The sequence below is a fragment of the Paramormyrops kingsleyae genome, chromosome 25 (assembly GCF_048594095.1).
Source record: "Paramormyrops kingsleyae isolate MSU_618 chromosome 25, PKINGS_0.4, whole genome shotgun sequence".
NCBI classification, from domain to species: domain Eukaryota; kingdom Metazoa; phylum Chordata; class Actinopteri; order Osteoglossiformes; family Mormyridae; genus Paramormyrops; species Paramormyrops kingsleyae.
In genome coordinates this window covers 7,943,804-8,064,465 of record NC_132821.1, presented here as the reverse complement: position 1 = coordinate 8,064,465, position 120,662 = coordinate 7,943,804, and the positions used below count along the sequence as shown (strand labels likewise).

The 120,662-nt window shown below is 44.1% G+C and overlaps 5 protein-coding genes and 2 long non-coding RNA genes across 7 annotated transcripts; 5 read left to right on the top strand and 2 right to left on the bottom strand.

Annotated features, from left to right (window-relative positions):
- The first annotated feature begins 13,299 nt into the window (after positions 1-13,299).
- Positions 13,300-24,027, top strand: LOC140583158 (uncharacterized). Its single transcript, XM_072707795.1, has 15 exons — positions 13,300-13,401; positions 13,485-13,604; positions 13,686-13,846; positions 13,938-14,141; positions 14,273-14,520; positions 14,619-14,954; positions 15,820-16,156; positions 21,137-21,412; positions 21,921-22,142; positions 22,228-22,395; positions 22,490-22,637; positions 22,749-22,907; positions 23,064-23,207; positions 23,400-23,819; positions 23,927-24,027. Exons 1-13 carry the CDS (start codon positions 13,300-13,302, stop codon positions 23,085-23,087), a joined length of 2,505 nt encoding a protein of 834 aa, XP_072563896.1. The 3' UTR covers positions 23,088-23,207; positions 23,400-23,819; positions 23,927-24,027.
- Positions 24,028-37,296: 13,269 nt separating this feature from the next.
- LOC140583157 (uncharacterized) lies at positions 37,297-44,433 on the top strand. Its single transcript, XM_072707793.1, has 12 exons — positions 37,297-37,403; positions 37,562-37,855; positions 37,934-38,150; positions 38,234-38,353; positions 38,435-38,595; positions 38,687-38,880; positions 39,171-39,269; positions 39,368-39,899; positions 43,697-43,918; positions 44,019-44,198; positions 44,306-44,362; positions 44,424-44,433. The coding sequence occupies exons 2-12, from the start codon at positions 37,785-37,787 to the stop codon at positions 44,431-44,433; spliced, it is 1,863 nt and encodes a 620-aa protein (XP_072563894.1). The 5' UTR covers positions 37,297-37,403; positions 37,562-37,784.
- Positions 44,434-45,124: 691 nt separating this feature from the next.
- LOC140583156 (uncharacterized) lies at positions 45,125-46,195 on the top strand. Its single transcript, XM_072707792.1, has 5 exons — positions 45,125-45,156; positions 45,235-45,451; positions 45,535-45,654; positions 45,736-45,896; positions 45,988-46,195. Exons 1-5 carry the CDS (start codon positions 45,131-45,133, stop codon positions 46,193-46,195), a joined length of 732 nt encoding a protein of 243 aa, XP_072563893.1. The 5' UTR covers positions 45,125-45,130.
- A 6,605-nt stretch (positions 46,196-52,800) lies between these two features.
- LOC140583155 (uncharacterized) lies at positions 52,801-53,871 on the top strand. The gene is made up of 5 exons (XM_072707791.1): positions 52,801-52,832; positions 52,911-53,127; positions 53,211-53,330; positions 53,412-53,572; positions 53,664-53,871. The coding sequence occupies exons 1-5, from the start codon at positions 52,807-52,809 to the stop codon at positions 53,869-53,871; spliced, it is 732 nt and encodes a 243-aa protein (XP_072563892.1). The 5' UTR covers positions 52,801-52,806.
- A 6,075-nt stretch (positions 53,872-59,946) lies between these two features.
- Positions 59,947-61,799, top strand: LOC140583154 (uncharacterized). The gene is made up of 8 exons (XM_072707790.1): positions 59,947-60,053; positions 60,212-60,505; positions 60,584-60,800; positions 60,884-61,003; positions 61,085-61,245; positions 61,337-61,540; positions 61,672-61,735; positions 61,767-61,799. The coding sequence occupies exons 2-8, from the start codon at positions 60,435-60,437 to the stop codon at positions 61,797-61,799; spliced, it is 870 nt and encodes a 289-aa protein (XP_072563891.1). The 5' UTR covers positions 59,947-60,053; positions 60,212-60,434.
- Positions 61,800-92,588: 30,789 nt separating this feature from the next.
- Positions 92,589-93,634, bottom strand: LOC140582683 (uncharacterized). Its single transcript, XR_011985494.1, has 3 exons — positions 93,553-93,634; positions 93,382-93,437; positions 92,589-92,788 (listed from the first exon to the last, which is right to left on the bottom strand). It is a non-coding gene; the product is annotated as an uncharacterized lncRNA (long non-coding RNA).
- A 1,096-nt stretch (positions 93,635-94,730) lies between these two features.
- Positions 94,731-98,755, bottom strand: LOC140582872 (uncharacterized). The gene is made up of 8 exons (XR_011985666.1): positions 98,259-98,755; positions 97,850-97,918; positions 97,522-97,755; positions 97,031-97,137; positions 95,966-96,134; positions 95,112-95,833; positions 94,869-94,996; positions 94,731-94,782 (listed from the first exon to the last, which is right to left on the bottom strand). It is a non-coding gene; the product is annotated as an uncharacterized lncRNA (long non-coding RNA).
- Between the last annotated feature and the right edge of the window lie 21,907 nt (positions 98,756-120,662).

Here is a 120,662-nt window from a genome sequence, read left to right as displayed (position 1 = left end):
GGGTTGGTAAGTTTATGGCTATCTGTTTGGCCTCCTGCTGTTTTCATATTCACTGTAGCCGTTGAAAAGGTAGTTTTAGGAGGTGCTGTTGTCAGCACCGTCCTGCAGGCTCCAGTGTCGCACAAACACTCATAAGTTTCCCCATTTATAGACAATTGTCTGCTTGGTAATTCACACCATTGTTTTGACACTAACAGTTGTTGCACTGCTAGCAGGTCTACTTCCTCTTCTCCCTCTATTCGCACTGTTTCAACTTTACAGCGTCTTAGGGTCACGGGGGCACATTCCTCTGTTTCAGTATTTGAAATAGAGTCCCCCGTGGCTGGGAGTCACTGGGGTGGCTCACCGGAGGTGGACCTTCTATCGGGATTGGTTGTGGGGTCCCTTTTTTGTCTTAGTCTGCAATCCCTTGCCATGTGTCCTATCTTCCCACAATTCCAGCAGTCTATTACTCCTGGTTGGCCTCTTCCCAATCCCCCTCTACCTCTTCCTCTGTTCCTACCCTTGAAACCTCCTCTACCCCTTCCTTGGATCTGCGTATAGGCCACTAACTGATCGCTTTGATCTAAGAAAACAGTTTCTGGTTTTGTCTTCTGGGCTTTTTGAGCGTGTTGTGCATATTCTATTGCTTGTTGCACAGTTCCTGTATTCTGGTGCACCCAGTGTTTATCAATGTATCGCTTTAATTCTGGTCGCAACCCAGTTAGGAAGGCTCTTTTTAATTGTTGCTGATATACCCCGTTCTCATCTTCCGCATGAGGAATTCCTGAGTTCGTCCTGAACATAGGCCGTAATCTGTCCAGGAAATCCTCTGGCTCCTCTCCTTCTTTCTGCTTACACTGCGCTATTTTCCCATAATCAGCTCGTCTTGTGAATGTGGCCTCTAACCTTCCTCTCAACTGGTCTAGAGCCTGCTGTAATTCCATGGAGTCATGTGCTAGGGGCTGGTTTCTTGCTCCCTGACCCGTAAAGTCACCAGCTACCCGTCCCCATTTGTGACTTAGGACCTGTCTAAAACAGCGGAATAATTCTCTCCCATTAAGGTGAAAGCTGGTCTGTAGTTCCGTCATAGCTGTCCAGAACTCAGGCACACCGTCCTCTACGGCAGGGATGCCTTTCAGGGCGGCTGCTCTATCTTCTGCTGTCCATGGGCGGTAAACTAATATGGTGGCTGGTGGGGCTATGCCATCATCATCCAGGGCTATTCTTGGATTAGCCACTTCCACCATCGGGGCGAGGAACTCATCTTCCTCATCTAATTCTATTGCATGCCACTGAACTCTCCGATTTTCAGGGTTTATACGTTTTTGCAATTGTGGATCTGTCGCCCTGGTCTGATGTAACCTTGATCTCTCTCCCTCCGCTCCCTGAGCCGCTTGCAAAGGTGCAGGCTTATTTTGATTATGATAAGGTGGTGGCTGTGGCCCTAGTGGCGCAGCCACAGGCACATGCGGGGGAGCAGTGGGCGATGTCTCCTCATCTATTTTAACCAATGCTGCTTGTAACTTCTCTTTTTTATTTTTCTGTTTCTCCTTCCTCGCTTTATCTCGGAGTTTGCTTTGCTCTAACCAAGCTTCAGACAGCATGTATTCTCTCTTTTTCTGTATTTTATCTTTCTCTGAACGGCAACTAGCCAGTATATCTAATTTTAACTCGGTCTGCAGTTTTAGAATGTCCCCTGTATTCAGATTTAGAGGAAATTTATATCTTTTCTGCCATTTCCGATTACTCACAACTCCTGCTCCTACTTTGTATGCTTCCATAAATTTCTCGTCTCCCGCCAATTCTACTTTGCTCTGACTCTGTCCCATTTTTTTTTCTACAAAAAACAACAACCCCTAGGTGCAAGTCCCTGGCATGAGACCTCAGGAGGACACTGACACGGCCTTCTACTGTCTCCTATGGAGACAGCGGTATCAGTTTTCAGGGGTGAAACCCGTCCTTTCTCCCTTGGTCACCAGTATGTTGTTGCACCCAGGCCAGACGTGCAGACCTTCTACTAGTCTCTTAATACACGTCTGTTCTCATTCACGCTGCAGCGTCGTGCTTCTCACCTGATCCTTTCGCGAAGTGCTTCTAGTTCTTGTCCGGAGGCCCATCAGACGTCGCCCCAGCCGTCGGGAACGGTCCTAACCACCGGCCTGTAGACGAATTCACGTCACAGGTCTTTCACACACTCTCTGTGAGTGAGACTGTCGACAGTTTTCAGTGTTGTTCGTCGGCGGACTGGTCGGCGTCTTCTGGTTTCCTCTCGGATCCGGCTCGAAGGACCAAGTTTTATGTTGGGGAGCTGGAGGAAAGCGCCGTAGCTTTGACCCCCTCTCACCTTTACCTATGTGGAGGAAGCGCTGTCGCTTGCCACTCCACACATGCACTTCTTGGACTCAGGACTTAAAGAGACAGCACACTTCTTATCTTTTACTTGCGCAAGGGTGCCCACTCACTTAGATGCAACAGACAGTATCTGCGCCTCAGTTCAGTGTCACACCGGGCAGTCCCTTGGCTTCTTTATTTATACTTGGCGGGAGGGGCTTACATGGGGCGTAGTTTAAACTGTTAATACTGCTAGTACCTTTACAGACAAAGGTTTATCAGGAAACGCTACACAACCCAGGGTAGGCCTCCTTGGCCATGTTGACAAGCCTATCCCCACCCAGAGTTATAGTTCCTGTTCTCTCATCCTTTGGCGTCTAGGGACCACTTTGTTCTGCCCTGTCTCTAGACGCAGGGGCTGATACATATATATTACATATTGCTAACACACATACTTAATATGATAAAAGTAATACATTTTCCACTCTAACAACACCTCTCCGGGCTCTCCATCCTTCTCTTCGTCCGTCTCCATATTTTGGGTAAGGGACAACAACATATTTTCTTGAGCTCGAAACGCGGAATGTAGAGCAGAATTAATCAGCATTTTCAGACATGGAATCACAGTGATACAGCAGCAGAAAAATAGTATAAAAAAACAACAGAAATGGTGCACATATTTTCATCAGAATGGTCCACCATGCTCCGGTGGTGATCCAGGACAACCAAGAGAACCCTTGCTGGCTCTTTTCTTCGGTCATCACCGTCCGTAGATCTTTCAGCTTTTGCAAGGCATTCGTCATGTTGGAAGAATGTACATTATCAGGAATATAAGTACAGCAGGTTTGATTCAGTAGTACACACACCCCTCCCTGCGCCGCAGTGAGGAGATCTAGTGCCATTCTATTCTGAATCACCATCTGCCGGGTTATATCCAATTCTTTATTTTGTTGCTGCTCTATTATTATGGAAGCATTCATGAACAAACCTAATCTGTAGGTCAGAGTTTCTACGCGGAGCAGTAGTTTTCCTACTCCTACTTGTGGAAACAAGGCAAGTATTACTTTCTTCCCTTCGGACCACAACTTTTGATCGTCGGGGACATCTGTTCCCCACACGCTATCATGTTGTTTCACGGTTTCTTCCGTGCTGCGTTTACGTCGTTTAGTTGTGTCCTCGGTACTTATTACATAGGTGTGATCTGAAACATAAATGGGTGCACAAACTCCGTACCAGCCGGGTGGTAACACAAAATAAGCACGGCTACCACACAACCAGGCTACGCCTTGCACCCAATAGGACCCATTGCTGGGGCCTGACATGTTGACTGGTGCTCCTTCACCTGAAACAGCAATTTGATCACAGTTTGTAGTGTTACCTAGGGGGTTTGTGCCATTCATTTGGTCATAGCACATAGTATGGTTGAATGTTCTCGGGTCTTTATTCATAAGGACCGGGAACGGGAATGAACTATTGGACTTGGTGACCTTAAAGTCAATCCAAAATAGTCGATCACAAGTGTTATTGTCGATCCCTGGGCCATATGGGTTTGTGTCATTTATTTTAATACCTGTGTGCTGTTATCCGACGCCTCCGAATGAGGAAGCACATTTAGCCTGGGATCTGTTCATAGGTTTCCCGGTTAAGGTTGGGCCTTCACTGTGGTGTGGCATGACAGAGCAAACATAACAGTTAGACAGATTTTTTTGTTTCACAGCGTCATGTACATATCTGTACCAGTAATTCTGTAGGAACGGATGTTATGCATCTCCGTTTATACGGGTGTGGTGAATCCCATCCGGGGTCCACTTTTCCCTACATCCACATTCTCATCTCCAAATTGTAATATCAGTATAATTAGTATAACGAAAAGACCTGCAATCAGACCTTTAGCCCACCAAGAACACCCTGTCAGAGCCATCCTAAAGGAGTGCAGTTCAGTTGGTTTCTTCACCGGGTTGAGACAGCGAAAACCTATTGTATTTCGTGCCTTTGTAGCGGACTTCCACTGCTACTCCGCGAGTGAGGCGTCTGGCAAGGGCTTTATGAGCTTACAGTGACTTTTGTGAATCCACGACGGTCTTTCCGCAATCTTCAGTGCAGTGGGTGTTGTCAGGAGTACTTGATATGGTCCGTCCCACCGGGGCGTAGTCCAATCCTTTCGTTGCAGGACTTTTATCAGTATCCAGTCTCCAGGCTTCACAGAATCCTGCAACACAGACACAGATGCTTCTGGCACATTACTAGGATGTTGAGCGCTTTGTTTAGCGAGCAGTCTGCTCATCCAATCCGCAAGCGTTTGCTCATGTCCCGCCTTCCCTACGTCAGTGGTTTCCCCTATCAACGGAAACGGTCTCCCGTATACTATTTCAAAGGGGGTCAGTCCACTGACCGCAGGCGTGATACGCATCCATAGTTTCACTAGTGACAAACATTCTGGCCATGGTCTGCCTGTTTCTTCCATGGTTTTCTTTAGCCTATTTTTTATTGTTCCATTAGTTCACTCCACTAGACCTGCACTCTGGGGGTGGTATGCGCAATGATTTTTTAGTGTGAATCCTAGTGCTTGTGAGCATAAGTCTAGTACTTTATTTACAAAATGTGAGCCGTTGTCTGATCGTATTATTTCGGGGATTCCATATGTCGGAAAGAATTGTCCCACTAAGCATTTAGCTACTGTGATTGCATCACAGTGTTTTGCTGGGTATATTTCTACCCACTTTGAAAAGGTGTCTATTATTACCAAACAGTATTTTGCACCTTGTGACCACGTCAATTCTATGAAATCCATGTGTATTGCTTGAAACGGCTGCTCCGGCATGGGGAACTGGCCTCGCTTGGGTCTCATGTTCCCTTGTGCGTTATGTTTACAGCAAATCATGCACGCTCTGCAATAGTTTTTTGCAAAATCAGAAAAATTTATTGTGTAAAAGTGTTGTTGTATTATATGTACCATCCCTCCTGTTGAGACATGGGTTTTCCCATGGCTCACTAAAGCTGCTGTTTTATACAGACTCCGCGGAAGGACTGGCTTCCCGTCCACTTCATACACATTATCTTTTTCCTGTGCCCCCCTGTTAGTCCATCTCTGTTTTTCTGCCTTTGGGGCATTCTGCTGCGCGTCTCGTAGTACATTAGTTTCTATGAGGAAGAGCCCATCGCTCTCTTCGAGCGGTGCGCTTTGGGCTGCTTCCTTAGCCGTTTGATCAGCGAAAGCATTCCCTTTCGCTTCCTCAGTTTCATTGGCCTGATGCGCTTTGCATTTGCAGAGTGCTAGTAGTTTTGGTTTCTGCACGACTTCTAACAGTCTTAGTAGCAATGCCGAATGAGTTAATGTGGTCCCTTGGGACGTCTTGAATCCTCTCGTTTTCCACACAGCGGCATGATGATGCACTGCTGAGAAAACGTACTGACTGTCTGTGTATATTGTAATTTCTTTCCCCTCATGTATTTCACAGGCTCGGATGACGGCATACAGTTCTGCAGCTTGTGCTGAACAGGTCGGCGGCAACGCCTTTGCTTCTATCACTTTGTCTTGGGTTACTACCGCATACCCTACTCTGTTTTTCCCATACTGATCTTTAGATGCAGACCCGTCCACGAATAGGACTGTAGTCTGGGGTATGGGCGTTTGAGAGATGTCAGCTCGGGGTTTTGTTTGTTCTTCTATTATGGTTTTACATGAATGCGCGTCTCCCTCTGCCTGAGGCGGCAGGAGGGTGCTGGGGTTTAATGGTCCACACCTCTGCAAGGTTATATTGGGCTGTGAAAGCAGAAGTGAGACCAGGGTCAGGTGTCTAGCATGCGTTAAGAAGGGTAGTGGTGTCTGGAGCAATATCAGCGATACGGCATGTGGTACTTTCAGGGTCAGGGGGTGGCATAACACTAGCTCTGCTGATATTTTCACTGCTTCCGCTGCTGCTGCACATGCTTGCAGACAGCCTGGAAACCCTGCTGCCACAGCGTCTAGTCTTTTAGAGTAGAACGCTAATGGTCTGTGTTTGGTTCCAAACGGTTGTGTTAAAACAGCTTTCATATACCCTTCTTGTGCATCTACGCATAGCATGAAAGGCAATTCATAGTTTGGCAGGGCCAATACTATACAGTATCTGTTTGTAGTATATGTTTCAACTCTACGAATGCTGCCTCTCCCTTGGCGGTCCATTGTATTTGATCTTTTAGTGTCATCTCCTTCCCATATATTAACTCCTGCAAAGGCTGTGCTAAGGTTGCATAGTCTGGTAACCATTCCCTACAGTAATTGCACAGTCCCAGGAAGGACATCATCTGTTGCTTTGTCCTTGGTTTAGGCGCCTCTCTAATCGCTTGCTTATGAGTTTCTAGGAGCGCCTTCCCATCCCCCGTAAGATAATGACCTAAATATATGACCTTCTTCTGGCAATATTGTAGCTTTTCTTTCGAGGCCTTATGTCCTGTCTTGTACAAATGTTGGAGCACAGCCAAGGTCGTCTGCCGGCAATGTTCCTTAGTATCGGCTGCGACTAGGATATCATCCACGTACAACAATACTTGGCTGTGTTCCAGCACTGGGCACGTTTGCATAGAGAAGCGGAGGGCCATTGTGTACACGTGTGGGCTTTCAGAAAAACCTTGCGGTAATCTAGTGTAAGTATATTTCTTCCCTTTGTAGGTGAACCCGAATAAATGTTGCGAGTCCTCATGTAGTGGCACTGAGAAAAAAGCATTGCTCAAATCTATCACTGAGAACCACTTCTTATCTCCCGTGAGGGAGTTAAGCAGTAATAAATGCGGATTGGGAACATCTGGTGCCGCGTGCTGCACTATATTGTTTATGGGCCTTAAGTCCTGCACCATCCTCCACCTCCCCGTCTGGCCTTTTTGTACTGGAAAGATGGGGGTGTTGCAGGTGGCCTCGGGTGCTTCTCTTAGAATTCCTGACTTTAGCATATCTTGTATGACTGGCGCTATCCCTGCCTCGGCTTCAGGCTTCAGCGGGTATTGCCTAACTATAGGTTCTTGTTGAGCTTTCAGTTTTACCTTATGTGGAGGGAATCCTTTCACTATCCCTACGTCCGTGGGGGAGGAGGACCACAACTCTTTCGGTATTTCCGCTAATTCTTCGTTTTCTACCGTTGGAGTTGCTGCTATTAATCAAGCTGGGTCCTCCATGTGGGCAGTGGGTGTTATGGGTACTCTCCACCCTAGGGGAAATCGCCAAATATTTTTCCCCTTATTATAACTCCATTCTGTCCCTGGCTGCGTCGTATATTTAAGTTTTGGGTGTGATGCGCAGCTCACAAACTGTCCCAAGTCTTCCCATTTGTGATTTAGGACCTGTCTAAAACAGCGGAATAATTCTCTCCCATTAAGGTGAGAGCTGGCCTGTAGTTCCGTCATAGCTGTCCAGAACTCAGGCACACCGTCCTCTACGGCAGGGATGCTTTTCAGGGCGGCTGCCCTATCTTCTGCTGTCCATGGGCGGTAAACTAATATGGTGGCTGGTGGGGCTATGCCATCTTCACCCGGGGCTATTCTTGGATTAGCCACTTCCACCATCGGGGCGAGAAGCTCATCTTCCTCATCTGATTCTATTGCATGCCACTGAACTCTCCGACTTTCAGGGTTTATGCGTTTTTGCAGTTGTGGATCTGTCGCCCTGGTTTCATGTAACCTTGGTCTCTCTCCCTCCGCTCCCTGAGCCGCTTGCAAAGGTGCAGGCTCATTTTGATTATGATAGGGTGGTGGCTGTGGCCCTAGTGGCGCAGCCGCGGGCACATGCGGGGGAGCAGTGGGCGATGTCTCCTCATCTATTTTAACCAATGCTGCCTGTAATTTCCCTTTTTTGTTTTTCTGTTTCTCCTTCCTCGCTTTATCTCGGAGTTTGCTTTGCTCTAACCAAGCTTCAGACAGCATGTATTCTCCCTTCTTTTGTGCTTTATCTTTCTCTGAACGGCAACTGGCCAGTATATCTAATTTTAACTCGGTCTGCAGTTTTAGAATGTCCCCTGTATTCAGATTTCCAGGAAATTTATATCTTTTCTGCCATTTCCGATTACTCACAACTCCTGCTCCTACTTTGTATGCTTCCATAAATTTCTCATCTCCCGCCAATTCTACTTTGCTCTGACTCTGTCCCATTTTTTCTACAAAAAAACAACAACCCCTAGGTGCAAGTCCCTGGCATGAGACCTCAGGAGGACACTGACACGGCCTTCTACTGTCTCCTATGGAGACAGCGGTATCAGTTTTCAGGGGTGAAACCCGTCCTTTCTCCCTTGGTCACCAGTATGTTGTTGCACCCAGGCCAGACGTGCAGACCTTCTACTGGTCTCTTAATACACGTCTGTTCTCATTCACGCTGCAGCGTCGTGCTTCTCACCTGATCCTTTCGCGAAGTGCTTCTAGTTCTTGTCGCCCCAGCCGCCGGGAACGGTCCTAACCACCGGCCTGTAGACGAATTCACGTCACAGGTCTTTCACACACTCTCTGTGAGTGAGACTGTCGACAGCTTTCGGTGTTGTTCGTCGGCGGACTGGTCGGCGTCCTCTGGTCTCCTCTCGGATCCGGCTCGAAGGACCAAGTTTTATGTTGGGGAGCTGGAGGAAAGCGCCGTAGCTTTGACCCCCTCTCACCGTTACCTATGTGGAGGAAGCGCTGTCGCTTGCCACTCCACACATGCACTTCTGGGACTCAGGACTTAAAGAGACAGCACACTTCTTATCTTTTACTTGCGCAAGGGTGCCCACTCACTTAGATGCAACAGACAGTATCTGCGCCTCAGTTCAGTGTCACACCGGGCAGTCCCTTGGCTTCTTTATTTATACTTGGCGGGAGGGGCTTACATGGGGCGTAGTTTAAACTGTTAATACTGCTAGTACCTTTACAGACAAAGGTTTATCAGGAACCGCTACACAACCCAGGGTAGGCCTCCTTGGCCATGTTGACAAGCCTATTCCCCACCCAGAGTTATAGTTCCTGTTCTCTCATCCTTCGGCGTCTAGGGACCACTTTGTTCTGCCCTGTCACTAGACGCAGGGGCTGATACATATATATTACATAATGCTAACACACATACTTAATATGATAAAAGTAATACATTTTCCACTCTAACACCTCATACCTCTGGGACCCAGGTTTGAGTCTCCCCCTGGGTTACATGCGTGTGGAGTTTGCATGTTCGCCCCATGTTGTCGTGGGGTTTCCTCTAGGTACTCTGGTTTCCCCCCACAGTACAAAGACATGCTGAGGCTAATTGGAATTACTGAATTGCCCGTAGGTATGCATGTGTGAGTGAGTGTCAGTGTGCCCTGCGATGGGCTGGCCCCCCATCCTGGGTTGTTCCTCACCTTGTTTCTGTAGCTTCTGGGATAAGCTCCAGACACTGAAGTTTACCTTTCATATGAGAAAATGCTTTTTACATATTGATTCTCTGCAACATAAAAGTCTCATCCATAGGATTCGGACTCGGCTGTAGGACTGATAGCGGTTTTATTCTCTCCATCACGGTTGGTTTCAGTTGGCATTGGTGTCAGCGGTATGTAAACTGTGTTACATGAATAACTGCAGCATCTTTAACGTCGGTCCGTTGATTTGATCCGGACAGCGCCACGGGTAGCACAGATGGTTCCCTCTTCTGCAGAGGAGGCACTGAAATACAAACAGTTTAAGATTAGAAAAGCGACCTTTCCGTTTACAATAAATCACTCGTTTGTGTTTATGCGTTCAAACATTGTGTAACTACCCGGGGGTAGGGGCGTCGCACCCGACGTGCTAGGTTTTGGGAGTGCAGGGTTGTCGGCAGATTATATCGGTATCCGGCCGAAAACGTATATACTTCAGGGTGCCACCGTGTCCATTTTTGTCCCCTGAACCTGCCTTCCAACACCCTCCCGCAGCAGGACGGGTAAAAAATATTTGCACACGCAAATACTGGGACTAAAAGAACTCGGGGTGAGGGACTCAGATCCTCTCATTACTTAGTCTCCCTGGGTAGAATAACCGCCAGTTTTCCCCTACCAAGGCGGGGCGAAATTTCTCCGCTACAATTGCTCAGAATCGCTGTAGCTTTCCGATGGTATGCCGGGCGTTGCGGTTGCTTAGCGTGACCGACGCATAAGAAAGCAAACATTCTTTATTATCATCCTATGTATGTTAAATTACGATCTTCCACATTAATCAAGGTATTGTAAAACGGAAATTATTGCAGCTCCAATAGCTTATATTAAAGTCAGCCAAGAGTCACAACATGGTTTTGAAATGGCAAACGCAGACACAAATCAAATGTATATGAGCAAGCGACATAAGGGATCTGTTGTTTGGGTAAATTATATTATAGTATACACTATATATTTGTGGTGTGGTGGCGAATTGGTGCAGAAGTTTTAGAACTGCACTATCGATTTATCACTTTATTTAGAAATATAAATTCAGTTCTTATCCTTTTTAAAAGTTACATTTTTTTCAAATTGTCTTTCAAAGTGTCCCTCAGAATGACACTGGGGCTGGGGTGGGCGGGGCTACGAGGGGGAGGGGACGCGGTCAGAATGGTATATTAAGAGGAGACCTCCGCATGTACAGTTACTCTACCTCTGCTTCCAGCGAGACAAGAGCTCCAGATTCTGCTCAAGGTTTCATCTTTTGTCGAACAACTCGTCAAGAATGGCTTCCAAGGCGTAAGTTGTGATCAATTTATTATTGCATTTGAATGTGTAGAAACTGTGGATAACTTGTTCATCCTTGTATGTAGTTTACTGACACTGTGCTTAAGTCTCTTAAACTGACTACTATTGTTAAAACTTAAATTGCATCCACTACAAAAGTAAAACAATATTTCGAAGCAACTTTTTTTAATTACTAAAAACTCATCTTTTTCGAAAGACATTTTGTTAAGGTACTTTATCGATTCTCCTGTTTTATCTCTCTATTTTTTGCTCTGTAGCACTTTTGAGATTGCTGAAATATAAAGTGCAATACAAATAAAATGTATTTTATACTAATTATCTTTAAATTAGTAGTAAGGAGTATTAAAGTGTAGAATACCATTTTTTTTATTTGCAGTGTTCACAAAGGGCTTATATTTCTTGATATAAATGTAACTAATTAGTAAACATGTTTCAGTAGTTGTGATCATGTAGTTTACTAATTACTTTTCTCAGTCTGGGACCCATCAGGATGACAATAGATATGCAAATGTTATTTATCCAAACCACTGAGGAATGAACAATGTTGATGATGATGACTGGAATGGGTCCTGAAAATCATGAATTAAATCTAATCTTAAGTAACACTTCCTTGACTGTTACATAAAACTGTTAATTGTTTTTTTTTGTTGTTGTTTTTTTATATCCGCAGTACTTCCAACAGGCATTTCCTGCTCTGCCCCGTGTGCAAGAAGACACAGGCAAGCCTCTCGGTGCATCTGACTAGGGTGTGCATGAAGAGATCTTCGAAAGAAGCCATCCAAGAAGTAGTGGAGAAGGCAAAGCAGGATGCGCTTGAAGTTCTGCAGTGGGGCAGGGTGTTCAGCTACAGGCACCTGCGAGACATTATGGATGATGCTAATCCTATGAGCAGGTTGGTGGGAAAACTCTTCAGTCTTTTTTACACATCTCGCTTCGTTTCTTCAGTATGACATTTACTAACAGTTTTTTTTATTTACTTATTTATCTGAAAGGATGATCCAGGAGCTGGAGCGTCGCCACATGGTGGTGCCTGACACCCCCTCCCCAGCAGTAGCGGCGCAGACCAGCAGTGTTCCTGTGATGGCTGGTACAACCGTGCAGCGACCGGAGAGCTCGGCGACTGAGCAGTCGGAGGACGCAGTGAGTGTCAGCAACGGCGAGATCTTTCAAGTGTGAGTATGAGTGTCTCGGATTTGCAGCTTCATTGATACCTTTTGCTTTTGCTTGTGAGCCAATTGAAGGTGCAATTTTAAGACGAAATATGTTTTCCACATGGCAGTACCCGGGAGGTGCAGTGGCCACAGACCTCCAGGCACATGATGCAGGAGAAGGGACTGCACCGGAAACATTCTCTGGACCATCCCCTCCTGAAGGGCTTCGCCGCATACTTGGAGAAGGATCTCCTGATTGAGAATTTCAAGCAGACGGTGAGGTCTCCCATAAAAGTTCACTCTATTATTTTTTGGAGCTTTATATCTACGCAATATATTCATTAAGTAATGCCGATTTTATTTTCCAGGTGGAAAACGTCAGCAGGTTCATGTTTTTTGTGAACCCTGAAGAGCCATCCCTTGAATTTCTGAGGGAGAGGGAGAGGACGAAGCTCTTCTTTCGGGAGCTGACTGAGGCTGGTCTCTCCAGGCAGACTCAGGTCAACTACATGAAGAGCCTGAAGAGGTTGGTAGCATGTAGATTTTTAACAGTATATTGTAGGTTTGTGTTGTATTGTCGTATCTGTTTTCTTCAAGGAAGTTCAGTCCTCCCACTATTGTCATGGTGGCATGTACAAGTTTATGTACATATGGATACTTACATACATGTCCTTCCTCTGACAGATTCCTCAAGTACCACACCGTGGCCACCGACCTCCGGCGTGACAACATTGCCTTGTGGAATGAGGCAATGTTCTTCGTGGAGTACCTGGGCTCACTCCAGCAGAGCTCTGCAAAGTTGGTGAGTAAGGAGATGACGCAAAGGAGGTAAGTTCAACTGTCAACACCCGTTAAATTCCATATTATGATTTGATTATACATCTCCTCTACTGTGTTTAACACACTCATAATGTTTTTTTTTTATCTCCCTCACTGCTCCTGGAGTGCACTGCATGGAGAAGCAGAGCCATTTTACATTGTGAGCACATTTTATTAAAATGTGTACTGTATTGATTAGGATTGACAGTAATTGAATTTTCTTCTCCCACCCACATAGTCATGTCATTCTCACGGGGATGAGCCCAGAGAAGAGTCCAGAGGACTGCTGGGCCGTGCTGAGGGCTGCCAAGAACGACTTCTTGGCAGTCCTTGGCAAGGTGTATCCAGAGGAGATGCCCCTGGAGTGTGCAGAGTGCTGCCTTGTCCTCTACTACCTGGAGGCCACGGTGATTCTGAAGCATCTCCAGCCACCAGGCGTGGTGGAGCACATGACCGTAAGTGTTGTATTCTTTTTGTCTTCACTTTTCCTTTTTGCCGATACTCTTATTTATCAGTGGGACATCATTGTATTGTGTAGGTCCAGGAGTGGATGACCAGGAGCACGTCCGAGGCCGACCATACGGTGATTGTGGTGAAGGAACACAAGACGTCGGCGCAGCAAGCGGCCACGTTTGCATTGTCCTCTGAGGAGGAGACGGTAAGTATATCAAGTTTGATAAGATTTATTTCATAGTTTATTTCAAGAGCAGCGATTTAATCTGTTTTCCTCTGCCAACAGTGGTTCGACATCTACTTCACCCAGGTACGGCCACAGCTCCTGAGCTCCAAGAGGAGCCGGACGACACTGGATGACCTGGGAGGAGACAAACGGTTCTTCGTCTCCACCGCAGGCAGGCCGGCGTTCAACGCTTCGAATGACCTCAACCGGCTGCACCAAAAGTGAGCTGATCGTCATGATTAATTCCCCCTATAATATGTTCTACATACGTGTTGTGTGAGACGTATTAATAAATGTATTTTTGTATTTTAGATACAAGCTGGATCCAGTCACCTACCAGACGGCCCGGCGCATCTTTGAGACGGCCACCAAGGACTTGACGGACCAAGAGAAGTCCTTGGTGGCCGATTACCTCACTCATTCCACTGCGACGGCTGACGAGCACTACCGGATGAAGCAGTCGCGGAATGTGGTGCTGGCCAGTAAGCTGCTGAAGAAGCTGGCAGGTGACTCAAGGTAGGCATGTTTTCTGTTTGTCAACACACTTACCAACATCAAGACACACAACCAAAGCCCTCACCACTGAACACTAACCTTAAACGTTTGTGGGTTTTTTTTTATTTTTTTTATTTTTATATTTATCTCAGCGCTGACTCCGCAGAGGAAGGACCCAGCTGTTCTGCCCGTGGTGCCGCACGGGATGCTGCCCCGGCATCCAACCAACAGATGGATGTCCAGGCAGCGTTCGATCAGCTCCTTCGGACCCACCCCGTGACCCTGGATGGCGACATCCCAGACAAGACAGCACGCTCGCAGACGTCGGGCCGGTTTCAGCGGCAGCTCTATGATCGCTGGCTGAAGGCCCAGATGAGGATGCGCGTACGGCATGTCTTGTGTGAGTATTGTTTGTAGCACTAATGACATTTTTTACTGTGAAACGGTCCTATCTACATAGGCTTCTTAACTAACAACAATTTACTTTGTTCTTGACAGCACACTTTGGCAGACGGCAGCCCACCGAGTCCCGGGTCGACGCTTGGATCAGGAACCAAGGCTGGAAAAGTAACGTTCCCAGCGCGGCCAGCGTTCTGAAGGACTGGAGACCAGTGGGTTCGGTGGACACTGTCGTGGACTCTAGCCACATCCAGGAGCTCATCCACAACCAGAAGTGGAAGGGACTTGTGGTGATGGACATTGCGGGGAAGGGGAAGGGAGTCTGCGCCACCCGGCAGTTCCAGGCTGGTGAGGTGGTGTGTGACTACCACGGGCCGGTAGTCACAGCCACTGAGGGCCAGCGGATTCACTCATCGACGAAGGGAGAAGAATCTGGTGTTACGACCCCCAGGGACAAGTTACTCCCTATAGGGGCGGATGTTTCTGCCGGGGGGGGGGGGGGTGTGTCATTCTGTTCCTGGCCCTGCCCACTGTTGCATCACCTTCCCCTCTGCTTTGATTGGCCGGGTTTCCTCCTATCACTTCCTTTATAAGGCCTGTCCAGGCCAAGAAGAAGGAGGCCTCTTGCTTTGTACTTGGCTTGTTATTTGCTATATGATTGATGATTTATTGTGCTTGACCCCTTTTTGCTGTTTGACCATTGATTTCTGCCTAGCCCTTTTCTTTGGATTTGGTTGCTGTGGATTCTGTTTTGTAAACATTTGTAAATTTCTGTACCTATCTGCACCCATTGAGGTTCTCCGTGGGTAGCTAGGGAAGTAGGGAGCACGACGCCATTTTGCTTTGATTAAGTTTTCTTACTGTTTTGGAATTAGTCAGGGAGATAGATTAGTTTTGTGTACCTTTGTTTTCTGTTGTTTTGGTTAGGTAAGTGGTATCTTGTTTAGGTTCCAGTTAGAGGTGTTTTGTTTGTTATTTTGGCCTTGTCGGCTCCTGAAGTGGTTCCCACCATTAATAAACCTACCACAAATACCAAAACAGTGGTCTCACTCCACCTTTTGTTGCGCCTGACCCTAGACCGGGACGTAACAAAATTGGGGGCTCGTCCGGGATCTCCTCCATTGTCTTACTTTCTTGCTTTGTGTGTTAACGGTTATCTGGTGGTTTGGTTAGATGGCCGTTAGATTTGAGTTGGACAATTTTGTTGTTTACCCTACCCTGGAACAGTATGAGCGCTGCCGCAAGGATGATCTATTACTTATAGCAGACTTTTTCAGGATTCCTGTGCCACGGAGTGCAGCTAAGAAGGTTGTGAAGAGCACACTGTATCTCGAGCTGGTAAAGCAGCAGATCTTACCAGAAAGAGATAAGATCTTGGGTGTTGCATCTCCGCCAGGGCCTTCTGAGGGATTGGCTATGGCGACGGCTGAAACCAAACCTGAGGAGCCAGTACACATAGAACCCGTCGATCCAGAGCCATCACTGAAAGACCCCTTGGTTGCCTTGAAGCTAAAGGAGTTGGAGCTTGAATTGAGCAGACAGCAGTGTCAACAGCAGCAGTTACGTGTCCGAGCACTGGAGCTTGAGACACAAAGGGATATCCGGCTGAAAGAGTTGGAGTTGGAGCTCAGAGGAAAGTCTGATCCAGATCGTCCTCTTCCTTCCAGTTTACCTGCACCTACTCCTCTTATGCCTACTTCACATGGGCCTGTCGGGGCATCGTCTCCTGTGCCTCAGAGATCATCATTCGTAAGTTTCCCTGACTTTGATATTAGCAGACATATTGCCTTGGTTCCTATGTTCAGGGAAAGCGAAGTGGACACCTACTTTCCTGTGTTTGAGCGCATTGCTCTCACGTTACAGTGGCCAAAGAATATCTGGACCTTACTATTGCAATGCAAGTTTGTTGGGAAAGCACAAGAGGTGTGTTCTGCCCTATCATTAGAGCAGAGTTTGGACTATGAGGCTGTTAAGGCTGCTGTGTTGCGGACCTATGAACTTGTCCCTGAGGCCTACCGGCAAAAGTTCCGGAAACATAGTAAAACCTCCGGTCAAACCTTTGTTGAATTTGCTCGAGAGAAGACTGCTCTCTTTGATAAATGGTGTGCTTCAACTAAAGTCTCCACGTTGGAGCACCTAAAGGAATTGATCTTGTTAGAAGAATTTAAGAACTGCCTCCCTGACAAGATTGTTGTTTATTTGAATGAGCAAAAAGTCTCTGCACTCTCTGATGCTGCTGTTTTAGCAGATGAATTTGTGCTCACCCACAAAAGCTTTTCTACTCCGCGTCGGGATACCTATGAACGTGAATTCAGGGCTCCTGAGAACCCACTCCGGACCAGCCAGTCCTCTGTGTTCCCATCCGAGTCTCGTGAATGTTTTTACTGCCATGAAAAGGGGCATCTAATTGCCTCCTGTCCTGCACTAAGGCGTAAAAACCAGCCGAGAGCATCAACCCCTCCAAAGGGTGCTGCACTGGTCCATACAGTGCCGAGGTGTAGTAGCCCCACTCACTCGCTCTCTTCTGTGGACCCTGTTTTTGAACCCTTTGTTTTGGATGGCATGGTCTCCTTGTCTGACACTGACTCGGAGCAGAAGTACGTGCGTGTTCTGAGGGACACTGGAGCCGCACAGTCCTTCATTTTGGAGAGTGTCCTACCATTTTCTAATCACTCTAGTTGTGGTTCTGATGTCCTGATTCAGGGCATTGAACTTGCTATTGTCAAGGTTCCTCTGCATACTGTGTATCTGCGTTCTGACCTTGTCTCTGGGTTTGTTAAAGTCGCACTCCGGCCTCAGTTACCAGTGGCAGGGGTTTCTTTTATTCTTGGGAATGATTTAGCTGGGGGAATAGTTACCCCTTTGCCTGAAGTAATTGATGTGCCTGAATTGAGTGATGATGTGGTATTACAAGAGTTTCCTGCTGTATTTAGGGCATGTGTTGTGACACGAGCGCAAGCTCGAAAAATGGAAAATATGGTAGATCTTTCTGGCTCCTTTATGTGTGATGATAACCCTGTAGTCGGGTACACTGCTCTTTCCCCTCCTAGTGATATTAAGGGTGACTCTTGTGAAGGGGTGGATCTCAGTATGTTCCCCTTAGAACGGGCACAACTAGCTTTTGCCCAGAAAGACGACGTTTCGTTATCACGCTGCATCTCTTCTGCTGTAGATCTGTCAGAACTGCCTCAGCATCCGGTAGCTTATTTCTTTGATGGTGATGTACTTATGCGCAAATGGACACCAGCTAACTCTGAGCATGAGTGGAGTTCAGTGTTTCAAGTTGTTGTTCCTAAACCCCTGCGGCAGCATGTGTTGAATATAGCTCATGACCATAGCATGTCTGGTCATCTTGGTGTAAGAAAAACGTACAATCGTCTGTTAAGACACTTCTTTTGGCCCTCCATGAAACGTGATGTATCTCAATACTGTCATTCTTGCCATGTTTGTCAAATTGCTGGAAAGCCTAATCAGGTTATTCCCCCTGCACCTCTGAGGCCTATACCGGTTATGGGTGAGCCTTTCGAGAGAATTCTAATTGATTGTGTTGGTCCATTGCCTAAAACAACGTCTGGATTTCAATACCTCTTGACTTTGATGTGTGCATCAACCAGATACCCTGAAGCTATTCCGTTACGCTCTCTTAAGGCTCCAGCTATAGTGAAAGCCCTTATCAAATTCTGTACTACATTTGGTTTACCAAAATACATCCAGTCAGATCAAGGTTCAAACTTCATGTCCAGGATTTTTAGCAAGGTGATAAAGCAGTTGAGTATCCAGCATCAAGTTTCTAGTGCCTACCATCCGGAGTCACAGGGGGCTTTAGAGAGATTTCATCAAACCTTAAAAACCATGCTTAGAACATATTGTTCAGCCCAGGGCAAAGATTGGGATGAGGGGATCCCCCTCCTACTATTCGCCATCCGTGATACTGTTCAAGAGTCCCTTGGCTTTAGTCCCGCTGAATTAGTATTTGGACATTCTGTCCGTGGTCCTTTAAAGGTACTACAAGAACAGTTTCTGTTCTCAGATCATTCCCAGGCTCCTTCAACAAATATTTTGGATTATGTCAGTAACTTTCGTGCACGCTTACATACTGTCTGTGAATTAGCCAAGTGCTCTTTAGCTTCCTCCCAGTCCCGTATGAAGTCTCGTTTTGACCAGAAGTCAGTACAACGTGCATTTAAACCGGGAGATCAGGTTCTCGTTTTATTGCCGCTACCTGGCTCAGCTCTACAGGCTAAGTTCTCAGGTCCTTATGCCATTGGTTCAAAGTTGAGTGAAACGGATTATGTTGTGAAGACGCCTGATAGAAGAAGAAAGTCTCGTGTGTGCCATATAAATATGCTTAAGCTATATGTGTCCCGTTCCAAAGCTGAGACCTGCCCCACCACCACACCAGCCTCTCCAGTAACTACTGCTTCTGTAAGTCTGTCCCCATCAGATTATTCCCCTGAAATTGATGGACTTTGGTTAGGAAATGCCTCTCTTCCATGTGCTCGCCTGCCCAACTCGGACACCCTCTTGGTTCTCCCTTCTAAACTCTCTCACTTGCCAGACTTTGCTCAAAATAGTATTATACAACTTATCGAAAATTATCCATTACTTTTCTCTGATACTCCCTCCAGGACTACAGTCCTTAAGCATGATATAGATGTTGGTGTTAATGTTCCTGTGAAGCAGAATGCCTATCGAGTTAATCCGACTAAACGAACCATCATGAGGATGGAAACAGAATATCTTGTTCTCCATGGTCTTGCTGCCCCTAGTTGTAGTCCTTGGAGTTCTCCCTGTTTGCTGGTACCCAAGCCAGATGGTACCTTTCGCTTCTGTACGGACTACAGGAAAGTTAATGCTTTAACTAAGGCTGACTCCTTTCCCCTACCCAGGATGGAAGACTGTGTAGACCGAATAGGGCAAGCAAAGTTCGTTACTAAGTTAGACTTGCTGAAAGGTTACTGGCAAGTCCCCCTCACAGAACGTGCATCTCAAATCTCAGCTTTCGTCACCCCAGATTCCTTCCTACAGTATTCTGTTATGGCCTTTGGTTTAAAAAATGCACCTGCTACATTCCAGCGCTTAATGAGTCGGGTTTTAGCTAATGTTGATAATTGTGAAGCTTACCTGGATGATGTTGTTGTGTATTCAGATAACTGGGAGAGTCATCTCCGTACCCTAGATATTGTGTTTTCGCGTCTCAAAGAAGCTTCTCTTACCCTGAACCTTGCTAAATGTGAGTTTGGCCAGGCTACTGTAGCATACTTGGGTAAACAGGTGGGCCAAGGAATTGTTCGTCCTTTGGACGGCAAAATTGAGGCTATTAGTGCTTTTCCCGTGCCTAAAACAAAAAGAGGGCTACGTCGCTTTCTTGGGATGGCGGGATATTACAGAGGCTTCTGTAGGAACTTTTCAAGCATTGTATCACCTCTCACAAATCTTCTTCGTGACTCTGTGCCTTTTGTGTGGGCTCCTGATTGTCAAGCTGCTTTTGATGCAGTTAAGAGTTTGTTATATAGTGCTCCAGTTCTATCTGCACCGGATTTCACTAAGTCATTCAAGCTTGAAGTAGATGCTAGTGGAACAGGTGCAGGTGCGGTGTTAATTCAAGAAGACACCCTGGGTGTTGACCACCCTGTCTGTTTCTTTTCCAAGAAGTTCAACCGCCATCAGATCAACTACAGCACCATTGAGAAAGAAGCTCTTGCCTTGTTACTAGCCCTTCAATACTTTGAAGTGTACCTTGGATCCAGTTCAGAACCCATCCTAGTGTACACTGACCACAACCCACTTGTTTTTTTGCACCGTATGTCAAATACTAATCAGAGGCTCATGCGTTGGTGTTTGATCTGTCAAGGCTTCAATTTGAAGATAACACATAAGACAGGGTCTGAAAACATTGTTGCAGATGCACTGTCTCGTTGTGACCTTTAATTGAGTGAAAAGCTATATATAGCTTTTCTCTTAAGGGTGGGGGTGTTACGACCCCCAGGGACAAGTTACTCCCTATAGGGGCGGATGTTTCTGCCGGGGGGGGGGGGGGTGTGTCATTCTGTTCCTGGCCCTGCCCACTGTTGCATCACCTTCCCCTCTGCTTTGATTGGCCGGGTTTCCTCCTATCACTTCCTTTATAAGGCCTGTCCAGGCCAAGAAGAAGGAGGCCTCTTGCTTTGTACTTGGCTTGTTATTTGCTATATGATTGATGATTTATTGTGCTTGACCCCTTTTTTTGCTGTTTGACCATTGATTTCTGCCTAGCCCTTTTCTTTGGATTTGGTTGCTGTGGATTCTGTTTTGTAAACATTTGTAAATTTCTGTACCTATCTGCACCCATTGAGGTTCTCCGTGGGTAGCTAGGGAAGTAGGGAGCACGACGCCATTTTGCTTTGATTAAGTTTTCTTACTGTTTTGGAATTAGTCAGGGAGATAGATTAGTTTTGTGTACCTTTGTTTTCTGTTGTTTTGGTTAGGTAAGTGGTATCTTGTTTAGGTTCCAGTTAGAGGTGTTTTGTTTGTTATTTTGGCCTTGTCGGCTCCTGAAGTGGTTCCCACCATTAATAAACCTACCACAAATACCAAAACAGTGGTCTCACTCCACCTTTTGTTGCGCCTGACCCTAGACCGGGACGTAACACTGGCTACATGTTCTTCTTCCGGAACAGCCATAAGTCTGAGTGTGCCTGTCACCCGGGCATACAGCCTTTTGGCCGGCTGATTAATCATTCCCATAAGAAGGCCAACCTCCGGCCAAGACTGTACAGCCCAGCCGTCGGGGGACAGGATGTTATTTTGCTTTTGGCCCTGAACAGGATTAATGTTGGGGAGGAACTGTTGTTCGATTATGGGGTGCAGAGGAAATCGTTCAGGGGAGAGGGACTGAGAACCATTGAGAACATGTAGTTAATTTTTGGCAAGATCATCATTTTGATTGTTTGCTACTCTTCCCAAAAGTGATGTGGGTAGATTATTCCACCATGCAAGGTCGGGCAGATTATTCATTCATCAAATTTAAAGCTCTTAATTTCTAATCAATTGGCCCAAGTACATCCTGATTGCACTGTACTATTTTCTTGTATGCAGTTTTTATGTGAAATAACTCTTTAAATGTGAAATAATTATACTAGAAAAGTGTCACTTTATTTTGGTTTTTTTTTTTGACAATGTATAAAGTTTAAGACCTTGTCGTTGCCCCAAGTATTACAGTAGTTTACAGTACTTGGATAGTAGAAATAATACACAGCAGAATGGTACAGGTGTAAGGTAAATGTCAATTAAATCAGTGGATATAGCCTTAATAAACAGGATGTGTCCAACCAGGCTACTTACGAATTATAAGAAAATCATCTGCATAGATGCAGGGACCTCAACTTTTCCATGACTTACCTGTTTGTTTCTTTTTTCCAGTGCTTTCAACAGGCATTTTCTACTTTGCCCCGTCTGCCAGAAGACACAGCCGAACCTGTCGGTGCACCTGACTCGTGTGTGCATGAAGACGTCATCAAAAGAGGCTATCTGCGACGTTTTGGAGAAGGCGAAGAAGGATGCGCTGGACGTTCTGCACTGGGGCAGGGTCTTCAGTTACAGTCACATCCGACAGATTTTCGATGGTCCTGATCCAGCGAACAGGTTGGTGGAAGATCTTTTCCGTCTTTCTACACATCACATGTTTCTCCTGACTGAAATTCACTAACAGTGCTTCTTTTTTTGAAAGGATGATCGAGGAGTTGCAGCGTCGCCATATGGTGGTGACTGGCATGCCCCAATCACCAGCGATGGATCGGACCAGCACTGTCTACGCAGCCAATCAGCCCCCAGAAAGCTCAGAGGGTGAGCAAACAGAAGATGCTCACAGTGCCAGCAGTGGAGAGACCTTTCAAGTGTGAGTATCTCAGTTTTTACATTGATGCTGTTTGTTTTTGATTGAGCCAGATCAATAAGCATTTTTACAACAAAATGTGTTCCCAACATTGCAGTACCCAGAAGGTGCAGTGGCCACAGAAGACAAGGCAGCTGATGGCAGAAAAGGGGCTCTACAGGAAGCATTCTCTGGACCATCCGCTGCTGAAAGGCTTTGCCACGTACTTGGAGAGGGATCTCCAGAACGAGAATTTTAAACAGGAGGTGATGATCCCTATAGAATTATTATCTATCACTCACTCACTCACTCACTCACTCACCCACCTCCCATCCATCCATCCATCCATTCATCCTTATTCTGTTTCTTCTTCTCAGGTGGAAAATGTAGCCAGGTTCCTGTGTTTCATGAACCCGCAGGAGCCCTCCCTGGAATTCGTCAAGGAAAGGGAGAAGACCAGGCATTTCTTCTCTGAGCTGACAGAGGCTAAATTGACAAAGATCAATTTAGATCAATTATATAAAGAGCCTGAAGAGGTTGGTTGTTTTGTGAATTTTTAATGTAGTTATATATGTGTTTATATACATATATGTTTCTTCAAGCCAGTTTAATCCTCCCCACTATTGTCTTTATCAAGATTACATATGTCTACATTCATGTGAATACTTACATACTTGTGCTTCCTCGGACAGATTCCTCAAGTATCACACAATTGATACTGACCTCCGGAGCAACAACGAAAGGCTGTGGAGAGATGCAAAACACTTCATCGACTACCTGGGCTTACTGCAGCGGAGCTGTGCTAAGCTAGTCGGCAAGGAAATCATCCAAAGGAGGTACACTTAATTCTTCTCGCCTATTTTACTCCTGTGGAGCTGCCTGGAGACCATGACATCCTGCTGCTCTGACTTGCCCACCATCAGAAACGGCACCTATGCCGCCTTGCCCTGCCCTCCCCTCCCCTCTGCATTAATTGCACTTGAAATTGAAATTAATTGAATTTTTCTTATTTCTTTACCCCCCCATAGGCACGCCATTCTGAAAGAGAAGCATCCACTCTCTCCGGAAGACTGCTGGGCTGTGCTGAGGGCTGCCAAGAAAGATTTCTTTGCAGTCCTCGGTAAAGTCTATCCAGAAAAGGGCTCCCTGGAATCCACGGAGTGCTGCCTCGTGCTGTACTACCTGGAGGCTGTTGTTATTTTGAAACACCTCCAGCGACCAGGAGTGGTAGAGCACATGACTAAGTATTATAAATCTTTTTGTTGCCCTCACTGTCACTTCACTGCCATTACTCTTATTTACTGGTGTAACGCCCTTGTCCTGTGCAGGTGGAGGAGTGGATGACTAGGACCACAGACGAGTCGGGCTATGCAGTCATTGGTGTGAAGGAGCATAAGACGTCTGCACACCAAGTGGCCTGCTTTGCCTTGCCCAATGAGGAGGAGATGGTAAGTTTATCACATTGGATGAGATTAATTTCACATTTCCTGCTAGAACCAAGCAAGGCACACTCAAAAGCAGATATTTAATCTTCCTGTTACTACTCTGCCAACAGTGGTTCGACATCTATTTTACTCGGGTGCGACCTCAGCTCCTGGCCTGCAAAAGGAGCCAGATGAATAAGGATTATGATGAATAAGGAAATGTGAAATAAAGTGACACTTTTCTAGTATAATTGTTTTGGGGTTTTTTTTGACAATGTATAAAGTTTAAGACCTTGTCGTTGCCCCAAGTATTACAGTAGTTTAAGTGCGACACACAGGTCACTTACTCAAGCGGTTAACATCAACATCTGAGATGAGGGGTAACAGACTTCAGAAGGGCCTGACAATCTGTACGGATGCCTAGAATGAGGTCTGTTTGAGCTCCTACCTCAGGCTATAAAGCCAAATTAAGCATCAAATTAAAGCACAACATTTGTGGTCCACACAGAGACCAGACACATGTCAATAGCCCCAGCAGTTTTAGAGTAACCCTTCAAAATATTTGGAGCATTATAGACTGGGCCACTATCTATCTGATGCATGGCACACTGACCTGTAATACACCGCAAATACACCAAAGCACGTGATGAACTGAAACACACAGCCCATCTACTCAAATAATCACGCTTTTATTTTACAGTTTGCAAGGGAATTAGCAGGATAACCTTAGCAAAATCACAGAGGTCAAAGCAATGACAGACAATATAAAATGTACACAGGCAAATAAAGCTGACAACCTACAGTATTTGTGGAGCATAAAAACATGATGACCGTTTTAAGGAAAAATAACCTCAACTATTTTACCAGTGCGACCCACAGGTTACTTACTGAAGCGGTTAACATCAACATCTGAGATGACGGGTAACAGACTTCAGAAGGGCTAATTATGATATATATAGTTGATATACAATTAGAGTATTAAGCTTGTCCTAACTTATATTAAATTATAAAGTTATTAAACTTATATTAGACATATTATATATATGATGTTATTTATCAAAGACATTGAGCACTAAACAATGGAGATGACAATTGGAAATTCAACTAAAAGTAAGTGATAAGCAGAAGAAAACAAGGGACAGGGAACAGGCCACACAGGCAAGTTAGCTGTAGTTGTGAGCAAATTACAATGATGCAAATATTTTTAATCCAACTATTTAGTTACAAATTCCTCAGCCTGGGAGTCATCAGCATTTGAATCAAGCAGGTCAGTTACTCAATCCGTTAACATCAGCTTCTGACATGAGGGGACAAATACCTGGATTGGGCTTGCCAGCCTAGGGCTATTGTTTCCTTGATTGCTGTTTTGCACTTCTCTGCGATGCACATGCAGGGCTACCCATCCCCCAACAATCTGCCAACGCAACAATTAGGCTGAGATCACGTAAACATCAGGTCACGTAAACAGAGTGACTCAAATAAATGTATTAAAGAACCAGTAATGCCGAGCAATATACCAAAATATTCGGAACATTATACATTGAGCCTATCCTGCTAATATTAGTAGTCACTGTATGTCATGTCTGTGTCACAACAGTACGGATTAGAACAATATGTGGTACCATCAGTAATGCGATCTGGGCCCTTTAAGGCTGGCTCGCTCCAATTAGTGAGCGAGTGCTTTCAGGCAGAAATTTCAGGGTTAAAACGGCGAAATCGAAATTGGATCATACTGGCAATATTGCTCAGAATCGCTGTAGCTGTCCGATGGTATGCGGGGCGTTGCAGTTGCTTACCGCGACCGACAAATAAGAAAGCAAACATTCTTTATTATCATCCTATGTATTTTAAATTACGATCTTCCACATTAATCAAGAGAGTGTAAAACGTAAATTATTACAGCTCCAATAGCTTATATTAAAGTCACCCAAGAGTCACAACATGGTTTTGAAATGGCAAAGACAGACAGAAATTAAATGTATATGAGCAAGCAACATAAGGGATCTGTTGTTTGGGTAAATTATATTATAGTATACTATATATATGTGGTGTGGTGGCGAATTCGTGCAGAAATTTCAGGGTAAATACGGCGAAATCGAAATTGGATCATACTGCCAATATTGTGTAGCGGATATAAAGATCCGTGGCTTTTATTTTAAAGTTTTCCTGCTAGTCTCTGGGCTCGGTGGATCATGCGGTCATGCCTTAGCCTATCCAATGAGTAGCGTTGCTGGGCGAGTCTCTGGTAGTGAGGGGAGCGGTAAAAAAAAAAAAAAGGTCGGTTGGGCGAAGTGGAAGCAGAGTCGCGTGAAGTTTTTTTTTTTTTACAAGGAATCGCGGCTAGTATAGTTGGAGCGCGGCTTCGTTTTGGCAGGACGAAAGTCTGTTGTTTTTTTTCTTTGTGTTGGAGTTGGGGATTATTGGGGCTGCGCCATCCCAAGCGGAGAGCGTGGCTGGCAGCCTGGTGTGCATACGCCGGACGCCATCTCGGTCTGCAGCGGAAGACAGAGACGCGGAGGGGCTGTTTGAGTGGTGTCGACGACAGCGGGTATGACGAGTGGCATCTTCGGGAGTCTAAGTCGTGTCCTGGCATCCGGTGGAACTGAAGGAGCTGGGGAATATCGTGGAGGAGGGCACCCGGATTAGCGGTGCTGAAGTGGAGGCAGCGCGCGCCGGTTTTGAGATCCAGGGCCCCGGAGCTGTGTTACACGGGCGCATACTCGGGCGATTTCGACCTCGGATGCAGCGCGAGTGAGTGACCCTGCCATACAGAGGCCTCCCCCTACAACTCATCTCGACCCATTCCGTCGTTGACTGGTAAACCTGCTCCTTTTCTTCACTCTCCTCAATCGGGTGAAGGTCTCGGCAAAGTTGCAGATCTGGACAATTGTATGCATAAGTGTGTGTTGGATGTAATTAAGCGCAGTCGAAGTGTTTGTTTAATGTCATTTACGCGCTGTATTTTGAATAGGTGAATGACGATTGGTATTGTGCTATGCTTTGCTGTGTAACCCTGAGATGTTTTCTTTCTTTTTTTCCCCCCGTTTTGAGTTAAATCTGTCTTTTTCTGTTATTGATGACAACGGGACAAATTGGTGAATTGCTAAAAAAGGGGATGTTTGAATTATTCAATTTCCTCTGCGTCATCGGGGCCTAATTCAGCTCTGTGGCCTGAAGTATTTTCTTTCATGCCGTCCGTTTTATAGCTTGCTGTTTAAGGTTGGAGGACAGCGGAAAGAGAAGCGACCTTTCCGTTTACAATAAATCACTCGTTTGTGTTTAGGGTGGTTTATGCGTTCAAACATTGTGTAACTACCCGGGGGTAGGGGCGTCGCACCCGACGTGCTAGGTTTTGGGAGTGCAGGGTTGTCGGCAGATTATATCGGTACCCGGCCGAAAACGTATATATTTCAGGGTGCCACCGTGTCCATTTTTGTCCCCTGAACCTGCCTTCCAACACCCTCCCGCAGCAGGACGGGTAAAACATATTTGCACACGCAAATACTGGGACTAAAAGAACTCGGGGTGAGGGACTCAAATCCTCTCATTACTTAGTCTCGCTGGGTAGAATAACCGCCAGTTTTCCCCTACCAAGGCGGGGCGAAATTTCTCCGCTACAATTGCTCAGAATCGCTGTAGCTTTCCGATGGTATGCCGGGCGTTGCGGTTGCTTAGCGTGACCGACGCATAAGAAAGCAAACATTCTTTATTATCATCCTATGTATGTTAAATTACGATCTTCCACATTAATCAAGGTATTGTAAAACGGAAATTATTGCAGCTCCAATAGCTTATATTAAAGTCAGCCAAGAGTCACAACATGGTTTTGAAATGGCAAACGCAGACACAAATCAAATGTATATGAGCAAGCAACATCAGGGATCTGTTGTTTGGGTAAATTATATTATAGTATACACTATATATTTGTGGTGTGGTGGCGAATTGGTGCAGAAGTTTTAGAACTGCACTATCGATTTATCACTTTATTTAGAAATATAAATTCAGTTCTTATCCTTTTTAAAAGTTACATTTTTTTCAAATTGTCTTTCAAAGTGTCCCTCAGAATGACACTGGGGCTGGGGTGGGCGGGGCTACGAGGGGGAGGGGACGCGGTCAGAATGGTATATTAAGAGGAGACCTCCGCATGTACAGTTACTCTACCTCTGCTTCCAGCGAGACAAGAGCTCCAGATTCTGCTCAAGGTTTCATCTTTTGTCGAACAACTCGTCAAGAATGGCTTCCAAGGCGTAAGTTGTGATCAATTTATTATTGCATTTGAATGTGTAGAAACTGTGGATAACTTGTTCATCCTTGTATGTAGTTTACTGACACTGTGCTTAAGTCTCTTAAACTGACTACTATTGTTAAAACTTAAATTGCATCCACTACAAAAGTAAAACAATATTTCGAAGCAACTTTTTTTAATTACTAAAAACTCATCTTTTTCGAAAGACATTTTGTTAAGGTACTTTATCGATTCTCCTGTTTTATCTCTTTATTTTTTGCTCTGTAGCACTTTTGAGATTGCTGAAATATAAAGTGCAATACAAATAAAATGTATTTTATACTAATTATCTTTAAATTAGTAGTAAGGAGTATTAAAGTGTAGAATACCATTTTTTTTATTTGCAGTGTTCACAAAGGGCTTATATTTCTTGATATAAATGTAACTAATTAGTAAACATGTTTCAGTAGTTGTGATCATGTAGTTTACTAATTACTTTTCTCAGTCTGGGACCCATCAGGATGACAATAGATATGCAAATGTTATTTATCCAAACCACTGAGGAATGAACAATGTTGATGATGATGACTGGAATGGGTCCTGAAAATCATGAATTAAATCTAATCTTAAGTAACACTTCCTTGACTGTTACATAAAACTGTTAATTGTTTTTTTTTGTTGTTGTTTTTTTATATCCGCAGTACTTCCAACAGGCATTTCCTGCTCTGCCCCGTGTGCAAGAAGACACAGGCAAGCCTCTCGGTGCATCTGACTAGGGTGTGCATGAAGAGATCTTCGAAAGAAGCCATCCAAGAAGTAGTGGAGAAGGCAAAGCAGGATGCGCTTGAAGTTCTGCAGTGGGGCAGGGTGTTCAGCTACAGGCACCTGCGAGACATTATGGATGATGCTAATCCTATGAGCAGGTTGGTGGGAAAACTCTTCAGTCTTTTTTACACATCTCGCTTCGTTTCTTCAGTATGACATTTACTAACAGTTTTTTTTATTTACTTATTTATCTGAAAGGATGATCCAGGAGCTGGAGCGTCGCCACATGGTGGTGCCTGACACCCCCTCCCCAGCAGTAGCGGCGCAGACCAGCAGTGTTCCTGTGATGGCTGGTACAACCGTGCAGCGACCGGAGAGCTCGGCGACTGAGCAGTCGGAGGACGCAGTCAGTGTCAGCAACGGCGAGATCTTTCAAGTGTGAGTATGAGTGTCTCGGATTTGCAGCTTCATTGATACCTTTTGCTTTTGCTTGTGAGCCAATTGAAGGTGCAATTTTAAGACGAAATATGTTTTCCACATGGCAGTACCCGGGAGGTGCAGTGGCCACAGACCTCCAGGCACATGATGCAGGAGAAGGGACTGCACCGGAAACATTCTCTGGACCATCCCCTCCTGAAGGGCTTCGCCGCATACTTGGAGAAGGATCTCCTGATTGAGAATTTCAAGCAGACGGTGAGGTCTCCCATAAAAGTTCACTATATTATTTTTTGGAGCTTTATATCTACGCAATATATTCATTAAGTAATGCCGATTTTATTTTCCAGGTGGAAAACGTCAGCAGGTTCATGTTTTTTGTGAACCCTGAAGAGCCATCCCTTGAATTTCTGAGGGAGAGGGAGAGGACGAAGCTCTTCTTTCGGGAGCTGACTGAGGCTGGTCTCTCCAGGCAGACTCAGGTCAACTACATGAAGAGCCTGAAGAGGTTGGTAGCATGTAGATTTTTAACAGTATATTGTAGGTTTGTGTTGTATTGTCGTATCTGTTTTCTTCAAGGAAGTTCAGTCCTCCCACTATTGTCATGGTGGCATGTACAAGTTTATGTACATATGGATACTTACATACATGTCCTTCCTCTGACAGATTCCTCAAGTACCACACCGTGGCCACCGACCTCCGGCGTGACAACATTGCCTTGTGGAATGAGGCAATGTTCTTCGTGGAGTACCTGGGCTCACTCCAGCAGAGCTCTGCAAAGTTGGTGAGTAAGGAGATGACGCAAAGGAGGTAAGTTCAACTGTCAACACCCGTTAAATTCCATATTATGATTTGATTATACATCTCCTCTACTGTGTTTAACACACTCATGATGTTTTTTTTTATCTCCCTCACTGCTCCTGGAGTGCACTGCATGGAGAAGCAGAGCCATTTTACATTGTGAGCACATTTTATTAAAATGTGTACTGTATTGATTAGGATTGACAGTAATTGAATTTTCTTCTCCCACCCACATAGTCATGTCATTCTCACGGGGATGAGCCCAGAGAAGAGTCCAGAGGACTGCTGGGCCGTGCTGAGGGCTGCCAAGAACGACTTCTTGGCAGTCCTTGGCAAGGTGTATCCGGAGGAGATGCCCCTGGAGTGTGCAGAGTGCTGCCTTGTCCTCTACTACCTGGAGGCCACGGTGATTCTGAAGCATCTCCAGCCACCAGGCGTGGTGGAGCACATGACCGTAAGTGTTGTATTCTTTTTGTCTTCACTTTTCCTTTTTGCCGATACTCTTATTTATCAGTGGGACATCATTGTATTGTGTAGGTCCAGGAGTGGATGACCAGGAGCACGTCCGAGGCCGACCATACGGTGATTGTGGTGAAGGAACACAAGACGTCGGCGCAGCAAGCGGCCACGTTTGCATTGTCCTCTGAGGAGGAGACGGTAAGTATATCAAGTTTGATAAGATTTATTTCATAGTTTATTTCAAGAGCAGCGATTTAATCTGTTTTCCTCTGCCAACAGTGGTTCGACATCTACTTCACCCAGGTACGGCCACAGCTCCTGAGCTCCAAGAGGAGCCGGACGACACTGGATGACCTGGGAGGAGACAAACGGTTCTTCGTCTCCACCGCAGGCAGGCCGGCGTTCAACGCTTCGAATGACCTCAACCGGCTGCACCAAAAGTGAGCTGATCGTCATGATTAATTCCCCCTATAATATGTTCTACATACGTGTTGTGTGAGACGTATTAATAAATGTATTTTTGTATTTTAGATACAAGCTGGATCCAGTCACCTACCAGACGGCCCGGCGCATCTTTGAGACGGCCACCAAGGACTTGACGGACCAAGAGAAGTCCTTGGTGGCCGATTACCTCACTCATTCCACTGCGACAGCTGACGAGCACTACCGGATGAAGCAGTCGCGGAATGTGGTGCTGGCCAGTAAGCTGCTGAAGAAGCTGGCAGGTGACTCAAGGTAGGCATGTTTTCTGTTTGTCAACACACTTACCAACATCAAGACACACAACCAAAGCCCTCACCACTGAACACTAACCTTAAACGTTTGTGGGTTTTTTTTAATTTTTTTTATTTTTATATTTATCTCAGCGCTGACTCCGCAGAGGAAGGACCCAGCTGTTCTGCCCGTGGTGCCGCACGGGATGCTGCCCCGGCATCCAACCAACAGATGGATGTCCAGGCAGCGTTCGATCAGCTCCTTCGGACCCACCCCGTGACCCTGGATGGCGACATCCCAGACAAGACAGCACGCTCGCAGACGTCGGGCCGGTTTCAGCGGCAGCTCTATGATCGCTGGCTGAAGGCCCAGATGAGGATGCGCGTACGGCATGTCTTGTGTGAGTATTGTTTGTAGCACTAATGACATTTTTTACTGTGAAACGGTCCTATCTACATAGGCTTCTTAACTAACAACAATTTACTTTGTTCTTGACAGCACACTTTGGCAGACGGCAGCCCACCGAGTCCCGGGTCGACGCTTGGATCAGGAACCAAGGCTGGAAAAGTAACGTTCCCAGCGCGGCCAGCGTTCTGAAGGACTGGAGACCAGTGGGTTCGGTGGACACTGCCATGGACTCTAGCCACATCCAGGAGCTCATCCACAACCAGAAGTGGAAGGGACTTGTGGTGATGGACATTGCGGGGAAGGGGAAGGGAGTCTGCGCCACCCGGCAGTTCCAGGCTGGTGAGGTGGTGTGTGACTACCACGGGCCGGTAGTCACAGCCACTGAGGGCCAGCGGATTCACTCATCGACGAAGGAAGAAGAATCTGGCTACATGTTCTTCTTCCGGAACAGCCATAAGTCTGAGTGTGCCTGTCACCCGGGCATACAGCCTTTTGGCCGGCTGATTAATCATTCCCATAAGAAGGCCAACCTCCGGCCAAGACTGTACAGCCCAGCCGTCGGGGGACAGGATGTTATTTTGCTTTTGGCCCTGAACAGGATTAATGTTGGGGAGGAACTGTTGTTCGATTATGGGGTGCAGAGGAAATCGTTCAGGGGAGAGGGACTGAGAACCATTGAGAACATGTAGTTAATTTTTGGCAAGATCATCATTTTGATTGTTTGCTACTCTTCCCAAAAGTGATGTGGGTAGATTATTCCACCATGCAAGGTCGGGCAGATTATTCATTCATCAAATTTAAAGCTCTTAATTTCTAATCAATTGGCCCAAGTACATCCTGATTGCACTGTACTATTTTCTTGTATGCAGTTTTTATGTGAAATAACTCTTTAAATGTGAAATAAAGTGACACTTTTCTAGTATAATTGTTTTGGGGTTTTTTTTGACAATGTATAAAGTTTAAGACCTTGTCGTTGCCCCAAGTATTACAGTAGTTTAAGTGCGACCCACAGGTCACTTACTCAAGCGGTTAACATCAACATCTGAGATGAGGGGTAACAGACTTCGGAAGGGCCTGACAATCTGTACGGATGCCTAGAATGAGGTCTGTTTGAGCTCCTACCTCAGGCTATAAAGCCAAATTAAGCATCAAATTAAAGCACAACATTTGTGGTCCACACAGAGACCAGACACATGTCAATAGCCCCAGCAGTTTTAGAGTAACCCTTCAAAATATTTGGAGCATTATAGACTGGGCCACTACCTATCTGATGCATGGCACACTGACCTGTAATACACCGCAAATACACCAAAGCACGTGACGAACTGAAACACACAGCCCGTCTACTCAAATAATCACGCTTTTATTTTACAGTTTGCAAGGGAATTAGCAGGATAACCTTAGCAAAATCACAGAGGTCAAAGCAATGACAGACAATATAAAATGTACACAGGCAAATAAAGCTGACAACCTACAGTATTTGTGGAGCATAAAAACATGATGACCGTTTTAAGGAAAAATAACCTCAATTATTTTACCAGTGCGACCCACAGGTTACTTACTGAAGCGGTTAACATCAACATCTGAGATGACGGGTAACAGACTTCAGAAGGGCTAATTATGATATATATAGTTGATATACAATTAGAGTATTAAGCTTGTCCTAACTTATATTAAATTATAAAGTTATTAAACTTATATTAGACATATTATATATATGATGTTATTTATCAAAGACATTGAGCACTAAACAATGGAGATGACAATTGGAAATTCAACTAAAAGTAAGTAATAAGCAGAAGAAAACAGGGAACAGGGCCACACAGGCAAGTTAGCTGTAGTTGTGAGCAAATTACAATGATGCAAATATTTTTAATCCAACTATTTAGTTACAAATTCCTCAGCCTGGGAGTCATCAGCATTTGAATCAAGCAGGTCAGTTACTCAAGTCGTTAACATCGGCTTCTGAGATGAGGGCTATTGTTTCCTTGATTGCTGTTTTTCACCTCTCTGCGATGCACATGCACGGCTACCCATCCCCCAACTATCTGCCAGCGCAACAATTAGGCTGAGATCAGGTAAACAGAGTGACTAAAATAAATGTATTAAACAACCAGTAATGCCGAGCAATACACCAAAATATTCGGAACATTATACACTGAGTCTATCCTGCTAATATTAGTAGTCACTGTATGTCAATTTGTCTGTGTCACAACAGTACGGATTAGAACAATATATGGTACCATCAGTAATGCTATCTGGGCCCTTTAAGGCTGGCTCGCTCCAAATAGTGAGCGAGTGCGAGAGTGGGTTAGAGCAAGGCGGCGGGGAGGGGGGGCAAATTCAGGCAGAAATTTCAGGGTAAAAACGGCGAAATCGAAATTGGATCATACTGCCAATATTGCTCAGAATCGCTGCAGCTTTCCGATGGTATGCGGGCCGTTGCGGTTGCTTACCGTGACCGACACATAAGAAAGCAAACATTATTTATTATCATCCTATGTATGTTAAATTATGATCTTCCACATTAATCAAGAGATTGTAAAACGGACAATATTACAGCTCCAATAGCTTATATTAAAGTCACCCAAGAGTCACAACATGGTTTTGAAATGGCAAAGACAGACAGAAATTAAATGTATATAAGCAAGCAACATAAGGGATCCGTTGTTTGGGTAAATTATATTATAGTATATACTATATATATGTGGTGTGGTGGCGAATTCGTGCAGAAATTTCGGGGTAAAAACGGCGAAATCGAAATTGGATCATACTGCCAATATTGCTCAGAATCGCTGTAGCTTGGTATGCGGGCCGTTGCGGTTGCTTACCGTGACCGACACATAAGAAAGCAAACATTATTTATTATCATCCTATGTATGTTAAATTATGATCTTCCACATTAATCAAGAGATTGTAAAACGGACAATATTACAGCTCCAATAGCTTATATTAAAGTCACCCAAGAGTCACAACATGGTTTTGAAATGGCAAAGACAGACAGAAATTAAATGTATATAAGCAAGCAACATAAGGGATCCGTTGTTTGGGTAAATTATATTATAGTATACTATATATATGTGGTGTGGTGGCGAATTCGTGCAGAAATTTCGGGGTAAAAACGGCGAAATCGAAATTGGATCATACTGCCAATATTGCTCAGAATCGCTGTAGCTTGGTATGCGGGCCGTTGCGGTTGCTTACCGTGACCGACACATAAGAAAGCAAACATTCTTTATTACCATCCTATGTATGTTAAATTACGATCTTCCACATTAATCAAGAGATTGTAAAACTGACAATATTACAGCTCCAATAGCTTATATTAAAGTCACACAAGAGTCACAACATGGTTTTGAAATGGCAAAGACAGACACAAATGAAATGTATGTCAGCAAGCAACATAAGGGATCTTTTGTTTGGGTAGATTTATATTATATTAAATAGGCTACTATATTTTTGTGGTGTGGTGGCGAAATCGTGCAGAAGTTTTATAACTGCACTATCGATTTATCACCTTATTTAGAAATAAAAATTCAGTTCTTATCCTTTTTAAAAGTTATATTGTTTGAAACTGTCTTCCAGTGGAAGTGTCCCTCAGAGTGACACCGGGGGTGGAGTGGGGTGGGATGGGGTGGGCGGGGCTACGAGGGGGCGGGGGGGCGGTCAGAATCGTATATTAAGAGGAGACCTCCGCATGTACAGTCACTCTACCTCTGCTTCCAGCGAGACAAGAGCTCCAGATTCTGCTCAAGATTTCATCTTTTGTTGAACAACTCGTGAAGAATGGCTTCCAAGGCGTAAGTAATTACGATCAATTTATTATTGCTTTTGAATGTGTAGAAACTGTGTTGTTCATCTTTGTATGTAGTTTACTGACACTGCTTAAGTCTCTTAAACTGACTACAGTACTATTGTTTAAACTTAAATTGCATCCACTACAAAACTAAAACAATATTTCGAAGCAACTTTTTTTAATTACAAAAACTCATCTTTTTAGAAAGACATTTTATAGATTCTCCTATTTAATCTCTTTATTTTTACTCTGTAGCACTTTCAGATTGCTAAAATATAAGGGCTTATATTGCTTGATATAAATGTAACTACAGTCGAACCTCGTTACAACATACCCCGTTTATAACGTTTACACCAATACAACGTTCAAATTTCGATGTCCCGAATTCGCGTATTGCATTATTCCATTTGCCGGTATCGCTTAGAACATACACCTTTACAGCGTAAACTTCGATATAACGTATGATTTTCAGAGGAAAATAGGCAAACTGACCATCGTTACAACGTACAGCCTCATCTTCCCAGCGCGTGCACAATTCAGAATCGGCTGTTGCCGGCCATCTACATCGCTTAGCAACGCGCCTAACTGTATGAACCTATCCTCACGAAGCATTCCACGCCGGCCGCACTTCTTGCATGCAGCCCCCGTTCCATTCATTTTGAGGGACCTGGTTACAACATACTATGGTTATAACGTACAAATTCTTAATGTCCCCCGAGGTACGTTGTAACGAAGTTCGACTGTAATTAGTAAAAATCTTTTAGTAGTTGTGATCATGTAGTTTACTAATTACTTTTCTCAGTCTGGGACCCATCAGGATGACAATAGATATGCAAATGTTATTTATCCAAACCACTGAGGAATGAACAATGTTGATGATGATGACTGGAATGGGTCCTGAAAATCATGAATTAAATCTAATCTTAAGTAACACTTCCTTGACTGTTACATAAAACTGTTAATTGTTTTTTTTTGTTGTTGTTTTTTTATATCCGCAGTACTTCCAACAGGCATTTCCTGCTCTGCCCCGTGTGCAAGAAGACACAGGCAAGCCTCTCGGTGCATCTGACTAGGGTGTGCATGAAGAGATCTTCGAAAGAAGCCATCCAAGAAGTAGTGGAGAAGGCAAAGCAGGATGCGCTTGAAGTTCTGCAGTGGGGCAGGGTGTTCAGCTACAGGCACCTGCGAGACATTATGGATGATGCTAATCCTATGAGCAGGTTGGTGGGAAAACTCTTCAGTCTTTTTTACACATCTCGCTTCGTTTCTTCAGTATGACATTTACTAACAGTTTTTTTTATTTACTTATTTATCTGAAAGGATGATCCAGGAGCTGGAGCGTCGCCACATGGTGGTGCCTGACACCCCCTCCCCAGCAGTAGCGGCGCAGACCAGCAGTGTTCCTGTGATGGCTGGTACAACCGTGCAGCGACCGGAGAGCTCGGCGACTGAGCAGTCGGAGGACGCAGTCAGTGTCAGCAACGGCGAGATCTTTCAAGTGTGAGTATGAGTGTCTCGGATTTGCAGCTTCATTGATACCTTTTGCTTTTGCTTGTGAGCCAATTGAAGGTGCAATTTTAAGACGAAATATGTTTTCCACATGGCAGTACCCGGGAGGTGCAGTGGCCACAGACCTCCAGGCACATGATGCAGGAGAAGGGACTGCACCGGAAACATTCTCTGGACCATCCCCTCCTGAAGGGCTTCGCCGCATACTTGGAGAAGGATCTCCTGATTGAGAATTTCAAGCAGACGGTGAAGTCTCCCATAAAAGTTCACTATATTATTTTTTGGAGCTTTATATCTACGCAATATATTCATTAAGTAATGCCGATTTTATTTTCCAGGTGGAAAACGTCAGCAGGTTCATGTTTTTTGTGAACCCTGAAGAGCCATCCCTTGAATTTCTGAGGGAGAGGGAGAGGACGAAGCTCTTCTTTCGGGAGCTGACTGAGGCTGGTCTCTCCAGGCAGACTCAGGTCAACTACATGAAGAGCCTGAAGAGGTTGGTAGCATGTAGATTTTTAACAGTATATTGTAGGTTTGTGTTGTATTGTCGTATCTGTTTTCTTCAAGGAAGTTCAGTCCTCCCACTATTGTCATGGTGGCATGTACAAGTTTATGTACATATGGATACTTACATACATGTCCTTCCTCTGACAGATTCCTCAAGTACCACACCGTGGCCACCGACCTCCGGCGTGACAACATTGCCTTGTGGAATGAGGCAATGTTCTTCGTGGAGTACCTGGGCTCACTCCAGCAGAGCTCTGCAAAGTTGGTGAGTAAGGAGATGACGCAAAGGAGGTAAGTTCAACTGTCAACACCCGTTAAATTCCATATTATGATTTGATTATACATCTCCTCTACTGTGTTTAACACACTCATGATGTTTTTTTTTATCTCCCTCACTGCTCCTGGAGTGCACTGCATGGAGAAGCAGAGCCATTTTACATTGTGAGCACATTTTATTAAAATGTGTACTGTATTGATTAGGATTGACAGTAATTGAATTTTCTTCTCCCACCCACATAGTCATGTCATTCTCACGGGGATGAGCCCAGAGAAGAGTCCAGAGGACTGCTGGGCCGTGCTGAGGGCTGCCAAGAACGACTTCTTGGCAGTCCTTGGCAAGGTGTATCCGGAGGAGATGCCCCTGGAGTGTGCAGAGTGCTGCCTTGTCCTCTACTACCTGGAGGCCACGGTGATTCTGAAGCATCTCCAGCCACCAGGCGTGGTGGAGCACATGACCGTAAGTGTTGTATTCTTTTTGTCTTCACTTTTCCTTTTTGCCGATACTCTTATTTATCAGTGGGACATCATTGTATTGTGTAGGTCCAGGAGTGGATGACCAGGAGCACGTCCGAGGCCGACCATACGGTGATTGTGGTGAAGGAACACAAGACGTCGGCGCAGCAAGCGGCCACGTTTGCATTGTCCTCTGAGGAGGAGACGGTAAGTATATCAAGTTTGATAAGATTTATTTCATAGTTTATTTCAAGAGCAGCGATTTAATCTGTTTTCCTCTGCCAACAGTGGTTCGACATCTACTTCACCCAGGTACGGCCACAGCTCCTGAGCTCCAAGAGGAGCCGGACGACACTGGATGACCTGGGAGGAGACAAACGGTTCTTCGTCTCCACCGCAGGCAGGCCGGCGTTCAACGCTTCGAATGACCTCAACCGGCTGCACCAAAAGTGAGCTGATCGTCATGATTAATTCCCCCTATAATATGTTCTACATACGTGTTGTGTGAGACGTATTAATAAATGTATTTTTGTATTTTAGATACAAGCTGGATCCAGTCACCTACCAGACGGCCCGGCGCATCTTTGAGACGGCCACCAAGGACTTGACGGACCAAGAGAAGTCCTTGGTGGCCGATTACCTCACTCATTCCACTGCGACGGCTGACGAGCACTACCGGATGAAGCAGTCGCGGAATGTGGTGCTGGCCAGTAAGCTGCTGAAGAAGCTGGCAGGTGACTCAAGGTAGGCATGTTTTCTGTTTGTCAACACACTTACCAACATCAAGACACACAACCAAAGCCCTCACCACTGAACACTAACCTTAAACGTTTGTGGGTTTTTTTTTATTTTTTTTATTTTTATATTTATCTCAGCGCTGACTCCGCAGAGGAAGGACCCAGCTGTTCTGCCCGTGGTGCCGCACGGGATGCTGCCCCGGCATCCAACCAACAGATGGATGTCCAGGCAGCGTTCGATCAGCTCCTTCGGACCCACCCCGTGACCCTGGATGGCGACATCCCAGACAAGACAGCACGCTCGCAGACGTCGGGCCGGTTTCAGCGGCAGCTCTATGATCGCTGGCTGAAGGCCCAGATGAGGATGCGCGTACGGCATGTCTTGTGTGAGTATTGTTTGTAGCACTAATGACATTTTTTACTGTGAAACGGTCCTATCTACATAGGCTTCTTAACTAACAACAATTTACTTTGTTCTTGACAGCACACTTTGGCAGACGGCAGCCCACCGAGTCCCGGGTCGACGCTTGGATCAGGAACCAAGGCTGGAAAAGTAACGTTCCCAGCGCGGCCAGCGTTCTGAAGGACTGGAGACCAGTGGGTTCGGTGGACACTGCCGTGGACTCTAGCCACATCCAGGAGCTCATCCACAACCAGAAGTGGAAGGGACTTGTGGTGATGGACATTGCGGGGAAGGGGAAGGGAGTCTGCGCCACCCGGCAGTTCCAGGCTGGTGAGGTGGTGTGTGACTACCACGGGCCGGTAGTCACAGCCACTGAGGGCCAGCGGATTCACTCATCGACGAAGGAAGAAGAATCTGGCTACATGTTCTTCTTCCGGAACAGCCATAAGTCTGAGTGTGCCTGTCACCCGGGCATACAGCCTTTTGGCCGGCTGATTAATCATTCCCATAAGAAGGCCAACCTCCGGCCAAGACTGTACAGCCCAGCCGTCGGGGGACAGGATGTTATTTTGCTTTTGGCCCTGAACAGGATTAATGTTGGGGAGGAACTGTTGTTCGATTATGGGGTGCAGAGGAAATCGTTCAGGGGAGAGGGACTGAGAACCATTGAGAACATGTAGTTAATTTTTGGCAAGATCATCATTTTGATTGTTTGCTACTCTTCCCAAAAGTGATGTGGGTAGATTATTCCACCATGCAAGGTCGGGCAGATTATTCATTCATCAAATTTAAAGCTCTTAATTTCTAATCAATTGGCCCAAGTACATCCTGATTGCACTGTACTATTTTCTTGTATGCAGTTTTTATGTGAAATAACTCTTTAAATGTGAAATAAAGTGACACTTTTCTAGTATAATTGTTTTGGGGTTTTTTTTGACAATGTATAAAGTTTAAGACCTTGTCGTTGCCCCAAGTATTACAGTAGTTTAAGTGCGACCCACAGGTCACTTACTCAAGCGGTTAACATCAACATCTGAGATGAGGGGTAACAGACTTCGGAAGGGCCTGACAATCTGTACGGATGCCTAGAATGAGGTCTGTTTGAGCTCCTACCTCAGGCTATAAAGCCAAATTAAGCATCAAATTAAAGCACAACATTTGTGGTCCACACAGAGACCAGACACATGTCAATAGCCCCAGCAGTTTTAGAGTAACCCTTCAAAATATTTGGAGCATTATAGACTGGGCCACTACCTATCTGATGCATGGCACACTGACCTGTAATACACCGCAAATACACCAAAGCACGTGACGAACTGAAACACACAGCCCGTCTACTCAAATAATCACGCTTTTATTTTACAGTTTGCAAGGGAATTAGCAGGATAACCTTAGCAAAATCACAGAGGTCAAAGCAATGACAGACAATATAAAATGTACACAGGCAAATAAAGCTGACAACCTACAGTATTTGTGGAGCATAAAAACATGATGACCGTTTTAAGGAAAAATAACCTCAATTATTTTACCAGTGCGACCCACAGGTTACTTACTGAAGCGGTTAACATCAACATCTGAGATGACGGGTAACAGACTTCAGAAGGGCTAATTATGATATATATAGTTGATATACAATTAGAGTATTAAGCTTGTCCTAACTTATATTAAATTATAAAGTTATTAAACTTATATTAGACATATTATATATATGATGTTATTTATCAAAGACATTGAGCACTAAACAATGGAGATGACAATTGGAAATTCAACTAAAAGTAAGTAATAAGCAGAAGAAAACAGGGAACAGGGCCACACAGGCAAGTTAGCTGTAGTTGTGAGCAAATTACAATGATGCAAATATTTTTAATCCAACTATTTAGTTACAAATTCCTCAGCCTGGGAGTCATCAGCATTTGAATCAAGCAGGTCAGTTACTCAAGTCGTTAACATCGGCTTCTGAGATGAGGGCTATTGTTTCCTTGATTGCTGTTTTTCACCTCTCTGCGATGCACATGCACGGCTACCCATCCCCCAACTATCTGCCAGCGCAACAATTAGGCTGAGATCAGGTAAACAGAGTGACTAAAATAAATGTATTAAACAACCAGTAATGCCGAGCAATACACCAAAATATTCGGAACATTATACACTGAGTCTATCCTGCTAATATTAGTAGTCACTGTATGTCAATTTGTCTGTGTCACAACAGTACGGATTAGAACAATATATGGTACCATCAGTAATGCTATCTGGGCCCTTTAAGGCTGGCTCGCTCCAAATAGTGAGCGAGTGCGAGAGTGGGTTAGAGCAAGGCGGCGGGGAGGGGGGGCAAATTCAGGCAGAAATTTCAGGGTAAAAACGGCGAAATCGAAATTGGATCATACTGCCAATATTGCTCAGAATCGCTGCAGCTTTCCGATGGTATGCGGGCCGTTGCGGTTGCTTACCGTGACCGACACATAAGAAAGCAAACATTATTTATTATCATCCTATGTATGTTAAATTATGATCTTCCACATTAATCAAGAGATTGTAAAACGGACAATATTACAGCTCCAATAGCTTATATTAAAGTCACCCAAGAGTCACAACATGGTTTTGAAATGGCAAAGACAGACAGAAATTAAATGTATATAAGCAAGCAACATAAGGGATCCGTTGTTTGGGTAAATTATATTATAGTATACTATATATATGTGGTGTGGTGGCGAATTCGTGCAGAAATTTCGGGGTAAAAACGGCGAAATCGAAATTGGATCATACTGCCAATATTGCTCAGAATCGCTGTAGCTTGGTATGCGGGCCGTTGCGGTTGCTTACCGTGACCGACACATAAGAAAGCAAACATTCTTTATTACCATCCTATGTATGTTAAATTACGATCTTCCACATTAATCAAGAGATTGTAAAACTGACAATATTACAGCTCCAATAGCTTATATTAAAGTCACACAAGAGTCACAACATGGTTTTGAAATGGCAAAGACAGACACAAATGAAATGTATGTCAGCAAGCAACATAAGGGATCTTTTGTTTGGGTAGATTTATATTATATTAAATAGGCTACTATATTTTTGTGGTGTGGTGGCGAAATCGTGCAGAAGTTTTATAACTGCACTATCGATTTATCACCTTATTTAGAAATAAAAATTCAGTTCTTATCCTTTTTAAAAGTTATATTGTTTGAAACTGTCTTCCAGTGGAAGTGTCCCTCAGAGTGACACCGGGGGTGGAGTGGGGTGGGATGGGGTGGGCGGGGCTACGAGGGGGCGGGGGGGCGGTCAGAATCGTATATTAAGAGGAGACCTCCGCATGTACAGTCACTCTACCTCTGCTTCCAGCGAGACAAGAGCTCCAGATTCTGCTCAAGATTTCATCTTTTGTTGAACAACTCGTGAAGAATGGCTTCCAAGGCGTAAGTAATTACGATCAATTTATTATTGCTTTTGAATGTGTAGAAACTGTGTTGTTCATCTTTGTATGTAGTTTACTGACACTGCTTAAGTCTCTTAAACTGACTACAGTACTATTGTTTAAACTTAAATTGCATCCACTACAAAACTAAAACAATATTTCGAAGCAACTTTTTTTAATTACAAAAACTCATCTTTTTAGAAAGACATTTTATAGATTCTCCTATTTAATCTCTTTATTTTTACTCTGTAGCACTTTCAGATTGCTAAAATATAAGGGCTTATATTGCTTGATATAAATGTAACTACAGTCGAACCTCGTTACAACATACCCCGTTTATAACGTTTACACCAATACAACGTTCAAATTTCGATGTCCCGAATTCGCGTATTGCATTATTCCATTTGCCGGTATCGCTTAGAACATACACCTTTACAGCGTAAACTTCGATATAACGTATGATTTTCAGAGGAAAATAGGCAAACTGACCATCGTTACAACGTACAGCCTCATCTTCCCAGCGCGTGCACAATTCAGAATCGGCTGTTGCCGGCCATCTACATCGCTTAGCAACGCGCCTAACTGTATGAACCTATCCTCACGAAGCATTCCACGCCGGCCGCACTTCTTGCATGCAGCCCCCGTTCCATTCATTTTGAGGGACCTGGTTACAACATACTATGGTTATAACGTACAAATTCTTAATGTCCCCCGAGGTACGTTGTAACGAAGTTCGACTGTAATTAGTAAAAATCTTTTAGTAGTTGTGATCATGTAGTTTACTAATTACTTTTCTCAGTCTGGGACCCATCAGGATGACAATAGATATGCAAATGTTATTTATCCAAACCACTGAGGAATGAACAATGTTGATGATGATGACTGGAATGGGTCCTGAAAATCATGAATTAAATCTAATCTTAAGTAACACTTCCTTTACTGTTACATAAAACTGTTAATTGTTTTTTTTTGTTGTTGTCTTTTTATATCCGCAGTACTTCCAACAGGCATTTCCTGCTCTGCCCCGTGTGCAAGAAGACACAGGCAAGCCTCTCGGTGCATCTGACTAGGGTGTGCATGAAGAGATCTTCGAAAGAAGCCATCCAAGAAGTAGTGGAGAAGGCAAAGCAGGATGCGCTTGAAGTTCTGCAGTGGGGCAGGGTGTTCAGCTACAGGCACCTGCGAGACATTATGGATGATGCTAATCCTATGAGCAGGTTGGTGGGAAAACTCTTCAGTCTTTTTTACACATCTCGCTTCGTTTCTTCAGTATGACATTTACTAACAGTTTTTTTTATTTACTTATTTATCTGAAAGGATGATCCAGGAGCTGGAGCGTCGCCACATGGTGGTGCCTGACACCCCCTCCCCAGCAGTAGCGGCGCAGACCAGCAGTGTTCCTGTGATGGCTGGTACAACCGTGCAGCGACCGGAGAGCTCGGCGACTGAGCAGTCGGAGGACGCAGTCAGTGTCAGCAACGGCGAGATCTTTCAAGTGTGAGTATGAGTGTCTCGGATTTGCAGCTTCATTGATACCTTTTGCTTTTGCTTGTGAGCCAATTGAAGGTGCAATTTTAAGACGAAATATGTTTTCCACATGGCAGTACCCGGGAGGTGCAGTGGCCACAGACCTCCAGGCACATGATGCAGGAGAAGGGACTGCACCGGAAACATTCTCTGGACCATCCCCTCCTGAAGGGCTTCGCCGCATACTTGGAGAAGGATCTCCTGATTGAGAATTTCAAGCAGACGGTGAAGTCTCCCATAAAAGTTCACTATATTATTTTTTGGAGCTTTATATCTACGCAATATATTCATTAAGTAATGCCGATTTTATTTTCCAGGTGGAAAACGTCAGCAGGTTCATGTTTTTTGTGAACCCTGAAGAGCCATCCCTTGAATTTCTGAGGGAGAGGGAGAGGACGAAGCTCTTCTTTCGGGAGCTGACTGAGGCTGGTCTCTCCAGGCAGACTCAGGTCAACTACATGAAGAGCCTGAAGAGGTTGGTAGCATGTAGATTTTTAACAGTATATTGTAGGTTTGTGTTGTATTGTCGTATCTGTTTTCTTCAAGGAAGTTCAGTCCTCCCACTATTGTCATGGTGGCATGTACAAGTTTATGTACATATGGATACTTACATACATGTCCTTCCTCTGACAGATTCCTCAAGTACCACACCGTGGCCACCGACCTCCGGCGTGACAACATTGCCTTGTGGAATGAGGCAATGTTCTTCGTGGAGTACCTGGGCTCACTCCAGCAGAGCTCTGCAAAGTTGGTGAGTAAGGAGATGACGCAAAGGAGGTAAGTTCAACTGTCAACACCCGTTAAATTCCATATTATGATTTGATTATACATCTCCTCTACTGTGTTTAACACACTCATGATGTTTTTTTTTTATCTCCCTCACTGCTCCTGGAGTGCACTGCATGGAGAAGCAGAGCCATTTTACATTGTGAGCACATTTTATTAAAATGTGTACTGTATTGATTAGGATTGACAGTAATTGAATTTTCTTCTCCCACCCACATAGTCATGTCATTCTCACGGGGATGAGCCCAGAGAAGAGTCCAGAGGACTGCTGGGCCGTGCTGAGGGCTGCCAAGAACGACTTCTTGGCAGTCCTTGGCAAGGTGTATCCGGAGGAGATGCCCCTGGAGTGTGCAGAGTGCTGCCTTGTCCTCTACTACCTGGAGGCCACGGTGATTCTGAAGCATCTCCAGCCACCAGGCGTGGTGGAGCACATGACCGTAAGTGTTGTATTCTTTTTGTCTTCACTTTTCCTTTTTGCCGATACTCTTATTTATCAGTGGGACATCATTGTATTGTGTAGGTCCAGGAGTGGATGACCAGGAGCACGTCCGAGGCCGACCATACGGTGATTGTGGTGAAGGAACACAAGACGTCGGCGCAGCAAGCGGCCACGTTTGCATTGTCCTCTGAGGAGGAGACGGTAAGTATATCAAGTTTGATAAGATTTATTTCATAGTTTATTTCAAGAGCAGCGATTTAATCTGTTTTCCTCTGCCAACAGTGGTTCGACATCTACTTCACCCAGGTACGGCCACAGCTCCTGAGCTCCAAGAGGAGCCGGACGACACTGGATGACCTGGGAGGAGACAAACGGTTCTTCGTCTCCACCGCAGGCAGGCCGGCGTTCAACGCTTCGAATGACCTCAACCGGCTGCACCAAAAGTGAGCTGATCGTCATGATTAATTCCCCCTATAATATGTTCTACATACGTGTTGTGTGAGACGTATTAATAAATGTATTTTTGTATTTTAGATACAAGCTGGATCCAGTCACCTACCAGACGGCCCGGCGCATCTTTGAGACGGCCACCAAGGACTTGACGGACCAAGAGAAGTCCTTGGTGGCCGATTACCTCACTCATTCCACTGCGACGGCTGACGAGCACTACCGGATGAAGCAGTCGCGGAATGTGGTGCTGGCCAGTAAGCTGCTGAAGAAGCTGGCAGGTGACTCAAGGTAGGCATGTTTTCTGTTTGTCAACACACTTACCAACATCAAGACACACAACCAAAGCCCTCACCACTGAACACTAACCTTAAACGTTTGTGGGTTTTTTTTAATTTTTTTTATTTTTATATTTATCTCAGCGCTGACTCCGCAGAGGAAGGACCCAGCTGTTCTGCCCGTGGTGCCGCACGGGATGCTGCCCCGGCATCCAACCAACAGATGGATGTCCAGGCAGCGTTCGATCAGCTCCTTCGGACCCACCCCGTGACCCTGGATGGCGACATCCCAGACAAGACAGCACGCTCGCAGACGTCGGGCCGGTTTCAGCGGCAGCTCTATGATCGCTGGCTGAAGGCCCAGATGAGGATGCGCGTACGGCATGTCTTGTGTGAGTATTGTTTGTAGCACTAATGACATTTTTTACTGTGAAACGGTCCTATCTACATAGGCTTCTTAACTAACAACAATTTACTTTGTTCTTGACAGCACACTTTGGCAGACGGCAGCCCACCGAGTCCCGGGTCGACGCTTGGATCAGGAACCAAGGCTGGAAAAGTAACGTTCCCAGCGCGGCCAGCGTTCTGAAGGACTGGAGACCAGTGGGTTCGGTGGACACTGCCATGGACTCTAGCCACATCCAGGAGCTCATCCACAACCAGAAGTGGAAGGGACTTGTGGTGATGGACATTGCGGGGAAGGGGAAGGGAGTCTGCGCCACCCGGCAGTTCCAGGCTGGTGAGGTGGTGTGTGACTACCACGGGCCGGTAGTCACAGCCACTGAGGGCCAGCGGATTCACTCATCGACGAAGGAAGAAGAATCTGGCTACATGTTCTTCTTCCGGAACAGCCATAAGTCTGAGTGTGCCTGTCACCCGGGCATACAGCCTTTTGGCCGGCTGATTAATCATTCCCATAAGAAGGCCAACCTCCGGCCAAGACTGTACAGCCCAGCCGTCGGGGGACAGGATGTTATTTTGCTTTTGGCCCTGAACAGGATTAATGTTGGGGAGGAACTGTTGTTCGATTATGGGGTGCAGAGGAAATCGTTCAGGGGAGAGGGACTGAGAACCATTGAGAACATGTAGTTAATTTTTGGCAAGATCATCATTTTGATTGTTTGCTACTCTTCCCAAAAGTGATGTGGGTAGATTATTCCACCATGCAAGGTCGGGCAGATTATTCATTCATCAAATTTAAAGCTCTTAATTTCTAATCAATTGGCCCAAGTACATCCTGATTGCACTGTACTATTTTCTTGTATGCAGTTTTTATGTGAAATAACTCTTTAAATGTGAAATAAAGTGACACTTTTCTAGTATAATTGTTTTGGGGTTTTTTTTGACAATGTATAAAGTTTAAGACCTTGTCGTTGCCCCAAGTATTACAGTAGTTTAAGTGCGACCCACAGGTCACTTACTCAAGCGGTTAACATCAACATCTGAGATGAGGGGTAACAGACTTCGGAAGGGCCTGACAATCTGTACGGATGCCTAGAATGAGGTCTGTTTGAGCTCCTACCTCAGGCTATAAAGCCAAATTAAGCATCAAATTAAAGCACAACATTTGTGGTCCACACAGAGACCAGACACATGTCAATAGCCCCAGCAGTTTTAGAGTAACCCTTCAAAATATTTGGAGCATTATAGACTGGGCCACTACCTATCTGATGCATGGCACACTGACCTGTAATACACCGCAAATACACCAAAGCACGTGACGAACTGAAACACACAGCCCGTCTACTCAAATAATCACGCTTTTATTTTACAGTTTGCAAGGGAATTAGCAGGATAACCTTAGCAAAATCACAGAGGTCAAAGCAATGACAGACAATATAAAATGTACACAGGCAAATAAAGCTGACAACCTACAGTATTTGTGGAGCATAAAAACATGATGACCGTTTTAAGGAAAAATAACCTCAATTATTTTACCAGTGCGACCCACAGGTTACTTACTGAAGCGGTTAACATCAACATCTGAGATGACGGGTAACAGACTTCAGAAGGGCTAATTATGATATATATAGTTGATATACAATTAGAGTATTAAGCTTGTCCTAACTTATATTAAATTATAAAGTTATTAAACTTATATTAGACATATTATATATATGATGTTATTTATCAAAGACATTGAGCACTAAACAATGGAGATGACAATTGGAAATTCAACTAAAAGTAAGTAATAAGCAGAAGAAAACAGGGAACAGGGCCACACAGGCAAGTTAGCTGTAGTTGTGAGCAAATTACAATGATGCAAATATTTTTAATCCAACTATTTAGTTACAAATTCCTCAGCCTGGGAGTCATCAGCATTTGAATCAAGCAGGTCAGTTACTCAAGTCGTTAACATCGGCTTCTGAGATGAGGGCTATTGTTTCCTTGATTGCTGTTTTTCACCTCTCTGCGATGCACATGCACGGCTACCCATCCCCCAACTATCTGCCAGCGCAACAATTAGGCTGAGATCAGGTAAACAGAGTGACTAAAATAAATGTATTAAACAACCAGTAATGCCGAGCAATACACCAAAATATTCGGAACATTATACACTGAGTCTATCCTGCTAATATTAGTAGTCACTGTATGTCAATTTGTCTGTGTCACAACAGTACGGATTAGAACAATATATGGTACCATCAGTAATGCTATCTGGGCCCTTTAAGGCTGGCTCGCTCCAAATAGTGAGCGAGTGCGAGAGTGGGTTAGAGCAAGGCGGCGGGGAGGGGGGGCAAATTCAGGCAGAAATTTCAGGGTAAAAACGGCGAAATCGAAATTGGATCATACTGCCAATATTGCTCAGAATCGCTGCAGCTTTCCGATGGTATGCGGGCCGTTGCGGTTGCTTACCGTGACCGACACATAAGAAAGCAAACATTATTTATTATCATCCTATGTATGTTAAATTATGATCTTCCACATTAATCAAGAGATTGTAAAACGGACAATATTACAGCTCCAATAGCTTATATTAAAGTCACCCAAGAGTCACAACATGGTTTTGAAATGGCAAAGACAGACAGAAATTAAATGTATATAAGCAAGCAACATAAGGGATCCGTTGTTTGGGTAAATTATATTATAGTATATACTATATATATGTGGTGTGGTGGCGAATTCGTGCAGAAATTTCGGGGTAAAAACGGCGAAATCGAAATTGGATCATACTGCCAATATTGCTCAGAATCGCTGTAGCTTGGTATGCGGGCCGTTGCGGTTGCTTACCGTGACCGACACATAAGAAAGCAAACATTATTTATTATCATCCTATGTATGTTAAATTATGATCTTCCACATTAATCAAGAGATTGTAAAACGGACAATATTACAGCTCCAATAGCTTATATTAAAGTCACCCAAGAGTCACAACATGGTTTTGAAATGGCAAAGACAGACAGAAATTAAATGTATATAAGCAAGCAACATAAGGGATCCGTTGTTTGGGTAAATTATATTATAGTATACTATATATATGTGGTGTGGTGGCGAATTCGTGCAGAAATTTCGGGGTAAAAACGGCGAAATCGAAATTGGATCATACTGCCAATATTGCTCAGAATCGCTGTAGCTTGGTATGCGGGCCGTTGCGGTTGCTTACCGTGACCGACACATAAGAAAGCAAACATTCTTTATTACCATCCTATGTATGTTAAATTACGATCTTCCACATTAATCAAGAGATTGTAAAACTGACAATATTACAGCTCCAATAGCTTATATTAAAGTCACACAAGAGTCACAACATGGTTTTGAAATGGCAAAGACAGACACAAATGAAATGTATGTCAGCAAGCAACATAAGGGATCTTTTGTTTGGGTAGATTTATATTATATTAAATAGGCTACTATATTTTTGTGGTGTGGTGGCGAAATCGTGCAGAAGTTTTATAACTGCACTATCGATTTATCACCTTATTTAGAAATAAAAATTCAGTTCTTATCCTTTTTAAAAGTTATATTGTTTGAAACTGTCTTCCAGTGGAAGTGTCCCTCAGAGTGACACCGGGGGTGGAGTGGGGTGGGATGGGGTGGGCGGGGCTACGAGGGGGCGGGGGGGCGGTCAGAATCGTATATTAAGAGGAGACCTCCGCATGTACAGTCACTCTACCTCTGCTTCCAGCGAGACAAGAGCTCCAGATTCTGCTCAAGATTTCATCTTTTGTTGAACAACTCGTGAAGAATGGCTTCCAAGGCGTAAGTAATTACGATCAATTTATTATTGCTTTTGAATGTGTAGAAACTGTGTTGTTCATCTTTGTATGTAGTTTACTGACACTGCTTAAGTCTCTTAAACTGACTACAGTACTATTGTTTAAACTTAAATTGCATCCACTACAAAACTAAAACAATATTTCGAAGCAACTTTTTTTAATTACAAAAACTCATCTTTTTAGAAAGACATTTTATAGATTCTCCTATTTAATCTCTTTATTTTTACTCTGTAGCACTTTCAGATTGCTAAAATATAAGGGCTTATATTGCTTGATATAAATGTAACTACAGTCGAACCTCGTTACAACATACCCCGTTTATAACGTTTACACCAATACAACGTTCAAATTTCGATGTCCCGAATTCGCGTATTGCATTATTCCATTTGCCGGTATCGCTTAGAACATACACCTTTACAGCGTAAACTTCGATATAACGTATGATTTTCAGAGGAAAATAGGCAAACTGACCATCGTTACAACGTACAGCCTCATCTTCCCAGCGCGTGCACAATTCAGAATCGGCTGTTGCCGGCCATCTACATCGCTTAGCAACGCGCCTAACTGTATGAACCTATCCTCACGAAGCATTCCACGCCGGCCGCACTTCTTGCATGCAGCCCCCGTTCCATTCATTTTGAGGGACCTGGTTACAACATACTATGGTTATAACGTACAAATTCTTAATGTCCCCCGAGGTACGTTGTAACGAAGTTCGACTGTAATTAGTAAAAATCTTTTAGTAGTTGTGATCATGTAGTTTACTAATTACTTTTCTCAGTCTGGGACCCATCAGGATGACAATAGATATGCAAATGTTATTTATCCAAACCACTGAGGAATGAACAATGTTGATGATGATGACTGGAATGGGTCCTGAAAATCATGAATTAAATCTAATCTTAAGTAACACTTCCTTGACTGTTACATAAAACTGTTAATTGTTTTTTTTTGTTGTTGTTTTTTTATATCCGCAGTACTTCCAACAGGCATTTCCTGCTCTGCCCCGTGTGCAAGAAGACACAGGCAAGCCTCTCGGTGCATCTGACTAGGGTGTGCATGAAGAGATCTTCGAAAGAAGCCATCCAAGAAGTAGTGGAGAAGGCAAAGCAGGATGCGCTTGAAGTTCTGCAGTGGGGCAGGGTGTTCAGCTACAGGCACCTGCGAGACATTATGGATGATGCTAATCCTATGAGCAGGTTGGTGGGAAAACTCTTCAGTCTTTTTTACACATCTCGCTTCGTTTCTTCAGTATGACATTTACTAACAGTTTTTTTTATTTACTTATTTATCTGAAAGGATGATCCAGGAGCTGGAGCGTCGCCACATGGTGGTGCCTGACACCCCCTCCCCAGCAGTAGCGGCGCAGACCAGCAGTGTTCCTGTGATGGCTGGTACAACCGTGCAGCGACCGGAGAGCTCGGCGACTGAGCAGTCGGAGGACGCAGTCAGTGTCAGCAACGGCGAGATCTTTCAAGTGTGAGTATGAGTGTCTCGGATTTGCAGCTTCATTGATACCTTTTGCTTTTGCTTGTGAGCCAATTGAAGGTGCAATTTTAAGACGAAATATGTTTTCCACATGGCAGTACCCGGGAGGTGCAGTGGCCACAGACCTCCAGGCACATGATGCAGGAGAAGGGACTGCACCGGAAACATTCTCTGGACCATCCCCTCCTGAAGGGCTTCGCCGCATACTTGGAGAAGGATCTCCTGATTGAGAATTTCAAGCAGACGGTGAAGTCTCCCATAAAAGTTCACTATATTATTTTTTGGAGCTTTATATCTACGCAATATATTCATTAAGTAATGCCGATTTTATTTTCCAGGTGGAAAACGTCAGCAGGTTCATGTTTTTTGTGAACCCTGAAGAGCCATCCCTTGAATTTCTGAGGGAGAGGGAGAGGACGAAGCTCTTCTTTCGGGAGCTGACTGAGGCTGGTCTCTCCAGGCAGACTCAGGTCAACTACATGAAGAGCCTGAAGAGGTTGGTAGCATGTAGATTTTTAACAGTATATTGTAGGTTTGTGTTGTATTGTCGTATCTGTTTTCTTCAAGGAAGTTCAGTCCTCCCACTATTGTCATGGTGGCATGTACAAGTTTATGTACATATGGATACTTACATACATGTCCTTCCTCTGACAGATTCCTCAAGTACCACACCGTGGCCACCGACCTCCGGCGTGACAACATTGCCTTGTGGAATGAGGCAATGTTCTTCGTGGAGTACCTGGGCTCACTCCAGCAGAGCTCTGCAAAGTTGGTGAGTAAGGAGATGACGCAAAGGAGGTAAGTTCAACTGTCAACACCCGTTAAATTCCATATTATGATTTGATTATACATCTCCTCTACTGTGTTTAACACACTCATGATGTTTTTTTTTTATCTCCCTCACTGCTCCTGGAGTGCACTGCATGGAGAAGCAGAGCCATTTTACATTGTGAGCACATTTTATTAAAATGTGTACTGTATTGATTAGGATTGACAGTAATTGAATTTTCTTCTCCCACCCACATAGTCATGTCATTCTCACGGGGATGAGCCCAGAGAAGAGTCCAGAGGACTGCTGGGCCGTGCTGAGGGCTGCCAAGAACGACTTCTTGGCAGTCCTTGGCAAGGTGTATCCGGAGGAGATGCCCCTGGAGTGTGCAGAGTGCTGCCTTGTCCTCTACTACCTGGAGGCCACGGTGATTCTGAAGCATCTCCAGCCACCAGGCGTGGTGGAGCACATGACCGTAAGTGTTGTATTCTTTTTGTCTTCACTTTTCCTTTTTGCCGATACTCTTATTTATCAGTGGGACATCATTGTATTGTGTAGGTCCAGGAGTGGATGACCAGGAGCACGTCCGAGGCCGACCATACGGTGATTGTGGTGAAGGAACACAAGACGTCGGCGCAGCAAGCGGCCACGTTTGCATTGTCCTCTGAGGAGGAGACGGTAAGTATATCAAGTTTGATAAGATTTATTTCATAGTTTATTTCAAGAGCAGCGATTTAATCTGTTTTCCTCTGCCAACAGTGGTTCGACATCTACTTCACCCAGGTACGGCCACAGCTCCTGAGCTCCAAGAGGAGCCGGACGACACTGGATGACCTGGGAGGAGACAAACGGTTCTTCGTCTCCACCGCAGGCAGGCCGGCGTTCAACGCTTCGAATGACCTCAACCGGCTGCACCAAAAGTGAGCTGATCGTCATGATTAATTCCCCCTATAATATGTTCTACATACGTGTTGTGTGAGACGTATTAATAAATGTATTTTTGTATTTTAGATACAAGCTGGATCCAGTCACCTACCAGACGGCCCGGCGCATCTTTGAGACGGCCACCAAGGACTTGACGGACCAAGAGAAGTCCTTGGTGGCCGATTACCTCACTCATTCCACTGCGACGGCTGACGAGCACTACCGGATGAAGCAGTCGCGGAATGTGGTGCTGGCCAGTAAGCTGCTGAAGAAGCTGGCAGGTGACTCAAGGTAGGCATGTTTTCTGTTTGTCAACACACTTACCAACATCAAGACACACAACCAAAGCCCTCACCACTGAACACTAACCTTAAACGTTTGTGGGTTTTTTTTTATTTTTTTTATTTTTATATTTATCTCAGCGCTGACTCCGCAGAGGAAGGACCCAGCTGTTCTGCCCGTGGTGCCGCACGGGATGCTGCCCCGGCATCCAACCAACAGATGGATGTCCAGGCAGCGTTCGATCAGCTCCTTCGGACCCACCCCGTGACCCTGGATGGCGACATCCCAGACAAGACAGCACGCTCGCAGACGTCGGGCCGGTTTCAGCGGCAGCTCTATGATCGCTGGCTGAAGGCCCAGATGAGGATGCGCGTACGGCATGTCTTGTGTGAGTATTGTTTGTAGCACTAATGACATTTTTTACTGTGAAACGGTCCTATCTACATAGGCTTCTTAACTAACAACAATTTACTTTGTTCTTGACAGCACACTTTGGCAGACGGCAGCCCACCGAGTCCCGGGTCGACGCTTGGATCAGGAACCAAGGCTGGAAAAGTAACGTTCCCAGCGCGGCCAGCGTTCTGAAGGACTGGAGACCAGTGGGTTCGGTGGACACTGCCATGGACTCTAGCCACATCCAGGAGCTCATCCACAACCAGAAGTGGAAGGGACTTGTGGTGATGGACATTGCGGGGAAGGGGAAGGGAGTCTGCGCCACCCGGCAGTTCCAGGCTGGTGAGGTGGTGTGTGACTACCACGGGCCGGTAGTCACAGCCACTGAGGGCCAGCGGATTCACTCATCGACGAAGGAAGAAGAATCTGGCTACATGTTCTTCTTCCGGAACAGCCATAAGTCTGAGTGTGCCTGTCACCCGGGCATACAGCCTTTTGGCCGGCTGATTAATCATTCCCATAAGAAGGCCAACCTCCGGCCAAGACTGTACAGCCCAGCCGTCGGGGGACAGGATGTTATTTTGCTTTTGGCCCTGAACAGGATTAATGTTGGGGAGGAACTGTTGTTCGATTATGGGGTGCAGAGGAAATCGTTCAGGGGAGAGGGACTGAGAACCATTGAGAACATGTAGTTAATTTTTGGCAAGATCATCATTTTGATTGTTTGCTACTCTTCCCAAAAGTGATGTGGGTAGATTATTCCACCATGCAAGGTCGGGCAGATTATTCATTCATCAAATTTAAAGCTCTTAATTTCTAATCAATTGGCCCAAGTACATCCTGATTGCACTGTACTATTTTCTTGTATGCAGTTTTTATGTGAAATAACTCTTTAAATGTGAAATAAAGTGACACTTTTCTAGTATAATTGTTTTGGGGTTTTTTTTGACAATGTATAAAGTTTAAGACCTTGTCGTTGCCCCAAGTATTACAGTAGTTTAAGTGCGACCCACAGGTCACTTACTCAAGCGGTTAACATCAACATCTGAGATGAGGGGTAACAGACTTCGGAAGGGCCTGACAATCTGTACGGATGCCTAGAATGAGGTCTGTTTGAGCTCCTACCTCAGGCTATAAAGCCAAATTAAGCATCAAATTAAAGCACAACATTTGTGGTCCACACAGAGACCAGACACATGTCAATAGCCCCAGCAGTTTTAGAGTAACCCTTCAAAATATTTGGAGCATTATAGACTGGGCCACTACCTATCTGATGCATGGCACACTGACCTGTAATACACCGCAAATACACCAAAGCACGTGACGAACTGAAACACACAGCCCGTCTACTCAAATAATCACGCTTTTATTTTACAGTTTGCAAGGGAATTAGCAGGATAACCTTAGCAAAATCACAGAGGTCAAAGCAATGACAGACAATATAAAATGTACACAGGCAAATAAAGCTGACAACCTACAGTATTTGTGGAGCATAAAAACATGATGACCGTTTTAAGGAAAAATAACCTCAATTATTTTACCAGTGCGACCCACAGGTTACTTACTGAAGCGGTTAACATCAACATCTGAGATGACGGGTAACAGACTTCAGAAGGGCTAATTATGATATATATAGTTGATATACAATTAGAGTATTAAGCTTGTCCTAACTTATATTAAATTATAAAGTTATTAAACTTATATTAGACATATTATATATATGATGTTATTTATCAAAGACATTGAGCACTAAACAATGGAGATGACAATTGGAAATTCAACTAAAAGTAAGTAATAAGCAGAAGAAAACAGGGAACAGGGCCACACAGGCAAGTTAGCTGTAGTTGTGAGCAAATTACAATGATGCAAATATTTTTAATCCAACTATTTAGTTACAAATTCCTCAGCCTGGGAGTCATCAGCATTTGAATCAAGCAGGTCAGTTACTCAAGTCGTTAACATCGGCTTCTGAGATGAGGGCTATTGTTTCCTTGATTGCTGTTTTTCACCTCTCTGCGATGCACATGCACGGCTACCCATCCCCCAACTATCTGCCAGCGCAACAATTAGGCTGAGATCAGGTAAACAGAGTGACTAAAATAAATGTATTAAACAACCAGTAATGCCGAGCAATACACCAAAATATTCGGAACATTATACACTGAGTCTATCCTGCTAATATTAGTAGTCACTGTATGTCAATTTGTCTGTGTCACAACAGTACGGATTAGAACAATATATGGTACCATCAGTAATGCTATCTGGGCCCTTTAAGGCTGGCTCGCTCCAAATAGTGAGCGAGTGCGAGAGTGGGTTAGAGCAAGGCGGCGGGGAGGGGGGGCAAATTCAGGCAGAAATTTCAGGGTAAAAACGGCGAAATCGAAATTGGATCATACTGCCAATATTGCTCAGAATCGCTGCAGCTTTCCGATGGTATGCGGGCCGTTGCGGTTGCTTACCGTGACCGACACATAAGAAAGCAAACATTATTTATTATCATCCTATGTATGTTAAATTATGATCTTCCACATTAATCAAGAGATTGTAAAACGGACAATATTACAGCTCCAATAGCTTATATTAAAGTCACCCAAGAGTCACAACATGGTTTTGAAATGGCAAAGACAGACAGAAATTAAATGTATATAAGCAAGCAACATAAGGGATCCGTTGTTTGGGTAAATTATATTATAGTATACTATATATATGTGGTGTGGTGGCGAATTCGTGCAGAAATTTCGGGGTAAAAACGGCGAAACCGAAATTGGATCATACTGCCAATATTGCTCAGAATCGCTGTAGCTTGGTATGCGGGCCGTTGCAGTTGCTTACCGTGACCGACACATAAGAAAGCAAACATTATTTATTATCATCCTATGTATGTTAAATTATGATCTTCCACATTAATCAAGAGATTGTAAAACGGACAATATTACAGCTCCAATAGCTTATATTAAAGTCACCCAAGAGTCACAACATGGTTTTGAAATGGCAAAGACAGACAGAAATTAAATGTATATAAGCAAGCAACATAAGGGATCCGTTGTTTGGGTAAATTATATTATAGTATACTATATATATGTGGTGTGGTGGCGAATTCGTGCAGAAATTTCGGGGTAAAAACGGCGAAATCGAAATTGGATCATACTGCCAATATTGCTCAGAATCGCTGTAGCTTGGTATGCGGGCCGTTGCGGTTGCTTACCGTGACCGACACATAAGAAAGCAAACATTCTTTATTACCATCCTATGTATGTTAAATTACGATCTTCCACATTAATCAAGAGATTGTAAAACTGACAATATTACAGCTCCAATAGCTTATATTAAAGTCACACAAGAGTCACAACATGGTTTTGAAATGGCAAAGACAGACACAAATGAAATGTATGTCAGCAAGCAACGTAAGGGATCTTTTGTTTGGGTAGATTTATATTATATTAAATAGGCTACTATATTTTTGTGGTGTGGTGGCGAAATCGTGCAGAAGTTTTATAACTGCACTATCGATTTATCACCTTATTTAGAAATAAAAATTCAGTTCTTATCCTTTTTAAAAGTTATATTGTTTGAAACTGTCTTCCAGTGGAAGTGTCCCTCAGAGTGACACCGGGGGTGGAGTGGGGTGGGATGGGGTGGGCGGGGCTACGAGGGGGCGGGGGGGCGGTCAGAATCGTATATTAAGAGGAGACCTCCGCATGTACAGTCACTCTACCTCTGCTTCCAGCGAGACAAGAGCTCCAGATTCTGCTCAAGATTTCATCTTTTGTTGAACAACTCGTGAAGAATGGCTTCCAAGGCGTAAGTAATTACGATCAATTTATTATTGCTTTTGAATGTGTAGAAACTGTGTTGTTCATCTTTGTATGTAGTTTACTGACACTGCTTAAGTCTCTTAAACTGACTACAGTACTATTGTTTAAACTTAAATTGCATCCACTACAAAACTAAAACAATATTTCGAAGCAACTTTTTTTAATTACAAAAACTCATCTTTTTAGAAAGACATTTTATAGATTCTCCTATTTAATCTCTTTATTTTTACTCTGTAGCACTTTCAGATTGCTAAAATATAAGGGCTTATATTGCTTGATATAAATGTAACTACAGTCGAACCTCGTTACAACATACCCCGTTTATAACGTTTACACCAATACAACGTTCAAATTTCGATGTCCCGAATTCGCGTATTGCATTATTCCATTTGCCGGTATCGCTTAGAACATACACCTTTACAGCGTAAACTTCGATATAACGTATGATTTTCAGAGGAAAATAGGCAAACTGACCATCGTTACAACGTACAGCCTCATCTTCCCAGCGCGTGCACAATTCAGAATCGGCTGTTGCCGGCCATCTACATCGCTTAGCAACGCGCCTAACTGTATGAACCTATCCTCACGAAGCATTCCACGCCGGCCGCACTTCTTGCATGCAGCCCCCGTTCCATTCATTTTGAGGGACCTGGTTACAACATACTATGGTTATAACGTACAAATTCTTAATGTCCCCCGAGGTACGTTGTAACGAAGTTCGACTGTAATTAGTAAAAATCTTTTAGTAGTTGTGATCATGTAGTTTACTAATTACTTTTCTCAGTCTGGGACCCATCAGGATGACAATAGATATGCAAATGTTATTTATCCAAACCACTGAGGAATGAACAATGTTGATGATGATGACTGGAATGGGTCCTGAAAATCATGAATTAAATCTAATCTTAAGTAACACTTCCTTGACTGTTACATAAAACTGTTAATTGTTTTTTTTTGTTGTTGTTTTTTTATATCCGCAGTACTTCCAACAGGCATTTCCTGCTCTGCCCCGTGTGCAAGAAGACACAGGCAAGCCTCTCGGTGCATCTGACTAGGGTGTGCATGAAGAGATCTTCGAAAGAAGCCATCCAAGAAGTAGTGGAGAAGGCAAAGCAGGATGCGCTTGAAGTTCTGCAGTGGGGCAGGGTGTTCAGCTACAGGCACCTGCGAGACATTATGGATGATGCTAATCCTATGAGCAGGTTGGTGGGAAAACTCTTCAGTCTTTTTTACACATCTCGCTTCGTTTCTTCAGTATGACATTTACTAACAGTTTTTTTTATTTACTTATTTATCTGAAAGGATGATCCAGGAGCTGGAGCGTCGCCACATGGTGGTGCCTGACACCCCCTCCCCAGCAGTAGCGGCGCAGACCAGCAGTGTTCCTGTGATGGCTGGTACAACCGTGCAGCGACCGGAGAGCTCGGCGACTGAGCAGTCGGAGGACGCAGTCAGTGTCAGCAACGGCGAGATCTTTCAAGTGTGAGTATGAGTGTCTCGGATTTGCAGCTTCATTGATACCTTTTGCTTTTGCTTGTGAGCCAATTGAAGGTGCAATTTTAAGACGAAATATGTTTTCCACATGGCAGTACCCGGGAGGTGCAGTGGCCACAGACCTCCAGGCACATGATGCAGGAGAAGGGACTGCACCGGAAACATTCTCTGGACCATCCCCTCCTGAAGGGCTTCGCCGCATACTTGGAGAAGGATCTCCTGATTGAGAATTTCAAGCAGACGGTGAGGTCTCCCATAAAAGTTCACTATATTATTTTTTGGAGCTTTATATCTACGCAATATATTCATTAAGTAATGCCGATTTTATTTTCCAGGTGGAAAACGTCAGCAGGTTCATGTTTTTTGTGAACCCTGAAGAGCCATCCCTTGAATTTCTGAGGGAGAGGGAGAGGACGAAGCTCTTCTTTCGGGAGCTGACTGAGGCTGGTCTCTCCAGGCAGACTCAGGTCAACTACATGAAGAGCCTGAAGAGGTTGGTAGCATGTAGATTTTTAACAGTATATTGTAGGTTTGTGTTGTATTGTCGTATCTGTTTTCTTCAAGGAAGTTCAGTCCTCCCACTATTGTCATGGTGGCATGTACAAGTTTATGTACATATGGATACTTACATACATGTCCTTCCTCTGACAGATTCCTCAAGTACCACACCGTGGCCACCGACCTCCGGCGTGACAACATTGCCTTGTGGAATGAGGCAATGTTCTTCGTGGAGTACCTGGGCTCACTCCAGCAGAGCTCTGCAAAGTTGGTGAGTAAGGAGATGACGCAAAGGAGGTAAGTTCAACTGTCAACACCCGTTAAATTCCATATTATGATTTGATTATACATCTCCTCTACTGTGTTTAACACACTCATGATGTTTTTTTTTATCTCCCTCACTGCTCCTGGAGTGCACTGCATGGAGAAGCAGAGCCATTTTACATTGTGAGCACATTTTATTAAAATGTGTACTGTATTGATTAGGATTGACAGTAATTGAATTTTCTTCTCCCACCCACATAGTCATGTCATTCTCACGGGGATGAGCCCAGAGAAGAGTCCAGAGGACTGCTGGGCCGTGCTGAGGGCTGCCAAGAACGACTTCTTGGCAGTCCTTGGCAAGGTGTATCCGGAGGAGATGCCCCTGGAGTGTGCAGAGTGCTGCCTTGTCCTCTACTACCTGGAGGCCACGGTGATTCTGAAGCATCTCCAGCCACCAGGCGTGGTGGAGCACATGACCGTAAGTGTTGTATTCTTTTTGTCTTCACTTTTCCTTTTTGCCGATACTCTTATTTATCAGTGGGACATCATTGTATTGTGTAGGTCCAGGAGTGGATGACCAGGAGCACGTCCGAGGCCGACCATACGGTGATTGTGGTGAAGGAACACAAGACGTCGGCGCAGCAAGCGGCCACGTTTGCATTGTCCTCTGAGGAGGAGACGGTAAGTATATCAAGTTTGATAAGATTTATTTCATAGTTTATTTCAAGAGCAGCGATTTAATCTGTTTTCCTCTGCCAACAGTGGTTCGACATCTACTTCACCCAGGTACGGCCACAGCTCCTGAGCTCCAAGAGGAGCCGGACGACACTGGATGACCTGGGAGGAGACAAACGGTTCTTCGTCTCCACCGCAGGCAGGCCGGCGTTCAACGCTTCGAATGACCTCAACCGGCTGCACCAAAAGTGAGCTGATCGTCATGATTAATTCCCCCTATAATATGTTCTACATACGTGTTGTGTGAGACGTATTAATAAATGTATTTTTGTATTTTAGATACAAGCTGGATCCAGTCACCTACCAGACGGCCCGGCGCATCTTTGAGACGGCCACCAAGGACTTGACGGACCAAGAGAAGTCCTTGGTGGCCGATTACCTCACTCATTCCACTGCGACGGCTGACGAGCACTACCGGATGAAGCAGTCGCGGAATGTGGTGCTGGCCAGTAAGCTGCTGAAGAAGCTGGCAGGTGACTCAAGGTAGGCATGTTTTCTGTTTGTCAACACACTTACCAACATCAAGACACACAACCAAAGCCCTCACCACTGAACACTAACCTTAAACGTTTGTGGGTTTTTTTAAATTTTTTTTATTTTTATATTTAACTCAGCGCTGACTCCGCAGAGGAAGGACCCAGCTGTTCTGCCCGTGGTGCCGCACGGGATGCTGCCCCGGCATCCAACCAACAGATGGATGTCCAGGCAGCGTTCGATCAGCTCCTTCGGACCCACCCCGTGACCCTGGATGGCGACATCCCAGACAAGACAGCACGCTCGCAGACGTCGGGCCGGTTTCAGCGGCAGCTCTATGATCGCTGGCTGAAGGCCCAGATGAGGATGCGCGTACGGCATGTCTTGTGTGAGTATTGTTTGTAGCACTAATGACATTTTTTACTGTGAAACGGTCCTATCTACATAGGCTTCTTAACTAACAACAATTTACTTTGTTCTTGACAGCACACTTTGGCAGACGGCAGCCCACCGAGTCCCGGGTCGACGCTTGGATCAGGAACCAAGGCTGGAAAAGTAACGTTCCCAGCGCGGCCAGCGTTCTGAAGGACTGGAGACCAGTGGGTTCGGTGGACACTGCCATGGACTCTAGCCACATCCAGGAGCTCATCCACAACCAGAAGTGGAAGGGACTTGTGGTGATGGACATTGCGGGGAAGGGGAAGGGAGTCTGCGCCACCCGGCAGTTCCAGGCTGGTGAGGTGGTGTGTGACTACCACGGGCCGGTAGTCACAGCCACTGAGGGCCAGCGGATTCACTCATCGACGAAGGAAGAAGAATCTGGCTACATGTTCTTCTTCCGGAACAGCCATAAGTCTGAGTGTGCCTGTCACCCGGGCATACAGCCTTTTGGCCGGCTGATTAATCATTCCCATAAGAAGGCCAACCTCCGGCCAAGACTGTACAGCCCAGCCGTCGGGGGACAGGATGTTATTTTGCTTTTGGCCCTGAACAGGATTAATGTTGGGGAGGAACTGTTGTTCGATTATGGGGTGCAGAGGAAATCGTTCAGGGGAGAGGGACTGAGAACCATTGAGAACATGTAGTTAATTTTTGGCAAGATCATCATTTTGATTGTTGCTACTCTTCCCAAAAGTGATGTGGGTAGATTATTCCACCGTGCAAGGTTGGGCAGATTATTCATTCATCAAATTTAAAGCTCTTAATTTCTAATCAATTGGCCCAAGTACATCCTGATTGCACTGTACTATTTTCTTGTATGCAGTTTTTATGTGAAATAACTCTTTAAATGTGAAATAAAGTGACACTTTTCTAGTACAATTGTTTTGGGGTTTTTTTTGACAATGTATAAAGTTTAAGACCTTGTCGTTGCCCCAAGTATTACAGTATTTTAAGTGCGGCCCACAGGTCACTTACTCAAGCTTTTAACATCAACATCTGAGATGAGGGGTAACAGACTTCGGAAGGGCCTGACAGTCTGTACGGATGCCTGGAATGAGGTCTGTTTGAGCTCCTACCTCAGGCTATAAAGCCAAATTAAGCATCAAATTAGAGCACAACATTTGTGGTCCACACAGAGACCAGACACATGTCAATAGCCCCAGCAGTTTTAGAGTAACCCTTCAAAATATTTGGAGCATTATAGACTGGGCCACTACCTATCTGATGCGTGGCACACTGACCTGTAATACACCGCAAATACACCAAAGCACGTGACGAACTGAAACACACAGCCCGTCTACTCAAATAATCACGCTTTTATTTTACAGTTTGCAAGGGAATTAGCAGGATAACCTTAGCAAAATCACAGAGGTCAAAGCAATGACAGACAATATAAAATGTACACAGGCAAATAAAGCTGACAACCTACAGTATTTGTGGAGCATAAAAACATGATGAATAATGGGACCATTTAAGGAAAAAAAACAACTATTTTACCAGTGCGACCCACAGGTTACTTGCTAAAAAAAGGGGATGTTTGAATTATTCAATTTCCTCTGCGTCATCGGGGCCTAATTCAGCTCTGTGGCCTGAAGTATTTTCTTTCATGCCGTCCGTTTTATAGCTTGCTGTTTAAGGTTGGAGGACAGCGGAAAGAGAAGTGACCTTTCCGTTTACAATAAATCACTCGTTTGTGTTCATTTTGTGTTTAGGGTAGTTTATGCGTTCAAACATTGTGTAACTACCCGGGGGTAGGGGCGTCGTACCCGGGAGGTGCAGTGGCCACAGACCTCCAGACACATGATGCAGGAGAAGGGACTGTACAGGAAACATTGTCTGGACCATCCCCTTCTGAAGGGCTTCGCCACATACTTAGAGAAGGATCTCCTGAATGAAAATTTTAAGCAGGAGGTGAGGATTCCCTTAAAATGCACTTTAGCTTTATAGTAAGTAAAATATATATATATTTATTCATTTTCATTCTGTTTTTTTCTTTTTAGGTGGAAAATGCCAGCAGGTTCATGTTTTACATGACCCCTCTGAAGCCTTCCCTGGAATTTGTCAGGGAGAGGGAGAAGGCCAGGCTCTTCTTCCGGGAGCTGAGTGAGGCCGGGCTGTCCGGGCAGACCCAGGTGAACTACCTGAAGAGCTTGAGGAGGTTGGTAGCTTGTTTCGTATATTTTTTTTATAGTATTTTAATGTGTATTTTATATATGTGCTTAGGTGTATATGTATATATGTGCATATGAACATGTGTGTATATCATACATATGAATACTTAGATACCCGCACTTCCTCTGACAGATTCCTGAAGCACCACACTGTCATCACCGACCTCCGGCATGACAGCAGAGGACTGTGGAACGACGCCAAGTTCTTCATGGAGGAACTGAGCTCACTACAGCTGAGCTGTGCTAAGCTGGCGAGTAAGGAGATCGTCCAAAGGAGGTAAGTTCAATTGTTATAACCTATTTCATTTTTTACATCGTGATTTGCTTATAAATTCTGCCCATAGTCTCCTCCGTGTTACTCGCATTTTAAAATGTGGACTGTATAAATCAGGATTGAGAATAATTGATTTTTCTATAGGCATGCCATTCTGACAGAGAAGAACCCTCTGAATCCAGAAGATTGCTGGGCCGTGCTGAGGGCTGCCAAGCACGACTTCTTGGCGATCGTCGGAAAGGTTTATCCAGAAGAAACACCCCTGGAGTTGAAAGAGTGCTGCCTCCTGCTCTACTACCTGGAGGCCATTGTCATCCTGAAGCATCTCCAGCAAGCAGGCGTGGTGGAGCACATGACTGTAAGTATTGTACTCTTTTTTTGTCTGTCACTGACACTTTTGCCGTTACCTTTATTAATCAGTGTGACGTCCTTGTTTTGTGCAGGTCCAGGAGTGGATGGAGAGGACCAGAGACGAGTCGGGCTACACGGTCATTGGGGTAAAGGAGCACAGATCGTCCACACGACGAGTGGCTGCGTTTGCCCTATCCTCTGAGGAGGAGAAGGTAACTTATTCAAATTGGTCCAGATTTATTTCATATTTCCTGCATGAACCAAACAGCATCTTTTCAAAATTAAATCCTTGTTCATGTTTTTCCTCTGCCGACAGTGGTTTGATACCTACTTCAGTCACGTGCGTCCGCAGCTCCTGGCCTCCAATTGGAGCAAAAGAACCACCGATCACCAGGGGGGAGATGAGAGGTTCTTTGTCTCCTCCTCAGGGAGGCCGATATACAATGCATCAGCCGACCTCCACCGGCTGCACCAAAGGTAAGCTAACCATCGTGATGCATTTCCCCCACAATATGTTCTGATTACACGTTATCAGGCGTCATGTGAGAAGTATTAATAAAGGCCATGTTAATTTTGCACTTTAGATACCAGCTGGACCCAGTGACCAGCCAGACTGCCCGGCGAGTGTTTGGGACAGCCACCAAGAACATGACAGACTCTGAAAAGACTTTGGTGGCTGATTATCTCAGTCATTCTGCTGCGACGGCTAAAAATGTGGTGGCAGCCAGTAAGCTGCTGAGCAAGCTGGCAGGTGACTTAAGGTAAGCATGTTTTATGTTTGCTGTCGGACTTTCAACACACACAATCAAAGCCCTCATAACTGAACACTAATCTTAAACTGTTTGTATTTCAGTGCCTCCTCTGCAGAAGAGGGAACCATCCGTGCTACCCGTGGTGCTGTGCGTAGTGCTGCCCCCGGATCAAATCAACGGACCGACGTCCAGGCAGCATATGACCGGCTTCTGCAGACTCATCCGGTGACCCTGGATGGAGACGTGCCAGACAGGACCGTTCGTTCACAGACGTCAGGCCAGTTCCAGAGGCAGCTTTACGAGCGCTGGCTGAAGGCCCAGATGAAACTGCGCGTGAAGCATGTCCTCTGTTGAGTATTGTTATTGACACTAATTAATGACCTTTTTACTGAGAAACTATCCTATGTACACGATTCACATAGTCATCTTGACTAACCAACCAATTTCATTTGCTTTTGACAGCACACTTTGGCAGACGGGAACCCACAGAGTCGAGGATCAACGCTTGGATAAAGAAGCAGGGTTGGAAGGGCAACGTCCCCAGCGCTGCCAGCATCCAAAAAGACTGGAAGCCCACCGGATCTGTGAAGACGGCGTCTGCACCGGATCTGTGAAGACGGCGTCTGCACGACCCGGCATTTCCAGGCTGGTGAGGTGGTCTGTGACTACCATGGGCGGGTAGTCACAGCCACAGAGGGCTGGCAGATCCACCAGGCTACAACTGAGGAGCAGACTGGGTATATGACAGTAAAAATAATCACATGTGCATTGATTCACACGCACCTCAATGTGAGTGCCACCCCAAGAAGCAAACTTTTGGACGGCTAATTAATCATTCCAGGAAGAAAGCCAACATTCGGCCCAGGCTCTACACCGTGGAGATGGACGGGAAAGAGCAGGACGTCATCATTTTCTTAGCTCAGAGGAAAATTGATCTTGGTGAAGAACTTCGTTTTGATTTTGGTGTAGAGTGAAAGTCATAATGTAAAAATATGCCAACTGAAACCAATGCCAACTGAAACCAACCATGATGGAGAGAATAAAACCGCTATCAGTCCTACAGCAGAATTACCTGAATGTTTTTTTTTTGTAGACCTGTGTAATATATGCTCACCTACAGCAAAGACTCTTAATGTTAATGCTTCTTAATATGTAGTTGTCCTTCATCCAACTAGTTTTAGAGCAACACATCAAAATGTTAGGCACATTGTAGAAATATCTGTCCTCCTGCTGCTGCTAGGGCTTCTGTTTCCTTGATGGCTGTTTCACACCTCTCTCTGATGCACACACAGAGGTACCCGTCCCCCAACACACTGGGAACACAGCCATGGCTGACCTGCAGGTCGCATAAACAAATAGAGTGAGTCAGATAAATGTAATAATGGTTTATTGCATTTTTGCTAGAAAATGTACCTATACTTTTTTTATCAGTGAGATTCCTGTCTTCTCAAAGTTATACCCTTCTAAGTCATACTGTTAAATTCATATGGATCATTATAGGCTGTGCCTGTCCTCCTGTTACTGCCAGGACTTTTGTTTGATTGATGGCAGTTTCACACCTACATATGACCTGGTTGAGAGATCCCGAATTTTTGGAGTTAATTGATGAACAGATAGATTATTATTTTGAAATGAACACAAATCAAACATCTGCTTCAGTCCGGTGGGAAGCATTTTAAGCCTTTATAAGAGGATGAATGAGTAGCTATACAAATTATAAATACAAACATTGTGTCAGGGTCGGCCTCCCGCTGTGGTCCTTCCGTGCCCCTTCCCCGTTTGACCAGCAGGTGGTGCTGGTCATCCCGTCCATACGTCAGTCCTTGTTTCTCCCCTGTCACTTGTCTGGTCTCGTGGCTCAATGTATTTAGCATGTGCTGTCTGTTTGCCCCTTGTCCTGAGTTCCCTCTTGTCTTGTGTTCGAATCCCACCTCCTCTGTTTTTGTATTTAGCTCCCTGGTTTTTTCCTTTGTGCTTGATATACCCTGGTGTCTGATTTAGTAATCGGTTTTGGTTTTGTTTCTTGTTCCCCTGCCTGTGTTATTCCTATGTACTTCCCTAGTGTTGATATATGCATTCTTGGTTAGTTCTTAGTTTCCCTGATTGTTAGTTTCTTTGAGTTAATTGGTTTCACCTGTGTCTTGTTTCCCTAGTCCTTGTTAATCAGTCTCACCTGCCCTGTGTTAGTCATTACCCCTTGTAGTATATTAGTTCCTGCCTTTGTTCTGTTCCCCGCTGGTTCATCGTGTCTGGACTATTGTCTCTGAGGTCTACACTCGTCTATGGTTTGTCTAAGTCATCTATGCCCTTGTCTAGTCTTGTCTCTGGTTTTCCCTTGATTGTAGTTTACCTTAGTGTCGTGCTAGTTAGTTTTCCTTGTGTGTTTTAGTCTAGTAAATTCCTCCCTGTTTTAGTTTTGACCCCTCGTGGTGTTTTTGGTTTTCTTGTGTTTTTGTTGTCTTTGTTTTAATAAACCCCTCTATTGTTCCTGGAGCCGCAAGTGGGTCGTCCGCCCCTTATTTGTTCATCATGCCCCGTGCCCGAGATGCCGTCCGGAACCATGACACATTGTCAAGTAGAAATGGTAGACCTTCAAAACAAAATAAAGAAAATTGAATTTGAAGTATACCAAAAAAACTTCACCTGATCTTCTTCTGGAGCTGCACAAATTGAAGATGAAATATAACAAACTTTCATTGGAACGCGTAAAGAAAAGCTTGCTAAGACTCAAACAGACTTATTATGAAGGGGGGAAGAGAGCGGGCAGGTTACTGGCTTGGTGTATTAAGCAGTTACAAACTGAAAGAGCCATAAATTCCATTCAGATAAAGGAGAGAGAGAGGTAACATCGGATCAGACTGAGATAAATGACGTCTTTAGGAATTACTATCAGACCCTTTACAGCTCTGAATATTCGGAAAGTGCTGCAGTGAGAGAAAAAGCTTTTCTAGATGCTTTGGACTTTAAATCCACAGGTTCGGGCTTCATGGCATCTCTTGAAGAGGACCTAAAATCTGAGGAGCTGTCTGAGGCCATTACCAGTATGAAAGAAGGGAAGACCCCAGGGCCTGATGACATACCAATAGAGTTATATAAAATTTTCCATCATAAATTAATTGGCCCCCTTTTAGACATGTTCCTGGAATCCTTGGAAAATGAGGCTTTGCCTCCCTCTTTGAATATGGCGATAACTCTGCTGTTAAAACCCGGCAAGCCACCAACTGCTTGTGGTTCATATAGACCCATCTCTCTTCTGAATAATGATTTAAAGATTCTTTGCAAGGTGCTAGCAAAAAGATTAGAAATACATTTGCCTAGGCTTGTTAACATGGATCAAAATGGCTTTGTTTGGGGGAGGTAAGGATTGCATAATATTCGTAGAGTATTAAATATATTACATGAGAAATCGAATACTTGTGATAATGCATTTCTGTCATTAGACGCTGAAAAAGCGTTTGATAGGATTGAGTGGCAGTACCTGTTTAAAACTATGGAAAGAATGGGGTTTGGGGATGGGTTTTTGAAATGGGTACGGATCCTGTATACTAACCCTTCAGCTGAGATAATAACAAATGGAATAATATCTGCCCCTTTCAGACTCCACAGAGGAACACGCCAGGGCTGCCCGCTCTCTCCCTTACTTTTTACCCTAGCGACGGAGCCACTGGCTATGGCAATCCGTAAACATACACATTTCAGGTATTACAATTGGCCCTTCAGAACATCGTATCTCACTATATGCAGATGATATTGTTATATTCCTTTCCAATTTAAAACAATCTATCCCAGCATTGCTAAATTTGATTGAAACATTTGGAGAATTCTCAGGCTATAAAATTAATAATTCTAAATCTGTGTTGATGTTCCTTCATAAAGTGGAAAGGCTTCTCCTCCCAGTTCAGACACCCTTTAGAATTTCACAAGACGGTTTCATTTATCTTGGGATTGAAATTACACCAACTGTTAATGAAATTGTATCAGCTAATTTTAAGCCTGTATCAGATTCAATAATTGGTCTGCTGAACAGGTGGACAAAACTCCCCATCTCTCTGATTGGCCGTGTTAATATATTATAAATGTCAATTCTGCCTAAATTGTTATACCTCTTCCAATCCATCCCACTTCCTCCACATTCCTCTTTTTTTGTCCTAATGAAATTTTTTTTTACAAACTTTATTTGGAACAACAAGCGCCCTCGCCTCAGACTTTCCTTGCTTTACTTGCCCTATGATAGAGGGGGGTTAAACCTACCCAACCTGAAATGGTACTACTGGGCGGCTCAAATTAGAGCAGCAATGTTTTACTTTGAGAAGGATTACCCTCCAACCTGGGTATCTATAGAGGCTCATTCTATTTCAATTCCTTTGAATTTATATCTTTATTCAGCAAATGTTAAAAAGTTGATTAAGTGCACAAAAAATCCATATACCAGAAATACTATAAGGGTTTGGTTTGAGGCACTTACTCATTTAGGTGAATTACCACGACTTTCATGCTTTTCACTTTTGGTAATGAAAATTTCCATCGTGGTAGGGTAGATCCAGGTTTTAAAATCTGGTCGACTCAAGGTATTAGCAAGGTGCCTGATCTCTATAATGAAGGAAAATTCATGTCCTTTGAAGACATTAGGACAAGGTTTAGAATTCCGCAAAAACACTTTTTCAAATATTTGCAATTACGTAGCTTCATTCAATCAAGGCAAGGCCAAAGCCTGGTTGAGCCTCCTCTTTCTACTTTGGAAAATATTACACTTAAATGTTTGAAAGGTAGAGGTCAAATATCTCTATTATATAAACAATTTGTAGCTAATTCTAAAGAATCATTTCATGACAGACTTCAAGCATGGCGATCTGACCTGCAGGTTAATATAACCGAGAAAGAGTGGCAAATCGTATGTTTAAAAGCCCAAACCCAGACAATGAACACTCATCTGAGACTGCTTCAGTATAAATGGCTAAATGGATAGTAGACAATATATCACTCCAGTCAAGTTACACCACTTCAACCGGAATATTCCTGATGAATGCTATAAATGTAAGCAAGAGAAGGGAACTTTATTTCATTGTATGTGGGAATGCACTAAAGTTAATTGTTTTTGGGTTAAAATATTGAACATCGTAAGTAAAATCATCTGTAAAGTAATTCCTATTGATCCCAAGCTGTGTATATTACATATTTGTCCTTTGAATTTTTAAATTACCAAACATGAAAGATTGCTGCTGATTCTTTGTCTGCTGGAAGCCAAACGTGTAATTGCATGCTCTTGGAAAAAAGAAGAATGTCCTGACATGCCTCAATGGATATAGGGGATGACTTCATTTCTTGCTTTAGAAAAGATTACCTACTTTTTGAAGAACAGACTTTGTGTGTTCTGGTCCATCTGGAAGGTGTTCTGTGACTACTTGCAGAGTCTGAATGGTGACTCTTTTGTGGAACTGATGGACATTGAGAATATATAGACAAGTATCCTATAGTTACATAGTTTAGGTATGTCACTATCACCAGTTCTGCGCCATAGGGGCTTTGGCAGGCAGCCTCGTTTTCAATTTGGTCGCCATTCCCCAGAGCGCCAGGGTATCCCAATAGTTTTTGCCTTTTTGTTGTGTTATTTTTGTGTCTATTAGGGTAACCCGTTCTGATAACGTAAAACACACCTTCATCTGGGGATTTCCATTCAAAACACGGTAATCTGACTTTCTGATAACTTCAAAATTTCCTTCCGATCTTACCGAAAATTTCACTCGTTAAAACCTTCGTTGGGACAATAAAGGTAAGCAGAATTATTCTTCAAACTATGATAATTATATTTCTTAGTTAGTTTATTGTATTTAGGTGTATTTTGAGCAAAATGTATCGATCAGCAGTTCACTTTTTTGGATCCGCCGCGAGAGCCGGCCATGTTTTGTGGTGAACAGTGCAGCAAGAGCCGAAAATAGCATGATTTTCAGCATGGAATTTACAGCTTTAAAATGATGTGAAGGCTTTTAAATGAGGTTATACAGTATGTGTTTATGAATATATATTCTTGTAATAAAATGGAGTAGATACCCATCGCTTGCTTTTGTAACACAGATGATTGATAATTTTGAATGGGTTGGAAAGGCTAGAAATAGTTGCATATTGTCTTTTCAGTTACCTTTAACATGAAGAGAAAACGTAATCCTCCACAACCAGCACGGGCTGGCATAGCAAGGCAGCATCTCAGAGACTTCTTTTCTTCAACTCCCGGAGATCAGACAGTTCTTTACGGGCACATACTGCATATTTACCTGTACCTTTTGATACTTTACTATGGACAATGCTTTTCAAATCTATTATTATTGAATGGATTATAATGATAACACAGAGTACTTTTTAATTTGATGCTGTGGACTCTTTGAAAAGACATTCTTTGTATTATTCACTACATACATTCTCCGGTGAGTATTAATTGACAGACAAATAAATTAAATAATTATGTTTTATTTTCAGTGTATCTGAGACTGTTAGGCAAGGAATAAGCTTTCTAATGATACCTAGTTTATTAAAATCTGATAAACAATAACAGAGTTATGCTCATTTTTCTGAACACCATAAACAGGTCACAAAGTCAAGTATGGTTCTCCATTGTTTTATCTGTTACTAAGTGGACGTTAATAAGCCTTAATTGGCGTTACAAAATATCCTATAACTTTCTTGCCATTCATCACAGAAAGAAGTTCTTGGTATCATTGGAAAGGTCGTATCAAGCCCTTTTTGTGCTATTTTTGTAAAAATCCAACAACTTCGATTTTTTTTGTGACATACCTACATAGTTTATTTTATATCGGGTTATAATAGAAAACTCGAACGTTGTATTAATCTTTATGACAAAGTTTAAAAATAAAAATTGTTTGGAAAAAAAAGTTTCACTTATAGTAATGTTTTTTCAGAGCATAACGTTAGACCTTCTTATGCATTAACATTAGCCTAATAGTAATAAACCACACAGGCTAAATGGCGTATTAATTTCAGAAAGGCACAGTTTATTCATGATAAAATGAGAATGAAAACATAGAGAGTTAATCTCCTTGGAAAATAACCATGATCGATTTTACCTCACCAAATAAGCCTGGTTTAAATAGAGAACTTAGCTTGTCTTGCTAGTTAAAGTGACGAACGTTGACTATACCGGCCTCAGAAGGACAATGGTACGTAATTCAACTTATAAAGACGTCAGCTTGCATTAGTAGATGAAACACTTAAACGAATAAATGAAGGTTGTAAAATAACGCATATTCAACAGGCTAGACTTCTGCTGACTACTTACTTTGACCAATGCACGACAAACAGTACCACGATAGACGAATACAACGAACATGTCACTCAATGAGAATGAATGACGCAACCGACTGGCTGCTTCTAGCGCCGAGGTGATTTAAATGGTACGGTCCACATTAGGGGTGTCTGGAATTGTTTTACATTGAGGTGAGGTTAGCTTTTTCTTTTCTTTTTTACAACAAAAGAAAAACGTTAAGACCCCCCCAAACTGCTATTTTTGTCTCTTTGGGGGGGGGGGTCTGGATCTTGATCGGGGGTACGTACCCCCCAGTACCCCCCGTAATTCGAACCATGCGTGACAGTATAACCAATCAGAAGCATCGAATAGTTTCAAACGTTCGTCTGTGGAAATAGCAAAAGAGGATGTTTTATATAAAAAAAACATGAAAAGCAATAAAAACACTTATTAAAGATATTAGCAAGGTTTAGCATACAATCTTATGATGTAACTAAAATTGTAATCATGAATATTTCCATAAGTAACTGTAATTTAATTACACTTTTTTCTTTAGTAACTGTAACGGATTACAATTACATTTTTTTGCATTTAAATTACAAAGCTCCGTCAAGATTACTCACGTTAACTCTTACAAACTCTGTAAACAAACTCTGCGCGACCGCTACAGTCTGGTTCAAATGTTCATTCAGTCCGAACACACTTCAGAACTAAAACAGTCTCTGACATTCAGATAAAACGTCAAATCTGATATCAGCACCTTGCATTTCGCGGACAGAAGGCTGAATGTATCTGCTTCCAACAACAAGTCATTTCGTTCATAAAACGCATTTGCTGCAGCGATTTTACGAGGATCCGCAGACCATCTGTGACTCCTGGTATTAATCCATTGGAATTTTAACCTTGTATTCTACACGCAGGCTACTCAGTGTGTCTGATGTGAAGTACCGGGGAGCGTGGTATTCAGCGGTGAACCGCCTAGGTAATATAGCCGACAACAGTAGGGAATAGGCGGCGCGATTTTTCATTGGCTAGGCTCAAAAATATTCAAAATGTAATAAAAAAACAGTGACACCAATGAGTACATGCAAACGTGAAAGTATGAGCCCAGAAGCTATTTCTATTAAAATTTAAATGACATTGAAATTACAGTTAAACGTAGTCACACGGGTCTGCAAAATCAAAGCCGGCGCTCCACCTTCTGGTCATTGAAAGGTACTACACAGGCGCGCACCCTCCACGTAAACAAAATGCATTTCTTTCACTCACGAAATACATTTCGTCTACAAAGTGACGTTCTTCCATTCAGTTCCAGTCCGTTTCCAATGAGATCTTGGAAGAGTAGTTTACGTGCATAAGCAGTTGTTTACGTGCATAAACAGTTGCTTACGTGTGTAAGTTGAAAGTTCTAGAACCCAGAGTACAAATTTGATCGTTGTCGGACGATCATCTCAGTTTGACATTTTCTGCAACACGCATTAACTGCAAACTTCTTTTAGTCACCAAAATGTGCAAGGTTAAGAGAGTAGTCTACCGTGTGGAGGTCTTTTATGAGCAGGGGGGCGTTACACGGTGTATCGAGTTCACCATCATAAAGGGCAGAAAAAGGTGCTTTGTCAAATATGACGCACCAAATGCCATCGTGAAAGCAGGGTCTGAGTGGAAGTTTGCTGGACAGTACTTTGTGAGAAGTATTGTCCAGAATTTTCTCTCATTGGACCACACTCTGCATCAGTGCCTGGAATCATGCAGCCCTCCTGCTGACCATGATTTCTGCAGCCCAGCTGCAGAGGCTGAGACAGGTAGGCCTACTGCATCACCTGTAGATCACACACCTTTCCACTGAGTGACTAGCCTGTGCCCATGGGCTAAGCTGAGGAAGGAGGTAAAAAAAGTGGAACAAATGCCTGTACTCACCATGCAGTATTGTTTTCAGGTGTGGGACCTGAGGCAGACAGTGAGGGAGACGCCACTGAAGCTGTGGGTAACAGACGTGAGAGTTCTGTCCTCGTTGAGGTCCCAGAGACCAGCATCAAGGTACTGAGTTTAATCTTAAGGGGGCAGTTTCCCAGACAGGGTTTAAATTAAGTCAGGGGTTGGCCTTAAATCTGGAATAGTTAATCATGGTTTTAAAAATGATTAATTACTGATTACTGCACTATGACTTGTAGTAGACGAGATCAATTTAAAATCACCTATACTAGTCTGAATTAGCTGAACTGAGGTTGTCTTTAAATGCAATTTATAGGCAAATGAAGAACCCGATCAGTTGGATGATTCACCGCCTGGAATAACGGAGAGCCAGCCAATGTTGGAGAACATCTCAACTGACGACCATCCGGAGGGTTCAGATGAGGTGTCACACACATCTACCTCAAGTATGTGAGAACATTTCACTTTGCCTTTTCTTTCTCTACTTTAAAACTTTCATTTACTTCTGTGTCATCTGATATGAAATATCTCTTCATGCAATCTGCATTTATTTGACCATACATATGGACTTTTCTTGTTTCAAGGACAAAATGATGTGGACAGTACTCAAGACCTGCAAGTTGATTCACCGCTCACATCTGCAGGAGCAAGGGTGGCAGTGTCAGCCACTACTGCTCACCAAAGACTCTCTCTCCAGGAAAGGCTGGCAATTGAATTTTATGAGCAAAAGCTAAAGTATCTGCAGGAAGAGCATGATATTAAAATGAAGATTCTTCAGTTACAATTGGAAATGCTGATGGAGAGAAAGATGCAACCGTCTCAGATGTCTCATCAGTACCAGAAACAAAATAAATAAATATTGTCGTCTTAACTCATGTTGGATGTTATGGCTGTTTCTGTATCATACCAGATAAAATGTACACTTCTGCTTTTAAAATGTATTTGCTCATTGAATAAGAAAATTTATCTGATCCGAGTAGAACGATGAAAATGTAAATAAAGTCAACAATGTGGCACAATGCAAAAGCATCTCTGTATGCAAGTCCATCTCTATAGTCTGTTGTAAATGGTGGAACATCTGCATTGTTGTCCTCTTCTCTTGGAGGATCTGGGCATCCATGCATTTCAGACATTTGTGAAGGACAGCTGTTGCAGTGATGACAGTGCAACAGCTTCTTAATTTGAACCAAAGTGCTTTCCCGAGGCACTGACATTGACTCTTCCAAACACCAAACGTGCTCTACTAGACTGCTAGTGTGCATGAGCCTGGTTGTAGTGACATCACTCAGCTGTTGGGTGAGAGCATGAAGTAAACACAAAATTCTTCTGAGCATACGCACTGTCGTCAAGCAATATTCCATTATGCTCTCCTCTTTCAAGCTGAGTATACAGAAATGATTTAATGGAAATTCACAAATCATGAGTTGCATCTTTCCAATGTTCAAGGATGTTTGAAAATTGTAACTTTGATGTGCGTACACCTTGCGCAATTATGGAAAGAAAGTTTTTGCGGTTCCTATATTCCTCAGCATCTGGAGTAGAGGTATATTTTATGGGAAGATGAGTTCCGCCTGTGTCTTGTACTTAGTCTGAGCTGTAGGGTCAGAGAAGATTATGTAATGTGCTCTTAATTCACATATTGCCCTGTATACTCTGTGAATGACACTACACCAGTACCCAGTCTCTTGGTGAAAAGTGCCACACGCTAAAAACCTTAAAGTTATAAGTACCTGGACACATACCGGAACAGATTTTCCTCTTTGGATCATAGATGGAAGCCTGGCCTCCAAAAGAGAAATGATCTCCATTGCATTTTCTTTATGCCTTCAAAAATGATTTTGAAAATTACATTCATGAAAATGTTGCAATGGGTCATTTCTGTCAGCAAGAACTTGTCCATCTGGTGGTTGTCAGGACAGAACACTCAGAGGGAGTGGGGAGAGTAGGGCGGAGCGGAGCTGTAACAAAGACAAGGGTGAGAATCGCTCGGAAGTGGCATGACCAACAATAAGTTTAAGTAGTTGGGTAGGCGTGGTGCTAATTAATTGCAGCCGCCTCGTCAGCCGTCATGACACTGGTACTCGTTGATCTTAACTGACATAGGTTAAATAATCCATGTGTCTTTTCTGACAAGCAGCATTAATCTGAAGTTAAACCTGCCTCCTTGGAGGCTTAATTTAAGGCATCATTTACTCCTGCAGTCACTCTAATCTTCCATCAGGAAATTGGCTCAATTAGTTCAGGACTAGGCTAAGTCCAAAACTGTTTCAATCCTTGACTGAGAAAGCATACTTCAGTTATTCTGGATTAAAAGACCTTTTTATTGTAGGACTAGGCTTAGTCTCTGTCTGGTAAACCGGGCCAACGAGTTTAATGCTTGCTGGACTAATTTGTTTCAGAGTCATTAGGAGTTATTGCAGTTCAGTTCAATTCAATTTTATTTATATAGCGCTTTTAACAACAGTCATTGTCACAAAGCACTTTATGTTTAACCGGCCAGAACCCCAGCAAGCAAGCCTGAGGCGACAGTGGCAAGGAAAAACTCCCTCTAGCAGGAAGAAACCTTGAGAGGAACCTAGACTCGGAAGGGGACCCCATCCTCCTCTGGGCGACCGGGGAGCATGAAAGGCGAGTCTAATGACTTGTCCACCCTGTCTGAAATCCTCAACCATAGTCCCCTTACCAAAAACATCATCCGTAACCTGCCTGAATGACTACCGGCCAGTAGCGCTCACCCCAGTCCTGATGAAGTGCTTTGAAAGACTGGTCCGGAGTCATATCATGTCCTTTATCCCTCCCACCTTTGATGCCTACAGAGCAAATAGGTCTACGGAGGATGCGGTAGCTGTTGCTTTTCATGCTACTCTGTCCCATCTGGAGCATCAGGGGAACTACGCACGTCTCCTCTTTATTGACTTTAGCTCTACTTTTAACACCATCCTCCCCCACAGACTGGTGTGCAAACTGTCACACCTGGGACTCCCCTTCTCCACCTGTCTGTGGATTAAGGACTTCCTGACAGACCGTAAACAAAGGGTTAGGGTGGGCCCCCATATCTCCTCAGCAATCACTGTCAGCACTGGCTCCCCCCAGGGCTGCGTGCTGAGCCCCCTGCTCTTCACGTTGTACACACACGACTGTGCTCCCGCCCACAACAGCAACACCTTTGTCAAATTTGCAGATGAGACCACTGTGGTGGGGCTCATTTCTGGGGGAGAGGAGTCTGCTTACAGGCACGAAGTGGCGCGGCTGACATCGTGGTGCACTGACAACAACCTGCTCCTGAACACAGCAAAGACCAAGGAAATTGTTGTGGATTTCAGGAAAAAGAAAACAGACACCAAACCACTTTACATCAGTGGGGACTGTGTGGAGAGGGTGTGGGACTTCCGCTTCCTGGGTGTTCGTATCACTGACGACCTGTCCTGGGGCGCAAACTCAACAGAACTGGCAAAGAAGGCCCAGCAGAGACTTTACTTTCTGAGAGTCCTCAGGAAAAACAACATCTCTCAAAAACTGCTGGTGTCCTTCTATCGCTGTTCCATTGAGAGCATCCTGTGCTACTGCCTCTGCGCGTGGTTTTCCAGCTGTACACTAGCACAGAGAAAAACATTACAGAGGATCGTAGGAACCGCCCAGCAGATCATCGGCTGTCATTTACCCACTCTAGAAGAACTGCACAACTCACGCTTCCTCAGCAGAGCGAAAAGCATTTTAAAAGACCCCTCACACCCTGCTCATGATCTGTTCCAACTGCTGCCATCAGGCAAAAGATATAGGAGCATTAAAGCTAGGACAAATGGACTATACAGCAGCTTCTACCCTGTTGCCATCAGGGCATTGAATATCAGTTAATTTTTTTTTTTTCTTCACCTCAATTCTACCTCATGTGCAATAAGGACTCGTGCAATATTGTCCCATGTAGAGTGAATGTTGTCTACACTGACATGTTGTTATTTATATAATTTTTTTATGTCCGACATGGGGGTTGCACCTACTGTAATTACGTTGTACTTGTTACAATGACAATAAAGTTATTCTGATTCTGAAACTGCATTAACATTGACAATAATTTGATTCCATATAAGAACATAAGAACTATACAAACGAGAGGAGGCCATTCGGCCCATCGAGCTCGCTTGGGGAGAACTTAACTAATAGCTCAGAGTTGTTAAAATCTTATCTAGCTCTGATTTAAAGGAACCCAAGGATTCAGCTTGCACTACATTAACAGGAAGACTATTCCATACTCTGACTACACACTGTGTAAAGAAGTGCTTCCTTAAATCCAGTTTGAAATGTTCTCCCGCTAATTTCCACCTATGACCACGAGTTCTTGTATTTGAACTAATGCTGAAGTAACTATTCGGTTGAACAGCATCCAAACCTGTTAGAATCTTATAGACCTGGATCATGTCCCCCCTCAGTCTCCTTTGCTTGAGGCTGAACAGATTTAGCTTAACTAACCTTTCCTTGTATGACATTACTCTAAGACCAGGAATCATTCTTGTGGCCCTACGCTGCACCTTTTCTAAGGCCGCAATGTCCTTTTTAAAATATGGCGACCGAACCTGCACACAATATTCTAGGTGAGGTCTCACCAAGGAATTGTATAATCTTAGCATTACCTCCCTTGACTTAAACTCCACACACCTGGAGATATACCCCAACATCCTATTGGCCATTTTATTTGCTTCCCCGCACTGGCGAGAATGAGACATGGAAGCATCAACATACACACCAAGGTCTTTCTCATAATCAGCTACCTTTATTTCAGTTGGTCCCATAAAATACCTGTACTTTATATTTCTGCTCCCTATATGGAGTACCTTACATTTGTCTATGTTAAATTTCATCTGCCAGGTATCGGCCCAGTCACTAATTAAATCAAGAAAGTTTTAAAGTCCCAGTTGGTTTCATGTAGTTATCTCCAAGGGGTCCAGGTGAGGGTTCAAGCGGTGTAGTGTCGGCTCGGGATCAGCTCGTAAAAGAGAAGATGGAGAAGAGTTATTGCCCTACACCTAACCTAACCTCCGGCAGTACTAAAGTAACTATGGCAGCCTGGCTAAAAGGGAGACCTGGAAGGAAGCACAGACACGAGGGTTTCCAGGGGTTTTGGCGTCAAGCCAAACTACCGTCAACAGTTAAGGTGTTATAGAGTAAAATAATAGAGTGAACTTTTATGGGAGACCTCACCGTCTGCTTGAAATCCTCATTCAGGAGATCCTTCTCCAAGTATGCGGCGAAGCCCTTCAGGAGGGGATGGTCCAGAGAATGTTTCCGGTACAGTCCCTTCTCCTGCATCATGTGCCTGGAGGTCTGTGGCCACTGCACCTCCCGGGTACTGCCATGTGGAAAACATATTTCGTCTTAAAATTGCACCTTCAATTGGCTCACAAGCAAAAGCAAAAGGTATCAATGAAGCTGCAAATCCGAGACACTCATACTCACACTTGAAAGATCTCGCCGTTGCTGACACTGACTGCGTCCTCCGACTGCTCAGTCGCCGAGCTCTCCAGTCGCTGCACGGTTGTACCAGCCACCACAGGAACACTGCTGGTCTGCGCCGCTACTGCTGGGGAGGGGGTGTCAGGCACCACCATGTGGCGACGCTCCAGCTCCTGGATCATCCTTTCAGATAAATAAGTAAATAAAAAACTGTTAGTAAATGTCATACTGAAGAAACGAAGCGAGATGTGTAAAAAAGACTGAAGAGTTTTCCCACCAACCTGCTCATAGGATTAGCATCATCCATAATGTCTCGCAGGTGCCTGTAGCTGAACACCCTGCCCCACTGCAGAACTTCAAGCGCATCCTGCTTTGCCTTCTCCACTACTTCTTGGATGGCTTCTTTCGAAGATCTCTTCATGCACACCTTAGTCAGATGCACCGAGAGGCTTGCCTGTGTCTTCTTGCACATGGGGCAGAGCAGGAAATGCCTGTTGGAAGTACTGCGGATATAAAAAAAACAACAAAAAAAAACAATTAACAGTTTTATGTAACAGTCAAGGAAGTGTTACTTAAGATTAGATTTAATTCATGATTTTCAGGACCCATTCCAGTCATCATCATCAACATTGTTCATTCCTCAGTGGTTTGGATAAATAACATTTGCATATCTATTGTCATCCTGATGGGTCCCAGACTGAGAAAAGTAATTAGTAAACTACATGATCACAACTACTGAAACATGTTTACTAATTAGTTACATTTATATCAAGCAATATAAGCCCTTTGTGAACACTGCAAGTTAAAAAATGGTATTCTACACTTTAATACCATCTTTACTACTAATTTAAAGATAATTAGAATAAAATACATTTTATTTGTATTGCACTTTATATTTTAGCAATCTCAAAAGTGCTACAGAGAAAAAAATAAAGAGATAAAACAGGAGAATCTTTAAAGTAACTTAAAATGTCTTTCTAAAAAGATGAATTTTTAGTAATTAATAAAAGTTGCTTCGAAATATTGTTTTCGTTTTGTAGTGGATGCAATTTAAGTTTTAACAATAGTAGTCAGTTTAAGAGACTTAAGCACAGTGTCAGTAAACTACATACAAGGATGAACAAGTTTATCCACAGTTTCTACACATTCAAATGCAATCATAAATTGATCAAAGCTTACGCCTTGGAAGCCATTCTTGACGAGTTGTTCGACAAAAAATGAAATCTTGAGCAGAATCTGGAGCTCTTGTCTCGCTGGAAGTAGAGGTAGAGTAACTGTACATGCGGAGGTCTCCTCTTAATATACCATTCTGACCGCGTCCCCTCCCCCTCGTAGCCCCGCCCACCCCAGCCCCAGTGTCATTCTGAGGGACACTTTGAAAGACAATTAAAAAAAATGTAACTTTTAAAAAGGATAAGAACTGAATTTATATTTCTAAATAAAGTGATAAATCGATAGTGCAGTTCTAAAACTTCTGCACCAATTCGCCACCACACCACAAATATATAGTGTATACTATAATATAATTTACCCAAACAACAGATCCCTTATGTTGCTTGCTCATATACATTTGATTTGTGTCTGTGTTTGCCATTTCAAAACCTTGTTGTGACTCTTGGCTGACTTTAATATAAGCTATTGGAGCTGTAATAATTTCCGTTTTACAATATCTTGATTAATGTGGAAGATCGTAATTTAACATACATAGGATGATGATAAAGAATGTTTGCTTTCTTATGCGTCGGTCACGCTAAGCAACCGCAACGCCCCGCATACAGTACCATCGGACAGCTACAGCGATTCTGAGCAATATTGGCAGTATGATCCAATTTCGATTTCGTCGTTTTTACCCTGAAATTTCTGCCTGAAAGCACTCGCTCACTAATTGGAGCGAGCCAGCCTTAAAGGGCCCAGATCGCATTATTGATGGTACCACATATTGTTCTAATCCGTACTGTTGTGACACAGACATGACATACAGTGACTACCAATATTAGCAGGATAGGCTCAATGTATAATGTTCCGAATATTTTGGTATATTGCTCGGCATTACTGGTTTTTTAATACATTTATTTGAGTCACCCTGTTTGTTTACGTGACCTGATGTTTACATGATCTCAGCCTAATTGTTACGTTGGCAGATTGCTGGGGGATGGGTAGCCCTGCATGTGCATCGCAGAGAAGTGCAAAACAGCAATCAAGGAAACAATAGCCCTAGGCTGGCAAGCCCAATCCAGGTATTTGTCCCCTCATCTCAGAAGCTGATGTTGACGGCTTGAGTAACTGACCTGCTTGATTCAAATGCTGATGACTCCCAGGCTGAGGAATTTGTAACTAAATAGTTGGATTAAAAATATTTGCATCATTGTAATTTGCTCACAACTACAGCTAACTTGCCTGTGTGGCCTGTTCCCTGTCCCTTGTTTTCTTCTGCTTATCACTTACTTTTAGTTGAATTTCCAATTGTCATCTCCATTGTTTAGTGCTCAATGTCTTTGATAAATAACATCATATTACACTCACCTAAAGGATTATTAGGAACACCATACTAATACGGTGTTTGACCCCCTTTCGCCTTCAGAGCTGCCTTAATTCTACGTGGCATTGATTCAACAAGGTGCTGAAAGCATTCTTTAGAAATGTTGGCCCATATTGATTGGATAGCATCTTGCAGTTGATGGAGATTTGTGGGATGCACATCCAGGGAATTAAGCTCCCGTTCCACCACATCCCAAAGATGCTTTTCTCAGACATGTCCTGGGAATTGTAGCTTTTATGGACGCTAGGTCGCTATACTTTATCAAAAAAATAACGTAACTACTGGAAAATCATTTGATTCAGAAATCAGCGACGCTACAGGCAAGCTACTAGAAAATGTAAGTAAACAAATAGCTTCGCTACATGGCTACCGCCCATCACTGACCGTACACCTCATCCAAAGCTACAGTAGTCACAGATGGGATCACTGCCCACTCTCTCCTTCATTGTTTGGCATCTTCATAGAACCACATGCGGCAGCAATACGACAGAAAAGTGAAATAAATGGAATTCATACCGATACCTCAACACAAAATAATCTGTGCAGATGATATCATGCTGTTTGTACAAAACTAGGGCTGCAACAACTAATCGATTAAAATCGATTATTAAAATAGTTGCCAACTAATTTAATAATCGATTAGTTGGGTCTACGTTATTACACACACAAGTACAGTGGTTACCTCCTAATTTGGGAGCAGTAAGCTAACCAAAGCCGCGGTGGCAGTAAAGTACGATTAAGCTGGATGCCGATCGCCATAAAAGGAAAAAGGTGACGAGAACCAATGGCGTGCCTTGAGAAGCTTACGTGATGAATTCTGGGAGAATTGAAAAAAAAGTTTAAAAATGGCGGAGGCGGACACAGCAGAATCTTGTTTTAGAAGCCAGAATTTGATGATAATTAGCTGAAATTAGGTCGGAGAGACACTGATGTATTATGTGACGTTGTGGAGTTTTTGGATAATTTTATGCAATTATTCAGATTACTTAACGCAAATCCTTCATTCAGTGGTGTAGTGGAGAGTAAATGCACACAAACGCCATTTACGCACCTTTTAAATTTACAAAACAGCGTTTACTTAACATTAGTGATCTCAAAAAAGGTAAGGATATAAATGGTTACCCACCGTTTTTACTGCTGTGCATATACACTCACCTAAAGGATTATTAGGAACACCTGTTCAATTTCTCATTAATGCAATTATCTAATCAACCAATCACATGGCAGTTGCTTCAATGCATTTAGGGGTGTGGTCCTGGTCAAGACAATCTCCTGAACTCCAAACTGAATGTCAGAATGGGAAAGAAAGGTGATTTAAGCAATTTTGAGCGTGGCATGGTTGTTGGTGCCAGACAGGCCGGTCTGAGTATTTCACAATCTGCTCAGTTACTGGGATTTTCACGCACAACCATTTCTAGGGTTTACAAAGAATGGTGTGCAAAGGGAAAAACATCCAGTATGCGGCAGTCCTGTGGGCGAAAATGCCTTGTTGATGCTAGAGGTCAGAGGAGAATGGACCAACTGATTCAAGCTGATAGAAGAGCAACTTTGACTTTTGACATCCCACAAATCTCCATCAACTGCAAGATGCTATCCTATCAATATGGGCCAACATTTCTAAAGAATGCTTTCAGCACCTTGTTGAATCAATGCCACTTAGAATTAAGGCAGTTCTGAAGGCGAAAGGGGGTCAAACACCGTATTAGTATGGTGTTCCTAATAATCCTTTAGGTGAGTTGATGGAGATTTGTGGGATGCACATCCAGGGCACGAAGCTCCCGTTCCACCACATCCCAAAGATGCTCTATTGGGTTGAGATCTGGTGACTGTGGGGGCCATTGTAGTACAGTGAACTCATTGTCATGTTCAAGAAACCAATTTGAAATGATTCGAGCTTTGTGACATGGTGCATTATCCTGCTGGAAGTAGCCATCAGAGGATGGGTACATGGTGGTCATAAAAGGATGGACATGGTCAGAAACAATGCTCAGGTAGGCCGTGGCATTTAAACGATGCCCAATTGGCACTAAGGGGCCTAAAGTCTGCCAAGAAAACATCCCCCACACCATTACACCACCACCACCAGCCTGCACAGTGGTAACAAGGCATGATGGATCCATGTTCTCATTCTGTTTACGCCAAATTCTGACTCTACCATTTGAATGTCTCAACAGAAATCGAGACTCATCAGACCAGGCAACATTTTTCCAGTCTTCAACTGTCCAATTTTGGTGAGCTTGTGCAAATTGTAGCCCCTTTTTCCTATTTGTAGTGGAGATGAGTGGTACCCGGTGGGGTCTTCTGCTGTTGTAGCCCATCCGCCTCAAGGTTGTGCGTGTTGTGGCTTCACAAATGCTTTGCTGCATACCTCGGTTGTAACGAGTGGTTATTTCAGTCAAAGTTGCTCTTCTATCAGCTTGAATCAGTCGGCCCATTCTCCTCTGACCTCTAGCATCAACAAGGCATTTTCGCCCACAGGACTGCCGCATACTGGATGGTTTTTTCTTTGCACACCATTCTTTGTAAACCCTAGAAATGGTTGTGCGTGAAAATCCCAGTAACTGAGCAGATTGTGAAATACTCAGACCGGCCCATCTGGCACCAACAACCATGCCACGCTCAAAATTGCTTAAATCACCTTTCTTTCCCATTCTGACATTCAGTTTGGAGTTCAGGAGATTGTCTTGACCAGGACCACACCCCTAAATGCATTGAAGCAACTGCCATGTGATTGGTTGATTAGATAATTGCATTAATGAGAAATTGAACAGGTGTTCCTAATAATCCTTTAGGTGAGTGTATATTCATATTTCAAGTAGCAACCTAGCAGTCGAGACATGTTCTGGTAAATTGAGCAAAATGGGTGGATTTTACCTTGCTACCAAGGTGAACCAATAGAGCAGGAGAATTGTGTTTGTTATACGTTTGAGCCTGGTTTTTTGGTGTTTTGTGACCAATCAGAACTTAGAAGTCCTTATCTGGAATTGAGAATTATCATGTCATGTGCTCCACCACGCCTGGTCGCTGGAGATGCTTCAGAATGACCGTGGCCTCCAGGTAGTAGAGGACAAGGCAGCACTCTGCACACTCCAGGGGCATCTCCTCTGGATACACCTTGACACCAAGATTCAAGAGATTTATTTGTTACATACAGTACAACATGCAGTGAAATGTATCTCTGTGTCACCCTTATTTGGCTGTGCAAAAATAGAAATAGAAGAAAAAAAGAAAAAAGGTAAGAAGTAAAGTAGGAGTAAAAAGAGAAATTACATTATATAAATACTATGGAACCAAGATATAATCTAAAATATACAGTGCAATATATACAACCTAAAATCAAGAATCTAAAATACAGTGCAAAAATCTGAATATAGTGCAAATGTGCAGTATTTGTGCATTCAGTGCAAACATACATAGTGTACAGAAAGGCCAGAGTTAGTTTAAATTGAGAAGCCTTATGGCTTGGGGGAAAAAACTCTTCCTGAGTCTCTCATCCTGGACATCAGGCAACGGAACCGTCTGCCTGAGTTCAGCCTGCAGAATAGGCAGTTTGCGGGGTGTGAGGAGTCCTTAATTATCTTGGTACCTCTGGACCTGCAGTGTTTATTGTAGGTGTCCAGCAGGGAGGGCAGAGGTACTGGAACTAAACGGTCTAGGCCAACCCCTGAAAAACAACCCCATACCATTACCCCTCTTCCATCAAACTTGGCACAATCCAGTCAGGCAGGTAACGTTTTCCTGGCATCTGCCAAACCCAGACTCATCCATCAGACTGCCAGACAGAGAAACTTGATTTGTCACTCCACAGAACACATTTCTACTGTTCTAGAGTCAAATGACATGCTGCTTTACACCACTTTATCCAATGCTTGACATTGCGTTTGGTGATGTGAGGCTTGCATGAAGCTGCTTGGCTATGGAAACCCATTCCTTGAATCTTCTGGCATAAGACTTAATGCCAGAGAAAGTATGGAGCTCTGCAGTTATTGAGTCAACAAAACATTAGCGAATTTTCCGCACTATGCACCTTAGCACTCTGTCACTTTTGTTGTCCCTAAACACTTCCACATTTCAATAATACCACTTCCAGTTGACTCTGGAATATATAGCAGGAAAGGAATTTCACAAACTGACTTATTGCCATGGAGGTATCCTATGACAATAGCCTGCTTGAATTCACTGAGCTTTTCAGAACAACCCATTCTTTTACAAAGGTTTGTAAACCTGAATGCATGGTTAGGTGATTGACTTTATGCACCCACGACAATGGGTCTGAATGAAACACCTGTGATTGAAAGGTGTGTCCCAATACTTTTGTCCATATTGTGCCTGTCAAAATGTATACATTCAGTATGTTTCGTGACTTCATTGCATTTCCCTCCGCAAAGATCAGTTTAATCTAAATGATGAAGTTAAAGACAGAGCTGAAAATTAGTTAAGTCATGACTTCGAAAGTTATCCTGACAAGGGATTCTGCAAAATCAGAGATGGAACTGCTGGTTGGGCTGGTCATCGCCTGCTTTTTCTAAGTGATGTAGGACTAAATGTAAAGTTTCAAACTGCTTAATGTATATTAGTCTGTTTTATAATGTTTAAACAAAAAGAACATTTAATGGGTTTGCATCTTATATCTCCTACAATGCGTTTTGCAGTTGATTCCTCCTTGATTTGGGTATAACGATAAATAACTGGCAAGAGAGACAGAGAGAAACTTTTGGGAAGTGTTATTGTTCAAAGTTAAACTGATTGTCCAAACCATTTTGGTTGTTAATTGTAAAAAGTTAATGTAAATCACCTATTACCCACTGTAATCCATTCTATACCCACCCCTGTAGACTTCACAGAGCATCACTGCCAACAAAATAAGAGGGTTACAATTAAAGAGGGTAAAAAATTCACGTAAAACTTGCCAATTCAGGTTTTCAGCACCATGGACAGCAACCTAATGTTGCTTAAAAGGCCATTACTATGCTCATATTCACTGTTCATAATTCAATTTTTAGGGGTCTACAAGAATATATGTACATGCTTCAATGTTCTAAAAGCACATATTTTCTTCTCATAATGTACATCTCTATTCACCCTCTGCCTGAAATGCTCCATTAAGGCTTTTAATCCCGCCTGGGTGATGAGCCTGCTGTGCCCTGATTGTTCAGCGTACCCTACATACCCCTACAGACAGATCCTTGCAGGTAGGCAGCCAATTAGGATTGTGTTACGAGGTGGATGTGTTGGCGCCCACTCCTGGGTTATTCCCTGCCCTGTGATGGGCTGGCGACCATAACACCTTAACTGTTGATGGTAGTTTGGCTTGACGGCAAAAACCCTGGGAAGCCTCATGTCTGTGCTTCCTTCCAGGTCTCACTTTTAGCCAGGTTGCCCTAGTTTCTTCAGTACTGCCGGAGGTTAGGTTAGGTGTAGGGCAATAACTCTTCTCCATCTTCTCTTTTCCGAGCTGATCGCGAGCCGACACTACACCGCTTGAACCCTCACCTGGACTCCTTGGAGATAACTACATGAAACCAACTGGGACTTTAAAACTACAGTATATGGACTCAAATTAATATCAATGTTAATACAGTTTCATGCTCCCCGGTCGCCCAGAGGAGGATGGGATCCCTTTCCGAGTCTAGGTTCCTCTCAAGGTTTCTTCCTGCTAGAGGGAGTTTTTCCTTGCCACTGTCACCTCAGGCTTGCTTGCTGAGGTTCTGGCCGGTTAAACGTAAAGAGCTTTGTGACATTTTCATCGTTCTACTCGGATCAGATAAATTTTCTTATTCAATGAGCAAATACATTTTAAAAGCAGAAGTGTACATGTTATCTGGTATGATACAGAAACAGCTATAACATCCAACATGAGTTAAGACAGCAATATTTATTTATTTTGTTTCTGGTACTGATGAGACATCTGAGACGGTTGCATCTTTCTCTCCATCAGCATTTCCAATTGTAACTGAAGAATCTTCATTTTAATATCATGCTCTTCCTGCAGATACTTTAGCTTTTGCTAATAAAATTCAATTGCCAGCCTTTCCTGGAGAGAGAGTCTTTGGTGAGCAGTACTGGCTGACATTGCTCCTGCAGATGTGAGCGGTGAATCAACTTGCAGGTCTTGAGTACTGTCCACATCATTTTGTCCTTGAAACAAGAAAAGTCCATATGTATGGTCAAATAAATGCAGATTGCATGAAGAGATATTTCATATCAGATGACACAGAAGTAAATGAAAGTGTTAAAGTAGAGAAAGAAAAGGCAAAGTGAAATGTTCTCACATACTTGAGGTAGATGTGTGTGACACCTCATCTGAACCCTCCGGATGGTCGTCAGTTGAGATGTGCTCCAACATTGGCTGGCTCTCCATTATTCCAGGCCGTGAATCATCCAACTGATCGGGTTCTTCATTTGCCTATAAATTGTAAATAAGACAACCTCAGTTCAGCTAATTCAGACTAGTATAGGTGATTTTAAATTGATCTTGCCTACCGCAAGTCAGGACTCCATAGTGCAGTAATCAGTAATTAGTCATTCAGAAAGCCATTTTTAAAACCATGATAAACTATTCCAGATTAAGGCCAACCCCTGACTTAATTTAAACCGTATCTGGGAAACTGCCCCCTTAAGATTAAACTCAGTACCTTGATGCTGGTCTCTGGGACCTCAACGAGGACAGAACTCACATGTCTGTTACCCACAGCTTCAGTGGCGTCTCCCTCACTGTCTGCCTCAGGTCCCACACCTGAAAACAATACTGAATGGGGTGTACAGGCATTTGTTCCACTTTTCTTTACCTTCTTCCTAGTCACTCAGTGGAAAGGTGTGTGATCTACAGGTGATGCAGTAGGCCTACCTGTCTCAGCCTCTGCAGCTGGGCTGCAGATATCATCGTCAGCAGGAGGGCTGCATGATTCCAGGCACTGATGCAGAGTGTGGTCCAATGAGAGAAAATTCTGGACAATACTTCTCACGAAGTACTGCCCAGCAAACTTCCACTCAGACCCTGCTTTCACGATGGCATTTGGTGCGTCATATTTCACAAAGCACCTTTTTCTGCCCTTTGTGATGGTGAACTCGATACACCGTGTAACGCCCCCCTGCTCATAAAAGACCTCCACACAGTAGACTACTCTCTTAACCTTGCACATTTTGGTGACTAAAAGAAGTTTGCAGTTAATGCGTGTTGCAGAAAATGTCAAACTGAGATGATCGTCCGACATCGATCAATTTTATGCTCTGGGTTCTAGAACTTACACACGTAAGCAACTGTTTATGCATGTAAACAACTGCTTATGCACGTAAACTACTGTTCCAAAATCTTCTTGGAAACGGACTGGAACTGAATGGAGGAATGTCACTTTGTAGACGAAATGTATTTCGTGAGTGAAAGAAATGCATTTTGTTTACGTAGAGGGTGCGCGCCTGTGTAGCACCTTTCAATGAACAGAAGGTGGAGAACAGGTGTTACGGAAAATTCAGTTTCCCCATGTTCCCCCTGTCGCACGCTGATCTGAAATCACGACGTCACCCGCTGCTTCGTAGTTATACGGTTTCGCTGTCGTCTTAATGTCTTACTTTATTTCTTTCATATCTTTCTTAATGTCTTTAGTGTGCTCCGGGAAACAAACTATTTATGCAAAAACATCGCCTGTCTTTTCGATATCTGTGTATTTAAAGAACTGAAACTATTTCAATCGCTGGTAATACTCCTTTGCGTAATACTGTTTATTCTAATTATGGCGTAATTGTACGCAACTTACTCGTTACATTTAACTACTGCTGACAGCGCTGTACATGGAAATGCATGGCTGAATCACTTTTCATGAAACCATCAATACGTTTGCGTATAGATACGAAAGGGGAACACTATTAGCGTAAGGCTGGAATATATGGTTCCCCTCGATAAAGCAGACACACAGCAAGTCTGGACCTCGATACTGATAATACAACTTCATTATTACATTATGCAGTTATGTGCCTGAATGACTTTCAGCCATCTCACGTGGTTCTTCGCACAAATATGAAAGGGAAACACTATTTCCTAAAATCCAGGATATTCAGTTCCCCCTGCTAAAACAGGCATGCAGCAACTCTGGGCCTCAGTACTGATAGCAATAGTTTATAAGTATTTAATCATATCTAAATGACTTCTAGCCACCCCTCATACTTCCACAGACAGTAAGATGGGGGGAACGGATTTTCCCAGTGCCCGGGAAAATCTGTTCCCCCTACTTAAATCACAAAGACAGTGTTTCTAAAACATGCTGCTCTTTGTGTTAACTCTGATATAGGTACACATGTCATTGAATAACTTTCAGCCACCCCTCATACTCCCACAGCCAGCAAGGCAGGGGGAACGGATTTTCCCAGTGCCCGGGAAAATCTGTTCCCCCTACTTAAATCACAAAGACAGTGTTTCTAAAACATGCTGCTCTTTATGTTAACTCTGCTATAGGTACACATGTCATTGAATAACTTTCAGCCACCCCTCATACTCCCACAGCCAGTAAGGCAGGGGGAACGGATTTTCCCAGTGCCCGGGAAAATCTGTTCCCCCTACTTAAATCACAAAGACAGTGTTTCTAAAACATGCTGCTCTTTATGTTAACTCTGCTATAGGTACACATGTCATTGAATAACTTTCAGCCACCCCTCATACTCCCACAGCCAGTAAGGCAGGGGGAACGGATTTTCCCAGTGCCCGGGAAAATCTGTTCCCCCTACTTAAATCACAAAGACAGTGTTTCTAAAACATGCTGCTCTTTGTGTTAACTCTGCTATAAGTACACATGTCTTTGAATAACTTTCAGCCACCCCTCATACTCCCACAGCCAGTAAGGCAGGGGGAACGGATTTTCCCAGTGCCCGGGAAAATCTGTTCCCCCTACTTAAATCACAAAGACAGTGTTTCTAAAACATGCTGCTCTTTGTGTTAACTCTGCTATAGGTACACATGTCATTGAATAACTTTCAGCCACCCCTCATACTCCCACAGCCAGTAAGGCAGGGGGAACGGATTTTCCCAGTGCCCGGGAAAATCTGTTCCCCCTACTTAAATCACAAAGACAGTGTTTCTAAAACATGCTGCTCTTTGTGTTAACTCTGATATAGGTTCCTGTGTCATTGAATAACTTTCAGCCACCCCTCATACTCCCACAGCCAGCAAGGCAGGGGGAACGGATTTTCCCAGTGCCCGGGAAAATCTGTTCCCCCTACTTAAATCACAAAGACAGTGTTTCTAAAACACGCTGCTCTTTATGTTAACTCTGCTATAGGTACACATGTCATTGAATAACTTTCAGCCACCCCTCATACTCCCACAGCCAGTAAGGCAGGGGGAACAGATTTTCCCAGTGCCCGGGAAAATCTGTTCCCCCTACTTAAATCAGAAAGACAGTGTTTCTAAAACATGCTACTCTTTGTGTTAACTCTGATATAGGTTCCTGTGTCATTGAATAACTTTCAGCCACCCCTCATACTCCCACAGCCAGTAAGGCGGGGGGAACGGATTTTCCCAGTGCCCGGGGAAAACTGTTCCCCCTAATTAAATCAGAAAGACAGTGTTTGTTTGTTTGGTTTTTTTTTTTAGAAGAATAAGCTTAGGTATTTTATACATTATTTTAATAAATCTTTTAAAGTTAACAACATCAAATAAATTAAATAGCTGTTTAACAGATATAACCAGTTAAATAATTGCAAACTTCAGTTAAAAGTGCAAAAGAACCATTCAGAAAATGCTAACATGCATAAGTTGAAAACTCGCTTAACGAGTTTTTGGTATCTTTCCGAAAACTTAACAATAAAAAATGTTAAAATATAATTACAAAATAATTAACATAAATACAGAAAAACAACCAAACTTAACAACAAAAAAACAAAACGTCACATGTAAATAAATAAATAAATAAATAAGGCAGAAGTTTCAAAGATTCCAAACTACTTCTTATTAAAAGTGCAAATGCCAAAATAATTCACTATTCATTAAAAAATTAAGCAGTCTTATGTGTAATTAGACATTCTGCACAAAATAAGTCCACATCTGTGGCTGGGTTTCCACTGCAAGACAAATGGAACCACCTGTCACATCCATTGCAGGCAATCTGAAAAAATAACAAAAATAACCACAACATTATTTCTAATAAATATCAAATCTCAATAAAAATATGACATGTAGTTTTATAGTAACTGCAAGTGTTTATTAGTGTAGCATTGAGACTGCCGACTAATTTTGATTATTTAAAAAATATAACGATAAACAAGTCTCCTATAGGAAATCAGCACTATGTGAAATTTCTCATTAAGCAAATGTTATATGGAGTACAATACTAAACCAAATGAAGCAGATTAAAATAGAAGATTCCAATCATTTTGTTAAGCGTAGTGGCTGTGAAGGCAGTATGCTTGTCTCTTAGCACTAGGTTTGCAACTTTCTATACAGTCATTTCAGTGGGGGTTTCTACGGGGTACTCTGGTTTTATCTCAAAAACATAGACAGTAGCTGAGCTGAGTGTTAAAGTATCCAAGTGGAGAGTGAATGTGATTGTGTGTTTTGTGTATGTGTCCTATAGTGAACTCTCACTTTATCCAGGCAGTACTCATGCAATACAGCGGGTTATCACATTTTTAGATAAAATAAGTTTTAAAAAGTCAGTGTGCATATGTGACTGCCTGCATTTATTGATTGCTCCTTTACCCATGAGTTGTCCGTTTCAACTTCTCCACAGATTGAACAGACGTCAGTGATGTCATCTGTTAAACATAAAATGTATGCAGAAGAAAACCCTTTATTAAGGAAGATATGACAAAGTGCATATTTGCTGATACAACAAAACAAACAGAGTTGTAGATCCTTTATGTTACTTACCTGACTCCTGGAGAAGTCTTATGGCCATTTCCTTTCTGAACTGGTCAATCGTCTGTGGATTATTAGAGAACCAGACAGGCTGGTCTTCCAGTATTTTCTCTGCAAACTACAAATATTTAAAATGTCAGAAAGAAATGCAAAACTTCAAATAGAATACAAAAAAACTTTGTATTTATTGCATACCTTGCACACGAATACCCCACGATACCACATCTCTCTGCTGTGTATGTGGGAGAGTCTCACACCTCCATCTGGATACATTGCATCCTTTACTCCTCATAAATGCTCTGTAATTTAATTGAATATTTATTTTGTCATATATATTATTTTATTATACAGTTCATACGTGTGTGTGTATGTGTGTGCGTGCATGCATGCGTGTGTGTCTTTCATTTGTCAAATGGGACAGACAATATCTGTAATTGGTACCTTGTGCTGTCAAGGCGTTTGTGGATCTTCTCTTTTGATTCCCCCAGTGGATCCAAAAAAACAGTTTTCTTTATAGATGGGTATATAACAAATACCACAGTGCAAAAAATTTATAGTCAGAAATAAACACTAAATGACGTGTACTTGCAACATAAAAATACATTTATGCAAATAAAGCTACAGAATGACTGCACCCAAAAAAGTCAAAAGCCAAAAACTGAAACAAATGAGGCAGATAATTTGACAGGAAATCTATGTAAAAAAACCAGCAGATAAATTAATGATTACAAATTGGTTGATTGTGGAGAAGTGAAGAAGAGACAGAAATGATCTCTCAACTAGAGCAGGTACTTACAGTATCCCAGCACTACATAACATAATAAGGGCAAGGGTATGGAAATGTTGTATTATATATTATTTAATGTGTCATAATTGTGTATATCTACTTACAGCAAGAGTCCAGTGTCCATGCTCCCCAATAACACCCAGAAACAACTTGAACCCATTTGGGTCCACCTAAATTATGCAGACCATAACAGCACTGTCTCAACTGAAAATTTCATACAATACAATACAATACAATACAATACAATAAAATACAATACAATACAATACAATACAATACTCATTCACAGCTTTCATTATGAAAGACTGTCAGTTACTTTGATACTGCACCTTTCTAAGGATTCTGTAGGATCCCCGCCACACCTTAGTCATGGCATATGAATCAATAAGAAATGCCTTTTCAACTCTCTCCTGGTTATGCTGCCTTATCAGTGCAAATAAGTATCCATTTATAACCTTTGGAAAGACAGACAACATTTTTAATGACACTGATATATTTTCATGTAGAGTCATATTGTCTGAATCATGTGTGACTGGCCTACCTCACTCTCAAGTTCTCTCCCAGGTGCAATCCGTGCTATATCCCAGTTAAATATTTTATAGGAACCAATCTTAGAGAGCAGTAACGTTTTCTTTTCCTCAGCTTTGCCTGACCAAGCTGCATTGACACCTGCCAAAGTTATTACACACAATGTTAAGAGCCACTTAAAAACCTTAAAACCTTTTACAATTAAATAACTTAAAATGAAAATAATACAGCATTATACAATAAATGTATCACCTACTTTTCTCAACTTTGGAAAACGTGGTCGGTGCTGGAGACTGTGGGTCCTGAGGGGTCAGTGCAGGGGACTGTGGGTCCTGAGGGGTCAGTGCAGGGGACTGTGGGTCCTGAGGGGTCAGTGCAGGAGACTGTGGGTCCTGAGGGGTCGGTGCAGGAGACTGTGGGTCCTGAGGGGTCAGTGCAGGAGACTGTGGGTCCTGAGGGGTCAGTGCAGGAGACTGTGGGTCCTTAGGGGTCAGTGCAGGGGACTGTGGGTCCTGAGGGGTCAGTGCAGGGGACTGTGGGTCCTGAGGGGTCAGTGCAGGAGACTGTGGGTCCTGAGGGGTGGGTGCTGGAGGTTGTGAGAAACTTTTTTGAAGTCTGTGAGGCACACGTGGCAGTTCTTGAATATATGGAACCAGATGATCCAAATTAATTTTGAGAAACTTTATCCCTTTCTCATTAACCAACATTCTTCCCTTCAATCGAGGTTATTGTGAATGGCCCCAGAAGCTCTTTGTCAAGCTTTCCTCCTTTTCTCTCCAGACTCCTGACATTCTTCCTGAGAACTTTGTCGCCAATTTTAAGATTTTGTGGTGTAGCCCCAAGGCCCAGCTTTCTTCTCCTTGTTTTTTCCCTTGCTTTTGTCATATTTTTCTTCACTGCACTGAATATTAGGTCCTGAGTTTTAAGAGCAGGACTGACAATTTCGTCCTCCAAAACTGTCTCCACTGTTTCATTAATCTAGGCAATAATAAATAAATAACATTACTTTTACATCACCGATACTTTTAGGTTATCATTATAATATCTATCTTTCAATGTGAAGAAACAGATGTTTTGAGAAATATAAATTATTACCACAAATATACTCACATCAAAAGACTCTGGGACCTCTGAAAAATAACGAGCCTCCCTGCCAAACATAAGGAAGTATGGGGAAAACATTGTAGTCAGTTGTTTTTTGGTCCTGATGTTGAAAAGGACGGCATCAAGATAGGTGTCCCATAATGTGGGTCTTTCATCACAAACTTTTGAAAGGGTTCTAAAGAGAACAGAAGGAGTTTCAGGAGTTTACACACAGTGGTGGAGGAAGTACTGAAGCTTAGTACTTAAGTAAAAGTACAAATATTGTGCAAAATATGTACTCAAGTAAAAGTAGAAGTGCTACATCAACAATCTTACTTAAGTGAAAGTACTAAGTACTTACTTTTAAATTTACTTTAAAGTATTTTTTTAAGTAAAAGTACTCACCAATGGTTTATCTCGACGTCTCGGGTGTGCCATTTTGTAAAAGAATAGTAGATATACTGACTTACGCCTCTACCGATGTCATTGCTCGTAACAATTACAAGGAACTATACAGTATATGTGTATTGGAAAGTTTGGTGTGCTTATTGTGCGTGCACTCTGCAATACTGTCTGTACCCTAACTTAGAATTATGTGGATGACAAGTTATCTACTAGGTATCACCATTAATATACCATTAAGATAAACCATGTTGAATGGGTCCATGTTGAATGTCTCATCTTCTTGAAATCAAGCCAGTCTACCAGCTCGTGCTGCTAATTGACACACGCTCTGCCATCATTGGAGCTAATAAAGCCACCTGATTGGTAGGAAATGGCAAGCAACGGCAGAATGCAATAGGCTAACTATTTTTTCATGCAAGATTTTAAGGAAATTGTGTTCATGAAATGTAACGACTAACGGCATAAATTGTAGAAATGTAGTGGAGTAGAAAGTACAGATAATTGCCGCAAAATGTAATGGAGTAAAATAAAAAGTATGCATTATTATTTTTACTTAAGTAAAGTACAGATATGTAAAAATGTACTTAAGTACAGTAACAAAGTACAAATACTTTGTTACATTCCACCACTGTTTACACATAATATGCAGTGTAATACCTTAAATAAGTCATGCAAACAGGAAGTTACCTCTGTATAGTACCATTCATCCGTTCCACCAGTCCATTAGTTTGAGGGTGGTAAGGTGAACAGAGACTTCTCTCAATACCAAACAAGGTGCATACTTCTCTGTTTACCTAGGGAAAGACCAGCAGGAAAAATAACACCGTGGACTTCACATTTTTGGTGACATTTCTAACCAAAATTAGTATACAGTGTTGTTTTTTTTTTATTGCTGATAATGTAGATAATTTTCTGGTTTTGATATACCTTTTATCCAGACAAAATTGTTCTCAGTCAAACCCTGACTGAATATGTATCTGAACTGTACAAGGCTATTCTTGAACATTTTTCAATATAAAAATTATTCCGATGTCCAACTTAAATGTAATGTTTTAATTAATATTGTATTAAACTACTTCACATTCCTCTTTGTCAAACCAGAAAAATTAAAATGAAAAGATATGTGTGTGCTGTTATAATGCCCATACTTGCTATTCAAAAAATGACATATATCCAACCTGATTAACAAATTCTCTGCCTTGATCAGTGAGAATCCTCTTTGGTGCTCCAAATCGGTAAAAAAAATTCACAATGCACATGGTGACATCTCCTGCTGCTTTTGAGGGTAATGGATATGCCTCTACCCACTTTGTAAAATAATCAATCAGTACACAAATGTACTGATTGCCTTTTTCAGTCAAGGGCAATTTTCCAATAAGGTCCATACCAACTAATTCCCATGGTTCATTTACCTACAAACAGAAATAAGTTCATTAGTAATTATTAAATGGAATAATGCTAATAGCTATAAAATCACAGAAATGAGAAACAAATTAAGTTACTTACAGTTATTGGAATATAAGCTTCTTTGAGTTTTATTACCCTTTTAGACTGGCATGCTGGGCATTGTTTAATCTGCATTTAAACATATAACATGAATACATTTAAAGAGCAATGTTAAGAACTATTTTCTAATAAATGTATAGATGAATCCATTCTAAAATAACTATTCTTTAAAAGATAATATATCAATGATGTATTATGTAGGAACCAATACATTAATTTTGGAAGACAACAGTTGATTTAGTGTTATAGCATAGTAAGAACACACATTTATAGACTTATTATAATTTTAGATAATGATTACAATTGTATTTCAGTCTTTAAGACATGTTACATCGTCTACGTGTCATTTGCCATGCAAATGCTTATCATAGGCTTTAATTAGCCTAATTGTAAATAATTAAAAACTTACCCAATTTTCGATATCGGCAGTCATGCTAGGCCAGTAATACCGTTTGGAAATTGCATCCTGCGTTCTTTCTTTTCCACTCTGTCCACCTGTGGCAGTGGCATGGAACTCTTTAAAAACGTCATCTGCCTCTTCAGCACTTCGCACAACTTTAACCAAGCGCTCTTCATTTGTGCCCTTTCGGCGGACATAATAAAGCACCCCATCTGTCAAGAGATTAAATAAATAAAGCAGAACCTCGATTGCAAAATATGTGTATGCCACATACCAATTTGGTATTTTCATTTTGATACAAAACGCCATATATTGTAACAAAGGCAAAATGTAAAATAATGGCCTATAAAGCTAGGCCTGTTAGGTAAGATGTGGTCAACAGGCTTAGGATAGACATGGAAAGTATATTTTTATGTAACATAATTATACCTTTTACTTAAGTAATGTAGGTCTATGTAAAATATTTGTATGACTCATGATTTAAGACAGATCACTATGGTAGGCCTGTTTAGAATACGTTTTACCTTTGATGGAATACTGTTGCGCACGTCGTCGAATGACATATTTTTCTGCCTTAGTTCGAGAATCAGGATATTTGCCAGCTGTTAAATATGTATATATTATACCATACTGTATTGGATCCATTTTGTCAATCTGTTAGTAGTCACACTCGAAAAACTATAATCGACCGCTATCTTCTTTCGCCTTCCAGAACTGAGAAACGTACAATGACGCAAACGACGTAGATATTTACGACAGAGCAATGCTGTTAAAATGATCTTTCAGAGAAAGCGTATGCGTCATGGAATAAACCAGGGCCTGATTATACGAAAAATCTGTACCACTGCCCCAAACAAACAAACAAACGAATAAATAAAATATAGCGCGTATAAAAGATTGAGTGGAAGTAAAATGTAGTTATTTGTTTATGAATGTTCTTAACAAAATCCAGGCAGTACAGTTATTGCTCACCATATGAAGCAAAGGTCCATACAAATCAAATTAATATGTTTCTAAATCTATTAGATTTATTATTAAAGTTGTGGCAGCATTGAAATACTTGTGATTTTTTTTTTTAATGAACAACAGACTTTAGTCTTTATTCTTGATATTTAAGAATTGAAGATACATTCAAGTGAAATTGGGGAGTCTGAGTAAAGATCTCAAACCATAACTTAGGTTTAATCCTAAGTAAGTGGGAATGTGGTGAATCATTCTGCATTATAACATGTTTTAGAAACACTGTCTTTCTGATTTAAGTAGGGGGAACAGATTTTCCCGGGCACTGGGAAAATCCGTTCCCCCTGCCTTACTGGCTGTGGGAGTATGAGGGGTGGCTGAAAGTTATTCAATGACATGTGTACCTATAGCAGAGTTAACATAAAGAGCAGCATGTTTTAGAAACACTGTCTTTCTGATTTAATTAGGGGGAACAGTTTTTCCCGGGCACTGGGAAAATCCGTTCCCCCTGCCTTGCTGGCTGTGGGAGTATGAGGGGTGGCTGAAAGTTATTCAAAGACATGTGTACCTATAGCAGAGTTAACATAAAGAGCAGCATGTTTTAGAAACACTGTCTTTGTGATTTAAGTAGGGGGAACAGATTTTCCCGGGCACTGGGAAAATCCGTTCCCCCTGCCTTACTGGCTGTGGGAGTATGAGGGGTGGCTGAAAGTTATTCAATGACATGTCCATGTACTGTACCTATAGCAGAGTTAACATAAAGAGCAGCATGTTTTAGAAACACTGTCTTTGTGATTTAAGTAGGGGGAACAGTTTTTCCCGGGCACTGGGAAAATCCGTTCCCCCTGCCTTACTGTCTGTGGAAGTATGAGGGGTGGCTGAAAGTTATTCAATGACATGTGTACCTATAGCAGAGTTAACATAAAGAGCAGCATGTTTTAGAAACACTGTCTTTGTGATTTAAGTAGGGGGAACAGATTTTCCCGGGCACTGGGAAAATCCGTTCCCCCTGCCTTGCTGGCTGTGGGAGTATGAGGGGTGGCTGAAAGTTATTCAATGACATGTGTACCTATATCAGAGTTAACACAAAGAGCAGCATGTTTTAGAAACACTGTCTTTGTGATTTAAGTAGGGGGAACAGATTTTCCCGGGCACTGGGAAAATCCGTTCCCCCCATCTTACTGTCTGTGGAAGTATGAGGGGTGGCTAGAAGTCATTTAGATATGATTAAATACTTATAAACTATTGCTATCAGTACTGAGGCCCAGAGTTGCTGCATGCCTGTTTTAGCAGGGGGAACTGAATATCCTGGATTTTAGGAAATAGTGTTTCCCTTTCATATTTGTGCGAAGAACCACGTGAGATGGCTGAAAGTCATTCAGGCACATAACTGCATAATGTAATAATGAAGTTGTATTATCAGTATCGAGGTCCAGACTTGCTGTGTGTCTGCTTTATCGAGGGGAACCATATATTCCAGCCTTACGCTAATAGTGTTCCCCTTTCGTATCTATACGCAAACGTATTGATGGTTTCATGAAAAGTGATTCAGCCATGCATTTCCATGTACAGCGCTGTCAGCAGTAGTTAAATGTAACGAGTAAGTTGCGTACAATTACGCCATAATTAGAATAAACAGTATTACGCAAAGGAGTATTACCAGCGATTGAAATAGTTTCAGTTCTTTAAATACACAGATATCGAAAAGACAGGCGATGTTTTTGCATAAATAGTTTGTTTCCCGCAGCACACTAAAGACATTAAGAAAGATATGAAAGAAATAAAGTAAGACATTAAGACGACAGCGAAACCGTATAACTACGAAGCAGCGGGTGACGTCGTGATTTCAGATCAGCGTGCGACAGGGGGAACATGGGGAAACTGAATTTTCCGTAACACCTGTTCTCCACCTTCTGGTCATTGAAAGGTGCTACACAGGCGCGCACCCTCTACGTAAACGAAATGCATTTCTTTCACTCACGAAATACATTTCGTCTACAAAGTGACATTCTTCCATTCAGTTCCAGTCCGTTTCCAAGAAGATTTTGGAACAGTAGTTTACGTGCATAAGCAGTTGTTTACATGCATAAACAGTTGCTTACGAGTGTAAGTTCTAGAACCCAGAGTATAAATTTGATCGTTGTCGGACGATCATCTCAGTTTGACATTTTCTGCAACACGCATTAACTGCAAACTTCTTTTAGTCACCAAAATGTGCAAGGTTAAGAGAGTAGTCTACCGTGTGGAGGTCTTTTATGAGCAGGGGGGCGTTACACGGTGTATCGAGTTCACCATCACAAAGGGCAGAAAAAGGTGCTTTGTCAAATATGACGCACCAAATGCCATCGTGAAAGCAGGGTCTGAGTGGAAGTTTGCTGGGCAGTACTTCGTGAGAAGTATTGTCCAGAATTTTCTCTCATTGGACCACACTCTGCATCAGTGCCTGGAATCATGCAGCCCTCCTGCTGACGATGATTTCTGCAGCCCAGCTGCAGAGGCTGAGACAGGTAGGCCTACTGCATCACCTGTAGATCACACACCTTTCCACTGAGTGACTAGGAAGAAGGTAAAGAAAAGTGGGACAAATGCCTGTACTCACCATGCAGTATTGTTTTCAGGTGTGGGACCTGAGGCAGACAGTGAGGGAGACGCCACTGAAGCTGTGGGTAACAGACGTGAGAGTTCTGTCCTCGTTGAGGTCCCAGAGACCAGCATCAAGGTACTGAGTTTAATCTTAAGGGGGCAGTTTCCCAGACACGGTTTAAATTAAGTCAGGGGTTGGCCTTAATCTGGAATAGTTAATCATGGTTTTAAAAATGGCTTTCTGAATGACTAATTACTGATTACTGCACTATGGAGTCCTGACTTGCGGTAGGCAAGATCAATTTAAAATCACCTATACTAGTCTGAATTAGCTGAACTGAGGTTGTCTTATTTGCAATTTATAGGCAAATGAAGAACCCGATCAGTTGGATGATTCACCGCCTGGAATAACGGAGAGCCAGCCAATGTTGGAGAACATCTCAACTGACGACCATCCGGAGGGTTCAAATGAGGTGTCACACACATCTACCTCAAGTATGTGAGAACATTTCACTTTGCCTTTTCTTTCTCTACTTTAAAACTTTCATTTACTTCTGTGTCATCTGGATATGAAATATCTCTTCATGCAATCTGCATTTATTTGACCATACATATGGACTTTTCTTGTTTCAAGGACAAAATGATGTGGACAGTACTCAAGACCTGCAAGTTGATTCACCGCTCACATCTGCAGGAGCAAGGGTGGCAATGTCAGCCAGTACTGCTCACCAAAGACTCTCTCTCCAGGAAAGGCTGGCAATTGAATTTTATGAGCAAAAGCTAAAGTATCTGCAGGAAGAGCATGATATTAAAATGAAGATTCTTCAGTTACAATTGGAAATGCTGATGGAGAGAAAGATGCAACCGTCTCAGATGTCTCATCAGTACCAGAAACAAAATAAATAAATATTGCTGTCTTAACTCATGTTGGATGTTATAGCTGTTTCTGTATCATACCAGATAACATGTACACTTCTGCTTTTAAAATGTATTTGCTCATTGAATAAGAAAATTTATCTGATCCGAGTAGAACGATGAAAATGTCACAAAGCTCTTTACGTTTAACCGGCCAGAACCTCAGCAAGCAAGCCTGAGGTGACAGTGGCAAGGAAAAACTCCCTCTAGCAGGAAGAAACCTTGAGAGGAACCTAGACTCGGAAAGGGATCCCATCCTCCTCTGGGCGACCGGGGAGCATGAAACTGTATTAACATTGATATTAATTTGAGTTCATATAGTTTTAAAGTCCCATTTGGTTTCATGTAGTTATCTCCAAGGAGTCCAGGTGAGGGTTCAAGCGGTGTAGTGTCGGCTCGCGATCAGCTTGGAAAAGAGAAGATGGAGAAGAGTTATTGCCCTACACCTAACCTAACCTCCGGCAGTACTGAAGTAACTATGGCAGCCTGGCTAAAAGGGAGACCTGGAAGGAAGCACAGACACGAGGGTTTCCAGGGGTTTTGGCGTCAAGCCAAACTACCGTCAACAGTTCAGGTGTTATGGTCACCAGCCCATCACAGGGCAGGGAATAACCCAGGAGTGGGCGCCAACACATCCACCTCGTAACACAATCCTAATTGGCTGCCTACCTGCCAGGATCTATCTGTAGGGGTATGTAGGGTATGCTGAACAATCAGGGCACAGCAGGCTCATCACCCAGGCGGGATTAAAAGCCTTAATGGAGCATTTCAGGCAGAGGGTGAATAGAGATGTACATTATGAGAAAAAATATGTGCTTTTAGAACATTGAAGCATGTACATATATTCTTGTAGACCCTAAAAATTGAATTATGAACAGTGAATATGTGCATAATAATGGCCTTAGGTTATTAGGTTGCTGTCCATGGTGCTGTCCATGGTGCTGAAAACCTGAATTGTTAAGTTTTACGTGCATTTTTTACCCTCTTTAATTGTAACCCTCTTATTTTGTTGGCAGTGATGCTCTGTGAAGTATACAGGGGTGGGTATAGAATGGATTACAGTGGGTAATAGGTGATTTACATTAACTTTTTACAATTAACAACCAAAATGGTTTGGACAATCAGTTTTACTTTGAACAATAACACTTCCCAAAAGTTTCTCTCTGTCTCTCTTGCCAGTTATTTATCGTTATACCCAAATCAAGGAGGAATCAACTGCAAAACGCATTGTAGGAGATATAAGATGCAAACCCATTAAATGTTCTTTTTGTTTAAACATTATAAAACAGACTAATATACATTAAGCAGTTTGAAACTTTACATTTAGTCCTACATCACTTAGAAAAAGCAGGCGATGACCAGCCCAACCAGCAGTTCCATCTCTGATTTTGCAGAATCCCTTGTCAGGATAACTTTCGAAGTCATGACTTAACTAATTTTCAGCTCTGTCTTTAACTTCATCATTTAGATTAAACTGATCTTTGCAGAGGGAAATGCAATGAAGTTACGAAACATACTGAATGTATACATTTTGACATGCACAATATGGACAAAAGTATTGGGACACACCTTTCAATCACAGGTGTTTCATTCAGACCCATTGCCATGGGTGCATAAAGTCAATCACCTAACCATGCATTCAGGTTTACAAACGTTTGTAAAAGAATGGGTCGTTCTGAAAAGCTCAGTGAATTCAAGCAGGCTATTGTCATAGGATACCTCCATGGCAATAAGTCAGTTTGTGAAATTCCTTTCCTGCTATATATTCCAGAGTCAACTGGAAGTGGTATTATTGAAATGTGGAAGTGTTTAGGAACAACAAAAGTGACAGAGTGCTAAGGTGCATAGTGCGGAAAATTCGCTAATGTTTTCTTGACTCAATAACTGCAGAGCTCCATACTTTCTCTGGCATTAAGTCTTATGCCAGAAGATTCATGGAATGGGTTTCCATAGCCAAGCAGCTTCATGCAAGCCTCACATCACCAAACGCAATGTCAAGCATTGGATAAAGTGGTGTAAAGCAGCATGTCATTTGACTCTAGAACAGTAGAAATGTGTTCTGTGGAGTGACAAATCAAGTTTCTCTGTCTGGCAGTCTGATGGATGAGTCTGGGTTTGGCAGATGCCAGGAAAACGTTACCTGCCTGACTGGATTGTGCCAAGTTTGATGGAAGAGGGGTAATGGTATGGGGTTGTTTTTCAGGGGTTGGCCTAGACCGTTTAGTTCCAGTTCCTCTGCCCTCCCTGCTGGACACCTACAATAAACACTGCAGGTCCAGAGGTACCAAGATAATTAAGGACTCCTCACACCCCGCAAACTGCCTATTCTGCAGGCTGAACTCAGGCAGACGGTTCCGTTGCCTGATGTCCAGGACTGAGAGACTCAGGAAGAGTTTTTTCCCCCAAGCCATAAGGCTTCTCAATTTAAACTAACTCTGGCCTTTCTGTACACTATGTATGTTTGCACTGAATGCACAAATACTGCACATTTGCACTATATTCAGATTTTTGCACTGTATTTTAGATTCTTGATTTTAGGTTGTATATATTGCACTGTATATTTTAGATTATATCTTGGTTCCATAGTATTTATATAATGTAATTTCTCTTTTTACTCCTACTTTACTTCATACCTTTTTTCTTTTTCTCTCTTCTATTTCTATTTTTGCACAGCCAAATAAGGGTGACACAGAGATACATTTCACTGCATGTTGTACTGTATGTAACAAATAAATCTCTTGAATCTTGGTGTCAAGGTGTATCCAGAGGAGATGCCCCTGGAGTGTGCAGAGTGCTGCCTTGTCCTCTACTACCTGGAGGCCACGGTCATTCTGAAGCATCTCCAGCGACCAGGCGTGGTGGAGCACATGACCGTAACCCATAATGTTTTATCAAAAAAAAAAAACAATGTCCAAGACAATTTGGACAATTCTATGTGTCCCTATTTGTGGGAAAAGTTTAGGGAAGAGGCCCTTTTCTATTCTAGCATTCTGGTAGTAAAATTATAAACTAACCTCTCTGATAACTCTAGTTGAGCCACTTAGAATAAAACTCAGGGCCTCTCACTTGGTGAGCAAAGGTATCTCTTTTATCCAGCAATCCAGCAAAGCGCTCCCATCACACTCTGGCACCAGGTACCAAGGACCCCGAGCACAAAGAGAAACCAGTTGATAAACCATAATTCTCAATTCCAGATAAGGACTTCTAAGTTCTGATTGGTCACAAAACACCAACAAACCAGGCTCAAACGTATAACAAACACAATTCTCCTGCTCTATTGGTTCACCTTGGTAGCAAGGTAAAATCCACCCATTTTGCTCAATTTACCAGAACATGTCTCGACTGCTAGGTTGCTACTTGAAATATGAATATACACTCACCTAAAGGATTATTAGGAACACCTGTTGAATTTCTCATTAATGCAATTATCTAATCAACCAAACACATGGCAGTTGCTTCAATGCATTTAGGGGTGTGGTCCTGGTCAAGACAATCTCCTGAACTCCAAACTGAATGTCAGAATGGGAAAGAAAGGTGATTTAAGCAATTTTGAGCGTGGCCTGGTTGTTGGTGCCAGATGGGCCGGTCTGAGTATTTCACAATCTGCTCAGTTACTGGGATTTTCACGCACAACCATTTCTAGGGTTTACAAAGAATGGTGTGCAAAGGGAAAAACATCCAGTATGCGGCAGTCCTGTGGGCGAAAATGCCTTGTTGATGCTAGAGGTCAGAGGAGAATGGGCCGACTGATTCAAGCTGATAGAGGAGCAACTTTGACTGAAATAACCACTCGTTACAACCGAGGTATGCAGCAAATCATTTGTGAAGCCACAACACGCACAACCTTGAGGCGGATGGGCTACAACAGCAGAAGACCCCACCGGGTACCACTCATCTCCACTACAAATAGGAAAAAGAGGCTACAATTTGCACAAGCTCAGCAAAATTGGACAGTTGAAGACTGGAAAAATGTTGCCTGGTCTGATGAGTCTCGATTTCTGTTGAGACATTCAAATGGTAGAGTCAGAATTTGGCGTAAACAGAATGAGAACATGGATCCATCATGCCTTGTTACCACTGTGCAGGCTGGTGGTGGTGGTGTAATGGTGTGGGGGATGTTTTCTTGGCAGACTTTAGGCCCCTTAGTGCCAATTGGGCATCGTTTAAATGCCACGGCCTACCTGAGCATTGTTTCTGACCATGTCCATCCTTTTATGACCACCATGTACCCATCCTCTGATGGCTACTTCCAGCAGGATAATGCACCATGTCACAAAGCTCGAATCATTTCAAATTGGTTTCTTGAACATGACAATGAGTTCACTGTACTACAATGGCCCCCACAGTCACCAGATCTCAACCCAATAGAGCATCTTTGGGATGTGGTGGAACGGGAGCTTCGTGCTGTAGGAATTGAACAGCTCAAATGGGGATGGTTTCCCACCAATGTTCAGGGGAATTGATTACGAATTAATTAATGATTAATTCATACACAATTAAATAGGGAATATTAGGTTTGAGTTGTTGTTCCGATATCACAGTCTTTATATTAGTCCCACTTGGTAAAGATCTGGATGATTTAAGTCCAGAATGTGAATGGAATTCATTCGTTGGTATCACTACTCAGTCTAAGATAGCTGCCCGTCCACCGGGTTAGCTTCTCTCTGTAACCTAGCGACTCAGCTCTTGGCCAAAGAGAGAGTCTCGCGATACTTGAGGACGCGAGTGGGACTTCAAAGCTCAGTAACGGGATTCAGACCATTAAAGTGACTTATTGTAAGCACAGAGAGGGAGATTTAAAATGTGAACAGCATGCGTTTATTCTAATACTACACTAAAACAGGACAAACATTAAACATAACATAATACATACAAACACAATAACGAAATTACGGAAAATGGATTTACAGTAGGAAACAGTGATCAGCTTGGATTAAATACTGTTCTGCAACGGCAAGCCTAGGATCTAAACAGGCAACCCAGATTTCAGTGTAAATCAGCCGGTACTAGCTGCCTATGAGAGAGTTGACGGTGAGTTTACGTGATTGCAGCGGGGATCAGCTTTATCTTTTGTTGAAACTCGCGGCGGAGAGGCTTCGTAGTTTCGATGGTAGATTTAATCTTCTCCGCGCGTAGTTTCTCCCGCAGTCTTGGATTGGAGGCTTTACGTTTTCTTCTCCTTTTTCGATGACTTCTTCTCCTCCTCCTGTGAGGTTTTTATGCCCCATGGGTCCCATGAATATTCATGACCCAGGGTCCAACTCATACCCAATGAGAATTGGTACCTGGATCCGAGGGGCCGGTTGCAGGCTCCCCGAATGTCCCCATAGATTTATTATTATTTATTATTTTCTTTGGCCAACTTTTGTGCTGATTTTAATTAAGTAATTTAGCTTTGGATAGGTTCAATTGTGTAATAATCCGTCCCTGGATTCACATTCGGACATAATTTAGGATGACATTGATACCAAACATGATATTCCACCTTTGATCCAAACCTTTGCTAATTTTCATTGATTAATTTATAATTCCTCTTATGAGGTGCATGCTTATTATTGCCATCAATGTGCAGAATACATGGCTAGGTGGCATATCTCACAGCTGTGACAAGTTCAGGTATATTTTTCTGAAGCTGTACCCCATTGCATACAGTGTGTCCTAATTAAGGATGGCTTGGGTAACTTTCTTTACTTCAGTAAAAGAACAGTGTTGATTATACATTGCAAAATTATAAAATGTAGCAAATTGGGCTATTAAAAGGGGTTCAGTACACAAGTTTTCACATACATTGCATAGTCTCTTTCAGACAAAGGGAGGCAGGAAAAGAGCGCGAATCTCTGATTTACGACTGTAAGGCATAGATAAGCAACCGCATTTCTACCCCTTCCCCCCCCCCTTTTGGTGACGGTTACGTCCCCATAGGTTATGAAGGTGGGGGCCTTCCTTAGTTCTATTAACTAAATAACTATGTGCTCAAACATTTCTACCTACTTGGTTACACCACTTAAACTCATTCCCCCTATTCTCTGAGAGAGGTGTGAGCACGTGGTTGGATAACCCCAGTGTTTACCTATCTGTGCATATTAATATATATATACACTCACCTAAAGGATTATTAGGAACACCATACTAATATGGTGTTTGACCCCCTTTCGCCTTCAGAACTGCCTTAATTCTACGTGGCATTGATTCAACAAGGTGCTGAAAGCATTCTTTAGAAATGTTGGCCCATATTGATAGGACAGCATCTTGCAGTTGATGGAGATTTGTGGGATGCACATCCAGGGCACGAAGCTCCCGTTCCACCACATCCCAAAGATGCTCTATTGGGTTGAGATCTGGTGACTGTGGGGGCCATTTTAGTACAGTGAACTCATTGTCATGTTCAAGAAACCAATTTGAAATGATTCGAGCTTTGTGACATGGTGCATTATCCTGCTGGAAGTAGCCATCAGAGGATGGGTACATGGTGGTCATAAAGGGATGGACATGGTCAGAATCAATGCTCAGGTAGGCCGTGGCATTTAAACGATGCCCAATTGGCACTAAGGGGCCTAAAGTGTGCCAAGAAAACATCCCCCACACCATTACACCACCACCACCAGCCTGCACAGTGGTAACAAGGCATGATGGATCCATGTTCTCATTCTGTTTACGCCAAATTCTGACTCTACCATTTGAATGTCTCAACAGAAATCGAGACTCATCAGACCAGGCAACATTTTTCCAGTCTTCAACTGTCCAATTTTGGTGAGCTCGTGCAAATTGTAGCCTCTTTTTCCTATTTGTAGTGGAGATGAGTGGTACCCGGTGGGGTCTTCTGCTGTTGTAGCCCATCCGCCTCAAGGTTGTGCGTGTTGTGGCTTCACAAATGCTTTGCTGCATACCTCGGTTGTAACGAGTGGTTATTTCAGTCAAAGTTGCTCTTCTATCAGCTTGAATCAGTCGACCCATTCTCCTCTGACCTCTAGCATCAACAAGCCATTTTCGCCCACAGGACTGCCGCATACTGGATGTTTTTCCCTTTGCACACCATTCTTTGTAAACCCTAGAAATGGTTGTGCGTGAAAATCCCAGTAATTGAGCAGATTGTGAAATACTCAGACCGGCCCATCTGGCACCAACAACCATGCCACGCTCAAAATTGCTTAAATCACCTTTCTTTCCCATTCTGACATTCAGTTTGGAGTTCAGGAGATTGTCTTGACCAGGACCACACCCCAAAATGCATTGAAGCAACTGCCATGTGATTGGTTGATTAGATAATTGCATTAATGAGAAATTGAACAGGTGTTCCTAATAATCCTTTAGGTGAGTGTATATGTATATATATATATATGTATATAATTGTCCAAGTGGTGAAGATACAATGGGACATTCATAAGAGGAATAGAAGACAATGGTGACTGACACATACACATCCACCAAGTTTACAGTAATGATGCCAAATAATAGTGAGGATAACACACAATCAAATACACAATAGATGGCATATGATTTTAGCTTTGTCCCACTCCAGAGAGATGCAGGATCTCCCCCCCTTTCCACTATCTGGGTCCTCCGTTTGAGGGCCATAAACATTGGAATGCGGGCTTCGGCTTCCTGGAGAGGGGCCCTGGGTCAAAGAGGTACGGAGGGAGATCTTGGCATGGCCGACTCACTCCCTCAGCGGCCATAAAATACTGGCTGTGGGGCCTGCGTGATCCTACATATCCCCCCTTTCGGCTGATTATGGCACTGCCATCATTCAGGCGACAAAGAGCTAAAAGGGATCACCATCACAAGACACGACACAGAAACTTCCCATCCTTTTGACAGCCTGGGTAGTATGGTAGAAGGGAGTCGACCGTTGGCATCAGGCTTTGGAGACATGAGTGAGTGGGGACAACACCGGTTTATGGCGGTCAGGGATTGCGGCTCTCGAGCGTTGCCTAAGGGTCCCCGCTATTGGTAGTATCCCTGCGGGGGGGCAGAGGAGTTACCTCGATGAGATCTCCAACCTGTTCAGTTGGAGGTTCGGTTTGCCGTTTCCTGTTCCTGAACAATCTGGGATAAGCGGTGGCGCATTTGTCAAACTGACTTTTTACCTCGCGGTAACGGCGGAACAGGATGACTGCCAGGAGGAGGGTCAGCCCTTGGCCGAGGACCAGAGCAATGCATAATACAGTGTCTGCAGGAGTCCAAGTTTGGCCAAGGGTCGGGGCTGATCCGACCGGTTGTCGAGTCAGAGCCTGCAGGGCATTGTTGAGGGGCTTCAGGTCTATGGTTTGGGTCCCCTCGTACTGGATGCGTTGCTCTAAGGCAGGGTCCAGCTCAAAGGAGTATTCTTTGAAGAATGGGGACACTTCTAACGTTGTTTCATAGGTGTCGGTGGGCAGGTGGTATAGGGCTAAGTCGTCCACATGGAGGATTGCCCCTTTAGGTACATTAGCCCAGAGCGTTTGATTTGGGAGTGTAATGCGGGTGGCAGTGTCATGTTGGTCATATGTAAGCATGGCTGTCTTGGAGGGGGTGTTAATGAGCCACTGACTTCCCACGATTTCAGCCTGGGTTCCAAACACTTGAGATCGTGGTGTAACCTCGGCCACGCAACTGGAGTCAGTCCTCATCGGCTCGAGTCCACAAATACCTTCCGTGTTATCTCGGACAAAAGGTTTGCTGGGGCACAAGTAGTGGATATCCTTGGTTTGGGTACACATGCGGAGATTTGGGGCCAGATAGAGTTCAGGGTTGCTGTCATGATAAGCTACCACGTCTGGGGTATGGAGCCGGACATAAGTGTCTCCTCGCCAGAAACCCACATTGATGACGTCCTTTAGACGGTAGATGCTGTTTGGGTCTATAATGGGCAGGTTCACGAGGAATGCTACTTCCCGGAGAATGGGATCAACGTATAATGGTATAGCGCTTCCCAGTGAATAAGCTAAATGGGCTTGTATGGACTGTACAGCTCCCCGTGTGGCCCCGGCCAGGATATCTTGCACTAGGCTCAAGGGCACCAGGTACGGTGGTATTCTACCCATGGCCAAGCTATCCAAAGAGGAACTTATCTCGCGAAGCATGTCCCCCATCAACAACGAAACGACTTGCGTGTGCGCATAGTCGTTCTGAAGAACGTGAAAAAGTTGGTTTACGGCCTTCACTGTCTGGTTGAGGATGACACTATGAGTGTTTACCACAACGATGGTGCCCTGCACGGTTTTACCGATAGCTTGGGACGCCTCCTTCTGGGCGCGAATCTGTTCTTGAAGTTTGGGAATTTCGTCCTGCAATTCGCTGACGTGACGCCGTACGGTGGCTAAATTTATGGCATTGACTGTGGTAAACCCAATATTAAAAAGGGTGCCTACAGCTGCGGCAGCCCCTAGCAGCGCCCCCAGGAACCTCTTTGGCCGGGGATTGGAACCGCTTAATTCGGCTTGGGTCACAGTCATCTTTTGTAACTGCTGCAACATATAGGTAGTGTCCGCAGCAGCGTGGTGAAGGGCATCCTGAGTCCACTTGATACCCGCCCAACTAGCCTGGGGCTTTTCATTGGGGTAATGGGTTCGGTAGACCTCGTAGGGGTCGAGACGGACGAATACCCTCTGCGTGTGGGTACGGCAGTTGGTAATCAATAGGCCCGGTTGTTCCCTCAAAACGATGCCTGATGGAGGCCCAGGAACAACCGTCTCAGACTGGGTCCTTGCTCTTCCCATCCAGAGTAACGTCAGGAGCAGGGTCAGCATCCTCCTAGTGGCAGGGGGTAGACAATGAAAGGTCGTGTTATGAGGGGCACTGAGCTAGGTCAGAGCCTCGGGTGGTTGAGCTTGTGGAGTAGGGTTAAGGAGTAGTGAAAGAGGGTAGGATAGTGAGAGGATTGTGCACACCGGTGCAGAGGGGACAGAGAGAGTTTGAAAACCCTAACACTCAGCCAGGGAACGACCGAAATCAAATAAACGGGACAAATAAAAATGCATAACCGTATCCTCTTCAGTAATTTCCCGGGCACACGTGAGCCACCCCAGGTCCTTACCAAAAACAACAACCAAATGGAATAAATAGTTAAAAAGAAAACTTAATGTCACTCAGATACCAGTAGTCAGGCTCACCACCTTAGTCTACCCATCTGAGTTTCCTTGTCCCTTTTTTTTTTGTTCTGAGCTTGGGGACATATTTAAGGTTGAAGGTTGGCTGTGGTTTATTTGGAAAGGCTGGCTTGATCCTGACCACGGTCCACTTGGGAATGATCAGTGGGTGTTCCCAGCCTTCCTTGGGTTCGGTGTTGCCTGATTTGGTTTCGGTGAACCCACTTGAGGCATGTTTCTGGAGTGCCCCGGCTCATTTTAATACGGTAAGCTACAGGGGACAGTTTGTCCACGATTTCATGCGGTCCTGACCAGCGTGGCAGGAGTTTCCTGGAGAGTCGTTGTGTGGAATTCCGACTGCTCGGCTGCACGAAGTTGTAGTACCAGATTTTGTCCCCCACTTGGAGTTCTTCCTGTGAGGTTTTCTGGTCATAGTAGGCTTTCCTGCCTTCTGCTGCCTTCTGCAACTCCTGCTGGGCGAATGCGAAGGAAGCTCTTAGGTGCTTGTGCAGACTGTCCAGATACTGCTGCGTGGTGTAGGCTGTGACAAGGCTGTGGTCACCTGTTTGGTAAAGGAGGTGGAGAGGGAGTGTCATTTGTCGTCCTGTCATTAGTTCGAAGGGTGACACTCCCGTGGACTTGTGGGGTGTGGCCCTGATGGCCATGAGTACCAGCGGTAGCTTTACATCCCAGTCCTTCTGATTTGATGCCACGTATTTCTTGAGCATACCGACTACGGTTCTGTTGGTCCGTTCTACTTGGCCGGATGCCATAGGGTGGTGGCTGATATGGAACTGTGCTTTGATGCCCAGAAGTTTCCAGATGTCCTTCATCACTTCGGCAGTGAAATGGGTGCCTCGGTCTGAGTTGACCTTCAGCGGGAGGCCAAATCTGGAGAACACATGGTTCATGAGCAGGTATGCCGTTGTCTGGGCTGTGTCATTGGGTGCTGGTAGGCATTCTACCCACTTGGTGAACTGGCAGGTGACAGTCAGGAAATACTTGTTTCCCCGGGTCGATCTCGTCAGGGGTCCTACCCAGTCGATCTGCAGATCTGACCACGGGAAGTTGATTCCTCGGCGCTGTAGAGGGGCCTTGTGGTTTGGGTTTGCTGGCTGAAATTGGCAGCAAACCAGACACCCTTTCACGTATTCTGTCACGTCCTGCCGCATGTTAGGCCAGTAAGCTACCTGATTGAGGGCTTGATAGGTTGCTTTGGCATTGCGGTGTCCCGCGCAGGGTGCGTCATGGGCGTAGAGTAGCATCACCCCCCTTTGGTCCCGAGGGACCACGAGCCTTGGCGAAGTGTGATCCTTGGGGACGTAGAGAAGTACGCCCTTGACCAGACGCAGAAAGGCGAGGAGTTGGATGAGGACGCGGAGATCTGCGGAGGCGTCGAGATCCGTGGCCGAAATCGGGTTGGTGGCGGGGTCGCGGAGGTGATCGGAGATCTTGCTGAGCACAGCATCAGCAGATTGGAGGGAGACAACGTCTGAGTCAGTAAGCTGAGGGCCGAGGTCCAGGAAGGAAGATGCTGGAGCCAAGGCCAGCTCACGAGCTTGGCGGCGAGTGATGGCATGCACAGCAGGGTTGGGTGGGGGGGCTTGAAACTCCCACGGGTCTCCGTTCAACGCTCCAGCTTTGGCGAGCGCATCTGTTTGGTCATTGTAGGTCTTGTCCAGGCCTGGGAGTCTGGAGTGACCACGGACCTTTTTCCAATAAATGTGCATGTCGTGCGACGTTATCAGTGCGTCACACGTCTGCAGCAGTTCCTGGTGTTTGACTGGCTTGTTATCTGATGTCTTGAAGCCATTCTGCTGCCAGTGAGGGAGATGGCATAGGAAGCTGAGTCGTGCATAGTTGGAGTCCGTGCAGATCAGCAAATCCTTTATGCCCTGTTTGGCAGCCAATTCCAAGGCAATCAAAATCGCTGCTAGTTCCGCATACTGTGACATGCGGGGGCCCAGCTTGAACTGCTGTGGTGGGAGTGGATCGTCTCGGAGCCATGTGAGACCTGCCCCGGCTTTCAGGTTTCCTTGATGGTTGAAAGCACACCCGTCCACATAAACGGTGGCCATGTCCTTACAGACGTTCTCATCAAAGTAGTGATGGTGAGATGGCTCCATCACCGTCTGTGGGTCAGGGACACTGATTGCTAATGGTTCATCCTGAGAGCAGTTTTGGCAGCTAGCTAGTCCTGTCCCAAGGGGTAGCTTTTGGGTTTGGGCATACCGGATGTCGATGTCACGGCCCTGGAGTGTCATCAGCCAGGTGGCTATGCGTGAATTAGTGACCACCCCATCTCTGATGCGCTGGCTGTTGAGGAACGTGACAGGTTGATGGTTAGTTTCAATGATGGTCTTCTGTCCCCCAATGTAGTTGGAGAAATGCGTCATTGCCCAAACGGTGCAGAGTAGTGCCTTTTCACAGTCGGAATACTTGCGTTCTGGTGCCAGAAGGGTTTTGCTGGCATAGGCAACTACACGCCTGTCTTGGTCATAGACTTGATACAACCCTGCGCTCAGACAGTCCTTCGAGAAGCCTGCTTCCAAGTGGAACTCCTTGTCCGGGTTTGGGTAAGCCAGGCAGGGTGCTGAGCACAAAAGCCGTTTCAGTTCTGTCATGGCCTCTTCTTGTTCTGTGGTCCACTGAAATGGGATATCCTTCTTCAGAAGGGTGGTCAGTGGTCTGGCAACGTCCGCGTAGTTTTCGATAAACTGTCTGGAGTAGTTGCACACCCCTAGGAAACTGCGCAATTCTGACAGGTTAGAGGGCGCCTTGATGTTCTGGATGGCCTGGGTGCGGCTGGACTGGGGCTCAACACCGTTTGGGCCCACCAACAGGCCAACATAATTGACCTTGGTTTTGCACCACTGGCCTTTGTGGAGGGCAATTTTAGCACCTGCTGTAGCCAGTTGTCCTAAAACATGGTCAAGTTCAAGCAGATGAGCGTCCATTGTGGTGCTTCGGACCAGAATGTCATCCACATAGACAAGGTTTCCTCGAGCTCTTGCGTCAGGCAGTGCCTTGTTCAGGAAAATGTTGAACTCAGCCGGCGAGTTGGCATAACCAAAGGGGCACCTGGTGAAGGTGTATTGTCTGTTGGCAAAGGTGAATGCCAACTTATGTTGGTCTTCAGGGTGCACTGGGATGGTCCAGAATCCTGAGGCCACATCCATAGTGGAGAAGATTCTGGCACCCCCGACTCTGGGGAGGTCTTGTTCCAGCTGTGTCATGGGCCAACGGGACAGAGGCACTTGCTGGTTCAGTTTCCTGTAGTCGATGGTGGGGCGCCATTTCCCATTCGGTTTGAGAACTGGCCAGATGGGGGCTGAGTATGTGCTGTTGCATGGTCGGATGACCCCCTTTTCCAACATGGCATCGACGATGTCCTGCACAGGCTCGTATGAAGCGATGGGTATCTTGTACTGCTTCACGAATGTTGGCGGGGCCCCTGGTCGAGTGGGGATGCGGACCATGTGAATGTCCGTGAGTCCACAGTCCAGAGAATCTTTGGCGAAGAAGTCCTTATACTTATAGATGACTTGACGAAGCTTTTGGCGATCTTCATCACAGTCAATAGCGTCGGCGTCTTTGAGGATTTGCCGTACTTCCGCCTCAAATCCAGTGTAGGGTTCACTGATTTCCTCTGTGGACTTCGGCATCGACTGATTTGGGGGTTTGACCGCTTCTGAGTCTGTGGTTATGGCACAAATTGTGAGATGTTGCTCATCTGTGAGTTCAACTCTACATACCGCCTCCTTCGTCACCGGTACGGTGGAAGTAATGGCGATGGCGCCGGTCGGTGCTGTGAACAGCCGATCTCTGTCCAGCTGGGCTGTCAGCAAGTTAGTGGGGATCTGACCAATCACCGGAAGTGCTAGGTCAAAATCATGGAACTGTTGGCTGATGAGCCATCCTACCCTGGTTGCCCTGGGTACAGTGATGTCGGCTGCCGTGCAGTTATTGACGAGCACATACACTGTCCGACCTGTTACCTCCAGGAGCGGCATGGCCTCCAGGGTGAGTCCCAATTCCGTTGCTTGGGCGGACGGCTGGAAAAAGGCCATGGAGTGGTCTAGCGTTTGGCCTTTCTGCATGTTCAGGCGCATCGAGATGCCTTTCCTGTATGCGGGGAGTGTCACAGTTCGTTCGGTGACCATTGCGCATGCTTCCGGAATGGTCTGTCCTGAACAGAGGTTGTCAAGGTTCACCTCGGATTGGTGCATTTGTCCCCGTAGGGAGGTCCAAAGGACGTTGTTGATTGTGTCCACTTGGATGGCCATTCTGACCAGTAGATCCGCACCAATGTGGACCGAGTGTGGAAGACTTGGGATGATCGTGAAGTAATGCCTCAGAGATCGCTGGTTCCAGATGAGGTCCAGGGCACAGATGCCTGTGGCTGAGACAGTGGACTCCGGGTCCGTGCTCAGCGGGAACCTCGAGGCTTTACTGGCATGTGGCACGGGAACGTCTCTTTGCCTTAGTTCCTCGTACAGTTTCTGGCTAATAGCGGATTTTTCCACCCCCAAAGTCATCACCACGTCCATGACTTCCATGCCTTGGAGCCGAATGCCGTCCCTGACCTTGGGACGATAGGGTCCCGGCGTAGGATCCAGGCTGCACAGGAAGGAGTCATGTCGCTGGTATGGGTCTCCTGCATTGAGATGCTGATCTGGAGGGGAGTCTTCTCCTTGGTGCGGAGTGAAGTCTGGGGAGACAGCCAAGGTTTGGCATTCCCCTATGACGGTGTTGGATGCCGGTAAGGGCAGTGGTTCTCGGACCTGAGCCCAGATTTTTAAGCGCTGCAGGTCCAGCAGTGGCTCAAACCGGTTCAGGAGGTCTTTTCCAATGAGGAGAGGGATGGATTCGAGTTGGGAAATGTATATGGGGTGCATCACGTTCATTGGGCCAATGGACAAGTTGAGTGGCATCACGTGTTCGATCCTGGTGCCTATTGGTGAATAAGCCTGCACGTCCAGGGAGCACTTCTTGGGCTGGAGGGTTTTGTTCTCCCAAGCCGCTAGGTGTTGCACCTGTAGGAAGAGGCTGGTAGACATGAGCGTGATGTCTGCTGCCGTGTCGATGAGGGCCTCCAAGGTGATCACATCCTCTAGGGTGAGGGATAGATACAGCTTCTTGGCAACCCCCCTTTCCACCAAGTCCCCCAGGAATCGCGGTGCAGGGGCCTGGACGGAGATTGGCGAGGTGTTGCCATCGTCGGGTTGGTGTTCCGAATCACGACACACCACAAGAACAACGCTGTCAGGCACAGGCGAGGGCTCATCTCCCTGGTCGGGTTCTGTGGTGGGGGCAGCAACATCAATTGTGACAACGAGGTGTGAGTCCGCAGGTTTTTCTATTGGAGCCAGGGCTTCTTCCCTGGTTATGATAGGAATGACCGGTGGGGTTCGAACGTTGCCTGGGGTTGAAGGCCAGGGCAATTCACGGGTATGGTCAGGTGCGGGTTCAGGTGACGGCTGGCCCTCTCGTCCTAGTCACTTGGGATCTTTCTCTCGAAAATTCCTGGGACTCTTGGGAGGATTCTGTTTGAAGAAGTCGCGCAGCATTTGAAGCAGGGCGGACTCCTCCTCTTTCTTGGACGGTTCCGGCTTTGCATCCCGTTCCAAATCCCTTGTTCCATCGGACTGGTTCCGTGGTAGGGTTCTTCGCGGTCTCGGGGGAGAGCCGGAGTTAGGACGCCGGTCTTCCGTCTTGTTCCACGAATCCCGTGCTTGTGGCTTGCCCTTGTTATGGTGGCGCTGTTTCTCCCACTGACCTGGCTGGGTCTTTGCCTGCTGAGGGCGTGAGCTGGGGTATCGCTCTCTGGGGCCCGTGACCTTCCAACCATGGTTACGGGTTGGAGCAGGGGGTTGAGAGTGGCCACCTTCTAAGGGTAGGCTGTGATCTTGCGTCACCAGGTTCAGCACTGTGGTAGGCTTGGGTGGTTTCTCTGTTGTTGCTGCTCGTTGCTTGTTATAGGCCTTGATTGCCAAGTCTCGCAGCCGCTGGCTGGTCATGGTGTGGGGGCACGCCATGAGCCCGATGTGGTGATTCACGGTGGGATGGAGATTCCGGAGGAAGAGAATCTTGAAGTTTACATCTTCTTCCATGCCTGGCTCATTTTTGGACCCGAAGTAGGCTCGCCGTAAGCGGTTGTAGTAGACTTGGGACGTTTCCTGTCTACTCTGTCTGACGTCGAGTGCCGTAGTAAGACCTTGTTCTGACTCTGGATCAGAGAATTCTCGAGTCAGTGCTTCATGTAGCAGCTTGGGGTCCATCTTGACTTGATCTGGCTGTCGATCCAAGAAGCTGCGGACCTCCAGGCTGGAGGTGATCCTGATGAGGTAGAGTCTATCTTCATGGGTCACATTGTCCAGCCTTTGGAGGTGGAAGTCAACATCTTGTAAGTAGGCATGTATGTCGTGGCCGCCCGTAGGGTCAGGGGTGAACTTGTTCACGTTCCGGGCTACCTTATCCAGCTCTTTGGTGGTGAGTCTGTAGCGGTGAGGGACTGGTCTTGGTAGGCTCGTGCCGTCTGGGGAGTCTCCCTTGAAATGGGCCCTCCAGGCGCTTGGTTCCTTGAAGTTGCTGGATAGGTGGGGTGGAGATTCCCCCCTGTGAGTAGTTACGGGAGCCGGATACAACTGCCTTGGGGGCGGTAGTGTGGCAGGAAGGGACCCTGGTGCTCTCGCTGGGTTGTACGGCATTTCATATTCTGCCTTCGTTGCGCGCGCCCATTCGAGTTCTTGGCTCAACTGGTCAAGTTCCGTAGCATCAGCCTGGTGCTTCCTCTTAGCGTCACTGAGCTGTTCTCGGAGGTCCGTCACCTGGTGCCTGAGCTTGCGGACTTGCCTTTGGGCTTCTCCCCGATGGTCCTCCAGGGATTGGATTCGGTTGTTCCTTTCCTGGAGCTCTTTGTGGGCTCTATCCAACAGGGTTTCAACCTGGTTGAGTTTGGCCATGAGGTCCTCTCGGGTGGCTCTGGCTTTCTGTTCTCGTTGATCAGCCTGAACTCGGAGCTCTTCCAGGGCCTGTTGAAGCTCTTCAGTGAGTTTATGTGTGTCATCTTCTATGGTCTCCTCCCCCTCTGGGGATGGGGTCCTCTTTTGCTGTAGTTCTTGCTCCAACTTCTCGATGCGATCTTGTGCTTGGATAGCATCTTGATGACTCTCGGCCAGTAGTCTTCGGGTGTCTCCATCCCGTTGCTCGAGGATTTGCACCTGTTCCTGGAGGCGGGAGGTTTCTTCTTCACCCATCATCAGCCTGGCTAGAAGCTTGTGTGCTAGGGAGCCGAGTACTTTGGTTAGCTCTTTGCTCCCGGGCTTCTGAGTAGGGGGCGTGGCCATGAGTTCAGCAATGTCCTCATCAATTTGGTCCATGCCTTTTCCCTGTATGAGCTCCGTGTGACCGGGCAGGAAATCGCCAGTCATGACGTCCAGCCAGGTGCCTAAGGCTTTCCATTGGTCCAGGGGGCTTTCTCTGTGGGCCATAGTGACTTGATTAACTGAAGGGTGACACTAGAGGTCTGTTGCTCTCAGACGGGTATGGGCTAGGCGGGTGGCCTGCTACCTGAAACTGAGGTGACAAATCAAAGAAAGGAAAAGAAAACAAATAGGACTAGGGCCCGTCAATGGGTAACAGGGCGGGTGTATTGAACCACGAACTGGTTACCCAGACAAAATAAATGAAGAAAAGTTGTTCCCTGTGAGCGTCTGTGGTAGGAAGAAGAAACGACAGCTAAGTCTGGAGGGAGTCACACCACCGGCCGTGTGTGTGACTACTGATGGGCTGTCAAGAGAAAGAAGGGAAGTTGGGGGAACAAGGAGAATTTCCAGCAGCAATAGCAGTGGGACCGCGTTCAAAACCTGGCTTGCTGTTGCAGATC

Excerpts from the sequence above, each read along its gene's own strand:
- LOC140583158 (XM_072707795.1), top strand. The coding sequence starts at position 13,300 with ATGCCCCTGGAGTGTGCAGAGTGCTGCCTTGTCCTCTACTACCTGGAG. Across the intron at positions 13,847-13,937 it reads CTCAACCGGCTGCACCAAAA|ATACAAGCTGGATCCAGTCA; the intron begins GTGAGCTGATCG and ends TTTGTATTTTAG. Across the intron at positions 22,396-22,489 it reads AGTGGAGAGACCTTTCAAGT|TACCCAGAAGGTGCAGTGGC; the intron begins GTGAGTATCTCA and ends CCAACATTGCAG.
- LOC140583157 (XM_072707793.1), top strand. The coding sequence starts at position 37,785 with ATGATGTTTTTTTTTATCTCCCTCACTGCTCCTGGAGTGCACTGCATG. Across the intron at positions 39,900-43,696 it reads AATGTTGGGGAGGAACTGTT|TACTTCCAACAGGCATTTCC; the intron begins GTTCGATTATGG and ends TTATATCCGCAG. Across the intron at positions 43,919-44,018 it reads GATGCTAATCCTATGAGCAG|GATGATCCAGGAGCTGGAGC; the intron begins GTTGGTGGGAAA and ends TTTATCTGAAAG.
- LOC140583156 (XM_072707792.1), top strand. The coding sequence starts at position 45,131 with ATGGAGAAGCAGAGCCATTTTACATT. Across the intron at positions 45,157-45,234 it reads AAGCAGAGCCATTTTACATT|TCATGTCATTCTCACGGGGA; the intron begins GTGAGCACATTT and ends CCACCCACATAG. Across the intron at positions 45,452-45,534 it reads GCGTGGTGGAGCACATGACC|GTCCAGGAGTGGATGACCAG; the intron begins GTAAGTGTTGTA and ends TGTATTGTGTAG.
- LOC140583155 (XM_072707791.1), top strand. The coding sequence starts at position 52,807 with ATGGAGAAGCAGAGCCATTTTACATT. Across the intron at positions 52,833-52,910 it reads AAGCAGAGCCATTTTACATT|TCATGTCATTCTCACGGGGA; the intron begins GTGAGCACATTT and ends CCACCCACATAG. Across the intron at positions 53,331-53,411 it reads TGTCCTCTGAGGAGGAGACG|TGGTTCGACATCTACTTCAC; the intron begins GTAAGTATATCA and ends CTCTGCCAACAG.
- LOC140583154 (XM_072707790.1), top strand. The coding sequence starts at position 60,435 with ATGATGTTTTTTTTTATCTCCCTCACTGCTCCTGGAGTGCACTGCATG. Across the intron at positions 61,246-61,336 it reads CTCAACCGGCTGCACCAAAA|ATACAAGCTGGATCCAGTCA; the intron begins GTGAGCTGATCG and ends TTTGTATTTTAG. Across the intron at positions 61,541-61,671 it reads AAGCTGGCAGGTGACTCAAG|CGCTGACTCCGCAGAGGAAG; the intron begins GTAGGCATGTTT and ends TATTTAACTCAG.